Source organism: Coregonus clupeaformis, chromosome 5 (assembly GCF_020615455.1).
Source record: "Coregonus clupeaformis isolate EN_2021a chromosome 5, ASM2061545v1, whole genome shotgun sequence".
Classification (NCBI taxonomy): Eukaryota; Metazoa; Chordata; class Actinopteri; order Salmoniformes; family Salmonidae; genus Coregonus; species Coregonus clupeaformis.
In genome coordinates, this window is record NC_059196.1 from 40,887,155 (window position 1) to 41,031,333 (window position 144,179).

General features: G+C 46.2%; 2 protein-coding genes and 1 pseudogene across 2 annotated transcripts; 2 read left to right on the plus strand and 1 right to left on the minus strand.

Annotated features, from left to right (window-relative positions):
• LOC121557695 overlaps positions 1 to 19,627 on the plus strand; it is a 130,807-nt pseudogene extending 111,180 nt beyond the window's left edge.
• Positions 19,628 to 33,560: 13,933 nt separating this feature from the next.
• LOC121558058 (semaphorin-4E-like) lies at positions 33,561 to 41,824 on the plus strand. The gene is made up of 11 exons (XM_045214853.1): positions 33,561 to 33,656; positions 35,828 to 35,927; positions 36,550 to 36,632; positions 36,826 to 37,001; positions 37,108 to 37,270; positions 37,663 to 37,885; positions 40,020 to 40,117; positions 40,263 to 40,429; positions 40,553 to 40,605; positions 41,161 to 41,521; positions 41,626 to 41,824. Exons 1-11 carry the CDS (start codon positions 33,561 to 33,563, stop codon positions 41,822 to 41,824), a joined length of 1,719 nt encoding a protein of 572 aa, XP_045070788.1.
• A 21,080-nt stretch (positions 41,825 to 62,904) lies between these two features.
• Positions 62,905 to 111,141, minus strand: LOC121558055 (platelet-derived growth factor D). The gene is made up of 7 exons (XM_041871537.2): positions 110,398 to 111,141; positions 80,245 to 80,434; positions 79,577 to 79,754; positions 75,691 to 75,744; positions 75,049 to 75,259; positions 66,150 to 66,364; positions 62,905 to 63,413 (listed from the first exon to the last, which is right to left on the minus strand). The coding sequence occupies exons 1-7, from the start codon at positions 110,519 to 110,521 to the stop codon at positions 63,279 to 63,281; spliced, it is 1,107 nt and encodes a 368-aa protein (XP_041727471.1). The 5' UTR covers positions 110,522 to 111,141; the 3' UTR covers positions 62,905 to 63,278.
• Positions 111,142 to 144,179: the final 33,038 nt, after the last annotated feature.

Genomic DNA, 144,179 nt, shown 5'->3' on the forward strand with positions numbered 1-144,179 from the left:
AAGTCTGCTCTCTCTCTCCTCCCCCCTCTCTCCTCCCTCCCTCTCTCTATCACTCCCTCCCTCTCTATCCTCTGCCTCTCTCTCTCCTCCCCTCTCCCTACCCCCTCTCTATCCTCCCCTTCCCTCTCTCTATTTTCCACTCTCTCGAAATATCCTCCTTCTCTCTCTCCCCCTTCCATCTCTCACTGCCTCCCTCACTCTGCCTCTCTCTATCCCCTCTCTCCCCTCTCTCCTCATCCTCTCTCTCTCTATCTCTTCTCTCTCCCTCATCCTCTCCCCTCTCTCTCCATCTTCCTCTCTCTATCTATCTCTCTCTCTATCCTCTGTCTATCTCTACCTCCCTCTCTCTCTCCCTCCCCATTTCTCTCTCCCTCTCTCTATCCTCTCTGCCCTCTCTCTCTCATCCCCATCTCTCTCCCCTCTCACTACTCATCCCCTCTCTCTCTCTCCTCTGCCTCTCTCTCCTCCTCTCTCTCTCTCCTCTCTCTCTCTATCCCCAATCTCTATCCTCTTCTCTCTCTCCTCCCCCTCTCTCTATCTTCCCCCTCTCTCTATCTCCTCATTCTATCTTCCCTCTCTCTCTCTATCCTCCCTCTCTCACTATCCTCTGACCTCTCTCTATCTCCCTTTCTCTCTCTCCTCCCTCTCTCTCTCTCATCCATCTCTCTCCTCCCCACATCTCCTCTATCCTCTGCCTCTCTCTCTCTCTCTCTCTCCCCTCTCTCTATCGCCTCTCTCTCTATCATTTGCTCTCTCTATCTCCCCATCGCTCCCCTCCATCTACGCTCTCTCTCCTCCCTCTACCTCTCTCTCTCCTCCCCTCTCCCCCTCCCCTCTCTCTTTCCTCCCTCTCTGTCTATCCTCTGCCTCTCTCTCTTCTCCCCTCTCTCTATCTTCCCCCTCGCTCTATCACTCCCCTCTCTCTCCTCCCCTCTCTCTCTCCACCCCCATCTCTCTATCCTCCCCCTCTCTCCCCCTCTCTCCTCTGCCTCTCTCTCCTCCCCTCTCTCTCCTCCCTCTCTCTATCCTCCTTCTCTCTCTGTCCTCTGCCTCTCTCTCTCCTCCCTCTCTCCTATCTCCCCCCTCTCTTCTCCCCCTCTCTCTCCTCCCCTCTCTCTATCTCCCTCCCCTCTCTATCCTCTGCCCTCTCTCTCCTCCCTCTCCTATCTCCCCCCCTCTCTCTCTCCTCTCCCTCTCTCTATGTTTCCCTCTCTTCTCTCCTCCTTCTCTCTCTTCTCCCCATCTCTCACGCTCCCCTCACTCTCTCTCTCCTGCCTCTCTCTCCTCCCTCTCTCTCCTCCCCCTCTCTCTATCCTCCTCTCTCTCTATATCCTACCTCTCTCTCTATCTCTCTGCTCTCTCTATCCTCCCCTCTCACTCCTCCCTCTCTCTCTTTCTCCTCCCCATCTTCTCTCCTCACTCCTTCTATCCTCTGCCTCTCTCTCTCCTCCCCTCTCTCTCTCCTCTGCCTCACTCTCCTCTACCTCTCTCTCATCCCCTCTCTCTCCTCTCTCTCTATCCTCCTCTCTCTCCCCTCCCCCTCTCTCTATCGTCCCCCTCTATCCTCTGCCCCTCTCTCTCCTCCCCATCTCTCTCCCTATCTCTATCATCTGCCTCTCTCTCTCTATCCTCCCTCTCTCACTATCCTCTGCCTCTCTATCCTCCCTTTCTCTCTCTCCTCCCTCTCTCTCTCTCCTCATCCATCTCTCTCCTCCCACATCTCCCTCTATCCTCTGCCTCTCTCTCTCCCCCCTCTCTCTATCGTCCCTCTCTCTCTATCATTTGCCTCTCTCTCTCCTCACCCATCTCTCTCCTCCCCGTCTATCCTCTGCCTCTCTCTCCTCCCTCTGCCTCTCTCTCTCCTCCCCCTCTCCCCCTCCCCCTCTCTCTTTCCTCCCTCTCTCTCTATCCTGCCTCTCTCTCCTCCTCCCTCTCTCCTCTGCCTCCTCTCTCTCTGCCTATCTCTCCTCCCCCTCTCTCTCCTCCCCCTCTCTCTATCCCCCTCTCTCTCTCCCCCCTCTCTCTCTCGCCCCCCCCTCTCTCTATCCTTCCCCCTCTCTCTATCTTCCCTCTCTCTCTCTATCCTCCCCTCTCTCTCTATTATCTGCTCTCTCTCTCTGCCTCCCATCTCTCTCTACTCTTCCCTCTCTATATCTCCCCCTCTCTCTATCTTCCCTCTCTCTCTCTATCCTCCCTCCTCTCTCTCTATCCTCTTCTCTCTCTCTCCTCCCCTCTCTCTCTCCCTCTCTCTCTCTCCCCCTCTCTCCTCCTCCTCCCTCTCTCTATCCTCCCTCTCTCTCTATCTCTACCCTCTCTCTCCTCATCACTCTCTCTATCTTCTCGCTCTATCCTCACCTCTCTCTCTCTCCCCTTCTCTCTCTCCACCCCATCTCTCTATCCTCCCTCTCTCTCTCCTCCCCCCTCTCTCTCCTCCCCCTCTCTCCCTCCCACTCCCCTCTCTCTATCCTCCCTCTCTCTCCTTCTTCCCCCCATCTCTCTCCTCCCCATCCCTCTATCCTCTGCCCCTCTCCTTCCTCCCCATTTCTCTCCCCCCTCTCTCTCCTCCCACTCTCTCTATCCTCCCTCTCTCTCTCCTCCCCCTCTCTCTATCGATCCCCTCCCTCTATCCCTTCTGCCCCTCTCTCTCCTCCCCATCTCTCTCCCCCCTCTCTCTATCATCTGCCTCTCTCTCTCTATCCTCCCTCTCTCACTATCCTCTGCCTCTCTCTATCCTCCCTTTCTCTCTCTCCTCCCTCTCTCTCTCTCCTCATCCATCTCTCTCCTCCCACATCTCCCTCTATCCTCTGCCTCTCTCTCTCCCCCCTCTCTCTATCGTCCCTCTCTCTCTATCATTTGCCTCTCTCTCTCCTCACCCATCTCTCTCCTCCCCGTCTATCCTCTGTCTCTCTCTCCTCCCTCTGCCTCTCTCTCTCCTCCCCCTCTCTCCCCTCCCCCTCTCTCTTTCCTCCCTCTCTCTCTATCCTCTGCCTCTCTCTCTCCTCCCCCTCTCTCTCTCCTCTGCCTCACTCTCCTCTGCCTCTCTCTTCCCCCTCTCTCTCCTCCCCCTCTCTCTATCCTCCCTCTCTCTCTCCTCCCCCTCTCTCTATCGTCCCCCTCTCTCTATCCTCCCCCTCTCTCTATCTTCCCTCTCTCTCTCTATCCTCCCTCTCTCTCTATTCTCTGCCTCTCTCTCACCTCCCTCTCTCTCTATCTTCCCCCTCTCTATATCCTCCCCCTCTCTCTATCTTCCCTCTCTCTCTCTATCCTCCCTCCCTCTCTCTCTATCCTCTGTCTCTCTCTCTCCTCCCCCCCTCTCTCTCCTCCCCTCTCTCTCTCCTCCCCCTCTCTCCCCTCCCACTCCCCCTCTCTCTATCCTCCCTCTCTCTCTATCCTCTGCCTCTCTCTCTCCTCACCCTCTCTCTATCTTCCCCCTCGGTCTATCCTCCCCCTCTCTCTCTCCTCCCCTTCTCTCTCTCCACCCCATCTCTCTATCCTCCCCCTCTCTCTCCTCCCCCTCTCTCCTCTCCCCCTCTCTCTATCCTCTGCTTCTGTCTCCTCCCCCTCTCTCTCCTCCCCCTCTCTCCTTCTTCTCCCCCATCTCTCTCCTCCCCCTCCCTCTATCCTCTGCCCCTCTCTCTCCTCCCCATCTCTCTCCCCCCCTCTCTCTATCCTCCCTCTCTCTCTATCATCTGCCTCTGTCTCTCCTCCCCTCTCTCTCTCTCCTCCCCCTCTCTCCTCCCCCTCTCTCTCTCCTCTGCCTCTCTCTCCTCCCCCTCTCTCTCCTGCCCCTCTCTCTATCCTCCCTCTCTCTCTCCTCCCCCTCTCTCTTTCTCCCCCCTCTCTCTATCCTCACCCTCTCTCTATCTTCCCTCTCTCTCTCTATCCTCTCTCTCTCTATCCTCCCCCTCTCTCTCGCCTCCCCCATCTCTCTCCTCCCCTTCTCTCTCTCCACCCCATCTCTCTATCCTCCCCCTCTCTCTCTCCTCCCCCTCCCTCTATCCTCTGCCCCTCTCTCTCCTCCCCATCTTTCTCCCCCCTCTCTCTATCATCTGCCTCTCTCTCTCTATCCTCCCTCTCTCACTATCCTCTGCCTCTCTCTATCCTCCCTTTCTCTCTCTCCTCCCTCTCTCTCTCTCCTCATCCATCTCTCTCCTCCCACATCTCCCTCTATCCTCTGCCTCTCTCTCTCCCCACTCTCTCTATCGTCCCTCTCTCTCTATCATTTGCCTCTCTCTCCTCACTCATCTCTCTCCTCCCCGTCTATCCTCTGCCTCTCTCTCCTCCCTCTGCCTCTCTCTCTCCTCATCCTCTCTCCCCTCCCCCTCTCTCTTTCCTCCATCTCTCTCTATCCTCTGCCTCTCTCTCTTCTCCCCCTCTCTCTATCTTCCCCCTCGCTCTATCCTCCCCCTCTCTCTCTCCTCCCCTTCTCTCTCTCCACCCCATCTCTCTATCCTCCCCCTCTCTCCTCCCCCTCTCTCTCTCGTCTGCCTCTCTCTCCTCCCTCTGCCTCTCTCTCTCCTCCCCCTCTCTCCCCCCTCTCTCTCTCCTCCCTCTCTCTCTATCCTCTGCCTCTCTCTCTTCTCCCCCTCTCTCTATCTTCCCCCTCGCTCTATCCTCCCCCTCTCTCTCTCCTCCCCTTCTCTCTCTCCACCCCATCTCTCTATCCTCCCTCTCTCCTCCCCCTCTCTCTCCTCTGCCTCTCTCTCTCCTCCCTCTCTCTCTCTCATCCCCTCTCTCCTCCCCGTCTCTCTCCCTCCCCCTCTCTCTCCTCCCCCTCTCTCTCCCTCCCCCTCGCTCTCCTCCCCTCTCTCTCCCTCCCCCTCTCTTCCTCTCTCTCTCCTCCCCCTCTCTCCCATCTCTCTCCCCCCTCTGCTCATCCTCCTCTCTCTCTCTCCTCTGCCTCTCTCTCCTCCCCCTCTCTCTCCTCCCTCTCTCTCTCCCCCTCTCTCTCTATCCTCTGCCTCTCTCTCTTCTCCCCCTCTCTCTATCTTCCCCCTCGCTCTATCCTCCCCTCTCTCTCCTCCCTTCTCTCTCTCCACCCCATCTCTCTATCCTCCCCCTCTCTCCTCCCCCCCTCTCTCTCCTCTGCCTCTCTCTCTCCTCCCTCTCTCTCTCTCCTCCCCCTCTCTCTCCTCCCCCTCTCTCTATCCTCCCTCTCTCTCTATCCTCTGCCTCTCTCTCTCCTCCCTCTCTCCTATCTCCCCCCTCTCTCACCCCCCTCTCTCTCCTCCCCCTCTCTCTATCCTCCCTCCCTCTCTATCCTCTGCCTCTCTCTCTCCTCCCCCTCTCCCTATCTCCCCCCTCTCTCTATCCTCACCCTCTCTCTATGTTCCCTCTCTCGCTCTCCTCCTTCTCTCTCTCCTCCCCCCATCTCTCACCGCCCCCCTCACTCTATCCTCTGCCTCTCTCTCTCCTCCCCATCTCTCCCCCCTCTCTCTATCCTCCCTCTCTCTCTATCCTCTACCTCTCTCTCTCCCCCCCTCTCTCTCTCATCCCCCTCTCTCCTCCCCCTCTCTCTCTCCTCCCCCTCTCTCTCCTCCCCCTCTCTCTATCCTCCCCCTCTCTCTATCTTCCCTCTCTCACTCTATCCTCTGTCTATCTCTATCCTCCCCTCTCTCTCTCTCTCCCCATATCTCTCCCCTCTCTCTCTCTCTCATCCCCTCTCTCTCCTCCCCCTCTCTCTCTCCTCCCCCTCTCTCTCCTCCCCCTCTCTCTATCTTCCCTCTCTCTCTCTATCCTCTGTCTATCTCTATCCTCCCCCTCTCTCTCTCCTCCCTTTCTCTCCCCCTCTCTCTATCCTCCCTCTCTCTTATCCTCTACCTCTCTCTCTCCCCCCTCTCTCTTTCTCTCATTCCCCTCTCTCCTCCCCCTCTCTCTCTCCTCCCCCTCTCTCTATCCTCCCCCTCTCTCTCTCCTCCCCCTCTCTCTATCCTCTGCTCTCTCTCTCCTCCCTCTCTCTCTATCCTCTGCCTCTCTCTATCCTCTCCCCCTCTCTCTCCTCCCCCTCTCTCTATCCTCCCCCTCTCTCTCTCCTCCCACATCTCCCTCCTCCCCCTCTCTCGATCCTCTGCCTCGCTCTCTCCTCCCTCTCTCTCTCTCATCCCCCTCTCTCTCCTCCCCCGTCTCTCTCCTCCCCCTCTCTCTCCTCCCCCTCTCTCTCCCTCCCCCTCTCTCTCCTCCCCCTCTCTCCTCCCCCTCTCTCTCCCTCCCCTCTCTGCCTCTCTCTCTCCTCCCCCTCTCTCCCATCCCCCTCCCCCTCTCTCTATCCTCCCTCTCTCTCTATCCTCTGCCTCTCTCTTTCCTCCCCCTCTCTCTATCTTCCCCCTCGCTCTATCCTCCCCTTCTCTCTCTCCACCCCATCTCTCTCTCCTTCCCTCTCTCTCTCCTCCCCTCTCTCTCTTTCATCCCCCTCTCTCTCCCCCCTTTCTCTCTCCTCCCCCTCTCTATCCTCTGCCTCTCTCTCTCTCCCCCCTCTCTATCCTCCCTCTCTCTCTCCTCCCCCATCTCTCTCCTCCCCCTCTCTCTTTCCTCTGCCTCTCTCTCTCCTCCCTCTCTCTCTCCTCCCCAACTCTCTTCCCCATCTCTCTATCCTCCCTCTCTCTCTCTCCTCCCTCTCTCTCTCCTCCCATCTCTCCCTCCCCCTCCCTCTATCCTCTGCCTCTCTCTCTCCTCCCACTCTCTCTATCCTCTGCCTCTCTCTCCTCCCCCTCACTCTATCCTCCCTCTCTCTCTCCTTCCCCTCTCTCTATCCTTCCTCTCTCTCTATCCTCTGCCTCTCTCTCTCCTCCCCCTCTCTCTATCCTCCCTCTCGCTCTATCCTCCCTCTCTCTCTATCCTCTGCCTCTCTCTCTCCTGAGCGAGGCTGATAAAGCAGGTGTTAGTGGAAAGTTCACCCAGATCAAATGAAACCCATTTATTAGACAGACCCTTCGTCTGATCTCCACAGACCAGCAAACACACTCATACCTCAGAACAGAAACCTATCAAAGTAGAAACTTTTCTGCTGGTCTGTTTTTGTATGGATCGACTGATTGAAATACTGTGCTGAATTGTCAAGGTCAATGTCCACACACTTTAACTCCTCCACCCTTTGTCTGTCTGTCTGTCTGTCTCCAGGTCATCTCCCAGCTGAGGATTCTGAGCCGCTCGGTAGCAGCAGGATCAAAGTTCGACAGAAAGATCTGGTCCAATGGCCTCTCTCCTGTCCTCAACCAATGGAATAAACTCGACCAGGTAACTCTCTCTCCTTCTCTGCTCTCTCTCTCTCTCACTTTCTGTCTTTTTCACTCCCTCTCTGCTCTCTCCTCTATCTACCTGAACAGCTGCCTTGTGTGTGTGTGCTTGATAAGGTGTGTGTGTGTTGGCCAATGGCTGCTCACTCCGCTTTTTTGCTAGTGTGTGCAGTTGCTTAGAAACCACCACCTTTCAAATCTGTGCAACGTCCCCTTATGTGTTAAATCATTTAGCCCACCTCTCTCTCTCCCTCCCTCCTCATTCTATTCTCTCTCTCTCTATCCCTCCTCATTGTATTCTCTCTCTCTCTATCTCATTCTATTCTCTCTCTCCTCATTCTATTCTCTCTCTCTCTCTTCCTCATTGTAGTCTCTCTCCTCCTCATTCTATTTTCTCTCTCTCTCCCTCCTCATTATATTCTCTCTCTCAACCTCATTACATTCTCTCTCTTCCTCCTCATTGTATTCTCTCTCTCCCTCCTCATTCTATTTTCTCTCTCTCTCCGTCCACATTATATTATCTCTCTCTCCCTCATTCTATTCTCTCTCTCTCCTCCCTCCTCATTGTATTCTCTCTCCTCCTCATTCTATTTTCTCTCTCTCTCCCTCCACATTATATTATCTCTCTCTCCCTCATTCTATTCTCTCTCTCTCCCTCCTCATTATATTCTCCCTCTCTCTCTCTCTCTCCCTCCACATTCTATTATCTCTCTCTCTCTCTCTCCCTCCTCATTATATTCTCTCTCTCTCCCTCCTCATTCTATTCTCTCTCTCCTCCCTCCTCACTGTATTATCTCTCTCTCTCCCCCCTCATTCTATTCTCTCTCTCTCTCTCCCTCCACATTATATTATCTCTCTCTCCCTCATTCTATTCTCTCTCTCTCTCTCCCTCCTCATTCTATTCCCTCTCTCTCTCTAACTCCACATTCTATTCTCTCTCTCTCTCCCTCCTCATTATATTCTCTCTCTCCCCCCTCATTCTATTCTCTCTCTCTCTCCCTCCTCATTCTATTCTCTCTCTCTCTCCCTCCTCATTCTATTCTCTCTCTCTCCCTCCTCATTCTATTCTCTCTCTCTCTCTCTCTCTCTCTCTCTCCCTCCTCCTTATATTCTCTCTCTCCTCCCTCTCTTTCCCTCCTCATTCTATTCTCTCTCTCTCCCTCCTCATTCTATTCTCTCTCTCCCTCCTCATTCTATTCTCTCTCTCCCTCCTCATTATATTCTCTCTCTCCCTCCTCATTATATTCTCTCTCTCCCTCCTCATTATATTCTCTCTCTCTCCTCCCTCTCTTTCCCTCCTCATTCTATTCTCTCTCTCTCCCTCCTCATTCTATTCTCTCTCCCTCCCCCCTCATTCTATTCTCTCTCTCCCTCCTCAACTAATTCTCTCTCTCTCTCCCTCATTCTATTCTCTCTCTCCTTCCTCATTATATTCTCTCTCTTCCTCCTCATTCTATTCTCTCTCTCCCTCCATTCTATTCTCTCTCTCTCCCTCCCTCTCTTTCCCTCCTCATTCTATTATGTCTCTCTCCTCCCTCCTTATTCGATTGTCTCTCTCTTTCTCCCTCCTCATTATATTCTCTCTCTCTCTCCCTCCTCATTATATTATATCTCTCTCCTCCCTCTCTTTCCCTCCTCATTCTATTCTCGCTCTCTCCCTCCTCATTCTATTATCTCTCTCCCTCCTCATTCTATTCTCTCTCTCTCCCTCCTCATTATATTCTCTCCCTCCCTCCTCATTATATTCTCTCTCTCCCTCCTCATTTTATTCTCTCTATCTCTCCCTCCTCATTATATTCTCTCTCTCCCTCCCTCCTCATTATATTCTCTCTCTCCCTCCTCATTATATTCTCTCTCTCTCTCCCTCCTCATTCTATTCTCTCTCTCCTCCCTCCTCATTATATTCTCTCTCTCTCCCTCCTCATTCTATTCTCTCTCTCTCCCTCCCTCTCTTTCCCTCCTCATTCTATTATGTCTCTCTCCTCCCTTTTCATTCTATTCTCTCTCTCCCTCCCTCCTTATTATATTATCTCTCTCTCTCCCTCATTCTATTCTCTCTCTCCCTCCTCATTATATTATGTTTCTCTCTCCCTCCACATTTTATTATCTCTCTATCCCTCATTCTATTCTCTCTCTCCCTCCTCATTATATTCTGTTTCTCTCTCCCTCCATATTATATTATCTCTCTCTCCCTCATTGTATTCTCTCTCTCTCCCTCCCTCTCTTTCCCTCCTCATTCTATTATGTCTCTCTCCTCCCTTTTCATTCTATTCTCTCTCTCCCTCCCTCCTTATTATATTATCTCTCTCTCCCTCATTCTATTCTCTCTCTCCCTCCTCATTATATTCTGTTTCTCTCTCCCTCCACATTTTATTATCTCTCTATCCCTCATTCTATTCTCTCTCTCCCTCCTCATTATATTCAGTTTCTCTCTCCCTCCATATTATATTATCTCTCTCCCCCTCATTCTATTCTCTCTCTCTCTCCTTCCTCATTCTATTATCTCTCTGTCTCTCCATCCACATTCTATTCTCTCTCTCTCCCTCCTCATTATATTCTCTCTCTCTCCCTCCTCATTATATTCTCTCTCTCCCTCCCTCCTCATTCTATTCTCTCTCTCTCCCTCCTCATTATATTGTCTCTCTCTCTTCCTCCTCATTCTATTCTCTCTCTCTCTTCCTCCTCATTCTATTCTCTCTCTCTCCCTCCTCATTATATTCTCTCTCTCTCCCTCCTCATCATATTATCTCTCTCCCTCCTCATTATATTCCCTCTCTCTCTCCCTCCTCATTCTATTTTGTCTCTCTCTCCCTCCTCATTCTATTATCTCTCTCGATCTCCCTCCTCATTCTATTCTCTCTCTCCCTCATTATATTCTCTCTCTCCCTCCTTCCTCATTCTATTTCCTCTCTCTCCCTCCTCATTCTATTCTCTCTCTCTCTCCCTCCCTAGTCATTCTATTCTCTCTCTCTCTCTCTCTCTCTCTCTCTCTCTCTCTCTCTCTCTCTCTCTCTCTCTCTCTCTCTCTCTCTCTCTCTCTCTCTCTCTCTCTCCCTCCCTCCTTATTCTATTATTTCTCCCTCCCTCCCTCCCTCCCTTCTTCACTCTCTGTCTCTCATTAGTATCAGTCTTGTTCTGTGTGCCTGAAAACATGATATATTATTATGTGTGTTGTACGTGTACTGTTGATGTACCTTCATCTTCCTAGCCTCAGTAATAGGAGTATGATTGGGTGTATATGCTAATGACCTCACAGCTGCTGTTGTTGTCTGTTGATTGGTCATTGAGGTGAGTGAAGTGTTTTCTAACTGGCTATAATAAGGTTTGTGTTTAGTAGAAGTGGAGACTGGATTTGTAAAAAAAAAAATTGGGGAAAAATTATAAATATATTTGCCTTTATTATTTTCCAACCCCACCACCCCTTCCCTAATTGGAGTAAACTAGTGAACAACAACGCTTAGGCCTTTACTTCCAGCTTATACATACTATATACATTTTATGGACACAGTCAATTTTACAATAATTCTATTTTGTTTGTTTTTACTCCTGAACTTCCTCTACCCTCAACCTCTCCGATAATTTTCATTTTGTCCATCCGGTTTGCTTCTATATGCCATATCATTCTAACTGTGCTCTTTCACAAAAGCTCTCAACCTATAACCTATATACTTATTATGGACACAGTATGCTTTATATTAGTTATCTTGTTGTTATTAGATGTTGTTAGTTGTTATTAGTCCCATCCTTCAGCTCATTCAACACCTCCCATCTATCTCTTAAAACCATCCATATTGGATATCTATTAGCCATATATTTTTCAACAGTACTGTGATGTTTCGCAAAAGATCTGAACCCTTCTATTCTCATTGTTTCTACAGATTATAAATTGAAAATAAACATTTTTGCTAAAAGTATTATTATATTATTGATCGATTGACTATGACTTTTCAGATCACCCAGTAGTGCTATCTGCAGGGTTAGCTCCAGGTAAATATTGCAATCCTTCAGCCATTCCTGGACTTGTGTCCAAAAACAAGCTACAAATGGACAGTACCAAAACAAGTGATCTAATGATTCTGTCTCTTCGCAGCAAAATCTGCAGAGCTGGGAAGATTGTATCCCCCATGTAAATAACATTCTATTGGTAGCAAGAATTTTGTATTATAATTTAAATAAAAAAATTCTAAATTTTGAATCCGGCATCGTTTTGCATATCATTTCATAAACACTATGCCATGGAATCGGTACGTCAAAAATATCTTCCCAACTATTTTGCAATCTATATGGGACGGCTGTCAATCCTTTGGTCCTTAAATGAAACTGGTCTACTTTTTTATTTAACCAATTATGTTCTTTAATGCAGGGCCGACAGACAAGTTCCTTACTTTTTCCCCCTTCCACTTTCCTCTTCCATTTTTTGCGGTAATGATGCAATTATTTGGTTGTAATTTTGGGTAGAGCAGACATTTTGTCACGATCGTTTACGTACGAGATACGGACCAAGGCGCAGCGTGATAAGCGTACATTTTATTTAGTACTGAACACACGACGAAAAACAACAAACAAACGATATGTGAAGTCCTAGGTTACACAAAACAAACCTTTACGGACTGCGACCGCGCCACACAAACACAACAGGGTAGGGGCCGTGTGGGAATTACGCCTCGGAGGCGGATCCGGCTCCGGGCGTGACCACCATTTCTCTCCACCTCCCCGTTGCGCCCCTGATCTGGTCTGGCACCGCTGACTGGAGCTGGACCCGACGACGGTGGATCAAATCGTACAGGCTCCGGACTGGAGCCGCTGGCCGGAGCTGGACTGGACACTGGTGGAGCGGATTGCTCTGGCTCCGGAGTGGATCCGCTGACTGGAGTTGGACCGGACCCCGGTGGAGCGGATTGCTCTGGCTCCGGAGTGGAGCAGCTGACTGGTGCAGGACCAGGCACCGGTGGAACAGGCACGGGCCGTGCCGGACTGGACACATGCACCACTGGCTTGGTGCGGGGAGCAGGAACGGGCTGGACCGGGCTGACGGCCAGCGCACCACTGGTGGTGCGGGGAGCAGGAACGGGCCGGACTGGGCTGACGACGCGCACCACTGGCTGGGTGCGGGAGGCAGAACGGGCCGGACCGGGCTGACGACGCGCACCACTGTCTTGGTGCGGGGAGCAGGAACAGGCCGGACCGGGCTGGCGGCCAGCACCCCTGGCTAGTGCGGGGGGCAGGAAAGGCCGGACCGGGCTGCGACGCGCACCACTGGCTTGGTGCGAGGGACAGGAACAGGCCGGACCGGGCTGGCGACGCGCACCACTGGCTTGGTGCGAGGGGCAGGAACAGGCCGGACCGGGCTGGCGGCGCGCACCACTGGCTTGGTGCGAGGGGCAGGAACAGGCCGGACCGGGCTGGCGGGCGCACCACTGGCTTGGCGCGAGGGACAGGAACAGGCCGGGCTGGACTGGGAACACGCACCACTGGCTTGCTGCGGGGAGCCGGAACGGGCCGGGCCGGACTGTGGATGCGGACTGGAGGTCTGGAGCGGAGAGCTGACACAACCCGTCCTGGCTGAATGCCTACTTCCACACAATATGAGTGAGGCATCAGCACAGGACGTACGGGACTGTGCACTCATTCTGGCGCTACAGCACGTGGCACTGGCGCAGGATATACGGGACCGAGGAGGCGTACTGGAGACCACGAGCGTTGAGCCGGCACACCCCGTCCTGGCTGAATGCCCATCTTTGCACGACACGTGCGTGGTGCTAGCACAGGACGTACAGGACTGTGCCGGAACACTCGCGGCACAGTACGTGGCTCCGCATAACACGGAGCCTGCCCAGTCACACGCTTCCTAGCCTGAGTACGGGGAGTTGGCTCTGCTCTAACCCTAGGCTCCGCCAACCACCCTTTTAGCCCCCCCAAACATTTTCTTGGGGCTGTCTCTCGGGCTTCCTCCTCGGCCGGTACCCTCTGCGTTGCCGCTGCTCCTCTCTATAGCGCGCCTCCACAGTCTCCTCCCAAGGACGGCAATCCATTCCGGCCTGAATCTCCTCCCAAGTCCAGGATCCCTTCCCGTCCAGGATCTCCTTCCAGGTCCAGGCTGTCTGTTCCTGGACACGCTGCTTGGTCCTCTTTTGGTGGGATCTTCTGTCACGATTGTTTACGTACGAGATACGGACCAAGGCGCAGCATGATATGCGTACATTTTATTTAGTACTGAACACATGACAAAAAACAACAAACAAACGATACGTGAAGTCCTAGGTTACACAAAACAAACCTTTACGGAACAAGATCCCACACCGACTAGTGCCAAACAGGCTGCCTAAGTATGGTTCCCAATCAGAGACAACGAGATACAGCTGCCTCTGATTGGGAACCACCCTGGCCAACATAGATCTAAACGATCTAGAAAACACAACATAGAAAATAACACAAAAACTACACACCCTGGCTCAACAGTCCCCAGAGCCAGGGCGTGACACATTTCCATATGTTTTTGTTAGCTGCATGTGCAACATAACTCCACCAGTCCTACCTATGATATCATTTACGAAGATTATACCTTTTTTAAACATTTTCTCAAAAAATAATGTATTTTTATCAATTAGAATATTTGAGTTTAACCACAATATTTGCTACATTATTTGTTCTGTCGTTTCTGGAGGATTAAATTGAAAATTCAACCAACTTTCTATGGCTTGTTTTAGAAATAGTGATATTTGGGAGATTATTTCCTTTTCAAATAACTGAAAGTGAGAGGTTGTAATCTGAATAAAGGGAAAGGGCCTTTCTTGAACATGGGGTGAGACAATCTTACTAATTTGCTAGAGAACCAGTTCGGATTTAAGTATAATTTTTATATGACTGAAGCTTTTGGTGATAGGTCTAATGCTTTAATATTTAATAATTTCTGTCCTCTGAATTCATATTCATTATATAAATAGGCCCGTTTAATTTTGTCTGGCTTGACGTTCCAAATAAAATTGAATATTTCTTTCTCATATAATTTTAAAAACTGTTCGCTAGGCGTAGGCAAGACCATAAGCAAATAGGTAAACTGGGATAATACTAAAGAGTTAATCAGGGTGATTTTTCCACAATTAGACAGGTATAAACCTTTCCATGGTAGCAAGATCTTATCTATTTTTCCTAACTTTCTATTAAAATGTATTGGAGTAAGATAATTTATTTCATTTGGGATATGTATTCCGAGTATATCCACATCACCATCAGAACATTTTATTGGTAAACTACATGGTAATGTCCATTTTTTTTTTGTGATCCAATACTTACTATACAGTTAGGGAAAAAAGTATTTGATCCCCTGTTGATTTTGTACGTTTGCCCACTGACAAAGACTTGATCAGATCATATCTAGATCCTCTATGAGGCGGTGGAGGGATTCAAATTGTGGATTGAAAAGAAAACATGAATCGTCAGCGTACAATGACACCTTTGTTTTTAAGCCCTGGACTTCTAATCCCTTGAAAATATTTTTGGATCTGATTTTAATAGCTAACATTTCGATGGCCATAATAAATAGATATGCTGATAGTGGACAACCTTGTTTTACTCCTCTTGACAGTTTAAAACTTTCTGAGAAATAGCCATTATTTACTATTTTACACCTAGGGTTACTATACATGAGTTTAACCCATTTTATAAGAGATTCTCAAAAATGGAAATGCTCCAGGCATTTATATATAAACTCCAGTCGTACTTTATTAAATGCCTTTTCAAAGTCTGCAATGAATAGCAGGCCTGGTTTCCCACATTTTTCAAAGTGTTCTATTGTTTCCAGTACTTGCCTTATATTATCTCCAATGTATTGACCATGTAAAAAACCTGTCTGATTAGAATGAATAATGTCCGACAATACCTTTTTAATTCTATGCGCGATACATTTTGTGTAAGGGGCCTCCAATTTTTTTATTGGACTGGATATTTTTATTTTCTTTGTAAACAAGCTTATTTTATGTTAATAATACCCTAGGAGTCATTAATGAGGTTATGTCGTGTCCCCTTTGCCCAATTTGTCTTTCTTTAAATCAATGCGTCATACTTAACTGGGTGTGGATTCACCAGAGCATTGATGCGCAAAATCCCCAAATATTTCAACGTTCGTGCACCACCACCACTGCTGATTCTTACATAATGCATTCACTTTCTCTGCGGGTATGCAAGTGTTTTTCACATGGGTCCATACTAACAGTGGTTCTCTGTGGATATGGAAGTGTTTGTCACATGGGTCCATACTAACAGTGGTTCTCTGTGGATCCAGATAATGTATTCAGTGTGTGTTCCTGTGTTGTTTACTCCAATATAATCCCAGTCTGATTACGTTCATCTTGGGCTTGTGTATTGTGCTCTCCGAGTGTGTGCATATATGTGTGTGTGCATGTGTGCGTGCGTGTGTGTGCGTGTGCGTGTGTGTGTGTTTGTTCCTTCTTTAAACATTCCCCCTGTTAGTCTCTCAGGTGGGTAATCAGTTTATTTAGTGATTCATGTTGCTATAGTGGAGGAGAGTTGGTGTGTTGCGGACGTCATTGTTATTTCTTCAGGACCAGGATATGAGCTCAATACTATGTATTATTTTCTGAGAGTAAGAATAGGCCACACACACACAGTTGTTGTGTTTGATATCAATACAAGAATGATGCATTGTGTTAATGTTGCTTGACATCCCAGAATCCTGTGCAGCACCCCGCTGGTTTTAATTAATGGCGGGTCCCTCCTTGGATCCTTGTAAACCTTAATTAGCATATCTTACCCAGCCTGCACCAGGGGGAGAGAATACATCACGTAGGAAGAACACAAACAACAGAAAGAAAAAAAGAGGAGGAGGAGAGGAGAGGAGAGGAGAGGAGAGGAGAGGAGAGGAGAGGAGAGGAGAGGAGAGGAGAGGAGAGGAGAGGAGAGGAGAGGAGAGGAGAGGAGGACAGTGTGTCTCTGTTTTATTGTCTTAGGAGAGAGTGATCCTGTGAATACAGGAGTGTTAATGTGTCAGACCAGTATGTTTTTGCTAATTGAATTCACTCCTGTACCATTGGTTTGTATATTCTTTTGTTCACCGGGTCCACTGTAAACATGCAACACAACACTTTGACAACTCATTTTGGTGTGTTTGTGTGTACGCGTGAGCGAGCGAGCTTGTGTGTGTCAGGCCTCCCAGCCACCTGACGGTACCAGATATGAAGGCTCCATTCCATTGATCTGTCTAAAGGGGGCAAACCGCCTCTCTGTAGGGGGTGGTGTATAAACCAGCTCAACACTGGACTAGCAGCTAATGACCAGCTAATTACTCCTCCTACTACCTCCTAGCAGATAGCTAATCACCTCTCTGGTAATCACCTATTAATCATTGGTTGGCATTAAGCTAGGGGGGTGGCATGCATTTTACACAGCAACTGGGACTAGTTAGTAATTTTCATACAGTACATGTCATTCAATTATCTCTCTCTCTCTCTCTCTCTCTCTCTCTCTCTCTCTCTCTCTCTCTCTCTCTCTCTCTCTCTCTCTCTCTCTCTCTCTCTCTCTCTCTCTCTCTCTCTCTCTACTCACTCACTCACTCACTCACTCACCACTCACTCATCACTCACTCACTCACTCACTCACTCACTCACTCACTCACTCACTCACCACTCACCACTCACTCATCACTCACTCACTCAATCTATCTATCTATCTATCTCTCTCTCTCCCAGGGCTCGTCTCTCATCCATCAAAAAGTGGCCCTGCCCACAGGGGTCACCTGTCTTGTCCTTCATCTTTCTGGAACAGTTCAACACTATCCGATTGGTCCAGGGGATTCACCAATCCCTGGCTGCCATGAGTAAGGTGATCAGAGGGACTGCTCACTGCTGACATCCACAAACTGGCCACTGCTCTACTCAACCAAAAGGCACAGAGCGTGTGTGTGTGTGTGTGTGTATCTGTTACCATCCCATGGGCTTGGCATCAGACCATCACAGCCCTTTTCGGTAACACTTTATTTTAAGGGTCCATACTAAACCATATATAAGGCATTTATAAAGTGCGTGTTCACCATTTATTAATCATTAGTCAAGTATTTTTGCAGCCCCTAATTTAAAGTGAGCGCTATTTATGCTTCATAAATACTTTATAAATGTTTTGAGTGACCAGTGTATTTTATCACATTCCAGCAGTACCTGGTAAACTAATAACCACACAACATAGGATATTTAAGAATCTATACATGTGTGAATAACTAGCTTACTAACATTTACAAATGTGGGAGTATTGATTAATAGATGTGAGTAAAATGTTTGTAAATGCCTTATAAATGGTTTATTATGAACCCTTAAAATAAAGGATTTCCCCTTCTTTCTTATCTCTCCTTCCCTCTTTCTTATCTTTCCTTCCCTCTTTCTGATCATCCTTCCCTCTTTCTTATCTCTCCTTCCCTCTTTCTGCTCATCCTTCCCTCTTTCTTATCTCTCCTTCCCTCTTTCTTATCTCTCCTTCCCTCTTTCTTATCTTTCCTTCCCTCTTTCTGATCATCCTTCCCTCTTTCTTATCTCTCCTTCCCTCTTTCTGATCATCCTTCCCTCTTTCTTATCTCTCCTTCCCTCTTTCTGCTCATCCTTCCCTCTTTCTTATCTCTCCTTCCCTCTTTATTATCTCTCCTTCCCTCTTTCTTATCTCTCCTTCCTTCATTCTTATCTCTCTTTCCCTCTTTCTTATCTCTCCTTCCCTCTTTCTTATCTCTCCTTCCCTCTTTCTTATTCCTCCTTCCCTCTTTCTTATCTCTCCTTCCTTCTTTCTTATCTCTCCTTCCTTCTTCCTCCTCTTTCTGTTCATGTTATCTGTTCTGTGGGACTGGGACTGCTGATGGGTCTGATGATGAGACGGCCCCCTGTTTGACTCCAGGCTCTGATTGGACGCTTGATTATTTTCTAATCCTCTTCTGTGATTGAAGGATCAGAGTTAGCCAGTGGGAGTCATTTCCAACTGCCCCACCTCTACTTTGATCCCACAGACAACGTTAGTTAAGAGACACACTTTGACGTACTGTTCCAAATACACACTCACAAACACAAACTAATCTCACACACAACCTCATCCAGCAAGTTATCCCCCAGGTTTTTGGAAGTCAGTGTATCTCCACCTGTGCGCCTCTAGGCTGGGATAAGGAGAGAGGAAAGGAGGGAGAGGCAGATAAGGATGGAGGAAGGGAGGAAGGGATGGAGGAGGGGGATAGATTTGGACGTTGCTGCCTCTCCCTCTCCGTCCCATAATCCTGTGAGAGCTGCCTTAAATTCTCTCTCTCTCTCTCTCTCTCTCTCTCTCTCTCTCTCTCTCTCTCTCTCTCTCTCTCTCTCTCTCTCTCTCTCTCTCTCTCTCTCTCTCTCTCTCTCTCTCTCTCTCATTATAATCAGTCTCTCCACAACCGGCCCTCTATTCCCATCTCACTGTAGCTCCTTCACTCTGCACTGCAGCTGCATGGATTCTACAAAGGGGTGTGTGTGTCCATGGGTCTGTTTGTCTTTGAATAGGCTAGCTATAGTATGTATGAGACGTGTGTCCCACCGATCTGTCTCAAATAGTTCATAGTGTGTTCCTTACTGTGATCTGGACTGGGCTGAGATGGGCTGGACTGGGCTGAGATGGGCTGGCTAGAGGAGAACAGAGACTGACAGGCAGCCGTTTAGCTCTGCTAAGGCCGAGAAACACCAGAGTAAGTGTATGTGTGTGTGTGTGTGTGTGTGTGTGTGTGTGGTCTCTAGGGGCACAGCTTTGTTCTCTTTCTAATAGCATCGGAATAAGAGCTGCTCCTCCTAACCTGCTCTGGGAGTTAAAGCTCTGGGAAGTGAGCCCTTCATTTGAGAACACACACACACACACATCAAGAGCAGCAGCAGAGGAAAAAATGAATCCTGTTCTCTCTCTGCTCTCCCCATGTTAGTATGAATCCTGTTCTCTCTCTGCTCTCCCCATGTTAGTATGAATCTGATTCTCTCTCCCACTGTGTTCTTCTCTCCATCTGTCTGTCTCTGCAGTGTCCACTGAGCTGGCAGAGTAAGTGGGAGGGGCCAGAGGAACCAATGCAGTACCTGAGGGCTGTGGTGGCATCTGCTCTCATTATACAGGTACACACACACACACACACAGACACACAGACACACAGACACAGACACAGACACAGACACAGACACAGACACAGACACAGACACACACACACACACACACAGACACACAGACACAGACACACACACACACACACACACACAGACACAGACACACACACACACACACACACACACCGTTGTTTGTGAAATGTGTTAACGTGAAGGACAACAGATATTGTCATGGCAGGCCAGATTCACTGGTCCACACCCTCCCTCTCTCCTCTGACCAAACAGACAGACGAGTAGGAGGAAAAATAAGAACAGTATTTTATCTCTGCGTCTTCTTATGTTGAATTACTATCACCTCCTGTCTGAGCATATGGAGGTAGGTGGACGGTGAGACTGAAGAGAGCGAGGAGTGGAACTGCTTTTCTACTGACCCACTGCCAAACACACTTCCAAATGTGTGTGTGTCAGTCCATTGTGCGCCTGTGTCCATGCGTGTTGTGTCCAAACTGGCCCAGCCTGTCCTCTCATATACACACATATACACGCATATATATAGTACCAGTCTAAAGTTTGCACACACCTACTCATTCCAAGGTTTTCTTTATTTTTACTATTTTTTTACATTGTAGAATAATAGTGAAGACACAGGACCGCCACAGGAATGGAAGAGCCAGAGTTACCTCTGCTGCAGCTGAGAAGTTCATTAGAGTTACCAGCCTCAAATAAATGCTTCACAGAGTTCAAGTAACAGACACATCTCAACATCAACTGTTCAGAGGAGACTGCGTGAATCAGGCCTTCATGGTCGAATTGCTGCAAAGAAGTCACTACTAAAGGACAACAATAAGAAGAAGAGACCTGCTTGGGCCAAGAAACACGAGCAATGGACATTAGACCGGTGGAACTTTGTCCTTTGGTCTGATGAGTCGAAATTGGAGATTTTTGGTTCCAACCGCTGTGTCTTTGTGAGATGCAGTGTAGGTGAACGGATGATCTCCACATGCGTAGTTCCCACCGTGAAGCATGGAGGAGGAGGTGTGATGGTGTGGGGGTGCTTTGCTGGTGACACTGTCTGTGATTTATTTAGAATTCAAGGCACGCTTAACGAGCATGGCTACCACAGCATTCTGCAGTGATACGCCATCCCATAGGGTTGAGCTTAGTGGGACAATCATTTGTTTTTCAACAGGACAATGACCCAACACACCTCCAAGCTGTGTAAGGGCTATTTGACCAAGAGGAAGAGTGATGGAGTGCTGCATCAGATGACCTGGCCTCCACAATCCCCCGTCCTCAACCCAATTGAGATGGTTTGGGTTGAGTTGGACCGCAGAGTGAAGGAAAAGCAGCCAACAAGTGCTCAGCATATGTGGGAACTCATTCAAGACATTTGGAAAAGCATTCCAGGTGAAGCTGGTTGAGGTCCTCTGTAGCTCAACTGGTAGAGCACGGCGCTTGTAACGCCAAGGTAGTGGGTTCGATCCCCGGGACCACCCATACACAAAAATGTATGCACGCATGACTGTAAGTCGCTTTGGATAAAAGCGTCTGCTAAATGGCATATTATTATTATTATTATTATATTATTATTATATTATAGAATGCTAAGAGTGTGCAAAGCTGTCATCAAGGCAAAGGCTGGCTACTTTGAAGAATCTCAAATATAACATATTTTTTTATTTGTTTAACACTTTCCTGGTTACTAAATGATTCCATATGTGTTATTTCATAGTTTTGATGTCTTCACTATTATTCTACAATGTAAAAAATAGTAAAAATAAAGAAAAACCCTTGAATGAGCAGGTGTGTCCAAACTTTTGACTGGTACTGTACACACACACACACCGAATACTAACCACCACACAGCACGACTGCATCATTCATGACCTGGGACAGTCTCACAGTGTGTGTGTGTGCATGTGTGTGTCTTACGCTTGTATTTCTGTGTGTTTGTGTGTGTGCGTTGTGTGTGTGTGTGTGTGTGTGTGTGTGTGTGTGTGTGTGTGTGTGTGTGTGTGTGTGTGTGTGTGTGTGTGTGTGTGTGTGTGTGTGTGTGTGTGTGTTTGTGTTTCTGTGTGGAACTGGTGCATTTGTCTTCAGTGGAAGCTTTCCCAAATCTATTTGTCAGCCAATTGAGATAGACCATGAGCTTAAAAATAATCAATTTATTATAGAGATTAAATCAGATCGTAGCTCATTCTGCTTCTCGTTTGTCAGCATGTTTTTCAACTGACCATAAATTCAGTAATTTTTTTCACTTATGATGAAGCTGCTTTCCTGCCTAAAGTTGATTATGGTGAACAAAATAGAATCATACGGTTCTTCTTACTGTTAATCTTCTCCCTGGTGTTCTACCATACATTGATGATAATGCCATGTATTCATATCTGGTGTGCAGAGGACTACTTCAGTGTAGATGTGCTCTTGGTGACGGCATGCCTGCTTACACACACACACACACACACACACACACACACACACACACAGTGCCTGTAGCGGGAGATAATTGAGGTCAGTGTTATCTCTGCATCTCTCCTGTTGATCTGTGTCTCTGAAAAAAAGGGCAAGGAGAGAGAAGCTCATTTAATGGCCATACTCTCCTATTGACGTCTCCTTCACTTCCTCCCTCCATCCATCCATCCCTTTATCTCTCTCTCTCTCGTTCTCTCTCTCTCTCTCTCTCTGTGTGTCTGTCTGTCCTCCGCTCCCAGCTGGCTCTGTTTAGACAGAGAGAGAGTCTATAACATAATATAATAATAATAATAATCCAGGGTTTTTCTGTATTTGTACTATTTCTACATTGTAGAATAATAGTGAAGATATCAAAACTATGAAATAACACATATGGAATCATGTAGTAACCAAAAAAGTGTTAAACAAATCAAAATACATTTTATATTTGAGATTCTTCAAAGTATCCACCCCTTGCCTTGATGACAGCTTTGCACACTGTTGACATTCTGTCAACCAGCTTCATGAGGTACATTTACATTTTAGTCATTTAGCAGACGCTCTTATCCAGAGCGACTTACAGTTTTAGTGAGTACATACATTTTCATACTGGTCCCCCGTGGGACTCAAACCCACAACCCTGGCGTTGCAAGCGCCATGCTCTACCAACTGAGCTACACGGGACACAGGTAGTCACCTGGAATGCATTTAAATTAACAGGTGTGCCTTGTCAAAAGTTAATTTGTGGAATTGATTTCCTTCTTAATGCATTTGAGCCAATCAGATGTGTTGTGACAATGTAGGGGGGGTATACAGAAGATAGCCCTATTTGGTAAAAGCCAAGTCCATATTATGGCAAGAACAGCTCAAATAAGCAAAGAGAAATGACAGTCCATCATTATTTTAAGACATGAAGGTCAATCAATCCGGAACATTTCAAGAACTTTGAAAGTTTCTTAAAGTGCAGTCGCAAAAACCATCAAGCGCTAGGATGAAACTGGTTCTCATGAGGACCGCCACAAGAAATTAAGACCCAGAGTTACCTCTGCTGCAGAGGTTAACTGCACCTCAGATTGCTTCACAGAGTTCAAGTAACAGACACATCTCAACATCAACTGTTCAGAGGAGACTGCGTGAATCAGGCCTTCATGGTCGAATTGCTGCAAAAAAACTACTACTAAAGGACACCAATAAGAAGTAGAGACTTGCTTGGCCAAGAAACACGAGCAATGGACATTAGACCGGTGGAAATGTGACATTTGGTCTGGAGTCCGAATTGGAGATTTTTGGTTCCAACTGCTGTGTCTTTGTGAGACGCATAGTAGGTGAACGGATGATCTCCGCATGTGTGGTTCCCACCGTGAAGCATGGAGGAGGAGGTGTGATGGTGTGGGGATGCTTTGCTGGTGACACTGTCAGTGATTTATTTAGAATTCAAGGCACACTTAACCAGCATGGTTGAGAGAATGCCAAGAGTGTGCAAAGCTGTCATCAAGGCAAAGTGTGGCTATTCGAAGAATCTCAAATATAAAATAAATTTTCATTTGTTTAACACTTTTTGGGTTACTACTTGATTCCATGTGTTATTTCATAGTTTTGATGTCTTCACTATTATTCTACAATGTAGAAAATCGTATGAAAAAAAAAAAAACTTGAATGAGTACAGTGGGGAAAAAAAGTATTTAGTCAGCCACCAATTGTGCAAGTTCTCCCACTTAAAAAGATGAGAGAGGCCTGTAATTTTCATCATAGGTACACGTCAACTATGACAGAGAAAATGAGAAAAAAAACTCCAGAAAATCACGTTGTAGGATTTTTAATGAATTTATTTGCAAATTATGGTGGAAAATAAGTATTTGGTCAATAACAAAAGTTTATCAATACTTTGTTATATACCCTTTGTTGGCAATGACACAGGTCAAACGTTTTCTGTAAGTCTTCACAAGGTTTTCACACACTGTTGCTGGTATTTTGGCCCATTCCTCCATGCAGATCTCCTCTACAGCAGTGATGTTTTGGGGCTGTCGCTGGGCAACACGGACTTTCAACTCCCTCCAAAGATTTTCTATGGGGTTGAGATCTGGAGACTGGCTAGGCCACTCCAGGACCTTGAAATGCTTCTTACGAAGCCACTCCTTCGTTGCCCGGGCGGTGTGTTTGGGATCATTGTCATGCTGAAAGACCCAGCCACGTTTCATCTTCAATGACCTTGCTGATGGAAGGAGGTTTTCACTCAAAATCTCACGATACATGGCCCCATTCATTCTTTCCTTTACACGGATCAGTCGTCCTGGTCCCTTTGCAGAAAAAACAGCCCCAAAGCATGATGTTTCCACCCCCATGCTTCACAGTAGGTATGGTGTTCTTTGGATGCAACTCAGCATTCTTTGTCCTCCAAACACGACGAGTTGAGTTTTTACCAAAAAGTTCTATTTTGGTTTCATCTGACCATATGACATTCTCCCAATACTCTTCTGGATCATTCAAATGCACTCTAGCAAACTTCAGACGGGCCTGGACATGTACTGGCTTAAGCAGGGGGACACATCTGGCACTGCAGAATTTGAGTCCCTGGCGGCGTAGTGTGTTACTGATGGTAGGCTTTGTTACTTTGGTCCCAGCTCTCTGCAGGTCATTCACTAGGTCCCCCCGTGTGGTTCTGGGATTTTTGCTCACCGTTCTTGTGATCATTTTGACCCCACGGGGTGAGATCTTGCGTGGAGCCCCAGATCAAGGGAGATTATCAGTGGTCTTGTATGTCTTCCATTTCCTAATAATTGCTCCCACAGTTGGTTTCTTCAAACCAAGCTGCTTACCTATTGCAGATTCAGTCTTCCCAGCCTGGTGCAGGTCTACAATTTTGTTTCTGGTGTCCTTTGATAGCTCTTTGGTCTTGGCCATAGTGCAGTTTGGAGTGTGACTGTTTGAGGTTGTGGACGGGTGTCTTTTATACTGATAACAAGTTCAAACAGGTGCCATTAATACAGGTAACGAAGTGGAGGACAGAGGAGCCTCTTAAAGAAGAAGTTACAGGTCTGTGAGAGCCAGAAATCTTGCTTGTTTGTAGGTGACCAAATACTTATTTTCCACCATAATTTGCAAATAAATTCATTAAAAATCCTACAATGTGATTTTCTGGATATTTTTTTCTCAATTTGTCTGTCATAGTTGACGTGTACCTATGATGAAAATTACAGGCCTCTCTCATCTTTTTAAGTGGGAGAACTTGCACAATTGGTGGCTGACTAAATACTTTTTTTCCCCCACTGTAGGTGTTCTAAAACTTTTGACAGGTACTGTATATATTTAATTGTTTCACACACACACACATACTGTACATACAAACACACACACACACACACACACTGTACATACATACACACACACACACACACACACACTGTACATACACGCACGCACGCACACACACACACACACACACATTGTACATACACGCACGCACGCACACACACATACAATTCAGTCCCATTCAAAATCTTATTTCCCGAAACCCCTAACCCCAAACCTACCCCTAACCCTGACCTTAACCCTAACCCTAGCTCCTAACCCTAACCCTAAACCTAACCCTATCGACTAACCCTAATTCTAACCCTAACACAAATTCTAACCTTAACCATAAACCCCCTAGAAATAGCATTTGACCTTGTGGGGACCAACAAAATGTCCCCAGTTCGTCAAAATGTTCTTGGTTGTGTGTGTGTGTAGTGTGTATTAATACCTTGTCCATTGTGTCAGGTCTATGGGCTGTTCCATGAACAGTATGAAGTTTGTGGCATCATGGAAGAGTCCCATAGCAGAGGCTAAACTCCAAGTCAAGGTACAATACAACAAACCAATGATGTTGCAAACATTCTCAGGGAGGGAGAGGAAGACTGAGACAGAGAAAGACAGAAACATGGATAGAGAAAGGATTGGATACAGACAGTGCTAGGGAGGGAGGGAGGGAGGGAGGGAGGGAGGGAGAGTGCAGGGGCTACAGCTGCAGGGAGGAGACGGGAAACTGCGTTCAGACATCTCAGCTGAGAGAAAAGATTTTTCATCTTTCACAATGATCTCTCTCTCACACACACACACACACACACAGAGGCTCATATGACATCATACCGCACACACAACATCGCATTACTTACACAAGAGAGAGGGCCTCCCTTCCTCCATCCATCACATAATTTGTTCTCTCTCTCCTCTCCCTTTCGTGCTGTATGTCACTTCAATGGTTGTGTTTAGAGTTAACTGTGATACACAGATCAGCTTAAAATAGCTTATAATGACCTACCGCTCTCTCTCTCTCTCCCCCCTCTCTCTTTGTCTCTCTCTCTCCCCATCGCTCTCTCTCTCCCCCCTCTCTCTCCCCTCTCTCCCCCCCTCTCTCTCTCTCCCCCTCTCCCCCTCTCCCCCCGCTCTCTCTCCCCCGCTCTCTCTCCCCCTATCTCTCTCTCTCTCTCTCTCTCTCCCTCTCTCTCTCCCTCTCTCTCCCCATCTCTCTCTCTCCCCTCTTCTCTCTCTCTCTCTCTCTCTCTCTCCCCCCGTCCGTCCGTCCGTCCGTCTCTCTGTATGTCTGTAGGTGGGCGGTCTGCAGTTGGAGGGCTGTAGTTTTGATGGAGCTCGTCTGTCTTAGAACCAACATGACTCCCCCAGCGTGTCAGCTGTACCTGCCTGTTACATGGCCTGGATAGCACAGGTATAAAACACACACACACACACACACACACACACACACACACACACACACACACACTCACACACGGAGACAAATTATGGAAGTGTTCTCTGGCTCTGTTCTGTCTGTGGCCAGGGCCTGAGCTCAGCTCTGTATTTAGCTGTCGTCATAGCAACAGAGTTCTTATTGTTCACATGTCTCCTGTGATTTAGTTTATTTAGTCTTACTTTGAGAGAGAAGGAATGATATTTTCCCCCCTCTGAACAGGCCTGCCGTCTTTCTTGCCTCCCTAGGCAAGGGGATACCTAGTATCTGACCAGTCGACTTAGTAACCAAACACTACTTTATATACAGCATACTCCCCTCTTTCTACTCTCTCCATCTCCCTCTGTTGCTCCTTTGTAATGTTAATGTCCCCCTCGTTAGTCTAATGGCTGTAACACCAGGCTAATGGCTTCAGCCCTGCTAGTTATCTGAGGGATCTGAGGCCTTTCTGACCAGCTTCAATCTGCTTTTACTGCTGCCTCGCCCACCCTTACCTCAACACACCCGGGTACACACACACAGACACACACACACATACACATCACACACACACACACACACACACATCACACACACACACATCACACATACACATCACACACACACACATCACACACACACACATCACACAGACACATCACACAGACACACATCACACACATACACATCACACATACACATCACACACACACATCACACAGACACATCACACACACACAAACACATGCACACACAGACACACACACACAGACACACACACACATACACATCACACAGACACATCACACACATACACATCACACACACACATCACACATACACATCACACACACACACATCACACAGACACATCACACACACACACACACACACAAACACATGCACACACAGACACACACACACACACAGACACACACACACACATCACACACAGACACATCACACACAGACACATCACACAGACACATCACACACACACAAACACATGCACACACAGACACACACACACAGACACACACACACATACACATCACACAGACACATCACACACACACACATCACACAGACACATCACACAGACACATCACACAGACACATCACACACACACAAACACATGCACACACAGACACACACACACAGACACACACACACACACATCACACAGACACATCACACAGACACAGACACACCCTGGCACACACACACATCACACACACACACACACACACACACAAATGCATGCACACACACACACACACACACACACACACACACACACACACACAGTGTTGGACTGAAGGAGCACAGAGGGTAACCATGTTTCTCAGGCAGGTTATCAGGCTTCACTACAAGTGTTTGTTGTTATTTTAAGGTGACGATAGTCTGCAATTAAATGTGTAATGACACAAGCTGGTTCTTGACTATGTTTGAAAACCATAGATTATTTTGATGTCATGTTGGATTAATGTTTACACTTTAGTATCATCCAAGTCTGTTTGAATGTATTCTTGCGTTGTATTTATGTACCATTCTAAAATAAAGCTCTGTTTACTCAGATGAGTGTTTGTATGTGTTGTAAAGACAGGCCCTGGGTCAGGAGATATCTGCCCATGACCTCTTTATACTATACACATACTTGAAGTCTGATGCCATGACACACACACACACACACACACACACACACACACACACACACACACACACACACACACACACACACACACACACACACACACACAATCACACTGACCTGGCCAGTATACTATTCTAGTGGTATTTGTCAGTGTGATTGGAGGGTCAGTGTTAGTTAAACCCAAGTGTGATTGCTTGGAGGTCAGGCTCTGCTGGTGTTTGTGTGTGTGTCTATCTCTCTTTCAGCTTAGTAATGACCCTGGAGAAGCTCTGATGGATGAAGATAGGGGAGGGAAGATTGTGTGCATGTGGAGGGAAGTGTGTGTGTGAGGAGAGCACATGGGAGGAGGGGTGAGAGTGTGTGCTGCAGTATGACAAAAGGGGAGTGAAATGGAACAGTGGGTTTAAAAGGAGAGGGGATTGGATTCCAGCAGAACACAGACCCCTGGACCAGAGACAAGGAGGAGAGGGATGGATGGATGGAGGGATGGAGGGAGGGAGGGAGGGAGGGAGGGAGGGGGCGGGAGGGCGGGAGGGAGGGAGGGAGGGAGGGAGGAGGGAGGGAGGGAGGGAGGGAGGGAGGGGACAGACGGGTGAGCAAGATGGAAAAATTAGAGTAAGGGTTAACAAGAGAGATGGATGGGGAGGGAGAGGGAGAGAGCAAGAGAGAGAGAACAAAGATGGGAGAGATAGTTTTCACCATCAGAGGAGGAGGGCCTATTTGTCTGGTGTGTATGGCAGGCTATGTGGACTACATTCTGTTGGCATGATCCCCAAATACCATGAGCTGTCTCCCTGTCTCCCTGGCCCCCTGCCTCCCTGTCTCCCTGGCCCCCTGCCTCCCTGGCGCCCTGCCTCCCTGGCTCCCTGGCCCCCTGCCTCCCTGGCACCCTCACTGTTCTTCTGTTCTCCCTTCATATCTCAGTCTCCAAATCTGCTCTGTTTAGAAATGAGCCATAGAAATCAGGATGTGTTGTACTTGTTTCATTCTTTTACATTCGTAAAAGGTCTTGCTATACATCTAAATGTCCAGCATTAATAATGAGTCCATTATCCTACTCGGCAGACATAAACAGTGATAATGTTATATTTTCATCTGATAACGTGAAGTATCTTTAGTTTCCCAGACGTATTATCTGTTCATCTCTGAGTTGGGCCACACATTGAGCTGTTGTTACGTTTCCTCTCGGTGCAGACAACATTTGAAACATAAACCCCAGTTTCTGATCTACAGTGTAGCCTATCTGTAAGTCAGTTCTTTCTTGGCCCTGGAGAGCCACAAGGTGTGCACACTTTTGTTCCAGACCAGCACTAACTTCTAATTCAATCAAGAACACAGTTGGTTGAATCAGGATTGGTCATATTTTTGTTGTTGTTGTTGTTGTTGATATTTACACCAGCTGAATCTGTTTCTGGTATTTAGACCAGCTGAATCTGTTTCTGGTATTTAGACCAGCTGAATCTGTTTCTGGTATTTAGAACAGCTGAATCTGTTTCTGGTATTTAGACCAGCTGAATCTGTTTCTGGTATTTAGACCAGCTGAATCTGTTTCTGGTATTTAGACCAGCTGAATCTATTTCTCTGTGTGTTCTTGATGGAGATGGAGAAGAGTGGGAGTCAAATAAGATGACAGGTTCCTCAAGAAGGGAGGGAGAGAGGATGGGGTGAGAGGGGAAGGAAGGAGGGAGAGAGGATGGGTGAGAGGGGAAGGAGGGAGGGAGAGAGGATGGGTGAGAGGGGAAGGAAGGAGGGAGAGAGGATGGGGTGAGAGGGGAAGGAAGGAGGGAGAGAGGATGGGGTGAGAGGGGAAGGAAGGAGGGAGAGAGGATAGGGAGGGAAGGAGGGAGAGAGGATGGGGTGAGAGGGGAAGGAAGGAGGGAGAGAGGATGGGGAGGGAAGGAGGGAGAGAGGATGGGGTGAGAGGGGAAGGAAGGAGGGAGAGAGGATGGGTGAGAGGGGAAGGACGGAGGGAGAGAGGATGGGGTGAGAGGGGGAGGAAGGAGGGAGAGAGGATGGGGAGGGAAGGAGGGAGAGAGGATGGGTGAGAGGGGAAGGAAGGAGGGAGAGAGGATGGGGAGGGAAGGAGGGAGAGAGGATGGGGTGAGAGGGGAAGGAAGGAGGGAGAGAGGATGGGGAGGGAAGGAGGGAGAGGTAGAGATGGTGCTAATGGATAAACATGCTTTTAACACCACCACCACCCTCACCCCGACACACACAAACACTATCTGAAGATGGCCTGTGGACTGTAAGCATGTTCAGGCTGAGACACAAAGCTGTGAGGCCACCCTGCCTATCGATCACAATCCACACTCACCATTACTGTTACACACACACACCACAGGGGTACAAATAGAGCATGAGGTGTGTGTTCCACCTCAGGGGAGGTTCTTATCCTCTTCTTCCAGTAGACAGCCTGGGGAAGCACAGCCAATGACAGGTCTACAGGTCACAACCAGCTCTGAAGAGAGGCAGACTTTCATTCTATAGGGGACCTACTGGAACATATAAATTCATATCATATATTTACACCCCCAATAGCTACAGATATGGAATGTACAGCTCCCATTCTCTGGTCCAGGGTCAGGTGTTTCAGTAAGCTTACTTTAGTGAAGGTCAGCACCATGGTAGGAAAACCTCATCCTAAATCAGTTATTTACTGTAGGACCAACCACCTTCTAAACGGGCAAAGAACAAACATTTTCCACACTATTACAGGTAGAGGCCTCCCACGAGACGCTGACTTTACCGCAGTACAGTTCCAATACCTGTTCATGTAATTTGTCCAGTGTCACAGGGCATTACGGTCTGTAACTGGACCTGAGGCTGCCTGACTCCCCCATGTGACATACTTGATCAATAACTCTGTAGATACAGTTCATGTGGTTAGGTTTAAATTGATTCTACAGATATTTATTTGAAGTCGTATCTAGAGGTTTGAGGGAGTTCATTGTGGCCCTAGGCCCCCACTGATAGTCTGTGTTTTAGTGTTGAACAATGTTCTGGATTAGAACCCTGACAGCGGCTAACTGACCGTTAGCGCTAACCCCTCCCACCGGCCCACACAGCCAATGGAGCGACAGAGATTAACGATCTCTTAGACCTGTGTGCTCACATCAGCCAATCAGATACCTTGCTCTCATCTTCACCAAGAGGATGCCCTTGAGCACTCCAACACATACACAAACACACACCGGCCACTTAATTTGCCACGCTTGGAGGGCAGTGTCGCTCCGTCCGGATGTTTATGGTTTCCCAGAAACCTCAAATCACCGCGGCAACGGCTGGGTGGATTTATGGCAGCGGCCCTGTCTCCCACCCTTAGACAAACCATGTATCACCCTTACACACTTATATACATTCATAGTAGTGCACAAACACACATGAACACGCGTATGCACACATTCACACACACACACACACACACACACACACACACACACACACACACACACACACACACACACACACACACAGAAACACACACACACAGAAACACACACACACAGAGAAACACACACAGAAAACACACACACACACACACACACACACACACACACAGAAACACACACCACACACACACATTAATTCAGTTTGTTTTCAATAGACCACAATGTTATAAAGGTTGCTGTGTCAGAAATAATGGCTGATTTAGGGGCAAGCTTCCATGTGGTGGAAACAGCTGGGTAATTGAGGGATAACAGGATCACTATGCCCCTGTTCATAGAGAGCAAGTACTCTCACAAAAGATTGAGGAGGACACCATAGAAATAGAATCTAGATTATATTTCTATGGGTGCGTTCGTAAATTCACTCTGGTTATCTCCTCCGATTTCAGAGCACTCTCGTCTGAGTGTGCCAGAGAACAGAATAACAGATGAATTTACGAACGCTCAACACTCGTTGATTATGGCCGGTGTCAATAAACGTCGGCAAAATAGCGTCATTAAATTGTTTCCAGCAGTACAGTTACAGTCACCAACGCTCTGGATAATATGAAAACAGCCTAACTAGCTCTGCTAGGGCGAATAGAATGGTCAGAGTGAGGTGTTCTCTTATTTGTATAAGGAAGTAGCTAGCAAGCTAGCCAACGTTAGCCAGTTAGCTTGGGTGCTTGACTGCCGTTGTGAGGTCAGAACGCTTGGATCAACCCTACTCCTAGGCCAGAGCGTCCAGTGTGGCTCTGAACGCTCCGAGAGCGAAACGCTCTGAATTTACGAATGGACAATCTGACAATGCTCTGAATTTATGGCACTACAGATTGAATTAATGAACACGCCCTGTGAATGACACTGGCATTGGCATGACATGTAGAGTGTGCATAGTTGTGTCATCAGTCTTAGAATGTGTAGACCAACTCTACTCCTGAAAATTATTTTGTAGCTGACCAAACAATGCAAAGCTTAGAATGCTGGAGTAATTCAACATTCCACCATTAAACCCTATGGGATGACTTTGAGAACAAAAACCTTTACAGTTTAAATAGAATCCAAAAGCTTTGATCATTCTGACCAGCTCATTACACAGTTTTATGTGTATGAGGGTGGTCTAGTTGAGACAATTAAAAAATAGCAGTGTGCCCAGACTATGGATCCATTACATCATCCACTGCAGTGTACAGTTTGATGTCATAATCAACATGTCATGACCCGCATTATGACATCACACAGTCAATCCTTTATAAACAGCAGCCCAATGGCAAAATGGTCACAAGTGTGTAGCTGTACAGGCCGAGAGGCACTGAAGAGACATTTGGATACATTTATTGCTATTCAAGTGTGTTGTATTGAGAGCATTGACAGCCGCAGACAAGAGGACCATTATGGCTCCTTTCACTTCCCTGGGGGTTTTCTTGGGGCTGTTCCTGGTCCTTATACCTCTGGCCCTTGGTGAAGTGTTCACCAGCACCCCTAGGAAGACCATACAATATCACAGTAAGCCATTATCTCTCTCCAATGTCTGTTTACATCATTGCACGTAGAGAGTTGCATATTTTCCCCTAAACTAAAGTTGGAAGCTTAGTTTAGTGCTTTTGCTCAATATAAAGCCTAATCTAATATGATATGAAGTCATCCAAAAGGGTTCTTCTTCTGAGAACCCTTTGAAGAACCCTTGTAGAACCTGCTGTGGAAAGGGTTCTACCTGGAACCCAAAAGTGTTCTTCAAACGGTTCTATCTTGGGGAGACAGCCAAGAACCCTTTCAGGTTCTAGATATATCATTTTTTCTAAGAGTGTAGTCTAGTTCATATTGTTGGTAACAACATTCATAAAGACTATATGAACGCATTTAGGCCCATAAAGAGTTTTTAAACATAGGGCATTATGACTCTTTATGTCATGAACACAAACACTTTATGAATGCTATTTTTCTCTTTAGACGCTAAGATTTTCAGAGAGAATGGCATTTCGAACTATTCAACGATGACATTGACAGAGGACCTGGGTATCCTTTTCATTGGTGCTAGAGACGCCGTATACGCCCTGGACCTTGAGAATATCTCCTCGAAAAAGGCTGGGGTAAAGAACTCAGTCTAATCAAGCTCTTGTATGTCAATACATCCATACAGTATTGTCTGGTCTCCAGAGCATTCCTGCTGTATGTTGATGTGAAGCTGTCTGTTGCTGCAGGTCTACTGGCAGGTCTCAGAGGAGCAGAAAACGTCCTGCAAGACCAGGGGAAAAGATTCAGTAAAGTGGATTCTATGAACATTATCTCTCCTCACAGATAACTCTCTGAAGCAATATACCGTTAGATGTTTTAGAAACAAACCACATCATCATACCAACCTTATCCTATTCCAGATGGAATGTCAAAACTACATCAAGACACTTGAGGCACTCGACGATGGCTGGATGTTGGTGTGTGGGACCAACGCGTACAACCCCACATGTGAGTGAGTGTAACCTGGTCAGAACATCTCTATTGTTTTTCACACTAACTATCATGTGACTGCGGACAGGCGGTTATTTACACTGAACTAACTGCACACACACATACAGTGGGGAAAAAAAGTATTTAGTCAGCCACCAATTGTGAAAGTTCTCCCACTTAAAAAGATGAGAGAGGCCTGTAATTTTCATCATATGTACACGTCAACTATGACAGACAAAATGAGAAAAAAAAAATCCAGAAAATCACATTGTAGGATTTTTAATGAATTTATTTGCAAATGATGGTGGAAAATAAGTATTTGGTCAATAACAAAAGTTTCTCAATACTTTGTTATATACCCTTTGTTGGCAATGACACAGGTCAAACGTTTTCTGTAAGTCTTCACAAGGTTTTCACACACTGTTGCTGGTATTTTGGCCCATTCCTCCATGCAGATCTCCTCTAGAGCAGTGATGTTTTGGGGCTGTCGCTGGGCAACACAGACTTTCAACTCCCTCCAAAGATTTTCTATGGGGTTGAGATCTGGAGACTGGCTAGGCCACTCCAGGACCTTGAAATGCTTCTTACGAAGCCACTCCTTCGTTGCCCGGGCGGTGTGTTTGGGATCATTGTCATGCTGAAAGTCCCAGCCACGTTTCATCTTCAATGCCCTTGCTGATGGAAGGAGGTTTTCACTCAAAATCTCACGATACATGGCCCCATTCATTCTTTCCTTTACACGGATCAGTCGTCCTGGTCCCTTTGCAGAAAAATAGCCCCAAAGCATGATGTTTCCACCCCCATGTTTCACAGTAGGTATGGTGTTCTTTGGATGCAACTCAGCATTCTTTGTCCTCCAAACACGACGAGTTGAGTTTTTACCAAAATGTTATATTTTGGTTTCATCTGACCATATGACATTCTCCCAATCCTCTTCTGGATCATCCAAATGCACTCTAGCAAACTTCAGACGGGCCTGGACATGTACGTCTGGCACTGCAGGATTTGAGTCCCTGGCGGCGTAGTGTGTTACTGATGGTAGGCTTTGTTACTTTGGTCCCAGCTCTCTGCAGGTCATTCACTAGGTCCCCCCGTGTGGTTCTGGGATTTTTGCTCACCGTTCTTGTGATCATTTTGACCCCACGGGGTGAGATCTTGCGTGGAGCCCCAGATCGAGGGAGATTATCAGTGGTCTTGTATGTCTTCCATTTCCTAATAATTGCTCCCACAGTTGATTTCTTCAAACCAAGCTGCTTACCTATTGCATATTCAGTCTTCCCAGCCTGGTGCAGGTCTACAATTTTGTTTCTGGTGTCCTTTGACAGCTCTTTGGTCTTGGCCATAGTGGAGTTTGGAGTGTGACTGTTTGAGGTTGTGGACAGGTGTCTTTTATACTGATAACAAGTTCAAACAGGTGCCATTAATACAGGTAACGAGTGGAGGACAGAGGAGCCTCTTAAAGAAGAAGTTACAGGTCTGTGAGAGCCAGAAATCTTGCTTGTTTGTAGGTGACCAAATACTTATTTTCCACCATAATTTGCAAATAAATTCATAAAAATCCTACAATGTGATTTTCTGGAAAAAAAATTCTCAATTTGTCTGTCATAGTTGACGTGTACCTATGATGAAAATTACAGGACTCTCTCATCTTTTTAAGTGGGAGAACTTGCACAATTGGTGGCTGACTAAATACTTTTTTTCCCCACTGTAGCTCACCTACCCTCTGTCTTTCTGTGAGGGGCCCAACTACCTTTCAAAGTGATTATTGATCTACACCTCCACATCGCAGCCAAACATGTACTGTGATCTCCAACAGACCTACGCAAACGGAACGTTGACCCTGGAAGGGGAGAAGGAAGAGGGACGAGGGAAAGTTCCCTTTGACCCCTTCCAGAGGTCAACCTCGGTCATGGTTGGTGAGTACGGCTGATTCTGATATCTACCGTACCTCCGCACAAGGATGGTGTTGTAGAATAGTGCACCCACGATTATAAATAAAACTATTATAAAGAAAGTGTTGGGAAAAAAAGTGGACCCACACTGAAAGTTGTGTTTTTGATCTAAAATACATTACCCGATTAACTTCATTCACTTCTTCACAGTCTTTTAGAGATTGATTATTTCAGTTCTGATGATTGTCATTGTTCCTCGTCTGTCAGGGACAGAACTATATTCAGCCACAGTGGTGAACTTTCTGGGTACTGAGCAGGTGTTCCAGCATCATTCCTTCCCGGCTGTCAGGACCGAACACAGACAGTACTGGCTTAACAGTAAGCTCCAACTCCTCTGTTTTAAATGTAGTACTCACTATCAACTACAAAATATGTTGACTATAAACTACTGTGACACCTGAATATGGACATTCCACAGAGATATAGCAGTTTTAAATTGATCATTTTCTTTATTCAATATGCCTTATATAATGGATCCCAAGTGGCATTACGTCTGTGTTTTCAATCTCATTGAGAAAACTGAACTGTCTTTTTTCAGAGCCCTCCTTCGTACACTTGGACGTCGTCCCCCTAGAGTTATATTAAGTCTATATGTTCTTTAGTGAGGAGGCCATGGAGTTTGACCTGCCAGACAAGCTCAGGGTGTCTCATGTGGCGCGGGACTGCAAGGTATAACATGCTCTAAAAGTCATCATCTGATATGACAGTTGAATAAAAATGTAATATAAATGTGTTGGCTCCACCATAGAGATCCTATTCAATTTAAAGAATGTTAATGTCCATTCTAGTGTTCGAATTCCTAATTCTATGGGCTCCACTGACACCGAGCATGTCTCCCTCCCTGTGGTTGGTTGGTGTGTAGGAGGACATGGGAGGCCTGAGAACCCTGCAGCAGAAGTGGACGTCCTACCTGATGGCCCGTCTGGACTGCCCAATGCCCTTGGAACCTAGCCTGCCAGCCATCATTCAGGACGTCTTCCTCCTGAAAGACCAGGATTGGAGGAAGAGCGTGTTTTACGCTGTTTTCAGCCCGCAGACGTGAGTTCTACCATTCCTTTAATAGGACGGTCCAGCAGAAGTGCTATACTGTCAAATATGAGCATTCTATGAAAGTGAGTCTGAATTGATATTGGAATAATTAAAGGTGTTTTGATGATTATGCGACCACATCGGACCTCTCTACTGCGTGTGCGTTCAGTGTGGCTGACATTGGGAGTGAGGGTAGGTATCTGACTCCGGTGAAAATGGAGTCAGAAACAAGGTGGGTTGCCCACACCGGAGAGCAGCCTGTCCCACGACCTGGAGCAGTGAGTACTTACATGACTTATAGATGATTAAATAAAATGTAGATTGATTAAATTCTGTACTTCTTCCAGAAATACTGTAAGTGCCAAGTAATGACATTGTATCTATTCTTGTACAGTGCCCAATTAATGTCCAAAACACTTAATCAAATGTGGCATATACTTTCAGCATGAGTCCCAAATGGCACCCTATTCCCTATATAGTGCACTACTTTTGAACAGAACCCTATGGGCCTAGGTCAAAAGTAGTGCACTATATGGGGAATAGGGGGCCATTTGGGACGCAACCTTAGTTTCAAGAGTGCTTCCATCATAGTTATAGACTTACAGTATATTTTACCTATCTCTCATAGTTCAAACATCTCATCAACTCTCTGGTCATGTTGTTGTTAAAGTGTATGAACAATGCTGCACGGGACCTGGGGGTGGGGCACTCGCTGGACCTCCCTGACAAGACCCTGCAGTTTGTCCGTGACCGGCCACTCATGGAGGGGGCAGTTCCTCCACTGACCGGGGGTCCACTGGTGCTGCAGAGGGGAGCCAAGTTCTCAGGGATTGTGGTGGACAGAGTCATGGCCATGAATGGAGAAATCTACCACGTTATGTTTATTGGAACAGGTACTGACTATTCACAGCCCTTGATTATCCCAATACACACATTGTGCCTTCAGAAAGTATTCATACCCCTTCACTTATTCAACATTTTGTTGTGTTACAGACTGCATTCAAAATTGATTTAAAAAATAATAATTCTCACCCATCTACACACAATATACCCTATAATGACAAAGTTAAAACATGGTTTTTAGACATTTTTGTAAATGTATTGAAAATGAAATACAGAAATATCTCATTTACTTAAGTATTGACACCGCGGAGTCAATACTTTGTAGAAGCACCATTGGCAGCGATTACAGCTTTGAATCTTTCTGGGAAAGTCTAAGAGCTTTCCCCCATCTGGATTGTGCAATATTTCCCCATTATTATTTTGAAAACTCTTCAAGCTCTGTCAAATTGGTTGTTAATCATTGCTAGACCACCATTTTCAGGTCTTGCCATAGATTTTCAAACAGTTTATGTCAAAACTGTAACTTGGCCACTCAGGAACATTCACTGTCTTATTGGTAAGCAACTCCAGTGTAGATTTGGCCTTGTGTTTTAGGTTATTGTCCTGCTGAAAAGCGAATTCATCTTCCAGTGTCTGGTGCAAAGCAGACTGAACCAGGTTTTCCTTTAGGATTTTGCCTGTGCTTAGTGTTTTGGAATATTTTTATTCTGTACAGGCTTCCTTCTTTTCATTCTGTCAATTAGGTTAGTATTGTGAAGTAACTACAATGTTGTTGAGCCATCCTCAGTTTTCTATCACAGCCATTCTCTGTAACTCTGTAACTGTTTTAAAGTCCCCATTGGCCTCATTGTGAAATCCCTGAGCGGTTTCCTTCCTCGCCTGTATCTTTGTAGTGACTGGGTATATTGATACAAAGTGTAATTCATAACTTCACCATGCTCAAAGGGATATTCGATGTCTGCTTTTTTTTTTACCCATCTACCAATAGGTGCCCTTCTTTGCGGGGCATTATCAGTTTTAGGGAAACTCAAATATGATATCTCATCCCTACTAAGCTATATGGAATTGTTTTAAGAAGGTCATACCAAGGATCATTTAGCTGTTTGATTTAGAATTAAGACCCCTTGAAGTATAAAAAAATACATAAAAAAAGTTGAATAACAGTTTAACTACATGGAAGAACAGATAGTCCCAAACAAATATCAAAAGGAAGTTTGTTCTGAAGTGTCTCTCCTATATCTGAGATACAAGAAAGATCAGGATTTGTTATTATTATTTTTTTTTACATGTATTTAACCCCATATTTTTGGCAGTAAACAGTCTCCATATATACTTCCATAAATGTTTTCAACTGGTACCGGGGGACCTTCAGACGAGTCTTGTGAGGCCTGCAGACATGAACATGTTGGTGAGAGTCTCACCTTTGCACACAGGGGTCATATTAGTGTGTAGCAGATTGGCTGTACCGACTTCAGAAGAGGGGTCGTAATAGTTTGTAGGCCAAACCGTTCGGACGCTACAGACTCATTTGTGAGAAGACCAATTTTCGGGAAGTCTCATGGTCTGGCAAACACAACTCTAGTTCTGTCACCTTTCACCGCAGATGCGGAAGTGCGACATAGGCGGATGCGGTGGATTGAGTGTGCAAAAAAACAGATACACTATATATACAAAGGTATGTGGACACCCTTTCTAATTAGTGTATTCGGCTATTTTAGCCACACCAGTTGCTGACAGGTGTATAAAATCGAGCACACAGCCATGCAATCTCCATAGACAAAGATTGGCAGTAGAATTACCTTCCTGAAGAGCTCAGTGACTTTCAACGTGACACCGTCATTGGATGCCATCTTTCCAACAAGTCAGTTCGTCAAATTTCTGCCCTGCTAGAGCTGCCCCGGTCAACTGTAAGTGCTGTTATTGGGAAGTGGAAACGAAGAGTGGAGGCTGTTATAGCAGCAAAGGGGGGACCAACTCCATATTAACGATTTTGGAATGAGATGTTCGACGAGCAGGTGTCCACATACTTTTGGTCATGTAGTGTATCTCTCTCTCTAGCTTAAACTGATGGATTTTTATTGGGATGCTTTTATTACGCTAATTAGATTTCCGCAGGGCGCGGACTTCGACCTCAATGTCACAGTTGGCTCTAAAGAGTAACTGAAGTGTCCTGATCCCTGACAGAGGAAGACAAGGTGCAGAAGGTTGTGCAGTATGCTGGTGGTGACACAATCTCCCAGACTCCGGAGCCTATCAAAGTGATGGGTCTCTCCTCTGGCACGGTAACACATTAGTGCAAAACCTTGTTATGAGTTTATGAGTGTTTAAGATGAATGGCACCAGGTAATTAGTGTTTCTAGACTAGAGGGCTCATCCAATGAGAAGCTAACACTGGTGGTTTAATAATCAGTGTGTGTTTTTCTCTAGGGACAGCTCTATGCCGGCTCAGAGTCTTGTCTGGTCCAGTTTCCGGTTAGTGACTGTGGTCGGTATGGGTCCTGTCTGGACTGTATCCTGGCCAGAGATCCCTATGGTTCCTGGGAGACCACCTCAGCAGCCTGCTCATCTGTCCTCAACTTACCCACTGGCTCCAGGTAGGATCCTATTAAACTCTACAGCACTTTCACTCTAGAATAACCACTGTTTGCATTTACTAATGGAACAAATATGATTTCAAATGTCTTTCGGCTAACAGGAGTTATTTCTTTATCTTTCAGGAACATGCACCAAAGCCTTTTACATGTGGATTCCTCTATGTACCCCCGATCAGGTAGGTTTATTTCTCAACTAGTGAAATACTGTGATGTTCGGCAGCACAACGTTTAGCAAGTACCAACATGAAGTATGCTACAGGCCAAGTTAAGGGCACACATTCAGTCACTGAGGGCTCTATTCAATCTGTATCGTTGACTTACAGATTGTACGATAGAAATGTAAAAGGTAATTTTAAAATTTAAAATAAATTTAAATAAATTTAAATTTTAGTCATTTAGCAGACGCTCTTATCCAGAGCGACTTACATGAGCAATTAGGGTTAAGTGCCTTGCTTAAGGGCACATCGACAGATTTTTCACCTAGTCGGCTCAGGGATTAGAACCAGCGACCTTTCGGTTACTGGCACAACGCTCTTACCCACTAAGCTACCTGCCGCCCCTTACCCCATTTTCGATTGAGCCTACATATTCAGCCTTTACCGTTAATGCAGTCTGCGCTAACCCGAAAACATTGCCCTTAAATTTCAATCACGCTGTAACGCTGAACTTCCACGATACGGATTGAAGAGAGCCCTGACTCTTTCCCCGGATTGTGCATATGTTCTTTCCAGTCACTGTGCAGCCAGTTCCGTTCCCATTCATTGTTGGGAGCCCCATCCACCTGCCGTGCCAACCAGCATCCAACCTGGCACAGGTGAGCTGGCACTTTGCTAGGCAGCCCCTCCAGCTGAGAGACAGGTACCGGATGATGAGCCAGGACTTGTTGATAGTGAGTGCTGTAGCTTCAGACGCTGATCGGTACACCTGCCAGAGTCTGGAGGAGGTCAAAGGTCGACTCTACACCAGGACAGAGGCTGTCTACATCCTGCAGCCCACAAAGACTCTACTGGTCCTGCAGTCATCTGTGGCTGTGCTGTCTGTGCTGCTGGGGGCTGTGGTCCTCTGGAGTGTCAGGAAGAGTGTCAGGAAGAGGTCAGAGTTCACCCAGCAGGACCGGGTCAGAACAACAACAACAGGAGAACAGGCCCTGGTTGTGTACCTGGGTGTGATGTAAACAACAATCACACCATCATCAGCATTGAGGCCAAGGAGGAGCATCAGACAGAGAGGGTATCGGTTGCTCTCCTGTCCATGATCCTGCGGTCTCTGATGCGCCGGAACATCAGCAGAGATCAGTTGAGCCACAGAGTCTTCAGGATGGAGGAGGGGCTCCAGGAGCACATGTCACCCTCTAACAGCTCATCTGACGCAGTGATCCACATGGGTGACATCTGAGCTGGGACTAATAACTGAGACCAGGGGTGCGTTCAGTTCGATTCAATGTTGCGTGACGGTTAGTACTTAATGACGTTTCCACAAAACGGTGCGCACCGTTCTTCGACAGCCTTTGCGGTACGAGATTAGTCTCTACTAATCTAGGTCCGAGGTGTGGCCTGAACGGTATGGGTGTGACCATTTGAAATCGCAAAACTTGTGTAGCACACACCATACAGTCTCTCTCTGTGTCACCATAATCACGCCGTTCTTCAACTGGCCGTTCAGTACAGTAGAGTTTCCATTGAATTAAACATTGACAGCAACCCTGGAGTCACCAGAACCATCCTTTAGTTGTAGTCCACCTGACAACTCATTTTGTCTTAATACATTAGTCATTGTTTTCCACTTAAGATCCTTGTGTTGAATTTGTTTTGTATTTTTGTACATGTTTGTACAAACATTTATTGAAAACATTATGTATCTGTCTAAGCAACGGTTATTCTACAGTATACAGTGCATTCGGAAAGTATTCAGACCCCTTGACCTTTTCCACATTTTGTTACGTTAGTCTTTTTCTAAAATTGATTACATTATTTTTTTTCCTCTACACACAATACCCCATCATGACAAAGATAAAACAGGTTTTTAGAACATTTTGCAAATGTATAAAAATAAAAATATAAAAAAATATTTACATAAGTATTCAGACCCTTTGCTATGAGAATTGAAATTGAGCACAGGTGCATCCTGTTTCCATTGATCATCCTTGACATTTTTCTACAACTTGATTGGAGTCCACCTGTGGTAAATTTAATTGATTGGACATGATTTGGAAAGGCACACACCTAAATAAGGTCCCACAGTTGACAGCGCATGTCAGAGCAAAAACCAAGCCATGAGGTGGAAGGAATTGTCCGTAGAGCTCCGAGACAGGATTGTGTCGAGGCACAGATCTGGGGGGAGAAGGGCCTTGGTCGGGAGGTGACCAAGAACCCGAAGGCCACGCTGACAGAGCTCCAGAGTTCCTCTGTTGAGATGGGAGAACCTTGCAGAAGAACAACTATCTCTGCAGCACAAACTCCAATCAGGCCAGACGGAAGCCACTCCTCAGTAAAAGGCACATGACAACCCGCTTGGAGTTTGCCAAAAGGCACCTAAAGGACTCAGACCATGAGAAACAAGATTCTCTGGGCTGATGAAACCAAGATGGAACTCTTTGGCCTGAATGCCAAGCGTCACGTCTGGAGGAAACCGGGCACCATCCCTACGGTGAAGCATTGTGGTGGCTGCATCATGCTGTGGGGATGTTTTTCAGTGGCAGGGACTGGGAGACTAGTCAGGATCGAGGGAAAGATAAACAGAGAAAAGTAAAGAGATCCTAGATGAAAATCTGCTCCAGAGTGCTCAGGACCTCAGACTGGGGTGAAGGTTCACCTACCAACAGGACAACGACCCTACGCACACAGCCAAGACAACACAGGAGTGGCTTCGGGACAAGTCTCTGAATGTCCTTGAGTGGCCCAGCCAGAGACCAGACTTGAACCCAATCAAACATCTCTGGAGAGACCTGAAAATAGCTGTGCAGCGACACTCCCCATCCAACCTGACAGAGCTTGAGAGGGTCTGCAGAGAAGAATGGGAGAAACTCCCCAAATACAGGTGTGCCAAGCTTGTAGTGTCATACCCAAGAAGACTGAAGGCTGTAATTGCTGCCAAAAGTGCTTCAACAAAGTACTGAGTAAAGGGTCTGAATACTTATGTAAATGTGATATTTCAGTTGTACATTTTTTATACATTTACAAAATGTTCTTAATATAAGACTTAAGTCTTATATTAAATCACAGACACCTGTATTTGTAGTAAGAGTCAGTCTCCACCAATCTATTAGTTAGAGTCAGTCTCCACCAATCTATTAGTCAGAGTCAGTCTCCACCAATCTATTAGTTAGAGTCAGTCTCCACCAATCTATTAGTCAGAGTCAGTCTCCACCAATCTATTAGTCAGAGTCAGTCTCCACCAATCTATTAGTTAGAGTCAGTCTCCACCAATCTATTAGTCAGAGTCAGTCTCCACCAATCTATTAGTTAGAGTCAGTCTCCACCAATCTATTAGTTAGAGTCAGTCTCCACCAATCTATTAGTCAGAGTCAGTCTCCACCAATCTATTAGTCAGAGTCAGTCTCCACCAATCTATTAGTTAGAGTCAGTCTCCACCAATCTATTAGTCAGAGTCAGTCTCCACCAATCTATTAGTCAGAGTCAGTCTCCACCAATCTATTAGTCAGAGTCAGTCTCCACCAATCTATTAGTTAGAGTCAGTCTCCACCAATCTATTAGTTGAGTCAGTCTCCACCAATCTATTAGTCAGAGTCAGTCTCCACCAATCTATTAATTAGAGTCAGTCTCTACTAATCTATTAGTCAGAGTCAGTCTCCACCAATCTATTAGTCAGAGTCAGTCTCTACTAATCTATTAGTTAGAGTCAGTCTCCACCAATCTATTAGTTAGAGTCAGTCTCCACCAATCTATTAGTCAGAGTCAGTCTCCACCAATCTATTAGTTAGAGTCAATCTCCACCAATCTATTAGTCAGAGTCAGTCTCCACCAATCTATTAGTCAGAGTCAGTCTCCACCAATCTATTAGTTAGAGTCAGTCTCCACCAATCTATTAGTCAGAGTCAGTCTCCACCAATCTATTAGTCAGAGTCAGTCTCCACCAATCTATTAGTCAGAGTCAGTCTCCACCAATCTATTAGTTAGAGTCAGTCTCCACCAATCTATTAGTCAGAGTCAGTCTCCACCAATCTATTAGTCAGAGTCAGTCTCCACCAATCTATTAGTTAGAGTCAGTCTCTACTAATCTATTAGTCAGAGTCAGTCTCCACCAATCTATTAGTCAGAGTCAGTCTCTACTAATCTATTAGTTAGAGTCAGTCTCCACCAATCTATTAGTTAGTCAGTCTCCACCAATCTATTAGTCAGAGTCAGTCTCCACCAATCTATTAGTTAGAGTCAATCTCCACCAATCTATTAGTCAGAGTCAGTCTCCACCAATCTATTAGTCAGAGTCAGTCTCCACCAATCTATTAGTCAGAGTCAGTCTCCACCAATCTATTAGTCAGAGTCAGTCTCCACCAATCTATTAGTTAGAGTCAGTCTCCACCAATCTATTAATTAGAGTCAGTCTCCACCAATCTATTAGTTAGAGTCAGTCTCCACCAATCTATTAGTCAGAGTCAGTCTCCACCAATCTATTAGTCAGAGTCAGTCTCCACCAATCTATTAGTTAGAGTCAGTCTCCACCAATCTATTAGTCAGAGTCAGTCTCCATCAATCTATTAGTTAGAGTCAGTCTCCACAAATCTATTAGTTAGAGTCAGTCTCCATCAATCTATTAGTCAGAGTCAGTCTCCACCAATCTATTAGTTAGAGTCAGTCTCCACCAATCTATTAGTTAGAGTCAGTCTCCACCAATCTATTAGTCAGAGTCAGTCTCCATCAATCTATTAGTTAGAGTCAGTCTCTACTAATCTACACTGAACAAAAATATAAATACAACATGCAACAATTTCAGTTTTTAAAAGTAAATCATTGAATTTAAATAAATTCATTAGGCCCTAATCTATGGATTTCTGCACAAAATGTCAGAAACCATCTAGTTTTCATCATCCTCACCAGGGTCTTGACTTGACTGCAGTTCGGCTCCTGAGTGGCGCAGTGGTCTAAGGCACTGCATCGCAGTGCTAACTGTGCCACTAGAGATCCTGGTTCGAATCCAGGCTCTGTCGCAGCCGGCCGCGACCGGGAGACTCATGGGCGGCGCACAATTGGCCCAGCGTCGTCCAGGGTAGGGGAGGGAATAGCCGGCAGGGATGTAGCTCAGTTGATAGAGCATGGCGTTTGCAACGCCAGGGTTGTGGGTTCGATTCCCATGGGGGGCCAGTATAAAAATAATAATAAATGTATTCACTAACTGTAAGTCGCTCTGGATAAGAGCGTCTGCTAAATGACTAAAATGTAAATAACCGACTTCAGTGGGCAAATACTCACCTTCGATGGCCACTGGCATGCTAGAGAAGTGTGCTCTGCACTGATGAATCCCGGTTTCAACTTTACCGGGCAGATGGCAGACAGCATGTAATGGCGTCGTGTGGGTGAGCGGTTTGCTGATGTGAACAGAGTGCCCCATGGTGGTGGTGGTGGTGGTGGGGTTAGCGTATGGGCAGGCATAAGGTATGGACAACGAACACAATTTATCAATGGCAATTTGAATGCACAGAGATACTGTGACGAGATCCTGAAGCCCATTGTTGTGCAATTCATCCGCCGCCATCGCCTTATGTTTCAGCATGATAATGCACGGCCCCATGTTGCAAGGATCTGTACACAATTCCTGGAAGCTGAAAATGTCCCAGTTCTTCCATGGCCTGCATACTCACCCATTGAGCATGTTTGGGATGCTCTGGATCGACGTGTTCCAGTTTCCACCAATATCCAGCAACTTTGCACAGCCATTGAAGAGGAGTGGGACATCATTCTACAGGCCACAATCAACAGCCTGATCAACTCTATGCGAAGGAGATGTGTCACACTGCATGAGGCAAATGGTGGTCACCGACTGGTTTTCTGATCCACGACCCTAACTTTCTTTTAAAGATATCTGTGACCAACATATGCATATCTGTATCCCAGTCACATGAAATCCATAGATGTGAAATGTGTAACTCTTATTAGTCTCTTCCGTGTGTTTGTGTGTGTGTGTGTGTGTGTGATGTTTTAATGCTCAGGAAGGCCCAAGTGTGAGATTTTCATGCGTTGGTAGAGCATGGCACTTGCAAATCCAGGGTTGTGGGTTCGTTTCCCACGGGGGGCCAGTATGAAAATGTATGCACTCACTAACTGTAAGTCGCTCTGGATAAGAGCGTCTGCTAAATGACTAAAATGTAAAATGTAAATGTTTACATCAGAGAGGCCTACGTACAGTATCTGAGTATCTCTGTGAGTGTGTGTGTCAGATGGGAATCTATGGTAAAGGCTTTCCTCTGTATCATCAGCCTTGCATCAGGCAGCACAGCAGGGAAAACCTACTGTGGCACCTAGAGAGTACCAGCCATGCTTTTGTGTTTCCGTGTGTGTATCTTGTCCTCCATCCTCTTCTCACACAAATTTCAATTAATTAAACCAGGAGATTGTGTGTGATTGATTGTGTGTGAGTGGAAGGGCTCCTGGCAGTGTGTGTGTGTGTGCGTGTGTGTGCGTGTGTGTGTGTGAGAGAGAGAGCGGTCTCCTGGCAGTGTGTGTGTGTGTGGGGGGTTATGAGTACTCCTTTTTTACATTGATTTACCTTGGCGTACTGTATGTGCGACTGTTTAAGTTCTCTCTCTCTGACACTAACCGGCTTCATTAAGAGAAATTAAAGCAGACACACTGAATGAACTAAAGTAGAGCAGAGAGAGAGAGACAGAGAGTGAGAGAGTTAGAGAGAGAGAGAGAGAGAGCGAGAGAGTGAGAGAGAGTTAGAGACAGAGCGAGAGAGTGAGAGAGAGTTAGAGAGAAAGAAAGAGAGGGAGAGAGTTAGAGGGAGAGAGAGAGAGAGAGAGAGAGAGAGAGAGAGAGAGAGAGAGAGAGAGAGAGAGAGAGAGAGAGAGAGAGAGAGAGAGAGAGAGTTAGAGAGAGGGAGGGAGAGAGTTAGAGAGAGAGAGTTAGAGAGAGAGACAGAGCGAGAGAGAGTTAGAGAGAGAGAGAGGCAGGGAGAGAGTTAGAGAGAGACAGAGTGAGAGAGTTAGAGAGAGGGAGGGAGAGAGTTAGAGAGAGAGAGTTAGAGAGAGAGACAGAGCGAGAGAGAGTTAGAGAGAGAGAGGCAGGGAGAGAGTTAGAGAGAGACAGAGTGAGAGAGTTAGAGAGAGGGAGGGAGAGAGTTAGAGAGAGAGAGTTAGAGAGAGAGAGAGGAGAATGACGGGGGGATAGAGGTCATGCACAAGCCATGTTGGTAGAGGGATGATGACACCACTAGGGAGGAGGGTGAGGATGACTCATCTTCATCACTCTGTCCATTTGCTCCTCTTTCCTGGCCTCACACCCACACACAGAGACACACCCACTAATACACACAGACATACAGATACACACACACACAGACACACACACATACTCTTAGGATAGCAGTCTTCCATAACAAGACTTTCCTCTCTTTCTTTGGCTTCCTGTTTTGCTCCCTGTCCTTTTCCAACTTCCTGTGGTCGGGTACAGGAGGGGTGTTTGTTAACTTCCGTCTCTCCCCAACCTTTCTGCTGGTGTCTTTGAATCTTTCTCTCCCGCTCTTTCAAACACACACACACACACACACACACACACACACACACACACACACACACACACACACACACACACACACACGGAGCCATGAGATAGGTAAGGAGAGGTAAAGGTTATTCTATGATTTAAATTGTTCACAAACACACGGCTGAACAATGACGTGACCTTTTCCTGCTGTCCTTCCTCCCCCCTCCACATAAACACCCCTCTCTCCCCCCCTCCACATAAACACACACACCCCCCTCCACATAAACACACACAACTTTCTCTCTAACTCAGACAACCCTTTTAACTCCTAGTTCAGGAAACATGACTCACAGCCAAAGACCGCATCCTCCATGAGAACTGAAGGAACTGGAATGGTGTCAGCAACATGGTGGAAGCTCCCTTCAGCCCATGGGGTGTTACTTCTCTGTGCAATATATTACCACTCTAGGGTTAGGGTTGAGGCTACGGTTAGGGTTACTGCTGTAAATACAATATATTAGCACTCTATGGTTAGGGTTGAGGCTTACTGCAAACACTGAGGGGGCTTGCGGTTGTTTTTGGAACAGGCATTTGTTTGAGTCAGAAAAAGGGGCCTGGAACAGAAACCCAATCACAGTAACAACAGCAGCAGGTCAGTGACACAGACACATGGAGAAAAATGTGTGAATGATATCAATGAGGTCAGCCAGTTTAGATACATACAGAGTACTTGGGGACTAGTGTAAGTGCAGAAATGGGAACTGTGAGTGAATTATAACACTGAGGTCAGGTTGTGCAGATAGGGGTGTAAGAGATCAGTCTTCCTTTACTTTAGATCAATATAATCTCTCTCTGTCACTGACTCACCCTACTGTCCCTGTCTGGTCTCCACTCCTTTGGTTGGCCACCCACCCACCCACCCACCCACCTACCTACCTCCCCACCCACCTACCTACCTCCCCACACACCTACCTCCCCACACACACACAGCTATGTCTTACTATACTTGAGGACCAACAATTGATTTCCATTCAAAATCCTATTTTCCCTAAACCTAAAGATTAACCTAACCCCTAACCCTAATTGTAACCCTAACCCTAACCCCTAAGCTTAAAATAGCCTTTTTACAAGTGAGGACCGGCAAAATGTTCTTACTTCTCAGAATTTTAGTTGGTTTACTATTCTTGTGAGGACTTCTGGTACTCACAAGTATAGTCAAATGTTTTTCACACAGTGTGTGTGTGTGTATATATCTATTAGTAAACCTTCTTGTTTTTAGTGGTGGAAATTCCCACAACTTTGAATGTTTTTCTGGCAAAGTGGTTAATGATGAATTTAGGGGATGAGTGGAGAGAACTGCTGGAATGCTGTGGTTTTATAGAGCACTGGAGGGGAATTCAGGGTGAAGGTGTGTGTGTGTGTGAGGTGTGAGTGTAAGAACAGATCTGCATTGTGTGTTGGGGTCTGTGAGGTGAGACTCGGAGCTCTCGCTGCCATGTGTTTCCTGTTTTACCACCTTCTCTGTCTGATAGCTCAAGTTCCTAGATGAGGGGGTCACACGACAGTCCTCGCTCACGCATGTACGCGAGTACACCACCTTGCTCCGAGCTGTAGATGAAATATGTCAGTACATGTTGTTTTTCAGTAGCTGTTATTTCCCCTGTGTGGTTTTTCAGGCTCTTTAATATACTGTTACTTCTCTTTGTCCAGAGTCGTTGGCTACAGAGGGGTTAGGGTTGGGGGAGGGAGGGAGGGAGGGTAAGGTGGGAGGGTTATGGTTAGGGTTGGGGGAGGGAGGGAGGTTAAGGTGGGAGGGTTATGGTTAGGGTTGGAGGGGAGGGGAGGGAGGGAGGTTAAGGTGGGAGGGTTATGGTTAGGGGTTGGAGGGGAGGGAGGGAGGGAGGGTAAGGTGGGAGGGTTATGTTAGGGTTGGAGGGGAGGGGGAGGGAGGGAGGGAGGTTAAGGTGGGAGGGTTATGTTAGGGTTGGAGGGAGGGGGAGGGGAGGGAGGGAGGGTAAGGTGGTAGGGTTATGTTAGGGGTTGGAGGGGGAGGGGAGGGAGGGAGGGCAAGGTGGGGAGGGTTATGGTTAGGGGAGGGGAGGGAGGGGAGGGAGGTTAAGGTGGGAGGGTTATGGTTAGGGTTGGAGGGAGGAGGGAAAGGTGGGAGGGTTATGGTTAGGGTTGGGAGGAGGAGGGAGGGAGGGAGGGTTATGGTTAGGGGAGGGGAGGGAGGGAGGGTTATGGTTAGGGTTGGAGGGGAGGGTAGGGAGGGAGGTTAAGGTTGGAGGGTTATGGTTAGGGTTGGAGGGGAGGGAGGGAGGGAGGGTAAGGTGGGAGGGGAGGGGAGGGGAGGGAGGGAGGGCAAGGTGGGAGGGTTATGGTTAGGGGAGGGGAGGGAAGAGAGGGGAGGGGAGGGAGGGAGGTTAAAGTGGGAGGGTTATGTTAGGGTTGGAGGGGGAGGGAGGGAGGGAGGGTAAGGTGGGAGGGTTATGGTTAGGGGTTGGAGGGGAGGGTAGGGAGGGAGGTTAAGGTTGGAGGGTTATGGTTAGGGTTGGAGGGGAGGGAGGGAGGGAGGGTAAGGTGGGAGGGGAGGGGAGGGGAGGGAGGGAGGGCAAGGTGGGAGGGTTATGGTTAGGGGAGGGGAGGGAAGAGAGGGGGAGGGGAGGGAGGGAGGTTAAAGTGGGAGGGTTATGTTAGGGTTGGAGGGGAGGGGAGGGAGGGAGGGTAATGTGGGAGGGTTATGGTTAGGGGTTGGAGGAGGGGAGGGGGGGGAGGGGAGGGTAAGGTGGGAGGGTTATGTTAGGGTTGGAGGGGATAGAGGGAGGGTAAGGTGGGAGGTTTATGGTTAGGGTTGGAGGGGAGGGAGGGTGAGGTGGGGAGGGAGGGTAAGGTGGGAGGGTTATGTTAGGGTTGGAGGGGATAGAGGGAGGGTAAGGTGGGAGGGATATGGTTAGGGTTGGAGGGGAGGGAGGGTGAGGTGGGAGGGTTATGATTAGGGTTGGAGGGGATAGAGGGAGGGTAAGGTGGGTGGGTTATGGTTAGGGTTGGAGGGGAGGGGAGGGAGGGATGTTAAGGTGGGATGGTTATGGTTAGGGTTGGAGGGGATAGAGGGAGGGTAAGGTGGGAGGGTTATGGTTAGGGTTGGAGGGGAGGGAGGGCGAGGTGGGAGGGTTATGATTAGGGTTGGAGGATAGAGGGAGGGTAAGGTGGGTGGGTTATGGTTAGGGTTGGAGGAGGGGGAGGGAGGGATGTTAAGGTGGGAGGGTTATGGTTAGGGTTGGAGGGGATAGAGGGAGGGTAAGGTGGGAGGGTTATGGTTAGCTTTGGAGGGGATAGAGGGAGGGTAAGGTGGGAGGGTTATGGTTAGGGTTGGAGGGGAGGGGAGGGGAGGGAGGGAGGGATGTTAAGGTGGGAGGGTTATGGTTAGGGTTGGAGGGGATAGAGGGAGGGTAAGGTGGGAGGGTTATGGTTAGCTTTGGAGGGGATAGAGGGAGGGTAAGGTGGGAGGGTTATGGTTAGGGTTGGCGGGGAGGGGAGGGAGGGTAAGGTGGGTGGGTTATGGTTAGAGGGGATAGAGTTAGGGTTAGGGTTAGGGTTGGAGGGGAGGGGAGGGAGGGAGGGAGGTTAAGATGGGAGGGTTATGGTTAGGGTTGGCGGGGAGGGGAGGGAGGGTAAGGTGGGTGGGTTATGGTTAGAGGGGATAGAGTTAAGGTTAGGGTTACGGTTGGAGGGGATAGAGTTAGGGTTATGGTTAGGGTTGGAGGGGAGGGGAGGGGAGGGAGGGAGGTTAAGATGGGAGGGTTATGGTTAGGGTTGGCGGGGAGGGGAGGGAGGGTAAGGTGGGTGGGTGGGTTATGGTTAGAGGGGATAGAGTTAGGGTTAGGGTTACGGTTAGGGTTGGAGGGGATAGAGTTAGGGTTATGGTTAGGGTTGGAGGTGATAGAGTTCGGGGGAAATCAGACCACATAAGCATAAGTCCAAAGTCAAAATTGAATTGTTTTGAGTATGTATCTTGTTTTTCTGCATACTATTCAAATTCATTTTTTGAGTCCATATTCGACAGCAAACCCACACAACTCACCTCCTTAACTTCACTGACGCAAGAGCTGTGTGGTTTGTGTGTGTGTTTGTCACAATGTTTTAAAATGTAAATACTGACAGAGCTAAGAGTCTCCACACAAAACCAACTAGATTAGAGATTGTCACTCATAAAGCAAAGCTTTTAATCTCTTTAAACGCAACACTGGGGTGTGTGTGTGTGTGTGTGTGTGTGTGTGTGTAGTGTTCAGCTTTTTAGTGTGTGTGTGTGTAATCTTTAAGGCAAAGCGTCAGGTAATTCAGGTAATTGAATCGTCCCTGAGTCTCAGATGAGTGGAGGTCGCTACGCCACCAGAACAGCTTTAATGCACACACAAAGCTGAATCACTTCATCAAATTAAACCAACTCCATGACCGGTGCTCCAGGCTCTTTGTCCTGTTCTCCTTAACTCCATGTGAGCCTCTTAGAAACCCAGCTTTAGATTCATACATACCACTGCCTCTATTATTTAATAGTGCTAATTGAATATTCATACCCAGATTAAAGCTGTTCTATAATGTAGAGAGAGAGATATATAGCATGAGGGGGAGAGAGGAGAGCGAGAGAGAGGAGAAGGGAAGGAGAAAGAGGAGGAGGGAGAGAGAGAGGAGGAGGAGGGAAGGAGAGAGATGAGGAGGAGGGAAGGAGAGAGATAAGGAGAGAGATGAGGAGAGAGAGAGAGGAGGAGGAGAGAGGATGAGGGAGAGAGAGGAGGAGGGAAGGAGAAAGAGGAGGAGGGAAGGAGAAAGAGGAGGAGGGAAGGAGAAAGATGAGGAGAGTGAGAGAGGAGGAGAGAGGATGAGAGAGAGAGAGAGGAGGAGAGAGGATGAGAGAGAGAGAGAGAGAGGAGGAGAGAGGATGAGGAGGAGAGAGGATGAGGGAGAGAGAGGAGGAGGGAGAGAGAGGAGGAAGGAAGGAGAAAGAGGAGGAGAGAGAGAGGAGGAGAGAGGAAGAGGGATAAAAAGGGGAGAGAGAGAGAGGAGGAGGAGAGAGAGAGCGAGGATGAGGAAGAGAGAGAGATAGAGGATAAGAGAGAGAGAGATAGAATACATTCAAAATATTCTCTATGAACTATTAGTCTCATCTATTTCTGTGGTTTCCTGAAGTCCTGAAGTCCTGTCACTTCTTAAATTACTATCCCTCTCTTCCTCTCTCCAAAACCCTCTCTTCCTCCCTCTCATCCCTTCTCTCTTCCTCCTTCCTTCCTCTCTTCCTCCCACCCTCTTCCTCACTCCCATCCCTCACTCATCCCTCTTCTCTTCCTCCCTCCCACTTCCTCCCTCCCATCCCTCTCTCTTCCTCCCTCTCATCCCTCTCTCTTCCTCCCTCCCATCCCTCTTCTTCCCTCCCATCCCTCTCTTCCTCCCTCCCATCCATCTCTCTTCCTCCCTCCCATCCCTCTCTTCCTTCCAACCTTTCCTTCTCTCTTCCTCCCTCTCATCCCTCTCTCTTCCTCCCTCTCATCCCTCTCTCTTCCTCACTCTCATCCCTCTTCTCTTCCTCCCTCCCACTTCCTCACTCCCATCCCTCTCCCATCCCTCCCTCTTCCTCCCTCCCACTTCCTCCCTCCCATCCATCTCTCTTCCTCCCTCTCATCCCTCTCTCTTCCTCCCTCCCATCCATCTCTCTTCCTCCCTCCCATCCCTCTTCTCTAACTCCCTCCCATCCCTCTTCTCTAACTCCCTTCTCACCTCTTCCTCACTCCCATCCCTCTCTCTCCCTCCCCTCTCTCTCATCCTTCCTCTTCCTCTCCTCCCTTCCTCCTCTCTCTTCCTCCCTCCCATCCTCCTCTTCCTACATTCTCTCTTCCTCCTTCTTTCCTACCCTCTTCCTCACTCATCCTCACTCTTATCCCTCCCACTTCCTCCCTCCATCTCTCTCTTCCTCCCATCCCTCTCTTCCTCCCTCCCATCCCTCTCTCTCCCTCTCATCCCTCTTCTCTTCCTCCCTCCCACTTCCTCCCTCCCATCCCTCTCCCTCCCCCCATCCATCTCTCTTCCTCCCTCCCATCCATCTCTCTTCCTCACGCTCATCGCTCTTCCTCACTCTCATCCCTCTTCCTCACTCTCATCCCTCTTCCTCACTCTCATCCCTCTTCTCTTCCTCCCTCCCTCCCTCCCTCCCATCCCTCTCTCTTCCTCACTCTCATCCCTTCTCTCTTCCTCCCACCCTCTTCCTCACTCCCATCCCTCTCTCATCCCTCCCACTTGCTCCTCTCATCCCTTCCTCTTCCTCCTCTCTTCCTCCCTTCCTCCCTCCTCTCTTCCTCCCTCCCATCCCTCTCTCTTCCTCACTCTCATCCCTTCTCTCTTCCTCCCTCCTTCCTCTCTTCCTCCCACCCTCTTCCTCACTCCCATCCCTCACTCTTATCCCTCCCACTTCCTCCCTCCCATCCATCTCTCTTCCTCCCATCCCTCTCTCTTCCTCCCTCCCATCCCTCTCTCTTCCTCACTCTCATCCCTCTTCTCTTCCTCCCTCCTCCCACTTCCTCCCTCCCATCCCTCTCACTCCCATCCCTCCCTCTTCCTCCCTCCCATCCCTCCCTCTTCCTCCCTCCCATACCTCTCTCTTCCTCACTCTCATCCCTCTTCTCTTCCTCCCTCCCGCCCTCCCATCCATCTCTCTTTCTCCCTCCCACTTCCACCCTCCCTCCCATCCCTCTCTCTTTCTCACTCTCATCCCTCTTCTCTTCCCCCCTCCCATCCCTCTCCCTCCCTCCCTCTCATCCCCTCCTCTCATCCCTCCCTCTTCCTCCCTCCCTCCCATTCCCTCCTCTCATCCCCTCCTCTTCCTCCCTCCCTGTTATCCCTCCTCTCTTCCTCCCTCCCATCCCTCTCTTCCTCACTCCCATCCCTCTCTTCCTCCCTCTCAGCCCTCTTCTCTTCCTCCCTCCCATCCCTCTCTCTTATCCATCTCTCTTCCTTCCTCCCATCCATCTCTCTTCCTCCCTTACATCCCTCTCTCTTCCTCACTCCCATCCATCTCTCTTCCTCCCTCCCATCCCTCTTCTCTTCTTCCCTCCCACCCATCCCTCTTCCTCACTCTCATCCCTCTTCTCTTCCTCCCTCCCATCCATCCTCACTCTCATCCCTCCCTCCCCTCCCTCTTCCTCCTCTCATCCCTCCCTCTCACTTCCTCCCTCTTATCCCTCTCCCTTCCTCCCTCCCACCCTCTTCCTCACTCCCATCCCTCACACTCATCCCTCTTCTCTTCCTCCCTCACTCCCATCCCTCACACTCATCCCTCTTCTCTTCCTCCCTCTCATCCCTCTTCTCTTCCTCCCTCCCACTTCCTCCCTCCCACCCTCTTCCTCACTCCCATCCCTCACGCTCATCCCTCTCCCACTTCCTCCCTCCCACTTCCTCCCTCCCATCCCTCTCTCTTCCTCCCTCCCATCCCTCTCTCTTCCTCCCTCCCATCCCTCTTCTCTTCCTCCCTCCCACTTCCTCCCTCACATCCATCTCTCTTCCTCCCATCCCTCTCTCTTCCTCCCTCCCATCCCTCTCTCTTCCTCCCTCCCATCCCTCTTCTCTTCCTCCCTCCCACTTCCTCCCTCTCATCCCTCTCTCTTCCTCCCATCCCCCCTCTCTCTTCCTCCCTCCCATCCCTCTCTCTTCCTCCCTCCCATCCCTCTCTCTTCCTCCCTCCCATCCCTCTTCCTCCCTCCCATCCATCTCTCTTCCTCCCTCCCATCCCTCTTCTCTTCCTCCCTCCCACCCATCCCTCCCTCTTCCTCCTCTCATCCCTCCCTCTTCCTCCCTCCCACTTCCTCCTCTCTTCCTCCCTCCCACTTATCCCTCCTCTCTTCCTCCCTCCCATCCCTATCTTCCTCACTCTCATTCCATCCTCCCATCCCTCTTCCTCACTCTCATCCCTCTTCTCTTCCTCCCTCCCTCCCTCCCACCCTCTTCCTCACTCCCATCCCTCACACTCATCCCTCTTCTCTTCCTCCCTCCCACTTCCTCCCTCCCATCCCTCTCCCTCACTCCCATCCCTCCCTCTCTCTTCCTCCCACCCCTCTCTTCCTCCCACCCCTCTCTTCCTCCCTCCCATCCCTCTTCCTCACTCTCATCCCTCTTCTCTTCCTACCTCCCACTTCCTCCCTCCCTCCCATCCCTCTTCTCTTCCTCCCTCCCACTTCCTCCCTCCCTCTTCTCTTCCTCCCTCCCACTTCCTCCCTCCCTCCCTCTTCTCTTCCTCCCTCCCATCCCTCTTCCTCCCTCCCTCCTCCTCACTCTCATCCCTCTTCTCTTCCTCCCTCCCACTTCCTCCCTCCCATCCCTCGCTCTTCCTCACTCTCATCCCTTCTCTCTCTCCTCCCACCCTCTTCCTCACTCCCATCCCTCACTCACTCTCATCCCTCCCACTTCCTCCTCTCATCCCTCCCTCTTCTCTTCCTCCCTCTTCTCTTCCTCCCATCCCTCTCTCTTCCTCACTCTCATCCCTTCTGTCTTCCTCCCTCCTTCCTCTCTTCCTCCCACCCTCTTCCTCACTCCCATCCCTCACTCTCATCCCTCCCACTTCCTCCCTCCCATCCATCTCTCTTCCTCCCTCCCTCCCATCCATCTCTCTTCCTCCCTCCCATCCCTCTCTCTTCCTCCCTCCCTCCCATCCCTCTCTCTTCCTCCCTCCCATCCCTCTCTCTTCCTCCCTCCCTCCCATCCCTCCCTCTTCCTCCCTCCTCTCTTTCTCCCTCCGCTCTTCCTCGCTACCATCCCTCTCTACCTCACTCTCCTTCCCATCCCTTACTCTTTCAAATTAAATTGTATTTGTCATATGCGCCGAATACAACACATGTAGTAGACCTTACATTAATGGTTACTTACCAGCTCTTTCCCAATGATGCCTACCTCTCTCTCACTCTCTCTCCCTAAATGCTGTCCACTACAATTATCTGTTACCAGCTTCCTCGGTCCCTGGGCTTTTAATACTTGGCATTAAGCGATGGATTTCTGCAACAATTACTTTGGAGTCTGGCCAAACCCTTGGCTACAGATACACATAGCTAACTCAAACTGCAACGCAACACTAACAGAATGGGACTTGTACTATGAGATATGGGTGTGTAACATAGCGAACTCGCTAGTGCATAAATACATTAACCTTACAGAACACCATCACAGCTTTAGCTAGAAAGTGCGTGCAGACACACACACTCCACTTAACGTGTCCAAGGTAAATCCAGGAACCCAAGGCAGCAGAGACTTGAGGGACGGTAGGGACAAGATCAGAGAGAAGAGATTAAGATAAATGGCGATAAATAAAGAGGGAAGAGGTTCTGAAATGACGGAGGAGGGAGAGAAAATGGGAGGATGGAGCGAAAGTGGGGTTAGAGAGTCAGAGGTTTTCCCCCATTTTTATTTTCTGTGTTTCCATGGTAACAGCAGGAGGTGAACTGTCCAGATAAGGGATGAGAAACATGGGTCTGAGAATGACTTGAGGTAAGTTTCTGCAGAGGCCATGCTACTCACTTACCAATCTGCAGGTGTTTGTGTTTGTGTGTGCATGCGCGGTTGTGCGTGTGTATTAATCTGCTCCAACAAATGAATGATGCCTAAGCCAAGTTCTGAGAAGAGGGTTACTAAGGTCTCTGTGTCACAGAGGCAAGTACACAAAAACACATGCAGGATGCTGAGGGCTCGCTCAAGGCAGAGGAGTACACTGTGTTTTAGTAAACTCTGACTCACACTGCTGACTAAAGTGTAATTCCGTTAGACAATGAGAGTTAACACTGTGTTGTGTGTGTTACATCTCCTCTGGAAAAGAGATGAGAGGCTGTTGACAGAAACAGCATTATAGGAAAGACGGCAAACAAAAAAGGGATGTCCTCTCTCTTCCCCGTACTCTTTCTTACGCTCCCTCATTCTCTGCCTTTTATGCTCCCTCGCTCTTTATCTCTCCCTTTCTCTCTCCCCCTCTTTCTTGTCCCCAAAGGGCACACAGACATAAAGGAAGCAGAAAAGCGGGCGAGGGCTGGGATGAGTTTGTCTTTCCTAGAATAAACACGTGGCGGGGCTAGCTTCAGGGGAGAGGGTGCCGTCTAATGATAACAACACAGGAACTGGCTGTCGTGGCAAGCACAGAGACAGGAAGTCTCCATCAGTGTCATCTCTGGTCCCAATGAGGGCGGGACCACACGGAAAGAGAGAGCTGCTATTAGTGAACCAACTGATAAGTTACTGGCCCAGAATAGAATGTATGTATGCCACAGGAATACACGCACACAAATAGAAAATGTGATGAAACGAGCTATTGAGCTATGAGTGGTTTGCCAGAACGCAGTTATGACTTGTGCATGTTGTTCAGTTGTGCATCAAATCAAAGTTTATTGGTTGTGTACACAGATCTGTTATAGCAGTTGCAGCGAAATGCTTGTAACTAGCGCCAACAGTCCATTAGAATGTCTCGCAAATACAATACAAATACACAAATAATCAAAAAAGATCAAAACAAGAAATCAAGAAATGTCAGAACGATCAATTATAAACACGTGGTGTGTATAGGCAGTATAATTTCTAAAATAAAATGTTATGTACAGTAGTAGCTACACTGAGTGTACAAAACATTATGAACACCTGCTCTTTCCATGACATAGACTAACCAGGTGAAAGCTATGATCCCTTATTGATGTCACTTGTTAAATCCACTTCAATCAGTGTAGATGAAGGGGAGGAGACAGGTTAAAGAATGATTTTTAAGCCTGGAGACAATTGCGACATGGATTGCGTATGTGTGCCATTCAGAGGGTGAATGGGCAAGATGAAAGATTTAAGTGCCTTTGAACAGGGTATGGTAGTAGGTGCCAGGCACACCGGTTTAAGTGTGTCAAGAACTGCAACCCTGCTGGGTTTTTCACACTCAACAGTTTCCCGTGTGTATCAATAATGGTCCACCACCCAAAGGACATCCAGCCAACGTGACACAACTGTGGGAAGCATTGGTGGTAACATTGGCCAGCATCCCTGTGGAACGCTTTCGACACCTTGTAGAGTCCATGCCCCGACGAATTGAGGCTGTGCTCAGTGCAAAAGGGGGTGCAACTGTATATTAGGAAGGTGTTGTTAATGTTTTGTACACTCAGTGTATGTTAGGATGGACTATGTGGAGAATACAGTAGATACATACACAGTGAGTAAAAACAGTATAGAAACAGTACAAGAGGTGACCAGCGTTCAATGACTCTATATTCATGGAGCTTTAGTCTCATGGTGCAGGGCAGAGTACCGGGCAGGTAGCCGGCTAGTGATTGCTGGTCAACAACAGTCTGATGGCCTGGAGATAGTGTATGTATGAGTGTGTTTCTGTGTGTACCATTGTGTGTGTGTGTGTGTGAGTACAGTTAGTGTTTCCCCTATATTTATTTAGCAGGCGGTAGCCCACCGCTGCTAAATTGTTGCCACCACTGCAAAAAATAAAATATATATATAAATTATTTCTGCTGAGACACGCTTTTAAATGGATAGTCGTTGGCTCAATGACTGGAAGTCTATGGGAACAGCTAGCATGTCATTGTGCTAACGCCCCACTACTACCAGTTTTGGTGTATACCACTGTGTGTGTGTGATAGTGTATACCACTGTGTGTGTGTGTTGTCTGGCTATCTGTAATGAATCTCTGAAAATGACTATGCCTGCCAATATGGGGCTGATCAGAGAGAGAGAGAGAGGGATATAGACAAAGAGAGGGATCGAGACAGAAAGAGAAAGCAAAAGAAGAGAAGTCTGAATGACCTATCCAAGTTCCAACTGCCTTTATGACAAAACATACCATTATCTTTTCATTACGATCAGCCTCAACTGTCCATCAACTGAGTTCTAAACATGGGGATTGGTTTCCATGGCTACAGACTGTGTAGCACGATGTTAGTGTGTGGTAGTGTGAGAGAAAATGAAAGTGGAGAGGTGAAAGAATCTCATACCAATAACCAAACATACACAACACTTCTACTCCAAGGTCAGGGTTGGGCTCAGTTCCGTTTCAATTCAGTCATGAATGGAAAAGTCCACATAGAAAATCCCTTTAAATGTATCTCCTGAAGTGGTCGACCCCAGATAAGTTGGTTGTAAACAATCCGTCAGAAACGGTATCTGTCAGGTAAAGGTGGAGATGTCTACCAGCGGTCTGATTCTTTCAGATCAGTATTGTTATGGTGATGGTTTTGTGAATAACTCTCCCCCTGCTGTGTTTTACAGTGAAAAGTTCTACATTCGGAAACATTTTATGCGTGAAAAACTTTATTTATCAAAACACAACCAGCAGATATCTTTAATAAAACAGAAACACAATAAATTAATCACTAAAGCATACTGCGATGTCAGGGATCAGACAAAGGCATTCAGGCCCCTGACAGTTGTTTTGATCAAACTAAAAGCTGTCACATTACTGCTCTTCTGCATTTCTTCTTGAAGGCTGCATTATAAACATTCAAAACAACAACAAAAACAGAAATTAACAAACCGGTTATTTGAACACAAAACAGAGTGGAATGTCACTTAGAACCCGAGGACAAAGGAATGTGCTGATAAAACTGGCAGCGCCAGAGGATGTACACACACACGCACGCACACACGCCTAACTGAATAAATATGTCTTGCAGAGACTGCAGCATTAGGTGAAGGAGAGACTAGCATACAGTAAGCTATGTATTATCCATTGTGCTCAGTCTATATCTGTCTGCAGTGACACTGACATACCCAATGAGAACAGTCACAGAAGGAATCAGAACAACATGAACATGGGAAAGGACATCAAACCAAAACAAAGAACTCAGGAAGTAAAATGTGAAGGGGCCATTTGAAATCAAATGGAAAGAAAACATGATCTATGGTTCACGTGTGTGTGTGTGTGTGTGAACACGACTGAGACAGGGTAAAAAAACGGTCATCTATGTCTAATCTCTTGGAGCCTGACTGTCACACATAACCTGAGTCCACATGCACGCGCATCATATTTCACCAGTGCATGTTTCTGCACTAAAAGGCTCTCCCAATGTGTTTCAGATCACTCTTCAGCCAGCCGATAACCGTGACACACACACCCTCATCAACAGCTGGCTATTTAATAATTCTGCTCACCATATAAGTTGGTTGTAAACAATACGTCAGAAACTGCATCTGTCATAATGGTTAATCAAAGCCTTTTCTTTTTTTACAACCAACTTATATGGTGAGCAGAATTATTAAATAGCTAGCTGTTGATGAGGGTGTGTAAAAGTCCCCCCCTCCCCCCTCCATCTCTCCATCTCTCCATCTCTCAGTGCCCTGCTTTGCTTTTTAGTTTGTATTAATAGAGCTTCAGTCTGTATGGCTGGGGACTTGATGGTTGGGGCTGAGGCCAGCTCCCCAGTGTAATGTGAGTGGACCTTTATGAAGCCTAGAGGGGAAGCAGGAAGATCTTTGTTGTTTCTATATCACAGTGAGGGAGATGGGGAGGGATTGACTGATCTTGTGTTCTGAGAATGTTTCAAGGTCTTTGATACGCCCTCTCTCACACACAGATACACACACACACACACCCATGATCACAGATACACAGTCTCTCTCACATTCATTCCCTCACAAAAACACACACACCTAGAATGCAGAAGATTATGATGACTCGTGGATTATGTTTGGGGATTAATTGATTGAAGAATTTGTTCATTAAGACTACACAACTCAAGGTCCAAACCGAAATAGATCTAACAACCATGGTATAGTGCAGTACAGACACAAGGCCTGCAAATATTGCAGATATAAAACATTACACAAATTCCAACCACATACTCAACCCTTCCCCCTGGGGTGAACAATCTTTCTCTTCGTTTGGGATGAACAATGACCTTGCTCTTCGTTTGGGATGAACAATGATCTTGCTCTTCGTTTGGGATGAACAATGATCTTGCTCTTCGTTTGGGATGAACAATGACCTTGCTCTTCGTTTGGGATTAACAATGATCTTGCTCTTCGTTTGGGATGAACAATGATCTTGCTCTTCGTTTGGGATGAACAATGACCTTGCTCTTCGTTTGGGATGAACAATTCAGATTCTCCACGATGGAAACACTTCTGGTTTGGCTGTTGGTATGATCGGAACAACGTTCCGGTCCAAACACATTCGTCTTTCATCTGCCGGAGTAGGGGAGATGGGGGGAATATTTGTGGAGAGGAATAAAAACAGAATGTTTTTAACTCGGCCTGGCTCTGTATCCCTCCATCTCATCCCTTCATCCGACAAATGAAGGAGGACAAGAAAAAGAAAAGCATCACAGAACAAAGCAGAACTTCACAGGAAAAGCAAAGAATTTCAAATAAATAATGTTGTCTTTAGGGTGGAATGAAGACCTTGGGTCTGCTGGAATGGTTTTGTGTGTGGTTGTGATGTTTTCCTCTCTATCCTTCCCTGGAACTCATTTCACATCGATTGTACAGAGCAAAAACGGTTGCAGGAAAAGGATGTTCAAATATGAACATGAAAAATAACACAGGCATAGATACTGTATGAACACATACAGACATACACACCAGTGGATGCTGCTGAGGGGAGGATGGCTCATAATAATGGCTGGAATGGCATCAAACACATGATGTCCATGTATTTCATACCATTCCATCTATTCCCGTGGTCTGTAGCTCAGCTGGAAGAGCACGGCGCTTGTAACGCCAAGGTAGTGGGTTCGATCCCCGGGACCACCCATACACAAAAAAAATGAATGCACGCATGACTGTAAGTCGCTTTGGATAAAAGCGTCTGCTAAATGGCATATTATATATTATTATTCCGCTCCAGCCATTAACACGAGCCCGTCCTCCCCAATTAAGTTGCCACCAACCTCTTGTGATACACACATTAACCCTTCAACAGCCCTTCATCAATACCTCAGTGGATTAGCCATGTTGGGGGCTTGGGACGGTGGGTGGGGGGTAATGAGCTGGTAGTGGAGATGGTGGGGTACATTTGGGGTTTGGCTGGGTGGAAGCATGACCAGGAGTATGGATGGTTGTGGGTGACTACGTTTGTAACAGGTTGGTATGTGGATGGATGGCAGTGGAGCGAGAGAGAGAGCGAGAGAGCGAGAGATGGAGATATAAACAGCAGTTAGTCCCAGAGCTGTGTCCCCTTGTCCCATTGTCTCTCAGCGGGGTGGTCTGGAGGGACAAACACAGTCGCAGCGCTCGTGGTGCGTCAAGTGGACCTCCTCTAGGGCCCAGCGGACACGAGCTGTCTGACGTCGCAAATAACCTCCCACCTCAGGAGCATACTTCAACACCTAGAGGGGCGTGATGGAGAAGAGGAGAGGGGGGAGGAGAAGTGAGAGAGGAAAAAATACAAGAGAGGTGGGGGAGATGGCAAGGAGAGGAGAGGGGAGATGGCAAGGAGAGGAGAGGGGAGGGGCAAGGAGAGGAGAGGGGAGGGGCAAGGAGAGGAGAGGGGAGAAAATGACTTCAATGGAAAACAATGAGATGCTTGTTGGCTTGCTAACATCTTGTCTAATAGTTATCCCCCGTCTAATAGCTATCCCCTGTCTAATAGCTATCCCCTGTCTAATAGTTATCCCGTCTAATAATTATCCCCTATCTAATAGTTATCCCCGTCTAATAGTTATCCCCTCCCTCCCTCCCTCCTGTATCAAACCTCATAACAGCTATATTCACAGTCTGTTCTCACACACACACACTGGGGAGGAGGGTTCTGTTAACCCTAGCGGTTAGCGAGGAGAGCCATCAACCGGAGTGTTGCCATTTTGAATCTGGGGTTTGACTGGAAAAATCTATTGGGATGTGAGCTGGCAACCGGAGGGTTGCTGGTATCAAATCCTAAATGCCATTGCTGCCCGTTATGCCCTTGTGCAAGGCACTAAACCCCCACAACACCTGCTCCACTGGCTTCCAGTGTGGCAGCCCCCTGTTCCAACCTCTCCAGCCGTTATATGTATGTAACAGTCCCCTGCTCCAACCTCTCCAAATGTAACAGTCCCCTGCTCCAACCTCTATATGTACAGTTGAAGTCGGAAGTTTACATACACTTAGGTTGGAGTCATTAAAACTTCGTTTTTCAACCACTCCACAAATGTCTTGTTAACAAACTATAGTTTTGGCAAGTCGGTTAGTACATCTACTTTGTGCAAGTAATTTTTCCAACAATTGTTTAGAGATAGATTATTTAACTTATAATTCACTGTATCACAATTCCAGTGGGTCAGAAGTTTACATACACTAAGTTGACTGTGCGATTAAACAGCTTGGAAAATTCCAGAAAATTATGTCATGGCTTTAGAAGCTTCTGATAGGCTAATTGACATAATTGAGTCAATTGGAGGTGTACCTATGGATGTATTTCAATGCCTACCTTCAAAATCAGTGCCTCTTTGTTTGAAATCATGGGAAAATCTAAAGAAATCAGCCAAGACCTCAGATTATTTTATTTTTTTACCTCCACAAGTCTGGTTCATCCTTGGGAGCAATTTCCAAACGCCTGAGGGTACCACGTTCATCGGTACAAACAATAGTATGCATGTATAAACACCATGGGACCACGCAGCCGTCATACCGCTCAGGAAGGAGACACATTCTGTCTCCTTGAGATGAACGTAAATCAATCCCAGAACAACAGCAAAGGACCTTGTGAAGATGCTGGAGGAAACAGGTACAAAAGTATCTATATCCACAGTAAAACAAGTCCTATATCGACATAACCTGAAAGGCCGCTCAGCAAGGAAGAAGCCACTGCTCCAAAACCGTCATAAAAAAGCCAGACTACGGTTTGCAACTGCACATGGGGAGAAATATCGTACTTTTTTGAGAAATGTCCTCTGGTCTGATGAAACAAAAATAGAACTGTTTGGCCATAATGACCATAGTTATGTTTGGAGGAAAAAGGGGGTTCTTGCAAGCCGAAGAACACCATCCCAACCGTGAAGCACGGGGGTGGCAGCATGATGCTGTGGGGGTGCTTTGCTGCAGGAGGGACTGGTTCACATCACAAAATAGATGGCATCATGAGGAAGGAAAACTATGTGGATATATTGAAGCAACATCTCAAGGCATCAGTCAGGAAGTTAAAGCTTGGTCGCAAATGGGTCTTCCAAATGGACAATGACCCCAAGCATATTTCCAAAATTGTGGCAAAATGGTTTAAGGACAACAAAGTCAAGGTATTGGAGTGGCCATCACAAAGCCATGACCTCAATCCTATAGAAAATGTGTGGGCAGAACTGAAAAAGCGTGTGCGAGCAAGGAGGCCTACAAACCTGACTCAGTTACACCAGCTCTGTCAGGAGGAATGGGCCAAAATTCACCCAACTTATTGTGGGAAGCTTGTGGAAGGCTACCCGAAACGTTTGACCTAAGTTAAACAATTGAAAGGCAATGCTACCAAATACTAATTGAGTGTATGTAAACTTCTGAACCACTGGGAATGTGATGAAATAAATCATTCTCTCTACTATTATTCTGACATTTCACATTCTTAAAATAAAGTGGTGATCTTTACTGACCTAAGATAGGGAATTTTTACTAGGATTAAATGTCAAGAATTGTGAAAAACTGAGTTTAAATGTATTTGGCTAAGGTGTATGTAAACTTCCGACTTCAACTGTATGTAACAGTCCCCTGCTCCAACCTCTATATGTACATGTGTCTTTCAGAGGGGTTGGGATAAAGTAGAAGTCAAATTTCGGTTTGGACCTTGTGTACAATTGACAAATAATATGATCTTAATCTTATTTGGTCAACGTGTTAGAGGGAGGCTACAGATAGGAGACAGGAAATGACTACCACACCGAACAAACCCAAACCCCTGCAGCATAAACAGAGGCAGATGCTTCCAGACAACGTTTCCATGACAGAAGAGAGAGAGAGACGACAGAAGAGGTGAAAAGGAGGGAGAGATAGACTGGTACTGCAGTGCTGTCTGATTGTTGATGTAGTGCTAGGCCTACAGTCTGTCAGGTACATCCGTACCACAGCCGTTCCTAATGCTACATAACAGGGCATGGTGTATGTACCTCGTGTAGTTTGTCACTGGTCTTGGCCGGGCTGCAGGTACAGCCGTTCCAGCTGTCCGTCCCACAGGCACAGTTCCCCCCACAGCGCTGCACCAGTAGGCATCGTGGGAAGAACACGGCGTTGGTGGCCCTCAGCTCCTCCCTCAGGTTGACAGAGTAGTTCCGAGGTGTACAGCTGTAGCGCTTCACGTCATCATACAGACGGTCCAGGTCAACTATGGGGGAGAGAGGGAGGGAGGGAGAAGCGGAGGAGAGAACATCATTGATTGCTGATTGCAATTTGTATTTACAGTTAATACCTTTGCATTAACTATATTGGCAACATTGTTTTATTTCAACAAAGCATCTGAATGTAAATTAATGGAACTGAATGAGAAGGGGAGGGGTAAATAGAGAGGGGAGGGGTAAATAGAGAGGTGAGGGTTGAATAGAGAGGGGAGGGGTGAATAGAGAGGGGAGGGGTGAATAGAGAGGGGAGGGGTGAATAAAGAGGCGAGGGGTGAATAGAGGGGGGAGGGGTAAATAGAGGGGGGAGGGGTGAATAGAGAGGGGAGGGGTGAATAGAGAGGGGAGGGGTGAATAGAGAGGGGAGGGGTGAATAGAGAGGCGAGGGGTGAATAGACAGGGGAGGGGTGAATAGAGAGGCGAGGGGTGAATAAAGAGGGGAGGGGTGAATAGAGGGGGAGGGGTGAATAGAGAGGGGAGGGGTGAATAGAGAGGGGAGGGGTGAATAGAGAGGGGAGGGGTGAATAGACAGGGGAGGGGTGAATAGAGAGGGGGAGGGTTGTAGGTGGGAGAGAATATTAAATGACATTGATAATCAATAAACAATTGTTCAAGAAAACTAATCTTGATTGTTTCATGTAAGTGGTTCAATTGATTGGTTTTGTGTTTTGACCATATAGAGAATGCATTTTCCTAGCACTTAAGCATTATCAGTTGCAGAGTCAAAGAAAGAAGACATAACAGAAAACAGAATAAGGAAGAGATCGGGGTTGGTGTCTGCTAGGTGTGTGTGTGTGTGTGTGTGTGTGTGTGTGTGTCACAGACAGTAAGATCTCTAATCCATGTGTAGTGTGTCTGTGTAGGCAGACTTTTCCTGGAGTGTTGGTTAGCGTGCTAGCAAGCAAACCAGTCAGACTAGGCCCTATGGGCAGCATACTGTATGTGTGTGTGTGCGCATGCGTACGTGTGTACGGTTGTGTGTGTGTGTGAGCATGCGTGCAAAGGCTAAATCAGGACACCATTGGAAACAGACGGAACAGCTTCTACAGTAGCAGTTATCAACCCTAATACCACATCATGTAGATATGAGAGGATGGGTGTAAGTGCTGTGGCGGGGGCTCCAGCTAGCCTATCAGAGAGTGAGAAATGATGCATTGAGACCAACAAGATCTCAGGGTTTTACCAATTTGACTTCATATTCCGATGTTTGTCCAAACATCACATTTCGAAGTTTCTCTAAAAGTCAAATGAACACAAGACCCTCAGAGCCGGAGCTTCGGCTTACGGCCACAACACCCTACTATTGGTAATAGCGCTCACCGTTGCCCCTAGTGGGCGTTTTTTAAGCCATCTCCCGACATCCAGGGTACCTGGACAGATGTCGAATTTCGCCTTGGATCGTGAGTGACCTGGCTGTCGAGACAGCAGCTTTATGCTCCATAGATTCACCGAGCTGACAGACCCTGTACTGTCCTAATGTTGTACAACAGAGCAGGGGGCGTGTGTGCGTGTAGGGGTGTTCTAGGAGAATGAGTGTAATCTACAAAAGGCAGTGGTGTGGAACACTGCTCTGATACTGTCTCTGAGAGAGCGCGCCGAACAGAATGAGTATGTCACTCACACACTCCAGAGAAAATGAATAGTGTGTGTGTGTGTGTGAGCAGGTGTAAAGTATGTGTGAGTGCGTGTGTCCGTATGTGTGAGTGTGTGTCCGTATGTGAGTGTGTGTAAGCAGGGTTACTGGGTTCTGTACACCAGGAAGAGGCTTAGCTCTGCGTTCCTTGATAACATGGCTTGAGGAGAGCATTAAGATTGTTTTCAATAAGGTGGTGGGGAACAAAACAATCTTAATGCTCTCCTCAAGCCATGTTATCAAGGAACGCAGAGCTAAGCCTCTTCCTGGTGTACAGAACCCAGTAACCCTGCTTACACACACTCACATACGGACACACACTCACACATACGGACACACACACTCACACATACTTTACACCTGCTCACACACACACACACTCCTGTCTCTCACCTTTGTTTTGTTCCCCACCACCTTATTGAAAACAAAGGTGAGAGACAGGAGTGTGTGTGTGTGTGTGTGTGTGTGTGTGTGTGTGTGTGTGTGTGTGTCTATATGTGTGTGTGTTAATGAAAACAAAGCTAGGTGCTGACTAGGGAACATTTCTGCTCGGCTGCACAGGTTGAATTTCCAATTAGAGTCTGATGTGGGTACAGCCTACCAAAGACATGCAGCAACCCTGCTAGTGCCGCAACACACACACACATACAGATCAAATCAAATCTTATTGGTTGCATATACAGTGGGGGAAAAAAGTATTTAGTCAGCCACCAATTGTGCAAGTTCCCCCACTTAAAAAGATGAGAGAGGCCTGTAATTTTCATCGTAAGTACACGTCAACTATGACAGACAAAATGAGAAAAAAAAATCCAGAAAATCACATTGTAGGATTTTTAATGAATTTATTTGCAAATTATGGTGGAAAATAACTATTTGGTCAATAACAAAAGTTTCTCAATACTTTGTTATATACCCTTTGTTGGCAATGACACAGGTCAAACGTTTTCTGTAATTCTTCACAAGGTTTTCACACACTGTTGCTGGTATTTTGGCCCATTCCTCCATGCATATCTCCTCTAGAGCAGTGATGTTTTGGGGCTGTCGCTGGGCAACACGGACTTTCAACTCCCTCCAAAGATTTTCTATGGGGTTGAGATCTGGAGACTGGCTAGGCCACTCCAGGACCTTGAAATGCTTCTTACGAAGCCACTCCTTCATTTCCCGGGCAGTGTGTTTGGGATCATTGTCATGCTGAAAGACCCAGCCACATTTCATCTTCAATGCCCTTGCTGATGGAAGGAGGTTTTCACTCAAAATCTCACGATACATGGCCCCATTCATTCTTTCCTTTACACGGATCAGTCGTCCTGGTCCCTTTGCAGAAAAACAGCCCCAAAGCATGATGTTTCCACCCCCATGCTTCACAGTAGGTATGGTGTTCTTTGGATGCAACTCATCATTCTTTGTCCTCCAAACACAACGAGTTGAGTTTTTACCAAAAAGTAATATTTTGGTTTCATATGACATTCTCCCAATCCTCTTCTGGATCATCCAAATGCACTCTAGCAAACTTCAGACGGGCCTGGACATGTACTGGCTTAAGCAGGGGGACACGTCTGGCACTGCAGGATTTGAGTCCCTGGCGGCGTAGTGTGTTACTGATGGTAGGCTTTGTTACTTTGGTCCCAGCTCTCTGCAGGTCATTCACTAGGTCCACCTGTGTGGTTCTGGGATTTTTGCTCACCGTTCTTGTGATCATTTTGTCCCCACGGGGTGAGCTCTTGCGTGGAGCCCCAGATCGAGGGAGATTATCAGTGGTCTTGTATGTCTTCCATTTCCTAATAATTGCTCCCACAGTTGATTTCTTCATACCAAGCTGCTTACCTATTGCAGATTCAGTCTTCCCAGCCTGGTGCAGGTCTACAATTTTGTTTCTGGTGTCCTTTGACAGCTCTTTGGTCTTGGCCATAGTGGAGTTTGGAGTGTGACTGTTTGAGGTTGTGGACATGTGTCTTTCATACTGATAACAAGTTCAAACAGGTGCCATTAATACAGGTAACGAGTGGAGGACAGAGGAGCATCTTAAAGAAGAAGTTACAGGTCTGTGAAAGCCAGAAATCTTGCTTGTTTGTAGGTGACCAAATACTTATTTTCCACCATAATTTGCAAATAAATTCATAAAAAATCCTACAATGTGATTTTCTGGATTTCTTTTACTCAATTTGTCTGTCATAGTTGACGTGTACCTATGATGAAAATTACAGGCCTCTCTCATCTTTTTAAGTGGGAGAACTTGCACAATTGGTGGCTGACTAAATACTTTTTTCCCCCATTGTATGTATGTTAGTGATGTGTGCACCGAGGAACTTGAAGCTTTCCACCTTCTCCACTGCGGCCCGTCGATGTGGATGGGGGCGTGCTCCCTCCGCTGTCTCTTGAAGTCCATGATCAGCTCCTTCGTTTTTTTGTTTTTTTTTTACGTTGAGGGAGAGGTTATTTTCCTGGCACCACTCCGCCAAGGCCCTCACCTCCTCCCTGTAGGCTGTCTCATAATTGTTGGTAATCAGGCCTACTACTGTTGTGTCGTCTGCAAACTTGATGATTGAGTTGGAGGAGTGCATGGCCACGCAGTCATGGGTGAACAGGGAGTACAGGAGGGGGCTGAGTACGCACCCTTGTGGGGCCCCTGTGTTGAGGATCAGCGTAGTGGAGGTGTTGTTTCCTACCTTCAACACCTGGGGGCGGCCCGTCGGGAAGTCCAGGACCCAGTTGCACAGGGCTGGGTTCAGATCCAGGGCCCCAAACTTAATGATGAGCTTGGAGGGTACTATGGTGTTGAAGGCTGAGCTGTAGTCAATGAAGCGCATTCTTACATAGGTATTCATCTTGTCCAGATGGGATAGGGCAGTGTGCAGTGCGATGGCATCTATTGGGGCAGTATGCAAATTGAAGTGGGTCTAGGGTGTGAGGTAAGGTGGAGGTGATATGATCCTTAACTAGCCTCTCAAAGCACTTCATGATGACAGAAGTGAGTGCTATGGGGCGATAGTCATTTAGTTCAGTTACGTTTGCTTTCTTGGGTACCGGAACAATGGTGGACATCTTGAAGCAAGTGGGGACAGCAGACTGGGATAGGGAGAGATTAAATATGTCCGTAAACACTGAGGATATGGCTAGGGAAGCCGTCTGAGCCGGCAGCCTTGCGAGGGTTAACACGCTTCAATGTCTTACTCACGTCGGCCATGGAGAACAAGTACCCACAGTCCTCGGGAGCAGCCCGCGTCGGTGGCACTGTTATCCTCAAAGCAGACATCGGCGTCTGAGACGTGGCTGGTTTTCCCAATCCGTGATTGTCTGGAGTCCCTGCCAAATATGTCTTGTGTCTGAGCCGTTGAATTGCGACTCCACTTTGTCTCTGTACTGACCTTTTTCCCCTGTTTGCTTGTCTTACTGTTTGTATTCAACCATATTCCCAGTCACCTTGCCGTGGTTAAATGCGCTTTCAGTTTTGCACGAATGCTATCCACGGTTTTTGGTTTGGGTAGGTTTTAACAGTCACAGTGGGAACAACATCCCTGTCATGAGAATTCTGTTATCTCAATGGTTGCACTCAAGCTTTGAATAATTCCCAGAGGGTGTAAGGCTCTGGTTTAATAATGAATGAAACAAAGTCCCGTTCTGCAATAGGTCAGTCTTTTTATTCATGAGAGCTCTGGCGCTAAAAACACACACAGCCTTTTTATATGCTTTCACACAAAGGAACTTTGCTCCGCCCACCTTTAGGCGGCCTGTGACTTTCCACAGTATAGAATGTTTATTTCAGCAGTTTCTAGGTCCCCCTTACTATGGAATGTTCATCTCCAACAGTTTCTACCCATCTTCCCTGTTAGTGGTTTTATTGTCTTATAACTAACACAGTTTACACATGTATACAGTATTGGGGTGGAAACACTTTAGTCATTACTTTACACATACAAATCTATCAATCCCCTACACACTTCCTGATGAACTCAGTCAGCGTATATGTCAATGTTATTCTCAGAGCCAACCCGGAACATATCCCATTCGGCATGATCAAAACAATCTTGAAGCATGGATTCTGATTGGTCAGACCAGCGTTGAATAGACCTTAGCAAGGGAACTTCCTGTTTGAGTGATCTGATTTGCTGAAGGGAGGGCGGGGGATGGCCTTACAGCCATCCCGGAAGGGGGAGTAACAATGGGCTGGAGTTTTTTAAGCACGAGTACCACAGGCAATGTGTTGATAGAACTTCGGTAGCGTTTTCCTCAGATTTGCTTTGTTAAAGTCCCCAGCAACAATTAATGCGGTCTCAGGATATGCGGTTTCCAGTTTGCACAAAGTCCAGTGTAGTTCCTTGAGGGCCGTCGTGGTATCGGCTTGAGGGGGAATATACATGGCTGTGACGATAACCAAAGAAAATTATCTTGGGAGGTAATACGGTCGGCATTTGATGGTGAGGTATTCCAGATTTGGAGAACAAAATTACTTGAGTTCCTGTACGTTACCACAAATCACACCATGAGCAGTTAATCATGAAACATACACCTCCGTCTTTATTCCTATCTGCACTATGTACTGAGAACCCAGCTGGCTGTATGGACGGGGACAGTATATCCAGAGAGAGCCATTATTCCGTGAAACAGAGTATGTTACAGTCCCTGATGTCTCTCTGGAAGGAGATCCTCGCCCTGAGCTTGTCTACTTTATTGTCCAGGGACTGAACATTAGCGAGTAATATACTCGGAAGCGGTGGATGGTGTGAACACCTCCTGAGTCCACTCCGAATACCTCTTCTCCACTGGCGGCGTCTTGGCGCAGCCTCTGGGATAAGTTAAATTGCCTTGGGGGGTACGAACAAAGGATGTAATTTGGGAAAGTCGGTTTTCTGGTCAGAATGCTGGTGAGTTACCGCCGCTCTGATATCCAAAAGTTATTTCCGGCTGTATGTAATAACACACAAAACTTTGTGCTAATAATGTAAGAAATAACACACACCAAAAAAAGATCTACTGCAAAGTTGCTTAGGAGCTAGAATCAGAGCTGCCATGTCTATTGGCGCCATCTTGCCAAAGACACACACGAACACAAACACAGATGCACACAATTGTCCACACACGCAGAACCATACACACATGAAAAAACCTACATACACAAACTCTAAGCTCTGTATGGAGATACATAAACCCAACACACACGCATAGGAGTTGCTGACAGTAGTCAGAGTCTTAGCCAAGCCCAACTATTTACTCAGAAACAGGAAGTCCCTCAGAAACAGGAGTTACCTCAGGAACAGGAGTTACCTCAGGTGGAGAGAGCGAAAGAAGGAGAGAGAGAGAGAGAGAGAGAGAGAGAGAGAGAGAGAGAGAGAGAGAGAGAGAGAGAGAGAGAGAGAGAGAGAGAGAGAGAGAGAGAGAGAGAGAGAGAGAGAGAGAGAGAGAGAGAGAGAGAAAGAGAGAGAGAGGGAGTATGGAAAAAGAGAGAGAGAGAGACTGTGTGGAAAGAAGAGAGAGAGTGTGGGGAAAAAAAGAGGGGAGAAGGAGAGGAGAGAGGAGGAAATAAAGGAGGCAAGAAAGTGAGGGAAGAAGGGGAGAGAAACTAATAAGAAGGGAAGGGTGTGATGAGGAAATACAGGACACGACAGAGAACGAGGCGAGTGACAGTGTTGTGATGTGTCTGGTCCAGTCTGTTGAACACAGTCAGTGTTGTGATGTGTCTTTTCCAGTCTGTTGAACACAGTCAGTGTTGTGATGTGTCTGGTCCAGTCTGTTGAACACAGTCAGTGTTGTGATGTGTCTGGTCCAATCTGTTGAACACAGTCAGTGTTGTGATGTGTCTGGTCCAGTCTGTTGAACACAGTCAGTGTTGTGATGTGTCTGGTCCAATCTGTTGAACACAGTCAGTGTTGTGATGTGTCTGGTCCAGTCTGTTGAACACAGTCTCAGTGTCAATGTGTCTGGTCCAGTCTGTTGAACACAGTCAGTGTTGTGATGTGTCTGGTCCAGTCTGTTGAACACAGTTCAGTGTTGCGATGTGTCTGGTCCAGTCTGTTGAACACAGTCTCAGTGTTGTGATGTGTCTGGTCCAGTCTGTTGAACACAGTCAGTGTTGTGATGTGTCTGGTTCAGTCTGTTGAACACAGTCAGTGTTGTGATGTGTCTGGTCCAGTCTGTTGAACACAGTCAGTGTTGTGATGTGTCTGGTCCAGTCTGTTGAACACAGTCTCAGTGTTGTAATGTGTCTGGTCCAGTCTGTTGAACACAGTCAGTGTTGTGATGTGTCTGGTCCAGTCTGTTGAACACAGTCAGTGTTGTGATGTGTCTGGTCCAATCTGTTGAACAGTCTCAGTGTTGTGATGTGTCTGGTCCAGTCTGTTGAACACAGTCAGTGTTGTGATGTATCTGGTCCAGTCTGTTGAACACAGTCTCAGTGTCAATGTGTTTTCTCTGAGAGGGAGGAAAGAGATGTGCTGACCTCTGACCAACTACAACAAGCAGCAACAGAGACAAACCTCACACACCTTCCCCTCCACCACACACACACACACACACACACACACACCACTCTCATGCTCACACACCTTCCCCTCCACCACACACACATACACCACTCTCACATACGCTTGCCGACAAGCCCCAGTCTCCCTATAAGAGCTGGGAGAATTATTATAAATAATAATATGCCATTTAGCAGACGCTTTTATCCAAAGCGACTTACAGTCATGCGTGCATACATTTATTTGTGTATGGGTGGTCCCGGGGATTGAACCCACTACCTTGGCGTTACAAGCGCCGTGCTCTACCAGCTGAGCTACAGAGGACCACATTAATATTTTATTTTGGGGGGAATATTTAGCTTCTCTCATTTTCCCCAGGTTCACCTTGAAGGTTTTGTACTGGCAGACTAAGAAACTCACACTCACACATCTTGGTGCAAGGGAAGGAGGAAGGCTCAAGTCTTTGTGCTATCAAGGTCTCCCTTCACTGAAGCACAGACCACAATATGTCCTCCTTTGAAATTACTTTTCTTTGTGTGTGTAAGCTCCTGTGTGTGTGTGTGTGTGTGTGTGTGTGTGTTATTACTCTTGTTCGGTCTGCTGTTGTGGTGGTAGGCCCGGGGTCTGTACATGGCTGTCTCTCTGTACAAGCTGTCCAGGTCCTGTCTCCAGCTGTCAGGGTTGAGGTGGCGGAGGAGCTGTTCCACTGTGTTGAAGGCTGCTATGGTCTGGTCCAATGCTGCTGCCGTCAGAGGAACATCAGTCACCGCTGGAGCCAACACTGACAGACCGTCCTCCTGGAGGAGGGGAGGAGAGGGAGGTGGGGGGGGGGGGGGTCAAAAGTTCAGAGCAGGGACACAAGGTCCTCTTTAGTCTTTGAGAGAGTTCTAGTGTGTCTATGTGACATATGTGTGTGTGTCTATGGACTGCTCAGCACCAGTATCTGAGCTGCCCTCTGAACTGTGCCTGTGAAAGGTTTACAAAGGTCAGGGTACAACCTTGATCTTTTAATCAGCCTAATGACTGGGCACTAGAGCCCTCTATCTATCTCCATGCTGGGACCAGGAGTTGTTCCTACTGCTGATCAGGAGGGTCAGGGGGTCTGACACTGGGCTGTGAGGGGCCAGGGGACCTTAGAGACTCACCTGCAGTCAGTCCCCCTCTTCTCCTGAGTAAGTGCAGGTGTGTGTGCATGTGTGTGTGGAGCATGCTTGCATGTCTAACTCACCATCAGGGTCACAGCCTCCCAGTTAGTCTTGGATGCTGTAGGAGGAGAATCATCCTGGAGGAAGGAAGGAGAGAGATAATGAAGGAGTGGTATTTGGGTTATTCTGGTGCATTTACATAACTCCTGTCAGAACATCAGGATAACATCAGGATAATCCCTGGTTTAATTCCAGGTGATGGGATCAGGAGTTGGTCAGGACATGTCTGTCTGTCTGTCTGTGTTGGATCAGAATTCATCTGTCTAACATTGTGCTAATGGGAGTTTGCTACAAAGTGCTGAGAAGAGTTCACAGACAGTCCCTAATGGTTGAGCAGCATTCCTCACCTGGGCCCAGATTCACAAAACACTTCTTACACAAAAACTTAAGAAGCTTCTTAAGAGAAAAAAATAAGTTCTAAAGACTTTTCCTCAACAATATCTTAAGATGTAATGATTTTCTTACAAACTTCTCAAATATCTTCTTATGAATCTTCTTAAGATGTGTTGCTAGGCAACCTTTTTAGCTAGCTATCTAGCTAGCAATGGCAATCATGTTAGCATATTTCCTACTGAGATTACTGTTCTAAAACATCTTCTTGGTTAAAAATAATCAATACTGAAACTTTCAGATTAAGTTTGTGAGTGAATTAAACATGTTCAATTGCTTTCATGAGCTTATTCTCTCTGCCCTGAGTTTAGCTATCTTGGAATTAAGAACACATTTTCAAGAATCTAATTTCTTCTTAACGGTTTGCTAAAGGAGAAAAATAAGAAATAACGCAAGAACAATTCCAATAACATTTTTGAGGAATAGCAGCTTTGCTTAACTTTCTTCATAAGTCTATTGTGAAGAAAACAATGGCAGTTAAGAAGAAATGTCTTCTTAAGAAGGTTTTTGTGAATCTGGGCCCTGTTCTCCTCACCGACCCCTTCATCAGACAGAGAGATGAGGTGCTCTATGTAGAGGAGAGGAGAGCCACCACCCTCAACTGTTTGTGAAAGGTGATTTGTGAACACACCCCTTGCAGATGTGCACCTGCTGCTGGTTGATCTTCTGTGTAATGCCTCTCCTAAAAACACAGGCTGCAGTTCATAGAGCGGTCCACCACAGACCCTGTTTACTGGTTTACCTTCAGCTCTGTTAAATTAAGTTCAAAGTGACCCTGAGGGAACAACTATACATCTGCATAACATGCAGTCTGATCTTTTGTTTTACAGCGTCTGTTTCTCGTGTGCAACCCACATGTGCTTTGACAGGAACCTCTCTGACTTCATCCACAGCTGCGGTAGTGAGCTTGTGTTGTGTGTAGACTTCCTCTTTGCTATGAGTCTCATAAATGAGTAGTGTGTGTATGTGTGTGTGTGTGTGTGTGTGTGTGTGTGTGTGTGTGTGTGTGGCCCCTGCAGCAGCCCCAGATGTGTATCAGAGTTAGCATCTGACCTTATTAGGTCATAAGCCATCAGATTCAGTAAACTGTCCCACAGTCCTGTGCTTCAGAGGGGAATGCAGGGACAGCTGGGCCTGGGCCACACACGCACCTGGGACTTTTAATAGGAAGAACAGTTTACAGTGCCTTTAGAGTTTACAGAGTAGGTCAACGGGGACATGAAGCCACGTCTGGTAGCTGGAGAGTCGTGGCACACTAGACTAGGTCCTCCTGGGTAGGAAAGGTTTCAGATGGTCACAGGGTAAGAAGGGTTTGGGAAGCAGTGCTTTCAGGGTGAAAAGATAAATAACAGATATTGCCATAAAAAGGTATATTGCCATAATTGACTTGTGTTTCTTTAGTATGTTTCCATGCTCCTGCTACTAATAACGTGTCAGTAAGACCTCCTCTCAGACATGTTATTTCTGGAGGGGATTATTATGCTTTTAGTATCGTTTTGCCACAGACGGTGTTGGTTTACTGGGAATATCTATTTATGTATTTATGGGAAAACCTCAGTGGGTCCCAGAATAGCTGCAGAGCCTGGCAACATCTGGGAGTCTCCGGGAACAGAGTAGTGTTCCTGAATCATATTCCCGCCTGGTTCTGGAGGATTCCTCGTTAAGGAAATTAAGAAAAGCACTGCAGCATTCAGTCAGGGTCACGGTCATGTTGTTGCATTGTGTTGTTGTGCTTGTGTGTGTGTGTGTGTGTGTGTGTGTGTGTGTGTGTATATTGGAGGGGTTGGGTTAAAGCAGAAGACACATTTCCATCACATATGGACTAATAAAGTATATCTTATCGTATTGTGGTTTTGTTGTTTTGTGGTTGTGTTATGGTTGTTTTGTGGTTGTATTGTGGTTGTGTTATGGTAATGGTTGTATTGTGGGTATGTGTTTGTGTTTTGTGGGTGTGTTATGGTTGCATGTGGTTGTGTAAAAGTTGTATTGTGGTTGTGTAATAGTTGCATTGTGGTTGTGTAATAGTTGCATTGCTGTTGGGTTTGTGGTTGTGATGACAAATGACTGATAGAGTATTGTTCCTCTTTGAGAGTCCCTCCCACTCGCTTGTAACACTCCCTCTTTCTCTCTCTCCTCACACTCCCTCTCTCTTTGTTTTGGAGGAGTTATCGGCTGTCAGCTTGATAGGATCTGAGACACCTGTTCTCTACCTTTCTCTCCCCACCCTCTCTTTCTCTCTCTACCTCTCCTCCACCTTATCTATACAGCAGGGCAGAACAAATTAGAGCTGTTAAATGAAGCCTCTCACAGCCCTAGGAGGTGGTGTAGGGGAAAGTGTGTGGCTACTGGGAGGCCAATCTAATGGCAGCTTCCCTGTCTGGGAAAGTGTGTTGCACACACACACACACACACACACAGTGTCACTGTGCTGAGGACACACAGCAGGCAGCTACACACAAGGACAGAGGAATGAAAAAGAACAACATGAGGCACTGTGGAGTAGGAATAATAACAGACATATGCCTACCTCTCCAGGCGAAAGACAGAGGAGAGGGGAGAGAGAGGAGAAGAGGGGGGGAGAGAGAGGAGAGAGGAGAGAGAGGAGATCGAGAGGAGAGAGAGGAGAGAGAGAGAAGAGAGGAGATCGAGAGATGAGAGGGGAGAGAGAGGGGAGAGAGAGGAGATATAGAGAGAGGAAAGAGGGGAGAGAGAGAGGAGAGAGGGGAGAGAGGAGATATAGAGAGAGGAAAGAGAGGAGAGAGGGGAGAGAAATGAGAGAGAGGGGAGAGGAGATCGAGAGAGGAGATCGAGAGATGAGAGAGGAGAGAGGGGAGAGAGGAGAGAGGAAAGAAGGGAGAGATGAGAGAGGAGATGGGAGAGAGAGAGGAGAGATGGGAGAAATAGAGGAGAAATAGAGGAAAGAGGAGAAATAGAGGAGAGAGGGGAGAGAGAGAGAGGAGAGAGAGAGGAGAGAAGAGAGGAGAGAGCGAGAAGAGAGGAGATAGAGAGGGTAAGAGAGGAGAGGGGGGAGAGAGAGAGGAGAGAGAGAAGGAGACTTTCAGAATCTTTAAGAATGGAGAGGAGTGCAGAGAGGTATGGGATAATGTGTGTTTAAAGTCAAATGCTTTAGAGGGCAGAATAAAAACCTGTCTGTCTCTTCAGTGATGATAATGTGTTTGAAAACCAAGGGAACATCTACACATCTAAATCTTCCTCCACTATCCAACTACTGACGTTGTGACAAAGCTAATCTTCTCATCCAGACTGGGCCTTTTAAAGAGCACATACTCAGCCTCCCTCCATCCCTCCATCTCCCTCCTCTTTTGTCAAGTTAGACATCTTTCAAAAGAATGGGTTTAGTCATCTCCTAATTCAGGAAGGATTTTGGTAGCACCGTACTTGAACCCTCTGTCATACAGACTACATTAGACTGTCATAAGGATGACATAAGAGATTAATTGGCAGTTATAACACCAGCTTTGTGGAACGAGATGCAGTCACATCCTGATGTTCACTCACCAGTAGAGAGTAGTGGAGTTTGAAGCCAGGCTTGGCCACGAAGTAGTCGTCTGACTTGAAGGTGACTTTGAGGGTGTTGGTTTTGGAGGTGAGATGAGGGGGGACTCTATGACCACACCATCTCCCCCAGACAATAGTACTGGTCTCTGAGATGTCCTCCACCTCCACAAAGTCATACCTACAAGCGAAGGGGGAGAGGAGGGGGTCACTAACCTGTCAATCAATGGATTTAATTAATCAATTAATCATCACTGTTCACTAGAAAAGGGATAATTGTTGGAGAGCAGTCACCTCCCTCTCTCTCTCTCTGTTTCTCTCCCTCACATTCTCTCTCTTTCTGTTTCTCTCCCTCACATTCTCTCTCTTTCTGTTTCTCTCCCCTCTCTCTTGTCTAAAGTGCTTACAAAGACAGATGCCTTTGGTTTGGGGATTCAAATTATATTCTCTCCTCACACTCAAGGACATATTCTTCATTACTGCAAAGAAAGCAACCTTCATCCCTCCCTCCCTCCCTCCACTCTTTAGTCTCTGTAGATGTCGATACCCGCATCAGAGGGATGCCAGCCTTCTCTCTTCACTCAAATCTCCCTTTTCATCCATAACAAACTCAGCTAACTTTCTCTCTCCCTGGCGCTTCAATCTTTCTCTACCTATCCTCCCTCTCTCACCTGCAGACTTCGTTCTCTGGTTCCTCCAGTGCAAAGTGGGAGTCAAACTCCAGGGTGATGCGGGTGTTGTGGGGAGACAGTAGTTTCCATGACAACTGCAGGTTCCGGGGGTAGGCGTTAGGGAAGCGGGGGCTCTGGATGGTTCCCCCTGCTGCAGTTACCGTGACGACCTCTTCTTTCCGGTACAAGTCTGTAAGGTGATTGCTGTCTGTTAGCAGTTATAACTGGTATAGGTTGGTGAGTTTACTCTCTGGGATTTCATACACACACACACACACACACACAGACAGTTACAGAGTTAGAGTGAGAGAGACAGAAAGAGCGATAGAAAGAGAGAGAGAGAGAGAGAGAGAGAGAGAGAGAGAGAGAGAGAGAGAGAGAGAGAGAGAGAGAGAGAGAGAGAGAGAGAGAGAGAGAGAGAGAGAGCAGAGACAGAGACAGAGACAGAGAGAGACAGAGCAGAGACAGAGCAGAGACAGAGCCCGACAGAGACAGAGAGAGAGAGAGAGAGAGAGAGAGAGAGAGAGAGAGGAGAGAGAGAGAGAGAGAGAGAGAGAGAGAGAGAGAGAGAAGAAGAGAGAGAGGAAGAGAGAGAGAGAGAGAGAGAGAGAGAGAGAGAGAGAGAGAGAGAGAGAGAGAGAGAGAAAGAGAGAGAGAGAGCGTGCGAGAGAGAGAAAGAGAGATACAGACACAGACAGGACTAGGACAAACAAAGAAAAACAGTAAACTAAACTATTCCAATAAATAGTTTATATTCCTACATAGTCCTCCTAATGCTCTGTGACTGAATCAGAGGACATTAATCCATCTCTCTACCGCTCTCACCCAGTTGAAGTAGTTATTGTGACCTATTCAGGGGCACAGGGTTAGTGAGTGGTGTCAAATGAGGAAAGGCTTTGAATATCTGCTAGACCACACATGATCGCTAGCAACTCTATCAAACATGTCTGTTTCTGTAGAAACACACTTCTCTCCCCCTCCCTCCATCTCTCCCTCATGTCTCCCTCCATCTCTCCCTCATGTCTCCCTCCATCTCTCCCTCATGTCTCCCTCCATCTCTCCCTCATGTCTCTCTCCATCTCTCCCTCATGTCTCTCTCCATCTCTCCCTCATGTCTCCCTCCATCTCTCCCTCATGTCTCCCTCCATCTCTCCCTCATGTCTCCCTCCATCTCTCCCTCATGTCTCCCTCCATCTCTCCCTCATGTCTCCCTCCATGTCTCCCTCCATCTCTCCCTCCATGTCTCCCTCATGTCTCCCTCCATCTCTCCCTCATGTCTCCCTCCATCTCTCCCTCAGTCTCCTCCATCTCTCCCTCATGTCTCCCTCATCTCTCTCATGTCTCTCTCCATCTCTCCCTCATGTCTCCCTCCATCTCTCCCTCATGTCTCCCTCCATCTCTCCTCATGCTCCCCATCTCTCCCTCATGTCTCCCTCCATCTCTCCCCTCATGTCTCCCTCCATCTCTCCCTCATGTCTCCCTCCATCTCTCCCTCATGTCTCCCTCCATCTCTTCTCTCCCCCTCTCTCCATCTCTCCCTCATGTCTCTCTCCCTGATGAGTGGACTGATGTACTGTAGTGCCTATATCCATAGTGATGTTAATTACGCGATGTGAAAGCAGGAATATGACGTGTGTGCTTCTGTCTGTGTGTGTACGGTGCGTACGTGCATGGAGGTAAGTGCGTCAATAGAGCACACCATAGAGGGAGAGGAGGAGGAGAGCAGTGATGCATGGAGTGGCCAATCCAATTCTAAAATTGAACCATTTACATATACAGTGCATTCGTAAAGTATTCAGACACCTTGACTTTTCCCACATGTTGCTACGTTACAGCCTTATTCTAAAATTGATTAAATATAATTTTTTGTCAGAGCAAACGCCAAATTGTCCATAGAGCTCCGAGACAGAATTGTGTCGAGGCACAGATCTGGGGAAAGGTACCAAAAGCATTTCTGAACACAGTGGCCTCCATCACTCTTAAATAGATAAAGTTTGGAACCACCAAGACTCTTCCTAGAGCTGGCTGTCCGGCTTAACTGAGCAATCGGGGGAGAAGGGCCTTGGTCAGGGAGGTGACCAAGAACCCGATGGACAGAGCTTGAGAGTTCCTCTGTGGAGATGGAGAACCTTCCAGAAGGACAACCATCTCTGCAGCACTCCACCAATCAGGCCTTTATGATAGAGTAACCAGACGGAAGCCACTCCTCAGTAAAAGGCACATGACAGCCCACTTGGGAGTTTGTCAAAAGGCACCTAAAGGACTCTCAGACCATGAGAAACAAGCTTCTCTGGTCTGATGAAACCAAGATTGAACTCTTTGGCCTGAATGCCAAGCGTCACGTCTGGAGGAAACCTGGCACCATCCCTACGGTGAAGCATGGTGGCAGCATCATGCTGTGGGGATGTTTTTCCAGCAGCAGGGACTGGGAGACCAGTCAGGATCGAGGGAAAGCTGAACGGAGCAAAGTACAGGGAGATCCTTGATGAAAACCTGCTCCAGAGCACAAAGGAGTGAGGGAGAGAGCAGAGAGAGAAAAAGTGAATATGAGAGGTGGCAGAGTGAGACGTCCGGTTCCCACAGAGCCAGCAGAGAGCGGACAAAGATTCAGCAGTCGGGACATTGTGAACAGTATAAATATATGTTTCTAATAGGGGTGTGAACGTTTAAACGAAATTGGGATCGTTAATGTTTAGAAAAGTGAATCCAAGGCGCTGATACATACAGTTGGTCCTCTGTAGCTCAGCTGGTAGAGCACTGCGCTTGTAACGCCAAGGTAGTTTACATACAAGTCGGAAGTTTACATACAACTTAGCCAAATACATTTAAACTCAGTTTTTCACAATTCCTGATATTTAATCCTAGTAAAAATTCCCTGTCTTAGATCAGTTAGTATAACCACTTTATTTTAAGAATGTGAAATGTCAGAATAATAGTAGAGAGAATTATTTATTTCAGCTTTTATTTCTTTCATCACATTCCCAGTGGGTCAGAAGTTTACATACACTCAATTAGTATTTGGTAGCATTGCGTTTAAATTGTTTAACTTGGGTCAAACCTTTCGGGTAGCCTTCCACAAGCTTCCCACAATAAGTTGGGTGAATTGTGGCCCATTCCTCCTGACAGAGCTGGTGTAACTGAGTAAGGTTTGTAGACCTCCTTGCTCGCACATGCTTTTTTAGTTCTGCCCACACATTTTCTATAGGATTGAGGTCAGGGCTTTGTGATGGCCACTCCAATACCTTGACTTTGTTGTCCTTAAGCCATTTTGCCACAACTTTGGAAGTATGCTTGGGGTCATTGTCCATTTGGAAGATCCATTTGCGACCAAGCTTTAACTTCCTGACTGATGTCTTGAGATGTTGCTTCAATATATCCACCTAATTTTCCTTCCTCATGATGCCACCTATTTTGTGAAGTGCACCAGTCCCTCCTGCAGCAAAAGCACCCCCACAGCATGATGCTGCCACCGCCGTGCTTCACGGTTGGGATGGTGTTCTTCAGCTTGCAAGCTACCCCCTTTTTCCTCCAAACATAACGATGGTCATTATGGCCAAACAGATCTATTTTAGTTTAATCAGACCAGAGGACATTTCTCCAAAAAGCACGATCTTTGTCCCCATGTGCAGTTGCAAACTGTAGTCTGGCTTTTTTATGGTGGTTTTGGAGCAGTGGCTTCTTCCTTGCTGAGCAGCCTTTCAGGTTATGTCGATATAGGACTCGTTTTACTGTGGATATAGATACTTTTGTACCCGTTTCCTCCAGCATCTTCACAAGGTCCTTTGCTGTTCTTCTGGGATTGATTTGCACTTTTCGCACCAAAATACAATCATCTCTAGGAGACAGAATGCATCTCCTTCCTGAGCGGTATGACGGCTGCGGGGTCCCATGGTATTTATACTTGCGTACTATTGTTTGTACAGATGAACTTGGTACCTTCAGGCGTTTGGAAATTGCCCCCAAGGATGAACCAGACTTGTGGAGGTCTACATTTTTTTTTTCTGAGGTCTTGGCTGATTTCTTTTGATTTTCCGATGATGTCAAGCAAAGAGGCACTGAGTTTGAAGGTAGGCCTTGAAATACATCCACAGGTACACCTCCAATTGACTCAAATGATGTCAATTAGCCTATCAGAAGCTTCTAAAGCCATGACATCATTTACTGGAATTTTCAAAGCTGTTTAAAGTCACAGTCAACTTAGTGTATGTAAACTTCTGACCCACTGGAATTGTGATACAGTGAATTATAAGTCTGTAAACAATTGTTGGAAAAATTACTTGTGTCATGCACAAAGTAGATCTCCTAATTGACTTGCCAAAACTATAGTTTTTTAACAAGACATTTGCGGAGTGGTTGAAAAACAAGTTTTAATGACTCCAACCTAAGTGTATGTAAACTTCCGACTTCAACTGTACATAACATAGCCTACTGCTCTGGCCCCACTGGCCCAATCCACTGTGTCCTCATTGGCTGATGGTTCCTGACGCGTAAGCACCTTCACGACTGAATGGACATCACAGCCAGACCTCTGATTAACAGAGTGGAACAATGCCATTAGACACTCTCCTTCTCTCATCAGCCAGATTGCTCAAGATTGACTTTGAAATTGGATGTCGGGAAATGCCTTCAAAACTGGCCACTAGGGGCAACACTAATAACACTATTACCAGAGGGCGTTGTGGATGGGGGTGACGGATGGGCGTAATCCAATGACTCCGGATCCGAAGGTCGTGTGTAATCCCATGACTCCGGATCCGAAGGTCGGCTGTTCAATCCCAGTGGTAGACACTTTTTTTGATGCCCTATCCCAAACCTTAACCCTTTACTTAACCATTCAGATTGAGAGCAGGGGGAGCAACACTTCGAAATTTGACGTTTGTCTGAAACGTGGATAAATGTCAGAATCTGAAGTCAAATTGGTAAAAATGGGAGATCTCATTGCTTTCACACCACAAGACATGCACACACACACACACACATACATGCGCATGCCAACACGCACGGACAAACTGTTTTGAATATTTAACACAGCTGAGCGACACGCATGACAAGATGAAAGACAGGAGGGAGGAAGGGATAGGAGAGGAAGAGAATGAAACGAGAGAGGAGAGAGAAGGGAGAGAGGAGAGAGAGGATAGAGAGGGGAGAGGAGAGATAGGAGAGAGAGGGCAGAGGAGAGATAGGAGAGAGAGAGAGAGGAGAGGAGAGATAGGAGAGAGGGGAGAGAGAGGAGAGATGAGAGAGAGAAGAGCGAGAGAGGGGAGAGCGAGATGTCTCATTCTGTCTCAGCTGTGTATGCTAAACTCATCACCCAGGGGTGTAGGCCCAAACCTCATTATGCATGCTGCAACTCTCCACTAAAACCACATACACCTCAGAAAATACAGCCCAGTCAGCCCACCAGGTCACGCAGTCCGTTTATGTGTGTGTGTGTGTGTGTGTGTGTGTGTGTCAGAGTTTCTGTTAGCCGGTAGGCTTAATAGCCGGCTTTTGGCCGATAAAAAAATGGAAAAGCCGATAAATAAAATAGGCACCGGTCAATTGTCCGGGAGAAGGAGAAAAAATCCCAATTGCGAAATAATGCTTTTTAGCCTATTCATTGATGGAAATACCAGCTGATGTAAATACATTTGACTGGTCCTGTTTATCGTCTTATAGGTTAATTGACATAATTTAGTGGAATTAAACTGGAGCATGCGTACAGTATATTCATTATGTATCTAATTTATCGCACGCGTACAGCATACAGATACAGAGACTTTGAGCTGAAAATCTGTCAGACATCGTGAGAGCTGCTGCTACAGCATCTCAAACAGCAGATACATAGGCAACGGAAGGCAGGCTTCATCAATACGTCACACACCACTTTACAATGAGCTGGAGGCAGTTTGAAAACATATACTTAATATTTTGAAACCTGAAAGTTTTACTACATATTATGAGGCATGTCTTACCTTGCTTCAAAGTAGCCTAGCCAAAATCAGACCATATCCGTGGAGGCAATTATTTTATATCAACTTTCTTTCATTGTCCAGTGACTAAAAGGCACAATTCTAGTCATATTAGCAATCAATGCTAGTTGTTGCATATTAGATCTCCCCTCTTCCTACATTTCTAATGGATATTTTAATGTCTGTCACATGAAACCGCTGGCATGCAGTGGGCTTTTGACAACATTGTTTTCTCGCTAATTGCATTATGGAACAAACATTGGCAATTAGCCAATGATACTGCCTTGTGCGCATTGCTGCGCTTATAATGTGAAGAAATAGTTTTCCAACATTCTAAGCGAAACGTGCTGATCTGTTGCATCAGCCTCAATGCTTTAAAAAGAGCATTGGGATGTAGCCCAGGCCTACTGGTTGTATAGATTTGGGATCTATCGTCCCACAACTGTCCCAGGGTCTGTCTGGAATAGGCTATTTCTTTCTCGACAAGCTGACCAATAACATAGGTAAACTTTTCTACTATGGGGGATAGTAGATTGACATAGGCTAATAACTTTTCTACTATGGGGGATAGTAGATTGACATAGGCTAATAACTTTTCTACTATGGGGATAGTAGATTGGCTAATAACTTTTCTACTATGGGGGATAGTAGATTGACATAGGCTAATAACTTTTCTACTATGGGGATAGTAGATTGACTAATAACTTTTCTACTATGGGGGATAGTAGATTGGCTAATAACTTTTCTACTATGGGGGATAGTAGATTGACATAGGCTAATAACTTTTCTACTATGGGGGATAGTAGATTGACATAGGCTAATAACTTTTCTACTATGGGGGATAGTAGATTGACATAGGCTAATAACTTTTCTACTATGGGGGATAGTAGATTGACATAGGCTAATAACTTTTCTACTATGGGGGATAGTAGATTGACATAGGCTAATAACTTTTCTACTATGGGGATAGTAGATTGGCTAATAACTTTTCTACTATGGGGATAGTAGATTGACATAGGCTAATAACTTTTCTACTATGGGGATAGTAGATTGACTAATAACTTTTCTACTATGGGGGATAGTAGATTGGCTAATAACTTTTCTACTATGGGGGATAGTAGATTGACATAGGCTAATAACTTTTCTACTATGGGGGATAGTAGATTGACATAGGCTAATAACTTTTCTACTATGGGGGATAGTAGATTGACATAGGCTAATAACTTTTCTACTATGGGGATAGTAGATTGGCTAATAACTTTTCTACTATGGGGGATAGTAGATTGACATAGGCTAATAACTTTTCTACTATGGGGATAGTAGATTGACTAATAACTTTTCTACTATGGGGGATAGTAGATTGGCTAATAACTTTTCTACTATGGGGGATAGTAGATTGACATAGGCTAATAACTTTTCTACTATGGGGGATAGTAGATTGACATAGGCTAATAACTTTTCTACTATGGGGATAGTAGATTGGCTAATAACTTTTCTACTATGGGGGATAGTAGATTGACATAGGCTAATAACTTTTCTACTATGGGGATAGTAGATTGACTAATAACTTTTCTACTATGGGGGATAGTAGATTGGCTAATAACTTTTCTACTATGGGGGATAGTAGATTGACATAGGCTAATAACTTTTCTACTATGGGGGATAGTAGATTGACATAGGCTAATAACTTTTCTACTATGGGGGATAGTAGATTGACATAGGCTAATAACTTTTCTACTATGGGGATAGTAGATTGGCTAATAACTTTTCTACTCGTTACTCGTCCTGCTGGCACATCGTTGCATCCTCGACTTGCATGTTGTGATAATATGTTACCATAATCTAAAATGTGATTTCTGTCGTTCTGAGCACCGTTGGTGGACGCCCTAATGAGGTTACGCACTCAATGCATATGGGTCTGGTAAATTTCTCAAATGTCCAGTAAATTAAAATGCTGCCGGTCAAATGTCCAGCGCCACATTTTCCTGACGGAAACCCTGATGTGTGTGTGTGTGTGTGTGTGTGTGTGTGTGTGTGTGTGTGTGTGTGTGTTTGTGCGTGTTGGGTGTCCGCGTGTGTATATGTGCTTGTTCACCGTGTATGTGAAATAATGTACAGAATATTTCATACTCTATGACTAACAAAACAGCGTTGTCTTCAGAGCCATAGAGAGAGACTTCGTAAATAGTAAAGTAGTATTAAAAAAAAAAAAATCTAACTGTCTAAAGGTATGATGTCAATAGAGCTGATATAAATCACAGAGAGCAGGCGGAGTGACAAGGCTCCAATTAAACAGACATCACACTTCATTAAATAGATCTGACTTCCGACACTTACACACCCCTCACACTCACATTATGTAGGTTTGTGTGTGCGCACAGTGTGCATAGTGTTGCCTCTCACTGTGGGCTGAACCTGATCGTCACACCTACAGCAGCAGGGTGTAATGTTCTACCAGCACCCTGGAATCTATTTCTGCTGCGAGTGACGATCACAGCAACACATGACTGTCACCAGAAGAATTAGACTGCATTAAAACAGGGACACAGTGAGTTTGTATGTGTGCGCGTGTGTGCATGACATACAGTCAGGTCCAAAAGTATTTGGACATTGACACTTGTTGTTGTTTTAGCTCTGTACTCCAGCACTTTGGATCTGAAATTATACAATAACTATGAGGTTAAAGAGCAGACTGGCAGCTTCAATTTGAGGGTATTTTCATCCATATTGGTTAAACTGTCCAGCACTTTTTGTACATAGTCCCCCCAATTTAGGGAACCAAAAGTATTTAGACAAATTCAATTATGGGTCGTTCCATATGATTTCATTCACTTTGACTGCACCCCTTTTGATTTGAACGGAACCTTCCATACATGTTTGCCCAAGGTAGAAGTGCTCTGAAATCAACTTTTTGGACCTGAATGCCAAAACATTCAAGAGATAAAGATGCAAAGTTGACTCATTTTGCATACCCCATCCCACCATGATACAGCCACGTCTTCATCACTGAAAAATATAAAACTGTCGAGTTTGATATCATTTTAAAGCTGACAAAACAGGGTTGTCAAACTATTCTAGAATTTCTTGAAAAAAGTTTTTTAAATGAAAAATGAAGTCATCGTACATTTATCAGCCAAAGCATGACACCCACCCTGTATTCAACCGATGGCACGAACACAATCACCTCAGATTATGTAAAATAAGGTAAAAACTACAACATATATGAACATGAAAAAAATCGGAGTTTAAGCATGTTTAGATAGTTGACGTTAAAGTTTTAAAAAAGTCAATTTTTACATTTTTGTCAAGTAGTTTGACAACCCTGTTTGTAAGCTTTCAAGGGATATAAAACTCAACCGTTAATCTTTTCATTGATGGTGGGGTATGCAACATGGGTAAACTTTGAGTACCTCTAGCTCCTAAATGTTTTGGCATTCAAGTCCAAAACGTCACTTTCTGACTACTTTTACCAAGTGTAAGGTTTCGTTCAAATCAAAAGGGGTGCAGTTAGAAAGTGATATAAATCATATGACCCTTATACAGTCTGTGTATTAAAGTAGTCGATCGAAAGAAACAAAAGGGATGTCCAGTGCATTAGCAGCTCCTTAAGAGATACACAGTACAGTAATACCTATCTAGCTACATACTGTAAATGATAGAGCAGGTATATAGGCAGCTATATACACACACACACACACACACACACACACTGAACAAAAATATAAACGCAACAATTTCAAAGATTTTACTTGAGTTACAGTTCATATAAGGAAAACGGTTAATTGAAATAAATTCATTAGGCCCCTAATTTCACATGACTGTGAATACAGATGCATCTGTTGGTCACAGATACCTTTAAAAAAAGTTAGGGGCGTGGATCAGAAAACCAGTCAGTATCTGGTGTGACCACCATTTGCCTAATGCTGTGCGACACATCTTCTTCACATAGAGTTGATCAGGTTGTTGATTGTGGCCTGTGGGATGTTGTCCCACTCCTCTTCAATGGCTGTGCGAAGTTGCTGGATATTGGCGGGAACTGGAACACCCTACGTACACGTCGATCCAGAGCATCCCAAACATCCTCAATGGGTGACATGTCTGGTGAGTATGCAGGCCATGGAAGATCTGGGACATTTTCAGCTTCCAGGAATTGTGTACAGATCCTTGCGACATGGGGCTGTGCATTATCATGCTGAAACATGAGGTGATGGCGGCAGATGAATGGCACGACAATGGGAGTCAGGATTGTGTCACGGTATCTCGGTGCATTCAAATTGTCATCGATAAAATGCAATTGTGTTCCTTGTCCATAGCCTAGGCCTGCCCATACCATACCACCACCGCCCCATGGGGCACTCTGTTCACAACATTGACATCAGCAAAAAACTGGCACAACGCCATACACATGGTCTGTGGTTGTGAGGCTGGTTGGCCGTATAGCCAAATTCTCTAAAATGACGGAGGCGGTTTATGGTAGAGAAATTAACATTAAATTATCTGGCAACAGCTCTGGTGGACAATCCTGCAGTCAGCATCCCAATTGCATGCTCCCTCAAAACATGAAACATCTGCGGCATTGTGTTGTGTAACAAAACTACACATTTTAGAATGGCCTTTTATTGTCCCCAGCACAAGGTGCACCTGTGAAATGATCATGTTGTTTAATCAGCTTCTTTATATGCCACACCTGTCAGGTGGAAGAATTATCTTTGCAAAGGAAAAATGCTCACTAACAGGGATGTAAACAAATGTGTGCCAAAATAAGCTTTTTGTGCATATGGAACATTTCTGGGATCTTTTATTTCAGCTCATGAAACATGGGACCAACACTTTACATGTTGCATTTATATTTTTGTTCAGTGTATAATCATAAAGGCCAGCAGGATACATTATGTCCCATTCTCATCTCAACCCTCCGAGGACAGGCCAAGTCACAGTGTGACATACATCCATCTCTCCACTCAGACATCCAGAAACTGACACGCACACTGCAGGGCCACAGCTGATGTGAGGCAGACGGACAGGGTGCAGATTTCAGGAGCAGGATGGCTGTCAAAATATCACTGTCAGATATCAGAACACTCAGACGGAGCACACACACAGGTAAAGCTCAGAGGGGTCAGGTCTGACATTCAAATCAACCCTACTCCCGCTAGAGCCCAAGCAGGTTTACCAACAGAGTGTGTGTGTGTGTGTGTTCGTGCACTGTCAGTGCTGTAAACTAGATGTCTGTCACTCACTGATGGTGCATGCATGCTGAAGGCGTCTCTGAGTCAGACTCTCTCAGAGTGTGTGTGTGTGTGTGTGTGTGTTTGGTGTAGGGTAAATAGCTTTTTGTGCCGCAGTAGCTTGCTGTCAGCACGCCTTGTGTGTGTGTGTGTGTGTGTGTGTGTGTGTGTGTGTGTGTGTGTGATTGTTAATCATTACTTTGGGTTGATTCTAATTCAGGAGTGTTTGTATCGCAAAATCAATGACATTTAGCTAGGCTCTGTACACTTCAGATACAGACTCAAGATAAGACCATACACACACACAACACACAACTGCGAACGAACACACAAACGTAACCTGCGAACATGCACACGGATGATGCTGTTGATGAATTATTGGTCCTACTCCTAGTGCTGGAAGTTTCCACAGGGATAGGTGTACTCCATCTCTCTTTACATTTTTTGTCCCTTAGCACAGGGCTTCCCAAACTCAGTCCTGGGCCCCCCCTCCCACCCTGGGTGCACGTTTTGGTTTTGCCCTAGAACTACACAGCTGATTCAAATAATCTAAGCTTGATGGTGATTTGGTTATTTGAATCAGCTGTGTAGTGCTAGGGCAAAACCAAAACCTGCAACCAGGAGGGGCCCCAGGACCGAGTTTGGGAAAACCAGACTTATCCAGAGCCACTTACAGTAGTGAGTGCATACGTTTTTTGGTACAGGTCCCCTGTGGGAATCAAACACACGTACTTGTCGTTGCAAGCACCATGCTCTACCAACTGAGCCACATGGAAGACACCTCTAATCTTTCCTGTCTTTCTTTCTCTCATTCCCTCACTCCCACACCCACTGCTCCTTATTCAACCCTCTCTCTTTCTCTGTTTACTCTGTGTTCTTCCAGGGAATGTGTTATTCAATCTGTTTATTCACTTAAGGAGATGGATCACACACACACACACACACACAGACACACACACCACCGCTTATTGTGAGTGTGTGTGAGAGACAGCGAGATACACCACCTCTGTGACATTGTAGATTCAACATTAACACACACACACAGGACCCAGCCCTGTACAGAGTGGAGGCTTGTATAACATTCTTGCATCTTCACACTGATAGGGTAGAGTTACCAAAATGACATGTCGAGCTAAGAGGTAGCCACCAGCCAGCCCACATGACTTATGACATGGCATGCTTGTTTCAGTGTGTGTGTGTGTGTGTGTAAGTGTGTGTTTGTGTGACAGCCTGCCAAAGACAGTCAGCTTGTGTCCCTGATGGCCTGGCCAAAGCCCCGAGTCAGCAAAGGTGCGATCTGCATTATTCAGCAGGTGTAGCCAAAGTGCTAAAGAGATGCCTCACTGGAGAGGCTAACGTGCTAACAGGACTAGCACGGGTCAGGGCTGACGAGAAAGGGGATGTGCTAGCCAAGCATGCTGACAGGACTAGCACGGGTCAGGGCTGACGAGAAAGGGGATGTGCTAGCCAAGCATGCTAACAGGACTAGCACGGGTCAGGGCTGACGAGAAAGGGGATGTGCTAGCCAAGCATGCTAACAGGACTAGCACGGGTCAGGGCTGACGAGAAAGGGGATGTGCTAGCCAAGCATGCTAACAGGACTAGCACGGGTCAGGGCTGACGAGAAAGGGGATGTGCTAGCCAAGCATGCTAACAGGACTAGCACGGGTCAGGGTTGACGAGAAAGGGGATGTGCTAGCCAAGCATGCTAACAGGACTAGCACGGGTCAGGGCTGACGAGAAAGGGGATGTGCTAGCCAAGCATGCTGACAGGACTAGCACGGGTCAGGGCTAACGCCCCGTTTGGGTGATGCGCGCATACAGCAGTGAGTGATTGATGACCATGAAAACACAAGACTGGTCTGGGCATACATTAGATGAGGTAAGTTTGTCATCATCAACAGGTCATGAGTCAGACTGGCCTGAGAGGCAGAGAGACGAGAGAGACTAGCACTAGACCGAGATGCTAGAGAGCTACTGTACCACAGACAGACAGTGGCCTTCCCTTTGAGTGTGATGACATACATCAGATAATGATGAATCAATGTACTTGAGTTCACATCAAGGGACACACTGACGATTTCATGCACGCACACTTACACACATCAATTGTCCTCATTTATTTATGAGAGTAAATATTTGTTGCTCTTTGGTAGGGCTGTCCCCAACTAAAAAGAAATTGATTTGTCAAAAATTTTAAACGTTTATTTTTCCATATATAGACACACCCTGTGTTTTAATAAAATCAACTATATGCATTGAGCTTTTCTGATGCTTTAAGCTTACAGTTTGATGAAATAAGACACATGCCTCATGAGGGCACCAGAGATCTAGATAACCAGAAGAAAAACTAAACAACCCGACAACTATTCTCCACCTGCTCCTGCTGGCTTTTGCAGATTCTGCAATCACTCTCCTGAAGTTGCCAGTAACAGGCTACAAGAGGAGTCGGCAACCTTTCTCATATGGAATGCCATGTCTACCGATCTGCATGCCAGTTATGGCATATAATAATGTCTTCATATCTCAAAATCATTGTCATCTGGTTGATCAAAATTCTATCCAAATCTGAATGAAAATGATACAAACCTAAAAAGTAACTTCTATTGCCAACTATGTAAAAATTGCCTACATAAAGCCAACAAATAAAAACACTGCAGCCTGCAGGTAGAACATATCCTGATAAAAATAAATATCCTATAAATCACATTGGCTACACATGGCCTGTCTGCAACAAACTTGAAACATTGTATCAACTATTGATTGAAACATTGTATAAACTATTAAGTTGGGTCCAGCCCCTGAAGCTTGTGCTAGCAAACTTGCAACATTATATACAATATTCTGGGCCCCGAGAGAGTTTCCCTGCCAGTGAGCTCGGGACAGACACAGCTGTAGGCTATTTGTGCAAGGGATAAGAAGCAGTGCTTGACTTGGACAGGAGTTCACCGGAGCAGAGTACCGGCACCTCAAATGTTCTACTGCTTGAGCTCCTGTTCTTCTTATAGAATATTAGCTCAAATGTATTGTGGAGCTCCTAAATATAAACAGTACCAGCACCCAAAATGAGTACCTGAACCTATTTCAGTCCAAGTCAAGCACTGATAAGAAGTAATCAGATAGGCCTATTTTTTGACATTTCCACTGGATCAGATCATTACATTTTTTGCTTTCATGCTGAGTGGTTATCAAAAGGGAGAGCTGGAAATATTTTTCAGGTAGCCTATAGGGCTACTTTCTACACGTTTGCGTTCTTCTTCAACATTGACATGAGCATTCCAAACAAAAGACAATGACTAAATTGACAAAACTTGTAAATGGAATGAAATAAACCAAAACTTGTTTCTCACAAGTGTAGCATATATTGTGCACTCTGCAAACAATGAGAACAGGAAGACTGGCATAATAATATTGAATGCATTAAAATAATGACCGTAACCAAAGTAACAAACATTGTAGATTAGAAATTATAGGAATTCATGGTAAATGTACTACTGGTGGTATGTAATGGGGAATTGATATACACTAACAATTCACACAATGAAGTTATGAAACAATGAATGTGCACAAATTGGTGGGAGAGAGCGCATTCTGGAGAGAGAAGTGCATTGTGCATCTACGTGCATGGTCAATTCGACGTCTGCATTGGCCATGCAGCATTAACAGTGATATGGCCTCAGCAGAAGTTAGGGCATTCATACTTCTTGCGCTTCACGGAACAGTGCAGAGCTGTTGTCAAGGAAGTGAGTTTGTGTTTATACAGGATGTACCGCCCCCACCTACAGTCAACCAATCATGTCACCATCATAGCAGCTCCACACCATCACACCTCCTTCTCCATGCTTTACGGTGGGAACTACACATGCAGAGATCATCCGTTCATCCACACCACTTCTCACAAAGACACAGCGGTTTGAACCATAAATCTCTCCAATTTGGACTCCAGAACAAAAGGACAAATTTCCACCGGTCTAATGTCCATTGCTCGTGTTTCTTGGCCCAAGCAGGTCTCTTCTTCTTATTGGTGTCCTTTAGTAGTGGTTTCTTTGCAGCAATTCGACCATGAAGGCCTGATTCACACGGTCCCCTCTGAACAGTTGATGTTGAGATGTGTCTGTTACTTGAACTCTGTGAAGCATTTATTTGAGGCTGTTAACTCTAATGAACTTCTCCGCTGCAGCAGAGGTAACTCTGGGTCTTCCATCCCTGTGGCGGTCCTCATGAGAGCCAGTTTAATCATAGTGCTTGATGGTTTTTGCGACTGCACTTGAAGAAACGTTCAAAGTCTTGAAATGTTCAGTGTTGACTGACCTTCATGTCTTAAAGTAATGATGGACTGTCGTTTCTCTTTGCTTATTTCAGCTGTTCTTGCCATAATATGGACTTGGTCTTTTACCAAATAGGGCTATCTTCTGTATACCCCTCCTACCTTGTCACAACACAACTGATTGGCTCAAACACATTAAGGAAATAAATTCCACAAATGAACTTTTAAGAAGGCACACCTGTTAATTGAAATGCATTCCAGGTCACTACCTCATGAAGCTGGTTGAGAGAATGCCAAGAGTGTGCAAAGCTGTCATCAAGGCAAAGGGTGGCTATTTAAAGAATATAAAATATATTTTGATTTGTATAAGACATTTTTGGTTACTACATGTTTCCATGTGTGTTATTTCATAGTTTTGATGTCTTCACTATTATCCTACAATGTACAAATAAAGAAAATCCCTTGAACGAGTAGGTGTGTCCAAACTTTTGACTGGAAGTGTATAAGATATATATATATATATATATATATATATATATATATATAGTTGAAGTCGGAAGTTTACATACACTTAGGTTGGAGTCATTAAAACTAGTTTTTCAACCACTCCACAAATGTCTTGTTAAACTATAGTTTTGGCAAGTCGGTTAGGACATCTACTTTGTGCATGACACAAGTAATTTTTCCAACAATTGTTTACAGACAGATTATTTCACTTATAATTCACTGTATCACAATTCCAGTGGGTCAGAAGTTTACATACACTAAATTGACTGTGCCTTTAAAAAGCTTGGTAAATTCCAGAAAATGATGTCATGGCTTTAGAAGCTTCTGATAGGCTAATTGACATCATTTGAGTCAATTGGAGGTGTACCTGTGGATGTATTTCAAGGCCTACCTTCAAACGCAGTGCCTCTTTGCTTGACATCATGGGAAAATCAAAAGAAAATCAGCCAAGACCTCAGAAAAACAATTGTAGACCTCCACAAGTGTGGTTCATCCTTGGGAGCAATTTCCAATCGCCTGAAGGTACCACGTTCATTTGTACAAACAATAGTACGCAAGTATAAACATGGGACCACGCAGCCGTCATACCGCTCAGGAAGGAGATGCGTTCTGTCTCCTAGAGATGAACATATTTTGGTGCGAAAAGTGCAAATCAATCCCAGAACAACAGCAAAGGACCTTGTGAAGATGCTGGAGGAAACAGGTACAAAATTATCTATATCCACAGTAAAACGAGTCCTATATCGACATAACCTGAAAGGCTGCTCAGCAAGGAAGAAGCCACTGCTCCAAAACCGCCGTAAAAAAGCCAGACATGGGGACAAAGATTGTACTTTTTGGAGAAATGTCCTCTCGTCTGATGAAACAAAAATAGAATTGTTTGGCCATAATGACCATTGTTATGTTTGGAGGAAAAAGGGGGCAGCTTGCAAGCTGAAGAACACCATCCCAACCGTGAAGCATGGGGGTGGCAGCATCATGCTGTGGGGGTGCTTTGCTGCAGGAGGGACTGGTGCACTTCACAAAATAGATGGCATTATGAGGAAGGAATATTATGTGGATATATTGAAGCAACATCTCAAGACATCAGTCAGGAAGTTAAAGCTTGGTCGCAAATGGGTCTTCCAAATGTACAATGACCCATGATGTCAAGCAAAGAGGCACTGAGTTTGAAGGTAGGCCTTGAAATACATCCACATGTACACCTCCATTTGACTCAAGTGATGTCAATTAGCCTATCAGAAGCTTCTAAAGTCATGACATCATTTTCTGGAATTTTCCAAGCTCTTTAAAGGCACAGTCAACTTAGTGTATGTAAACTTCTGACCCACTGGAATTGTGATACAGTGAATTATAAGTGAAATAATCTGTCTGTAAACAATTGTTGGAAAAGTTACTTGTGTCATGCACAAAGTAGATGTCCTAACCAACTTGCCAAAACTATAGTTTGTTAACAAGACATTTGTGGAGTGGTTGAAAATCTAGTTTTATTGACTCCAACCTAAGTGTATGTAAAGTTCCGACTTCAACTGTGTGTGTGTGTGTGTGTGTGTGTGTATGTATGTATATTTGTTTAACTGCTCGACTAAAACAATCTCGGTCGACCAACAGCCTAACGACCAAACAATCGACCAGTCGACTAATTGGGGTCAGCCCTACTCTTTGGAGTGTGGAGAGTTTGATGTGTTCAGTTTTGCTCTGTTATCTTGGTACTTTATGAACATATTGTTGGTTTTCCCCATGAGTAGTGCAAGCTATATCGCTCCACCTCTCTTCTTTTCCCTCCCTCTTTCTCCCTCCTCCATTTTTTATTTCTCTCTGTCTGAGGATGCTTCTATGGTGGGTATCCGAGCATATGAATAAATGAATTAGTTCAGTAAACAGGCTTTTAGCCTCGCCACTGTGTTTGTGTAACCCTCTCAGTGTCCGTGTCACTGGACATTAATTTGTCATGCTTAAAAGAAACACACACACACGCACACACAAACTACTCTCTCACATGCAGTCATACTTTTTCACCCCCCTAAGAGCGGCGAATGGAGCAGGCCACACACCCCCGTGGTGTTTTGGATTAGCCTAAAATTGCTCCTTTGTGGGGGGTTATGGAAACGTGTCTAATGTACTTTTATCCTCTTTGCCCTAGTGTGTGTGTGTGTGTGTGTCTGTGAGAATGAGAGAATGAGGGCATTCTGTAACTACTGGTAAACCTCCAGTGTTGTCCCATGAAGTTGACTCATGTTATGAGGATTCTGCTGAAATCATTCTGTTCTGATGATTCTTATTTTAGGCTCTCCAGATTTACGTCATCGAGCTACTAAAGTGACCTTTAAATCTGTGTGCCTGTGTTAAAACACTCAGAGTCTGTTTGTGTGTGTGTGTGTGTGTGTGTGTGTGTGTGTGCTTTAGCTCAAGTGCAGCTAATGGAATTAAACCAATCAGAGCCTCTCTATTCTCTCTTTACCTCTGCAGAGGGATATGATGGATAAAAAAAGAGAGAGGGAGAAGTGAGAGAGGAGAGCGAGCACAGACAGACAGACAGACTTCCGCCAGCTTTCCAATGAGAGTTTCTCTATGTTAGGGATTTCTTCATACTCAGCATGTGACTACAGCGGCAGTGTGACTACTACAGCGGCAGTGTGACTACTACAGCGGCAGTGTGACTACTACAGCGGCAGTGTGACTACTACAGCGGCAGTGTGACTACTACAGCGGCAGTGTGACTACTACAGCGGCAGTGTGACTACTACAGCGGCAGTGTGACTACAACAGCAGTTACCACTTCACTCTAATGTCTGCTAGATTGACAGGACCAACAAGGTCGCTTTCATCTCTGTGTGTGTGTGTGTGTGTGTGACAGGATAAAAAGTATCTTTCATCTCAGGTAAAGCTCTATCGTCAGTAACGGAAGCATCAGTCTTACACTCGAATGGAGTCAGCTACTAGACATAGACACCACACACACACACACACACAGAGAGCGAGAGAGAGAGAGTAATCTCTCGCACACAGTTCTGAATGGCTTCCTGTCTTCACATGAACACTTCACGTAATTTCTGTCATTTATGGCATTCTGTCCATAATTTCTGTCATGTTCAATCATTCAGAATTCCACTACACAGCAGCTAACTCTCAGTAGGGAAAAGAGCAAGAGGATGAGGGAGAGGATGAGGGAGAGGCAGAGAATGAGGGAGAGGATGAGGGAGAGGGAGAGAATGAGGGAAAGGGAGAGGAAGGGAATGAAGGAGAAGAAGAGGGAGAATAATGAGGGAGAGGAAGAGAATGAGGGAGAGAATGAGGGAGAAGAAGAGGGAGAGGAAGGGGGAGAGGAAGAGGGAGAGGGAGAGGAAGAGAATGAGGGAGAATAATGAGGGAGAGTAAGAGGAAGAGAATGAGGGAGAGTAAGAGAATGAGGGAGAGAATGAGGGAGAGGAAGAGGGAAAGAATGAGGTAGAGGAAGAGAATGAGGTAGAGGAAGAGAAAGAGGAAGAATAATGAGGCAGAGGAAGAGGGAGAGAATGAGGGAGAGAATGAGGGAGAGAATGAGGGAGAGAATGAGGGAGAGATTGAGGAAGAAGGAGAGAATGAGGGAGCGGAAGAGGGAGATAATGAGGAAGAGAATGAGGGAGAGGAAGAATAATGAGGGAGAGGAAGAGAATGAGGGAGAGGAAGAGGGAGAGGATGAGGAAGAAGAAGAGGAAGAAGAAGAGGAAGAGGAAGAGAATGAGGGGGAGGGAGACGGAGAGGAAGAAGAAGAGGAAGAGAATGAGGGAGAGGAAGAAGACCAGGAAGAGAATGAGGGAGAGGAAGAGAATGAGGGGGAGGAAGAGAATGAGGGTGAGAATGAGGGTGAGAATGAGGGAAAGAATGAGGGAGAGGAAGAGAATGAGGGAGAATAATGAGGAAGAGAATGAGGGAGAGAATGAGGGAGAGGAAGAGAATGAGGGAGAGAATGAGGGAGAGGAAGAGAATGAGGGAGAGAATGAGGGAGAGGAAGAGGGAAATAATGAGGGAGAGGAAAATAATGAGGGAGAGGAAGAGGTAGAGGAAGAGAATGAGGGAGAGAATGAGGGAGAGGGAGATGATGAGGGAGAGGAAGAGAATAAGGAAGAGGGAGAGAATGAGGGAGAATAATGAGGGAGAGGAGGAGGAAGATGGAGAGGAAGAGAATAAGGGAGATGGAGAGGAAGAGGGAGAATAATGAGAGAGAGGAAGAGGGAGAGAATGAGGAAGAGAATAAGCGAGAGGAAGAGGGAGAGAATGAGAGAGAGGTAGAATGAGGGAGTTACTGTAGAATGTCACTAATTTCAAGCATCCATGCAAAAAGTAGCCAAATGCATACAGGAACACACAGCGTGATCTGCACTTTGTCCTTCTCATCAGGCAGTTAGAAACTGATGTCAGCTTTATTTATGTCAAACCGCATTGTCTCTCTCTCTTCCCCCTCTCATCCCTTCTCTCTCTTCCGCCTACTGTCTCATCAGCTTATTTCTGTCAAACTGATGGAGTCCCCTCCTCTCACCTCCCTTTCCCCCACGTACCCTCGCTCTCCCCCAACCCATTCTATCTCCTCGTCAGCTGTATGTAAAAGTTGAGGGACAGCCTCTCAGCTTCTTTCTATCCCCGTCTTTCACCTGTCTACCCTCTTTCTCCCTCTCTCTCAATCCCTCCATCGTCACTGTTATCTCTATTGTGTCGTCAGATGGCTCTGGACCAAAGCTGACAAGGCACTAAGGTGACACCTTCTCTTACCCACACTCCTCTCTTCTGCTCCTCTGCTCACAGATTCATCTCCCTAAAAACTAAAGAAAGTTAGAAGAACTTGTAGGCACTCTAATAACCCAGATGCTATGCACAGACACATGGACGCACACACACAATCTTTCTCTCTTCCATCGTCAATTCCATTACTCAGTGTTGACAGGTGTCTTCAGCCTCTCCACGCCACCCTATTGTCTACATAGAGGAGAGGAAAACACTGGCTGCCAAAGTCTAGGGGTGGGGGCTCTTTAGCTGTTACAATTTGGCATGGTGTGTGTGTTAACCGGGGATTCCCTGGGAGGAGTGATCCTGTAATGTCGTGTGTGTGTGTGTGTGTGTGTGTGTGTGTGTGTAGGGTTGTCTCAGTTTAGCTCACTCTAACCAATGACTCATGAGTTTCTGGAGTTCAGATTACTTCACAGACCCCCTCCCTTCCCCCCACTAAGGAGACGCCCAAGTGTCAACCTATAGACCATCAAAATCACTTCAGAACCATACTGATCAAGTCCACATGGTTTGGAGAGTCTTTCACTCCAGTGGTAGAGTATGTGAGCATACCTGCGTGTGTGTTTTCCTTGGAGAGACGACGCCACCCAGAGTCCCCAGACTCAGCCAAGACTAATGACATACTGACACAATTCCGTTTAGTTTTTCCCAAATTCCACTTTCTCTGATTTGTTTGTCCATGTTTTTCCCAGTATTTTACTCTCAAAATCACACTTTTTTTTTATAGAAAAACAACAACATTTCATGTTCTAAGTCCACAACCATGCTTAGAACACATCAGGAGACCACTTGAGGTCTGGGAAAAATAAAATAAATTATGGATTTTGGGGTGTAGTTACACTTTAATGCAAGTGTGCACCAGCAAGAGACCGTGGTTTGGTTAGCGATGTTCCTGTAGCGCTCATGTGATTGCAGAGTTTGCAAAACAAACGGCCACTGGATTGATGCAAATAATGATATAATTCTGCCAGGTAGGCATTGGCTACTTTTTTTAACATTTAATTGAGAAGGTTTTAGGAAAGCCTTTCCATCTCTACCAGAAAATGGTTAACATTAGCATAATCGCTAACGGCTTCACAAAGTACACACACTTGTGCCGTTTCAGAAAGTTGCAACACATATGAATCATTGATGCATTTTGTTTATGTTAACTTGATTAACTTGAGCAAATTAATGCATTTTCAGTAACACTTTTTTGGATTGGCCATCTATAGATGCTCTACAGACTATCAGTAACAATTCAACCATCTACAGTCCTAACCCTAACCGTAGCTCTAAGCCTAACCCTTATATTAAGCCTAAACTTAACCCTTTCAGTTTATTGATAGTATGACCATCTGTAGAGCATCTACAGATGGACTATCTGACTATCCAAGTAAAGTGACCACATTTTCGAATAAGTTCAATACATTTACAGTGCCTTGCAAAAGTATTCATCCCCCCTTCGCCTTTTTCCTATTTTGTTGCATTACAACCTGTAATTTAAATGGATTTTTATTTGGATTGGTGAAGTGAAGTGAAATTGGTGAAGTGAAAAAAATAACTTGTTCCAAAAAAATTCTAAAAAATAAATAACAGAAAAGTGTATGTATGTATTCACCTCCTTTGCTATGAAGCCCCAAAATAAGATCTGGTGCAACCAATTACCTTCAGAAGTCACATAATTAGTTAAAGTCCACCTGTGTGCAATCTAAGTGTCACATGATCTGCCACATGATCTCAGTATATATACACACACCTGCTCTGAAAGGCCCCAGAGTCTGCAACACCACTAAGCAAGGGGCACCACCAAGCAAGCGGCACCATGAAAACCAAGGACCTCTCCAAACAGGTCAGAGACAAAGTTGTGGAGAAGTACAGATCAGGGTTGGGTTATTAAAAAATATCCGAAACTGAACATCCCACGGAGCACCATTAAATCCATTAGAAAAAAATTGAAAGAATATGGCACCACAACAAACCTGTCAAGAGAGGGCCACCCACCAAAACTCATAGACCAGGCAAGGAGGGCATTAATCAGAGAGGCAACAAAGAGACAATAGATAACCCTGAAGGAACTGCAAAGCTCCACAGCGGAGATTGGGGTATCTGTCCATAGGACCACTTTAACCCGTACACTCCACAGAGCTGGGCTAAATACAGGGAATTTCTTGCGGGAAACCTGTTTCAGTCTTCCAGAGATTTGAGACTGGAACAGAGGTTCAACTTCCAACAGGACAATGACCCTATGCATACTGCTAAAGCAACACTCGAGTGGTTTAAGGGGAAACATTTAAATGTCTTGGAATGGCCTAGTCAAAGCCCAGACCTCAATCCAATTGAGAATCTGTGGTATGACTTAAAGATTGCTGTACACCAGCGGAACCCATCCAACTTGAAGGAGCTGGAGCAGTTTTGCCTTGAAGAATGGGCAAAATCCCAGTGGCTAGATGTGCCAAGCTTATAGAGACATACCCCAAGAGACTTGCAGCTGTAATTGCTGCAAAAGGTGACTCTACAAAGGATTAGAGGTGAATAGTTATACATGCTCAAGCTCTGTTTTTTTTGTCTTATTTCTTGTTTGTTTCACAATAAAAAATATTTTGCATCTTCAAAGTGGTAGGCATGTTGTGTAAATCAAATGATGCAAACCCCCAAAAAATCAATTTTAATTCCAGGTTGTAAGGCAACAAAAAAAGGCAGGAACCTCGAGAGGAACCTAGAGAGGAACCAGGCTCTGAGGGGTGGCCAGTCCTCTTCTGGCTGTGCCGGGTGGAGATTATAAGAGTACATGGCCATTAAGGCCAGATTGTTCTTCAAGATGTTCAAACGTTCATAGATGACCAGCAGAGTCAAATAATAGTCACAGTGGTTGTAGAGGGTGTAGCAGTTCAGCACCTCAGGAGTAAAAGAGCGAGAAAAAGAACAGCAGGTCCGGGACAAGGTAGCACGTCCGGTGAACAGGTCAGGGTTCCATAGCCGCAGGCAGAACAGTTGAAACTGGAGCAGCAGCACGACCAGGTGGACTGGGGACAGCCAGGAGTCATCAGGCCAGGTAGTCCTGAGGCATGGTCCTAGGGCTCAGGTCCTCCGGGAGGGGAGGGAGAGAGGCAAGCTTTACACCACTCCAGCCGATGCTTGGCATTGCGCATGGTGATCTTAGGCTTGTGTGCGGCTGCTCGGCCATGGAAACCCATTTCATGAAGCTCCCGACGAACAGTTGTGCTGACGTTGCTTCCAGAGGCAGTTTGGAACTCGGTAGTCAGTGTTGCAACCGAGGACAGGTGATTGTTATGTGCTTCAGCACTCGGTGGTCCCGTTCTCTGAGCTTGTGTGGCCTATCACTTCACGGCCATAGACATTTCCACTTCCCAATAACAGCACTTACAGTTGACCGGGGCAGCTCTAGCAGGGCAGAAATATGATGAACTGACTAGTTGGAAAGGCGGCATCCTATGACGGTGCCACATTGAAAGTCATTGAGCTCTTCAGTAAGGCCATTCTACTGTCAATGTTTGTCTATGGAGATTAGATGGCTGTGTGCTCGATTTTACACCTGTCAGCAACAGGTGTGGCTGAAGTGCTGTTCACATACTTTGGTCTATATAGTGTACCTTAAAAAAGGTAGGGGTGTGGATCAGAAAACCAGTTAGTATCTGGTGTGACCACCACTTGCCTCATTTGTTGGATATTGGTCAGGAACTGGAACATGCTGTCATACACGTCGATCCGGAGCATCCCAAACATCCTCAATGGGTGACATGTCTGGTGAGTATGCAGGCCATGGAAGAACTGGGAAATGTTCAGCTTTCAGGAAATGTGTACAGATCTTTGCGACATGGGGCTGTGCATTATGCTGAAAGATGAGGTAATGGCGGCGGATGAATGGCACGACAATGGGCCTCAGGATCTCGGCACGGTATCTCTGTGCATTCAAATTGCCATCGATAAAATGCAATTGTGTTCATTGTCCATAGCTTTTTACTGCCCATACGCTAACCCCACCGCCACCATTGGGCACACTGTTCACAACATTGACATCAGCAAACTGCCCGTTCACAAGACGCCATACACGCTGTCTGCCATCTGCCCGGTTCAGTTGAAACCGGGATTCACCTGTGAAGAGCACACTTCTCCAGTGTGCCAGTGCCATTGAAGGTGAGAATGTTCCTACTGAAGTCAGGTCAAGACCCTGGTGAGGACAACGAGCACGCAGATGAGCTTCCCTGAGACAGCTTCTGACAATTTGTGCAGAAATTATTCGATTGTTGAAACCCACAGTTTCATCAGCTCTCCGGGTGGCTGGTCTCAGACGATCCCGCAGGTGAAGAAGCCGGATGTGGAGGTTCTGGGCTGGTGTGGTTACACGTGATCTGCGGTTGTGAGGCTGGTTGGACGTACTGCCAAATTCTCTAAAACGACGTTGGAGGTGGCTTACGGAAGAGAAATGAACATTAAATTATCTGGCAACAGCTCTAGTGGACATTCTTGCAGTCAGTATGCCAATTGCACGCTCCCTCAAAACTTGAGACATATGTGGCATTGTGTTGTGTAAGAAAACTGCACATTTTAGAGTGGCCTTTTATTGTCACCAGCACAAGGTGCACCTGTGTAATGACCATGCTGTTTAATCATCTTCTTGATATACAACACCTGTCAGGTGGATGGATTATCTTGGCAAAGGAGAAATGCTCACTAACAAGGATGTAAACAAATTTGTGCACAAAATGAGAGAAATAAGCTTTTTGTGCATATGGAACATTTCTGGGAACTTTTGTTTCAGCTCATGAAACATGGGACCAACACTTTACATGTTGCGTTTATATTTTGTTAAGTATTAGTTAAATAAAAAATATATATATTGTTGAATTCCGTGTTAATGTCTGGATTCCGTGATTCAGTGCGGATTTTATAGGGCCCTAGAGAAGGACGCTGAGATCACCAATGGTCACCGCCTAACATATTTCCATTCCATCCACCCTTCCTTACAATCAGGAACAGCCTCCCATTCTCCAGCAGACTTTGAAGTCTAAACAGACTGTTGTCAGTGTGTGTGTGTGTGTGTGTGTGTGTGCTATGTGCAAACATTCTTTGCCACATGTGATTTGCTCTGAGACCCACAGCGGAAGCAGCTTTCATTAAAGAAGACAAAGAAAGATAGAGAGATGGAGAAAGGAGTAAGAAAGAGCAAGATTGATGGTGGGGGTAGATGTACAGAGTGATATGAAATGATTGATGGTGGGGGTAGATGTACAGAGTGATATGAAATGATTGATGGTGGGGGTAGATGTACAGAGTGATATGAAATGATTGATGGTGGGGGTAGATGTACAGAGTGATATGAAATGATTGATGGTGGGGGTAGATGTACAGAGTGATATGAAATGATTGATGGTGGGGGTAGATGTACAGAGTGATATGAAATGCTGTAGACTAGATAGCGGGAGATAAGAGAGAGGATGTGAGAGAAAGATTAAATGGAGTGGTGGGCCTCCTCTGAGCTCTTTCCTTTATCGTGTCTTTACTAAATTAAAAACCCTTTGATTTGATGAGAGGAGTTTGGGAGTTTTCCAGTTAGTGTGTGTGTGTGTATGTGTGCGCGTGTGTGTTGCATAAGAGTGGTTAATCCAAAAAGTCAACAGGGGGTCCTCTCTAACAAAACATAACAATGAAGTATTATCACACATTCAAACACAGTTGCGCAACATTTTTCTCTGTGTGTGTTTGTCTCGCTGAGTGTGTGTGTCTCTCAGAGTGCGTGTGTGTGTCTCTCAGAGTGCGTGTGTGTGTCTCGCTGAGTGTGTGTGTGTTTGTCTCGCTGAGTGTGTGTGTGTTTGTCTCGCTGAGTGTGTGTGTGTATTTGTCTCCCTGAGTGTGTGTGTGTGTGTCTCTCAGAGTGCGTGTGTGTGTGTCTCTCAGAGTGTGCGTGTGTGTCTCTCAGAGTGTGCGTGTGTGTCTCTCAGAGTGTGCGTGTTTCTCTCAGAGCGCGTGCGTCTGCGTGTGTGTGTGTGTGTGTGTCTCTCCGAGTGCGTGTGTGTCTCACTGAGTGTGCGTGTGTTTGTCTTGCTGAGTGTGTGTGTGTTTGTCTCGCTGAGTGTGTGTGTGTGTGTGTCTCCCTGAGTGTGTGTGTGTGTCTCTCTCAGAGTGCGTGTGTGTCTCAGAGTGCGTGTGTGTCTCTCAGAGTGCGTGTGTGTCTCTCAGAGTGTGTGTGTGTCTCTCAGAGTGTGCGTGTGTTTCTCTCAGAGCGCGTGCGTGTCTCTCTGAGTGCGTGCGTGTGTCTGTGTGTGTGTGTGTGTGTGTGTGTGTCTCTCAGAGTGTGCGTGTGTGTCTCTCAGAGTGTGCGTGCGTGTGTTTGTCTCAGAGTGTGCGTGTGTGTCTCTCAGAGTGTGCGTGTGTGTCTCTCAGAGTGTGCGTGCGTGTGTTTGTCTCAGAGTGCGTGCGTGTGTCTGTGTGTGTCTCTCCGAGTGTGTGTGTGTCTCTCTGAGTGTGTGTGTTCTGCCACTAAGGGGCTGTAATTTGGGTCATCCCTTCTCCTCAGTGAAGGTGATGAGCTGCTTTGAACACAAAGGCCAAATATTGTTTCACACACACGTATGGTGAGGAGGGAGTGTGAATACAACGCTAAATTCCGCACCGTGTGACAGAGCATGCCAACCAAAATAACACACGCTATACCAAATGATGTGTTTGTTCAATGCTGAGGGGGCTGTGTCAACCAGTACTAGCAACACGCATGCCCCGCCCACCTGAGGATCTGTCTTTATCAGGCATCTATTTCCTGTGTTTGTGGGGTGTAAAATCCACTTGTCACTTAAATCTCGCTGGACTGATTGCTTTCATACTCATGCCTGTCGTTTTTTTCCCATTAACGTTACGACCGCGAGAATGTTCGTAATGACCTGTCAAACACACTCCGGTAATGGCTGAAATGGGCTCAATGTGATACATAGTCTTTCCATTGCACCTACAGTTTAAGTCGGAAGTTTACATACACTTAGGTTGGACTCATTAAAACTCGTTTTTTCAACCACTCCACAAATGTCTTGTTAAACTATAGTTTTGGCAAATCGGTTAGGACATCTATTTTGTGCATGACACAAGTAATTTTTCCAACAATTGTTTACAGACTGCTTATTTCACTGTATCACAATTCCAGTGGGTCAGAAGTTTACATACACTAAATTGACTGTGCCTTTAAACAGCTTGGAAAATTCCAGAAAATGATGTCATGGCTTTAGATGCTTCTGATAGGCTAATTGACATCATTTGAGTCAATTGGAGGTGTACCTGTGGATGTATTTCAAGGCCTACCTTGAAACTCAGTGCCTCTTTGCTTGACATCATGGGAAAATGAAAAGAAATCAGCAAAGACTTCAGAAAAAATATATATAGACCTCCACAAGTCTGGTTCATCCTTGGGAGCAAATTCCAAATGCCTGAAGGTACCACGTTCATCTGTACAAACAATAGTACGCAAGTATAAACACCATGGGACCACGCAGCTGTCATACCGCTCAGGAAGGAGACGTGTTCTGTCTCCTAGAGATGAACGTACTTTGGTGCAAAAAGTGTTGATTTTTAATCTGAAGGCATCCTGCTTTTGACACACGTGTTGAATTATGCAACAGAACGTGACAACAACAGTAATTAATGACGCATTCAAGACATGTGCATCAGGCCTAGACAGAGCAAATTTTGGGTGGTGCAGCCCTGTTCCACCCCTTTATGTTAATCAATTCAAATATGCAAATACAACCCATTGTATCTATGCAAATGAGGCACATATAACTTACTTTATTTTAACAAGCAAAAAAAATAACCGATACCATTAGAAAATGTATATGAGTGCATTCTAAGAAAACAAAAGTAACATTTGACAAATTGAACACCTGAATTCCCACCAAAAGCCCTTAACTTTATTCATTATTTGTTTGTGCCAGTAAAATGTTTTATGTGCTATAATTCAGTAAAAAACAATTGGATTAAAATAATTATCAGAGTTTGGAGTATCTTCATCCATTGTCCAACTGTTGCATTTATTATAATTAATTTTAGAACCTTTTATAAATGTTGATGATCGTTGCTAATGTGTACACACACACACCGACACACACTCGGTCCTGCCCCCCCCCCAAAACATGCACCCAGGGGGGGCCCAGGACCTAGTTTGGGAAACCCTGGGCTAGAGAACGGGTCCAGAGGCAAAAGTGATACTGTGGTATTTTCCTGTTTCTCTGCCAAGAAAGAGGCTAACAGCAGGCAGCTGTGTGTGATGAGAGGCAGACTGTTATAGTCAGTCTGCTGCAGATGTGGCTGTAGTCTCCAGGCCAAACTAAATGACACCTGTGGGTTGTTAAGTGTTACTATGGTTCTAGAACACAGAGGACAACCAGGTCAACAAGGTAGCTATGACCACCGGTCAGAAAAGAACACAGAATACTGAGGACAATGTTACTGTGGTTCTAGAACACAGAGGACAACCCGGTCAACAGGGTAGCTATGACCACCGATCAGAAAAGAACACAGAATACTGAGGACAATGTTACAGTGGTTCTAGAACACAGAGGACAACCCGGTCAACAGGGTAGCTATGACCACCGATCAGAAAAGAACACAGAATACTGAGGACAATGTTACTGTGGTTCTAGAACACAGAGGACAACCCGGTCAACAGGGTAGCTATGACCACCGATCAGAAAAGAACACAGAATACTGAGGACAATGTTACTGTGGTTCTAGAACACAGAGGACAACCCGGTCAACAGGGTAGCTATGACCACCGGTCAGAAAACTCAACTAGTATGCTCTCTTCTCCTCCTGCTGCCTGTGCCCTATATTCTAAATGATGTCTCTCTCCCTTTCTGTTTCTCTCTCCCCCCTCTTCTTTCCCTGGCCCCATGCAGCTCATCTGTCTTCCCTCCCCCTCTCTCTCAGACAAAGTAACAATAGAGTGTCTAGGTCATTTCAACAGGTCAACACAGGAAGCTGACTTCCCTGGAGTAGCCAGGTCATTTGTCACCACTGACTAAGACATACACACCACTAGATGAAACGACATCTAGGCTTCTCCTGACAGGCCACTTATGACATGGACTATCTATCAAAAGTACAATAAACTTATATTGTTCTATATTCACCTTAAATTGTTTTATAATTCAATTGAGTAATGTTAATTTAGATATCTTGGAATTTATTGTATAAGTCTAATTGATGTGTCTAGGCCTAATCGTCCAACATTGTTCATAAGGACCTCTTTCAATGCTATCTGTAACAAAACAATTGCAAGTACAAATCCATTGTGATCAGAAGATTCAATTCACTAATAATAGTGACCATTTTACCGGCCATTATAGGCTACAGCCAGTCTGCCCAAAACACCAGTTGCTCTGTTGTTGAAACACTTGTTAATGTACATTCATACAAAATAAACTTACACAAATCAAAAACTGGGACTCACCATCTTGCTTCACGTTAGAAGACCGCATCATCTTGACGGACACTACCTGGGCTTGTGTGCCCCGGGTAAAGCCCACCAGCAGCGCGAGCAACAGCGCTAATGCCACGGGCCCAGAGCTGTTCATTCTGTCCGTGGCGGTTACACACTGTAAACTTAAATCCCATACGTGGAAGAACCACTTACTCTTCTGAAAAGATACCAATTAGCTACGTGTGTTTTCCCTAGAGACTCAAGTAAAAGTTTGCTTAAAACGTTCGTTCTTTTCACATAATTTCTCCCGAGTCGTTTTTCACGGTGAGGTTAGACTGGAGCGAACTGCGGGTCTCAAACTCACCATGCACGAGCTCCACCGCTACAGAATGCCGAGCAGGTTCATAGACCAGGGACATATACTCCTGTCCACGGTCAAACACAAGCACGGGCGCCGACTTCTTATCGCTTTATCGCGTGTTAATCCACACTGGTAATTCCATGAGAAATAGTCCACATTACTTCAATTTCTCTGATATCAGAGCGAGCTAGAAATGCTTTCCAACAATTTCACTTCAAGGCTGAGAGTGTGCGTGTCTCTCGCTGTAGCTTTACACACGCACACGTGCGCTGGTGTGTGTGAAACTTAAATCGGTGAGTTGATCAGAGAGGATGGTTGTCGCTTTTCCGCGAACTGGGACAAGGAAATAGACCAGAAGGAAGATTTTAGCGGCGACGAGGAAACTTGGAGGTAACAGTCAGACACACACAGTGAGAAGGAGATAGGAAGGGAATTTTCAGCGAGAAGGAAATTTAACTGGAGGAAAAGAGTGGGACAGTCACTGACAGCATTGGGCACTGACACAAATACGGTATGTACTCGGGGCAGAATTTGTCCAGGGAAGAACTCTGACATTAATTAACTTGTTGAAGTGCCGGATGAATAAGTGGAAACCATGAATGACAATGTTCTTCATTTCACTGAGCAAATGCAACAATGTCTATAACAGTTAAAGGATATTATACAGTATTATTACATCTCAACTTTTCACTAATTTGGTTTATGTAGGTCTTGTATTCTGTTCATTTACATGTAATAGCATGACGTTTGTAGCTTATTATTTTGCCAAGGGTAGCCCATTCAGGCTATTGAAGTTTATGCTAATATCTGCAGACATTTCTGTAATGCCTATATTATATTGAGTCCTTGTTATGAATGTATTCTCGTTTTGTAAATACTATAGAAGAGGCTTTGTATTGTGCCAGGACAACAGCCTCTCCCTCAATGTCAGCAAAACAAGAGAGGTGATCCACATCAATGAGCCTGCAGTAGAGAGAGTCAGCAGTTTTATGTTACTCTGCCTCCACATCACAGAGGACTTGTCATGGACCAACAACACCAGCACTCTGGTCAAGAGGGTGAAGCAACGTCTCTACTTCCTAACGCGGTTGAAGAAATACAGCATGCCACCCCGGGTCCTCTCCAAATACTACCGCTGCACCATTGAGAGCGTCCTGACCGGTTGCATCACGGCCTGGTACGGGAATTGCTCCATCTTCGACCGCAAGGGCCTCCAGCGGGTGGTGAAGAGAGCCCAGTACATCACTGGGACCGTGCTCCCACCCGTCCAGGACACGTACTCGAAACGTTGCCTGATACAGGCCCGCAGCATCATCAAGGACCCCACACACTCCAGCCACGAGCTGTTCACTCCTTACCATCGGGCAGACAGTATTGGAGCATGAGGTCTGATACCAACAGGCTGAGACTGTTTCTACAGTATCTACAAGCCATCAGACTGCTGAACACTTGAACTGGACTGACCACCTGGTCTGATTCTCCACACCTTAGCACACATGCACTCACTGATGCACACACGCACATAGACATCCACGCGCACACACACACACACACACACACACACACACACACACACACACACACACACACACACACACACACACACACACACACACACACACACACACACACACACACACACACACACACACACACACACACACACACACACACACACACACACACACACACACACACACACACACACACACACACACACATACATACATACATACATACATACATACATACATACATACATACATACATACAGTGAGGGAAAAATGTATTTGATCCCCTGCTGATTTTGTATGTTTGCCCACTGACAAAGACATGATCAGTCTATAATTTTAATGGTAGGTTTATTTGAACAGTGAGTGACAGAATAACAACAAAAAAATCCAGAAAAACGCATGTCAAAAATGTTATTAATTGATTTGCATTTTAATGAGGGAAATAAGTATTTGACCCCTCTGCAAAACATGACTTAGTACTTGGTGGCAAAACCCTTGTTGGCAATCACAGAGGTCAGACATTTCTTGTAGTTGGCCACCAGGTTTGCACACATCTCAGGAGGGATTTTGTTCCACTGCTCTTTGCAGATCTTCTCCAAGTCATTAAGGTTTCGAGGCTGACGTTTAGCAACTCGAACCTTCAGCTCCCTCCACAGATTTTCTATGGGATTAAGGTCTGGAGACTGGGCTAGGCCACTCCAGGACCTTAATGTGCTTCTTCTTGAGCCACTCCTTTGTTGCCTTGGCCGTGTGTTTTGGGTCATTGTCATGCTGGAATACCCATCCACGACCCATTTTCAATGCCCTGGCTGAGGGAAGGAGGTTCTCACCCAAGATTTGACGGTACATGGCCCCGTCCATCGTCCCTTTGATGCGGTGAAGTTGTCCTGTCCCCTTAGCAGAAAACCCCCCCCAAAGCATTCCTCCTCCTCCAAACACGGCGAGTTGAGTTGATGCCAAAGAGCTCAATTTTGGTCTGATCTGACCACAACACTTTCACCCAGTTCTCCTCTGAATCATTCAGATGTTCATTGGCAAACTTCATACGGGCCTGTATATGTGCTTTCTAGAGCAGGGGGACCTTGTGGGCGCTGCAGGATTTCAGTCCTTCACGGCGTAGTGTGTTACCAATTGTTTTATTGGTGACTATGGTCACAGCTGCCTTGAGATCATTGACAAGATCCTCCCGTGTAGTTCTGGGCTGATTCCTCACCGTTCTCATGATCATTGCAACTCCACGAGGTGAGTTCTTGCATGGAGCCCCAGGCCGAGGGAGATTGACAGTTCTTTTGTGTTTCTTCCATTTGCGAATAATCGCACCAAATGTTGTCACCTGCTCACCAAGCTGCTTGGCGATGGTCTTGTAGCCCATTCCAGCCTTCTGTAGGTCTACAATCTTGTCCCTGACATCCTTGGAGAGCTCTTTGGTCTTGGCCATGGTGGAGAGTTTGGAATCTGATTGATTGATTGCTTCTGTGGACAGGTGTCTTTTATACAGGTAACAAGCTGATATTAGGAGCACTCCCTTTAACAGTGTGCTCCTAATCTCAGCTCGTTACCTGTATAAAAGACACCTGGGAGCCAGACATCTTTCTGATTGAGAGGGTGGTCAAATACTTATTTCCCTCATTAAAATGCAAATCAATTTATAACATTTTTGACATGCGTTTTTCTGGATTTTTTGTTGTTGTTATTCTGTCTCTCACTGTTCAAATAAACCTACCATTAAAATTATAGACGGATCATTTCTTTGTCAGTGGGCAAACGTACAAAATCAGCAGGGGATCAAATACTTTTTTCCCTCACTGTACATTCATGCTACACACACATCACAACTGCTGCTACCAGACTCTTATTATAATTGATAAATATTGCACAATTTATACACTTTCCTCCCAATCCCCCCTTTCCCTAAACATGTCTAAATATTGGACTATAAATTGTGCCTTCCTGTATTATACTTATGCTAAAATGTTTATTCTATTCTACTGAGCCACTTAGTGTGTGTGAGTATACAGTGGGGAAAAAAAGTATTTAGTCAGCCACCAATTGTGCAAGTTCTCCCAATTAAAAATATTTCAGAGGCCTGTAATTTTCATCATAAGTACACGTCAACTATGACAGACAAATTGAGAAAAAAAAATCCAGAAAATCACATTGTAGGATTTTTAATGAATTTATTTGCAAATTATGGTGGGAAATAAGTATTTGGTCAACTACAAACAAGCAAGATTTCTGGCTCTCACAGACCTGTAACTTCTTCTTTAAGAGGCTCCTCTGTCCTCCACTCGTTACCTGTATTAATGGCACCTGTTTGAACTTGTTATCAGTATAAAAGACACCTGTTCACAACCTCAAACAGTCACACTCCAAACTCCACTATGGCCAAGACCAAAGAGCTGTCAAAGGACACCAGAAACAAAATTGTAGACCTGCACCAGGCTGGGAAGACTGAATCTGCAATAGGTAAGCAGCTTGGTTTGAAGAAATCAACTGTGGGAGCAATTATTAGGAAATGGAAGACATACAAGACCACTGATAATCTACCTCGATCTGGGGCTCCACGCAAGATCTCACCCCGTGGGGTCAAAATGATCACAAGAACGGTGAGCAAAAATCCCAGAACCACACGGGGGGACCTAGTGAATGACCTGCAGAGAGCTGGGACCAAAGTAACAAAGCCTACCATCAGTAACACACTACACCGCCAGGGACTCAAATCTTGCAGTGCAAGACGTGTCCCCCCTGCTTAAGCCAGGCCCGTCTGAAGTTTGCTAGAGTGCATTTGGATGATCCAGAAGAGGATTGGGAGAATGTCATATGGTCAGATGAAACCAAAATAGAACTTTTTGATAAAAAATCTACTCGTCGTGTTTGGAGGACAAAGAATGCTGAGTTGCATCCAAAGAACGCCATACCTACTGTGAAGCATGGGGGTGGAAACATCATGCTTTGGGGCTGTTTTTCTGCAAAGGGACCAGGACGACTGATCCGTGTAAAGGAAAGAATGAATGGGGCCATGTAGCGTGAGATTATGAGTGAAAACCTCCTTCCATCAGCAAGGGCATTGAAGATGAAACGTGGCTGGGTCTTTCAGCATGACAATTATCCCAAACACACCGCCCGGGCAACGAAGGAGTGGCTTCTTAAGAAGCATTTCAAGGTCCTGGAGTGGCCTAGCCAGTCTCCAGATCTCAACCCCATAGAAAATCTTTGGAGGGAGTTGAAAGTCCGTGTTGCCCAGCGACAGCCCCAAAACATCACTGCTCTAGAGGAGATCTGCATGGAGGAATGGGCCAAAATACCAGCAACAGTGTGTGAAAACCTTGTGAAGACTTACAGAAAACGTTTGACCTGTGGCATTGCCAAAAAGGGTATATAACAAAGTATTGAGAAACTTTTGTTATTGACCAAATACTTATTTTCCACCATAATTTGCAAATAAATTCATAAAAAATCCTACAATGTGATTTTCTGGAAAAAAATTCTCATTTTGTCTGTCATAGTTGACGTGTACCTATGATGAAAATTACAGGCCTCTCTCATCTTTTTAAGTGGGAGAACTTGCACAATTGGTGGCTGACTAAATACTTTTTTTCCCCACTGTATATGTACTCATGAGAGTGTCTATGTCTGCATGTGATTGTGTGAGTGTGTGTGTGTGTGTGTGGATGTGTCAGTGAGATATGTGGAGATACTCCCAGTGTCATGTGGATGTGAGATCTGAGGAGTGCTATTAACACTGATTAGTAACAGATACATTCATTTTACTTTTTCTCATAGTTCCCCCATAATCCTAGTAGTGCACACTGAGATCTAAACAGCAAGACATATGATTCTGGGACACCAGAAAGACGCCTCAGGATGGAGAGATGTCCTCTCTGTAATGTCTCCCAGACACACACAAATGCACACAGTTTGGAATTTACAGAAATAACTGGCATAAACTCAGATACCAGTCAGTCTATGATGGAGAGATTCCTTTGGGACATTCTGGTTCTATGGGAGGAGATTCCTTTGGGACATTCTGGTGGTCTTGAAAGACAGTCTGTATAATGTAAGAATATAACACTGATGGTTATTGTCACTCACTAACATTCTCATCCTGCCAGCCCACATCTCATAATTGACTTACAGTGGGGGGAAAAAGTATTTAGTCAGCCACCAATTGTGCAAGTTCTCCCACTTAAAAAGATGAGAGAGGCCTGTAATTTTCATCATAGGTACACGTCAACTATGACAGACAAATTGAGAAAAGAAAATCCAGAAAATCACATTGTAGGATTTTTAATGAATTTATTTGCAAATTATGGTGGAAAATAAGTATTTGGTCACCTACAAACAAGCAAGATTTCTGGCTCTCACAGACCTGTAACAACTTCTTTAAGAGGCTCCTCTGTCCTCCACTCGTTACCTGTATTAATGGCACCTGTTTGAACTTGTTATCAGTATAAAAGACACCTGTCCACAACCTCAAACAGTCACACTCCAAACTCCACTATGGCCAAGACCAAAGAGCTGTCAAAGGACACCAGAAACAAAATTGTAGACCTGCACCAGGCTGGGAAGACTGAATCTGCAATAGGTAAGCAGCTTGGTTTGAAGAAATCAACTGTGGGAGCAATTATTAGGAAATGGAAGACATACAAAACCACTGATAATCTCCCTCGATCTGGGGCTCCACGCAAGATCTCACCCCGTGGGGTCAAAATGATCACAAGAACGGTGAGCAAAAATCCCAGAACCATACGGGGGGACCTAGTGAATGACCTGCAGAGAGCTGGGACCAAAGTAACAAAGCCTACCATCAGTAACACACTACGCCGCCAGGGACTCAAATCCTGCAGTGCCAGACGTGTCCCACTGCTTAAGCCAGTACACGTCCAGGCCCGTCTGAAGTTTGCTAGAGTGCATTTGAATGATCCAGAAGAGGATTGGGAGAATGTCATATGGTCAGATGAAACCAAAATAGAACTTTTTGGTAAAAACTCAACTCGTCGTGTTTGGAGGACAAAGAATGCTGAGTTGCATCCAAAGAACACCATAATTACTGTGAAGCATGGGGGTGGAAACATCATGCTTTGGGGCTGTTTTTCTGCAAAGGGACCAGGACGACTGATCCGTGTAAAGGAAAGAATGAATGGGGCCATGTATCGTGAGATTTTGAGTGAAAACCTCCTTCCATCAGCAAGGGCATTGAAGATGAAACGTGGCTGGGTCTTTCAGCATGACAATGATCCCAAACACACCGCCCGGGCAACGAAGGAGTGGCTTCGTAAGAAGCATTTCAAGGTCCTGGAGTGGCCTAGCCAGTCTCCAGATCTCAACCCCATAGAAAATCTTTGGAGGGAGTTGAAAGTCTGTGTTGCCCAGCGACAGCCCCAAAACATCACTGCTCTAGAGGAGATCTGCATGGAGGAATGGGCCAAAATACCAGCAACAGTGTGTGAAAACCTTGTGAAGACTTACAGAATACGTTTGACCTGTGTCATTGCCAACAAAGGGTATATAACAAAGTATTGAGAAACGTTTGTTATTGACCAAATACTTATTTTCCACCATAATTTGCAAATAATTCATAAAAAATCCTACAATGTGATTTTCTGGATTTTATTTTCTCATTTTGTCTGTCATAGTTGACGTGTACCTATGATGAAAATTACAGGCCTATCTCATCTTTTTAAGTGGGAGAACTTGCACAATTGGTGGCTGACTAAATACTTTTTTTCCCCACTGTATCTTTCAACCACCTGGTCATCCTCCATACCCTCAACCTTTGACCTTACCCACAGATGCCACCTCCCTTCCCCCTGCCCTACCTACAGTGCCTTGCAAAAGTATTCATCCCCCTTGGCGTTTTTCCTATTTTGTTGCATTACAACCTGTAATTTAAATGGATTTTTATTTGGATTTCATGTAATGGACATACACAAAATATTGGTGAAGTGGAATGAAAAAAAGTACTTGTTTCAAAAAACTATACAAAATAAATAACGGAAAAGTTGTGCGTGCATATCTATCCCTTTGCTATGAAGGCCCTAAATAAGATCTGGTGCAACCAATTACCTTCAGAAGTCACATAATTAGTTAAATAAAGTCCACCTGTGTGCAATCTAAGTGTCACATGCTCTGTCACATGATTTCAGTATATATACACCTGTTCTGAAAGGCCCCAGAGTCTGCAACACCACTAAGCAAGGGGCACCATGAAGACCAAGGAGCTCTCCAAACAGGTCAGGGTTGTGGAGTTGTGGAGAAAAGTTGTGGAGAAGTACAGATCAGAGGTGGGTTATAAAAAAATATCAGAAAATTTGAACATCCCACAGAGCACCATTAAATCCATTATTAATAAATGGAAAGAATATGGCACCACAACAAACCTGCTAAGAGAGGGCCGCCCACCAAAACTCACAGACCAGGCAAGAAGGGCATTAATCAGAGAGTCAACAAAGAGACCAAAGATAACCCTGAAGGAGCTGCAAAGCTCCACAGCGGAGATTGGAGTATCTGTCAATAGGTCCACTTTAAGCCGTACACTCCACAAAGCTGGGCTTTACAGAAGAGTGGCCAGAAAAAAAGCCATTGCTTAAAAAAAAAATAAGCAAACACGTTTGGTGTTCGCCAAAAGCCATGTGGGAGACTCCCCAAATATATGGAAGAAGGTACTCTGGTCAGATGAGACTAAAATTGAACTTTTTGGCCATCAAGGAAAACGTTATGTCTGGCGCAAACCCAACACCTCTCATCACCCCGAGAACCATCCCCACAGTGAAGCATGGTGGTGGCAGCATCATGCTGTAGGGATGTTTTTCATCGGCAGGGACTGGGAAACTGGTCAGAATTGAAGGAATGATGGATGGCGCTAAATACAGGGAAATTCTTGAGGGAAACCTGTTTCAGTCTTCCAGAGATTTGAGACTGGGACGGAGGTTCACCTTCCAGCAGGACAATGACCCTACTGGTCAGAATTGAAGGAATGATGGATGGCGCTAAATACAGGGAAATTCTTGAGGGAAACCTGTTTCAGTCTTCCAGAGATTTGAGACTGGGACAGAGGTTCACCTTCCAGCAGGACAATGACCCTAAGCATACTGCTAAAGCAACACTCGAGTGGTTTAAGGGGAAACATTTAAATGTCTTGGAATGGCCTAGTCAAAGCCCAGACCTCAATCCAATTGAGAATCTGTGGTATGACTTAAAGATTGCTGTACACCAGTGGAACCCATCCAACTTGAAGGAGCTGGAGCAGTTTTGCCTTGAACAATGGGCAAAGATCCCAGTGGCTAGATGTGCCAAGCTTATAGAGACATACCCCAAGAGACTTGCTGCAAAATGTGGCTCTACAAAGTATTGACTTTGGGGGGTGAATAGTTCTGCATGCTCAAGTTTTATTTCTTGTTTGTTTCACAATAAAACATATTTTGCATTTTCAAAGTGGTAGGCATGTTGTGTAAATCAAATGATACAAACCCCCCAAAAATCCATTTTAATTCCAGGTTGTAAGGCAACAAAATAGGAAAAATGCCAATGGGGGTGAATACTTTCGCAAGCCACTGTATCTAGGCCACTCCCTATGCTACTGTTCTAGAGCCAGAGTTGTTGACTTTGACAGGATGTAGTTAATGTGTGACAGTCATTGACAGTGAGGTGTACACAGTGGATCATCAGGAGGCTGAGCACACAATCACAAGCCATTCTGTCTCCCTGGGAGACTAGTTAATAGAGATACACACAGCACGGCAGACAGGATTATTGTGTGTGTGTGTGTGTGTGTGTGTGTGTGTGTGTGTGTGTGTGTGTGTGTGTGTGTGTGTGTGTGTGTGTGTGTGTGTGTGTGTGTGTGTGTGTGTGTGTGTGTGTGTGAGAGAGAGAGAGAGAGACTTCATCACCGATCCTCAATAGAGGACATTTAATTGTAAACAAACATGAGATTTATCCCTCTAACCAATCAACACGACATACTCGAGTCTAACCAATCAACACTGGATATACTCAAGAGTCTACCCAATCAAATACTGATGATCTACTGTACACCACTCATATGCAACAAGCTCTCACAGTCTCATGTCAGAATTAGACATTCATCCTTGTTTCTCAAACATAACATTTCAAAGTTGTTCAAAGCGTCAAATTTCAAAATGTTTAAGGTTAAGTTTAGGCATTAACTCCGAAATCTTAAGGTTAGGCATTAACTCTGAATGGTTAAGGAAAGGGTTAAGGTTTGGGACAGGCTTAAAACCAAAATCTCAAAAGCAACTTTCTATTGCTTGATTTGAACATGCAACCTTTGTCACCAGAGGCAGATGTTTTTGCCCATCCGCCATCCCCGTCCACAATGCCCTTGCAAAACTAAAATATTAACATTTTAGTCATTTAGCAGATGCTCTTATCCAGAGTGACGTAAAGGAGCAATTAGGGTTACAGTGAGGGGAAAAAGTATTTGATCTCTTGCTGATTTTGTACATTTGCCCACTGACAAAGACATGATCAGTCTATAATTTTAATGGTAGGTTTATTTGAACAGTGAGAGACAGAATAACAACAAAAAAATCCAGAAAAACGCATGTCAAAAATGTTATAAATTGATTTGCATTTTAATGAGGGAAATAAGTATTTGACCCCTCTGCAAAACATGACTTAGTACTTGGTGGCAAAACCCTTGTTGGCAATCACAGAGGTCAGACGTTTCTTGTAGTTGGCCACCAGGTTTGCACACATCTCAGGAGGGATTTTGTTCCACTCCTCTTTGCAGATCTTCTCCAAGTCATTAAGGTTTCGAGGCTGACGTTTGGCAACTTGAACCTTCAGCTCCCTCCACATATTTTCTATGGGATTAAGGTCTGGAGACTGGCTAGGCCACTCCAGGACCTTAATGTGCTTCTTCTTGAGCCACTCCTTTGTTGCCTTGGCCGTGTGTTTTGGGTCATTGTCATGCTGGAATACCCATCCACGACCCATTTTCAATGCCCTGGCTGAGGGAAGGTTCTCACCCAAGATTTGACGGTACATGGCCCCGTCCATCGTCCCTTTTGATGCTGTTAAGTTGTCCTGTCCCCTTAGCAGAAAAACACCCCCAAAGCATAATGTTTCCACCTCCAAGTTTGACGGTGGGGATGGTGTTCTTGGGGTCATAGGCAGCATTCCTCCTCCTCCAAATACGGCGAGTTGAGTTGATGCCAAAGAGCTCGATTTTGGTCTCATCTGACCACAACACTTTCACCCAGTTCTCCTCTGAATCATTCAGATGTTCATTGGCAAACTTCAGACGGGCCTGTATATGTGCTTTCTAGAGCAGGGGGACCTTGCGGGCGCTGCAGGATTTCAGTCCTTCACGGCTTAGTGTGTTACCAATTGTTTTCTTGGTGACTATGGTCCCAGCTGCCTTGAGATCATTGACAAGATCCTCCCGTGTAGTTCTGGGCTGATTCCTCACCGTTGTCATGATCATTGCAACTCCACGAGGTGAGATCTTGCTTGGAGCCCCAGGCCGAGGGAGATTGACAGTTATTTTGTGTTTCTTTCATTTGCGAATAAGTGCACCAACTCTTGTCACCTTTTCACCAAGCTGCTTGGCGATGGTCTTGTAGCCCATTCCAGCCTTGTGTAGGTCTACAATCTTGTCCCTGACATCCTTGGAGAGCTCTTTGGTCTTGGCCATAGTGGAGAGTTTGGAATCTGATTGATTGATTGCTTCTGTGGACAGGTGTCTTTTATACAGGTAACAAGCTGAGATTAGGAGCACTCCCTTTAAGAGTGTGCTCCTAATATCAGCTCATTACCTGTATAAAAGACACCTGGGAGCCAGAAATCTTTCTGATTGAGAGGGTGGTCAAATACTTATTTCCCTCATTAAAATGCAAATCAATTCATAACATTTTTGACATGCGTTTTTCTGGATTTTTTTGTTGTTATTCTGTCTCTCACTGTTCAAATAAACCTACCATTAAAATTATAGACTGATCATTTCTTTGTCAGTGGGCAAACGTACAAAATCAGCAGGGGATCAAATACTTTTTTCCCTCACTGTAAGTACCTTGCTCAATGGCACATTGGCCGAATTTTCACATAGTTAGCATGTGGATTTGAACCACCGACCTTTCAGTTACTGGCCCAACGCTCCTAACTGCTAGGCTAGCTGCTGCCCTACTTGAAGGTAACTGTGCTCACTGTTGCCCCTAGTGGGCGGTTTCCACGTCATCTCCCAACGTCCTCAGACATGGATGGACATCAAATACTGACTTGTATCACAGGTGACCTGGTTGCTCATATGAACACACACTCACTACACACTTCCACTCATACGAACACACACTCACTACACACTCTCTACACACTCTCTACACACTTCCACTTAAACACACACTCACTACACACTTCCACTCATACGAACACACACTCACTACACACTCTCTACACACTCTCTACACACTTCCACTTAAACACACACTCACTACACACTTCCACTCATACGAACACACACTCACTACACACTTCCACTCATACGAACACACACTCACTACACACTTAAACACACACTCACCACACACTTCCACTCATACGAACACCCACTCTCTACACACTTCCACTCATACGAACACACACTCACAACACATTTCCACTGATACGAACACACACTCACAACACATTTCCACTGATACGAACACACACTCACAACACATTTCCACTGATACGAACACACACTCACTACAGACTCTCTACACACTTCCACTCCACTCACTCATCCCAGTTACCTGGTCTGGATCAGAAGAGCTGTTTTCCAACCGCTCTGCTTGGAGCAATAAAGCATGTTAGTTTTCATCCTTTATTTCCTCAGGTAATGGTTTAGGGGAAACAGTGTGATACGTGGCGATATGGAGGTTTTGGCTGAGGGAGAGGAGAGGTGGAGGAGGGCTAAAGGAGAGGGGGAGGGGGAGAGTGGTGGTGGTTTTGGAAAAAGTTCCCAACTGAGACAGAGGGAGGAGAGGGGAGAAGAGGAGGGATTGTTAAAGAGGTAACGTCTCACGATCTTAAAGGAGTAATCCACTCCAAAACTATATTTAGCTATATTCTTCATTAGTCCACTGTTGATACAGTCCTGGAATGTTTTGCATGCCAGCAAGCAAGTTTTCAAGATAAAGAACGTTCAAGAAGCAACATGTAGCATGCCATATCATCATGATGGTGCAAAATGATTTTGACTGACTTGATATATCTCTCCCTTTTTGTTCCTCCAACTTTCCTTTTCCCGCTCTCTACACTTTACCCTTTCATTCTACCCACTCTCCCCATCTCTCTCTCTGAGTGGTGTTGTCTGGTGACAGAGAAAGACTGGTTGTTTCTCACTCAGACTCAATCAGACAGTCAGTTAGTCAGACAGTCAGTGAGTCAGTCAGTCAGACAGTCAGTGAGTCTGGGAAGAGACAGTGAACCTTAAGCCGGGTGTAACCTTTATGATTTTGCCCCCGATTTAGCTGTCCCTGCCAAGTTTTTGAGATCGGAGGCAAAATGCCCATGTCGTTTCCTACTCGGGGCGCCGGGCATCACCAACGCTCGTTTAATGTGAGCGGGTCAGAGATGGAATCTGAGGGCTACCGATCATGTCTTTGAGTCGTCCTAGACCTCCCGATATTTTCAAACCTGTTTGATTTTATCGGCACAAACTCTGCAATGCTTTTGTAGTGTGAGATGTGCAACGACAAGTTTTGAGAACGGTGATCATCAATAGCCAATGAGAGCTCGCCAGAGAAGGAGACAGTGAGATGATGTTATCGCACATAGAATTCCTATTCAATAACTAGTATTCCTTATTCTATGGTATTGCATCACCCAGAATGTGTAGACTCTTGAGCCGGAGCGAAGACTACTACTAGTATGCTTTTGTCCTTGTCTTTTAAGGCAAAACCAAAGCCAAAGTGAAATTGTTAGAGCTCTGAAGTTCACAAGCAATGTTATTCAATTCAAAAAGTGGGCTGTTGATGGCTAGATATTTGAACTCTGTATGGCAAGTGTGAATGCCTGACAGAAAACGTTTGAGGCTGCTTTGAGCCACAGTTCGTTGTAGCTAATCGAATTACATCATCACTGTATCACATCATTGTTTTTGCGAGACAATGTGGTATGGAGAATCCTCAAGACCAAGTGAAGAGTCACTTTAACTCTACCCACATGTACATATTACCTCAACTACCTCAACTAGCCGGTGCCCCTGCACATTGACTCTGCACCGGTACCCCCCTGCTGTTATTTTATTTGACTTCTGCTCTTTCTTTCTCAACACTTTTTTGTTGTTGTTGTTTTATTTTACTTTTTTATGAAAAAATAAATGCATTGTTGGTTAAGGGCTGTAAGTAAGCATTTCACGGTAATGTCTACACCTGTTGTATTCGGCGCATGTGGCAAATAACATTTAATTTGATTTTAAGAGTCTTGTAGTGTGTGACCGTCCGTCTGTGCCACATCGTTTAGTGTGTGCACCACTACGTTGGCAAGACAACGAACTACAGGAAAGACGGTCGTTTAATGTGATAGGCTCAGCGATGTTAGGATTTTGAAAGTTGTGTAGTGTACACCCGGGATCAGGGTGACTTAAAGGGTTCTCAGACACGGAGAGGGGATTTAGGGGGGCTCACATCACTCATGGAGCTCTGAGTATAGCTGAGTAGGGGTGTGTGTGTGTGTGTGTGTGTGTGTGTGTGTGTGTGTGTGTGTGTGTGTGTGTGTGTGTGTGTGTGCGCGCCCATGTGTGTGAGTGTCTGTGTACATGCATGGGTGTGTAGTCTTTGTGGATTGTCTAGCAACACAGAGGGGCATTGTGGCTTTCAGACACCCATGACTTTTCAGACAACCATTCTCCATCCAGAGCTGTGAGACCATGGGTCAGAGGCCAAAGAGCACAGATCCTTTCTTTCTTTCCTCTCCCCTCTCTTCTCCTCCCCTGTCCCATCCCCTCATCCCTGGGCTTACTGTCAGATGACAGAAGATTAGCTGTGTTGGTAGGGGAGGGATGGGGACTAAAGAGAGACGTGACCTGACTGGACTGTGTGCATGAGTTTTATTGTGGATGTGAGAAGGGTTTGTGTGTGTGAGATGGGTAACACTTTATTTGGATAGTCCTGTAGATGCTCTACAGACTATCAGTAACATTTCAACTAACTATCTACTAACCCTAGATCTAACCCTAAGCTTAACCCTTACCCCAAACTTAACCCTTACCCTAGCCTTAACCCTAAAATATGTATATATTCTTAATTCCATTCCTTTACTTTAGATTTGTGTGTATTGTTGTGAAATGGTTAGATATTACTTGTTAGATATTACTGCACTGTTGGAGCTAGAACCACAAGCATTAACACCTGCTAAACATGTGTATGTGACCAATCAAATTTGATTTGATTTGACTTTAACCCTTAGCCTAACCCTTATTCTAAACCTAACCCTAACTTTAGCAAGCAGTTGCTTATCAACAGATAGTTTGTTGATAGTATGACCATCCGTAGAGCATATACAGATGGAAAATCCGGACTATCCAAATAAAGTGTGAGCACGTTCAGTCCCGGGCCAGATCAGGTGAGTTACTCCTCTGAAGGTCAATGTTTTAATGTAGTCAGTGGAGCCAGGCCAGCAGGAGAACCCCACTAAGTGTTTATGTAATGTTACCCTCCGTTTAAAAGACTCCACTACCGCTATGCAGAGAGGGAGGGAGAAGATGGAGGAAGGGAGGGAGGTAGGGAGGAAGAGAGGAATGGGGGACAGAGAGAGGGATAACCAGATAAGATAAAGAAAGAGAGGGATAGTGGGGGAAAGAGGGAGGAGACTGAGAGAGAGAAAAGGGGAGAGAGAGAGAGAGAGAGAGAGAGAGAGAGAGGGAGAGAGAGAGAGGGAAAGATATGGGGGAGGGATAGAAAAAGAGAGAGAGAGAAGAAGGATTATTAAGATGGCTGGTAATGGGAGGTTTGGACAGCGGATGAGCATTTAATAAATCTATTCCTTAAACAGAAGTTAGAGACCCTGAAAGAAAACAAAAGAGAGGGTTCACAGTGTATAACGACCTTGGATGCTGAAACAGGATGTGTATTCTCTCTCAGATGTTTCTGGACTTCATTATTTTTCTCTCACCTCCCTTTTATTAGCTGTCATGATCGTACTATGTGCCCCTCTCTCTTAATCACCTCCCCACCCCCAATCCTTTCTCTCCCGTTCCCTCCACCATTCTATGGAGAAGGTAGTTATTCTAAGGACACCATTGCATAGCTTTTTTGTCGTTATCTGCTTGAAGCAAGGACGTTATTCTCTCAATGTTGATCTGTCTGCCTCTCTGTCTCCTCCCTATCCTCTTACACATACTCCCTCTTTTGCTCCATATTCATCGGGCCTCTGCTCTCCTCTCCCCTCTCCTACTCTCTCTTCTCCTAACCTAACCTCCCCTCCTCTCCCCTCTCATCCCCTCCCCTCCCCTCTCCCCTATCCCCTCCCCCCCTCTCCCCTCTCCTACTCTCTCTTCTCCTAACCTCCCCTCCCCTTCTCTATCTGTGTTGCGTTGTATGATTCTGTAGTGTTCCCACAGTACTGTTCCTCTCTCTGATACACTCTGGGAATGTGGGAATGTCTTCATGAGCCTCTCCCTCTCCGACACGCTCTGCTCAACCAGGAGCCTCTCCCGGTTTTCCTTATTAAGGGATGGACATCAGAACGTCGAACAGAGAGATGGCATCGGGCTGGAACAGGAACAGAGATGAGAGATGTGGTCCTGTGTGGCTCAGTTAGTAGAGCATGGCGCTTGCAACGGCAGGGTTGTGTGTTCGATTCCCGCGGGGAACCAGTGTGGGGGGAAAAGTATGAAAACGTATGCAGTCACCACTGTAAGTCTCTCTGGATAAGAGCATCTGCTAACATGTAAACGTGAACCTCTGATACACGTGTGATCAAACCTGTTGTCCAATCAGGCAAGGTTTTATTGTGACAGGCTTATACTGTAGAACTCCTGTCCTAGAGAGCTTCTGTGGTTGAACTAGATGCACCTGATGTTAAGGGAAAGTGTGAGTGTTTGATTAGTTTATATGAGAGTCATTGAGAACGTGCTCTATGAATATAACTCTGTGTGTGTGTACGTTTACGTGTGTGTGTGTGTGTGTGTGTGTGTACATCTGGCAGAGATGATCAACAGGTATTAGACAGGTTGGTAGAGCAGGCGTAGAGGATTATTAAGACTGACTTATCATCTCTGTTACACACACACACACATTCAAACACACAAGCTCACGTGCATTCACGTACATACACACACCGACAGCTTTCCCTGACAGAACAGATAACAGTTAATCATCTTAGCTCTTCATTATCAAACCAAGAGCACAGTCATAAAATTAAATCCTTTACGGTCATTACATAAACACTTCTCCTATCATAAAGCACATACAGTACACTAAAACAACAACGATATGCATTCAATATCACCAGAAATACATTGACACCAGTATCATTCCATAGACCATTCTTCCCTGTACTGCACATATCCCTTGATGTTATCTATGAAGGGGAGGGCAGGGGATGATAGGATTGGGGATGAGGGAAGTGGATGGCGGATGGGAAAGGGATTGTGTGTCTGCGGTCTCTAATCAGACCTGTAGCTGTATTGACATGGCTGTGTTTCTCTCCTAGCCCCATTAACTCAGGCTAAAGAATACCAACATGCTTCATCAAGCCTGAACACATTTCATCTCTGCTCTGTTTGCCTTCATTATATTATTACGATGTCTCTGCTATGTTTAGACACACACATTATATTATGGGACACACAAACATTCTTGCATGCACTGATTGTGTTAATCATGTTAATGTGTTTTCAGGGAAATCAACAAAGCTCAGATAAGGATTCTTAAGCCTATCAAACAGATAGTTGTGATAATGGCTAATATGCCACACCAGGATAGCGAGTGAAGAATGTTATCTCCCTCTCTCTCTCTCTCGCTCTCTCGCTCTCTCGCTCTCTCGCTCTCTCGCTCTCTCGCTCTCTCTCAATTCAATTTAAGGGCTTTATTGGCATGGGAAAGTATGTTAACATTGCCAAAGCAAGTGAAGTAGATAGTAAACAAAAGTGAAATAAACAATAAATATTAACAGTAAACATTACACTCAGAAGTTCCAAAAGAATAAAGACATTTCAAATGTCATATTATGTATATATACAGTGTTGTAACAATGTGCAAAGGTTTGTTTTCGAATTCTTTGTGGATCTCTGTAATCTGAGGGAAATATGTGTTTCTAATATGGTCATACATTTGGCAGGAGGTTAGGAAGTGCAGCTCAGTTTCCACCTCATTTTGTGGGCAGTGTGCACATAGCCTCTTGAGAGCCAGGTCTGCCTATTCTCAACAGCAAGGCAATGCTCACTGAGTCTGTACATAGTCAAAGCTTTCCTTAAGTTTGGGTCAGTCACAGTGGTCTGGTATTCTGCCACTGTGTACTCTCTGTTTAGGGCCAAATAGCATTCTAGTTGGCTCTGTTTTTTTGTTAATTCTTTCCAATGTGTCAAGTAATTCTCTTTTTGTTTTCTCATGATTTGGTTGGGTCTAATTGTGTTGTTGTTGTCCTGGGACTCTGTGAGGTCTGTTTGTGTTTGTGAACAGAGCCCCAGGACCAGCTTACTTAGGGGACTCTTCTCCAAGTTCATCTCTCTGTAGGTGATGGCTTTGTTATGAAGGTTTGGGAATCGCTTCCTTTTAAGTGGTTATAGAATTTAATGGCTCTTTTCTGGATTTTGATAATTAGCGGGTATCGGCCTAATTCTGCTCTGCATGCATTATTTTGTGTTTTCGTTGTACAGTCGTGGTCAAATGTTTTGAGAATGACACAAATACTAATTTTTACTAAGTCTGCTGCCTCAGATTTGATGATGGCAATTTGCATATACTCCAGGATGTCATGAAGAGTGATCAGATGAATTGCAAATAATTGCAGTCCCTCTTTGCCATGAAAATGAACTTACTCCCCAAAAAACATTTCCACTGCATTTCAGCCCTGCCACAAAAGGACCAGCTGCCATGTCAGTGATTCTCTCGTTAACACAGGTGAGAGTGTTGACGAGGACAAGGCTGGAGATCACTCTGTCATGCTGATTGAGTTAGAATAACAGACTGGAAGCTTTTAAAGGAGGGTGGTGCTTGAAATCATTGTTCTTCCTCTGTTAACCATGGTTACATGCAAGGAAACACATGCCGTCATCATTGCTTTGCACAAAAAGGGCTTCACAGGCAAGGATATTGCTGCTAGTAAGGTTGCACCTAAATCAACCATTTATCAGATCATCAAGAACTTCAAGGAGAGAGGTTCAATTGTTGTGAAGAAGGCATCAGGGCGCCCAAGAAAGTCCAGCAAGCGCCAGGACCGTCTCCTAAAGTTGATTCAGCTGTGTGATCGGGGCACCACCAGTGCAGAGCTTGCTCAGGAATGGCAGCAGGCAGGTGTGAGTGCATCTGCACGCACAGTGAGGCGAAGACTTTTGGAGGATGGCCTGGTGTCAAGAAGGGCAGCAAAGAAGCCACTTCTCTCCAGGAAAAACATCAAGGACAGACTGATATTCTGCAAAAGGTACAGGGATTGGACTGCTGAGTCATTTTCTCTGATGAATCCCCTTTCCGATTGTTTGGGGCATCCGGAAAAAAGCTTGTCCGGAGAAGACAAGGTGAGCGCTAACATCAGTCCTGTGTCATGCCAACAGTAAAGCATCCTGAGACCATTCATGTGTGGGGTTGCTTCTCAGCCAAGGGAGTGGGCTCACTCACAATTTTGCCGAAGAACACAGCCATGAATAAAGAATGGTACCAACACATCCTCCGAGAGCAACTTCTCCCAACCATCCAAGAACAGTTTGGTGACGACCAATGCATTATCCAGCATGATGGAGCACCTTGCCATAAGGCAAAAGTGATAACTAAGTGGCTCGGGGAACAAAACATCGACATTTTGGGGCCATGGCCAGGAAACTCCACAGACCTTAATCCCATTGAGAACTTGTGGTCGATCCTCAAGAGGCGGGTGGACAAACAAAAACACACAAATTCTGACTCCAAGCATTGATTATGCAAGAATGGGCTGCCATCAGTCAGGATGTGGCCCAGAAGTGAATTGACAGCATGCCAGGGCAGATTGCAGAGGTCTTGAAAAAGAAGGGTCAACACTGCAAATATTGACTCTTTGCATAAACTTAATGCAATTGTCAATAAAAGCCTTTGACACTTATGCTTGTAATTATACTTCAGTATACCATACTAACATCTGACAGAAATATCTCATAACACTGAAGCAGCGAACTTTGTGAAAACCAATACTCTCAATTTGGTGTTTGTCCCATTTTGTGAATTCTTGGTTGGTGAGCAGACCCCAGACCTCACAACCATAAAGGGCAATGGTTCTATTTTTAGCCAGATCCTAATTGGTATGTTGAATTTTATGTGCCTTTTGATGGCATAGAAGACCCTTCTTGCCTTGTCTCTCAGATCGTTCACAGCTTTGTGGAATCTACCTGTGGCGCTGATGTTTAGGCCGAGGTATGTATAGTTTTTTGTGTGCTTTAGTGCAATGGTGTCTAGATGGAATTTGTATTTGTGGTCCTGGCAACTGGACCTTTTTTGGAACACCATTATTTTTGTCTTACTGAGCTTTACTGTCAGGGCCCAGGTCTGACAGAATCTGTGCAGAAGATCTAGGTGCTGCTGTAGACCCTCCTTGGTTGGTGACAGAAGCACCAGATCATCAGCAAACAGTAGACATTTGACATAAGATTCTAGTAGGGTGAGGCTGGGTGCTGCACACTGTTCTAGTGCCCTCACCAATTCGTTGATATATATGTTGAAGAGGGTGGGGCTTAAACTGCATCCCTGTCTCACCCCAAAGCCCTGTGGAAAGAAATGTGTCTGTTGCCAATTTTAACTGCACACTTGTTGTTTGTGTACATGGATTTTATAATGTCGTATGTTTTTCCGCCAACACCACTTTCCATCAATTTGTATAGCAGACCCTCATGCCAAATTGATTCAAAAGCTTTTTTGAAATCAACAAAGCATGAGAAGACTTTGCCTTTCTTTTGGTTTGTTTGTTTGTCAATTAGGGTGTGCAGGGTGAATACGTGGTCTGTCGACGGTAATTTGGTAAAAAGCCAATTTGACATTTGCTCAGTACATTGTTTTCACTGAGGAAAATAACTAGTCTGCTGTTAATGATAATGCAGAGGATTTTCCCAAGGTTGCTGTCTCTCTCTCTCCCTCTCTCTCTCTCTCTCCCTCTCTCTCTCTCTCCCCTCTCTCTCTCTCTATCTCTCTCCCTAGCCTGTCTCCTGCCCCTCGAGACCCGTCCCCATATTGGCAGTAGAGATGCACCATTCATCATTACATAAACTTGCTGAGGAAGGTTGAAGTGGTCTGTAGTGGGCTGAGCTGGGCTGAAGAGGCAGGTGACTCAAATTCTCCCTCAAATATCTACTCATTGACATCTTACCTATTGGCTTTAAAGGTGAGGGTGACAGAGAGACACATCACATCAGAGACATCAGCTGGTTGGGGTTGTTGGAACCTCCAATCTTTCTCTGCCTCCTGTTTACTGTTAATTCAGAAAGGGCTAGGGATGCAGAGAAATGACCCCAGAGACAGACGGAGGAATCATAGAATGAGTGAATACCTCTGGTAGTTTCAGGGTATTCTCAAGGCACCCACATAACCTGCTGATTCACCAGAAATTATCAAACGACCCCCCCTCTGTGCCTGAAAGCTCCTCACAGAAAAGCCTTCTGGGAGCTGAGAGAATCCCCCAGAATTCCCTGTCTATATTTATCACAGGTGGTAAATGATCTGTTGGTTAGGATCTCCATAGCATTGTAGCAAGGATCTGAATGTTAAACCAAGATCACGAGGCGTTTCAGAAAAAGTCTCCCCTCTCTTTCCATCCCCTCCTCCTCCCCCATGTAATCATCCATCCTTTTTAATTTATCCAGCAGACAGCTCCAGTGCTTGCCTCTTTAGTCACACTCTTTTAATTAAGAGGATGCAGATTAGAGGAGACCAGTTTCAGCCACTATCTAAAGACACACACACACACACATTTTTTATTTATTTCACCTTTATTTAACCAGGTAAGCCAGTTGAGAACAAGTTCTCATTTACAACTGCGACCTGGCCAAGATAAAGCAATGCAGTGCGATTAAAAACACAGAGTTACATATGGGGTAAACAAAACATAAAGTCAAAAATACAAACAGAAAATATATATACAGTGTGTGCGAATGTAGTAAGTTATGGAGGTAAGGCAATAAATAGGCCATAGTGCAAAATAGTTACAATTTCGTATTAACACTGGAATGATAGCTGTGCAAATGATGATGTGCAAATAGAGATACTGGGGTGCAAATTAGCAAAATAAATAACAATATGGGGATGAGGTAGTTGGGTGGGCTAATTTCAGAATGGCTGTGTACAGGTGCAGTGATCGGTAAGCTGCTCTGACAACTGACACTTAAATTTAGTGAGGGAGATAAGAGTCTCCAGCTTCAGAGATTTTTGCAGTTCGTTCCAGTCATTGGCAGCAGAGAACTGGAAGGAATGGTGGCCAAAGGAGGTGTTGGCTTTGGGGATGACCAGTGAGATATACCTGCTGGAGCGCAGACTACGGGTGGGTGTTGCTATGGTGACCAGTGAGCTAAGGTAAAACAGGGATTTGCCTAGCAGTGATTTATAGATGACCTGGAGCCAGTGGGTTTGTTGACGAATATGTAGTGAGGGCCAGCCAACAAGAGCGTACAGGTCACAATGGTGGGTAGTATATGGGGCTTTGGTGACAAAACGGATGGCACTGTGATAGACTACATCCAATTTGCTGAGTAGAGTGTTGGAGGCTATTTTGTAAATGACATCGCCGAAGTCAAGGATCGGTAGGATAGTCAGTTTTACGAGGGCATGTTTGGCAGCATGAGTGAAGGAGGCTTTGTTGCAAAATAGGAAGCAGATTCTAGATCTAACTTTTGATTGGAGATGCTTAATGTGAGTCTGGAAGGAGAGTTTACAGTCTAACCAGACACCTAGGTATTTGTAGTTGTCCACATACTCTAGGTCAGACCCGCCGAGAGTAGTGATTCTAGTCGGGTGGGCGGGTGCAAGCAGCGTTGGGTTGAAGAGCATGCATTTAGTTTTACTAGTGTTTAAGAGCAGTTGGAGTCTACGGAAGGAGTGTTGTATGGCATTGAAGCTCGTTTGGAGGTGTCCAATGAAGGGCCAGATGTATACACAATGGTGTCGTCCGCATGGAGGTGGATGCGAGCTTCACCAGCAGCAAGAGCAACATCATTGATATAGACAGAGAATAGAGTCGGCCCGAGAATTGAACCCTGTGGCACCCCCATAGAGACGGCCAGAGGTCCAGACAACAGGCCCTCCGATTTGACACATTGAACTCTATCTGAGAAGTAGTTGGTGAACCAGGCGAGGCAGTCATTAGAGAAACCAGGGCTATTTAGTCTGCCAATAAGAATGCAGTGGTTGACAGAGTCGAAAGCCTTGGCCAGGTCGATGAAGACGGCTGCGCAGTGGTGGTTATAATATTGTTTAGGACCTTGAGCGTGGCTGAGGTGCACCCATGACCAGCTCGGAAACCGGATTGCATAGCGGAGAAGGTACGGTGGGATTCGAAATGGTCGGTGATCTGTTTGTTAACTTGGCTTTCAAATACTTTCGAAAGGAAGGGCAGGATGGGTATTTAGAGGGTAAATTCGTCAGGATGATATCTATGAGGGTGTCCATGTTTACAGATATAGGGTTGTACCTGGTAGGTTCGTTGATAATTTGTGTGAGATTGAGGGCATCTAGTTTAGATTGTAGGTTGGCCGGGGTGTTAAGCATATCCCAGTTTCGGTCACCAAGCAGTACGAACTCTGAGGATAGATGGGGGGCAATCCGTTCACATATGGTGTCCAGGGCACAGCTCGGGGCTGAGGGGGGTCTGTAGCAAGCGGCAACAGTGAGAGACTTATTTCTGGAAAGGTGGATTGGGCACAGACCTGGATAGTATGATAGAGCTCTGCAGGCTATCTCTACAGTAGATTGCAACTCCACCCGCTTTGGCAGTTCTATCGAGACAGAAAATGTTGTAGTTGGGGATGGACATTTCTGAAATTTTGGTGGCCTTCCTAAGCCAGTATTCAGACACTCAAATCAAATCAAATCAAATTTTATTGGTCACATGCGTCGAATACAACAGGTGCAGACATTACAGTGAAATGCTTACTTACAGCCCTTAACCAACAGTGCATTTATTTTTAACAAAAAAAGTAAAAATAAAACAACAACAAAAAAAGTGTTGAGAAAAAAAGAGCAGAAGTAAAATAAAATAACATTAGGGAGGCTATATATACAGGGGGGTACCGTTGCAGAGTCAAGGTGCGGGGGCACCGGCTAGTTGAGGTAGTTGAGGTAATATGTACATGTGGGTAGAGTTAAAGTGACTATGCATAAATAATTAACAGAGTAGCAGCAGCGTAAAAAGGATGGGGTGGGGGGGCAGTGCAAATAGTCCGGGTAGCCATGATTAGCTGTTCAGGAGTCTTATGGCTTGGGGGTAGAAGCTGTTGAGAAGTCTTTTGGACCTAGACTTGGCACTCCGGTACCGCATGCCGTGCGGTAGCAGAGAAAACAGTCTATGACTAGGGTGGCTGGAGTCTTTGACAATTTTGAGGGCCTTCCTCTGACACCGCCTGGTATAGAGGTCCTGGATGGCAGGAAGCTTGGCCCCAGTGATGTACTGGGCCGTACACACTACCCTCTGTAGTGCCTTGCGGTCGGAGGCCAAGCAGTTGCCATACCAGGCGGTGATGCAACCAGTCAGGATGCTCTCGATGGTGCAGCTGTATAATTTTTTGAGGATCTGAGGACCCATGCCAAATCTTTTCAGTCTCCTGAGGGGGAATAGGCTTTGTCGTGCCCTCTTCACGACTGTCTTGGTGTGTTTGGACCATGATAGTTCGTTGGTGATGTGGACACCAAGGAACTTGAAACTCTCAACCTGTTCCACTACAGCCCCGTAGATGAGAATGGGGGCATGCTCAGTCCTCTTTTTTTTCCTGTAGTCCACAATCATCTCCTTTGTCTTGGTCACGTTGAGGGAGAGGTTGTTGTCCTGGCACCACACGGCCAGGTCTCTGACCTCCTCCCTATAGGCTGTCTCATCGTTGTCGGTGATCAGGCCTACCACTGTTGTGTCGTCGGCAAACTTAATGATGGTGTTGGAGTCGTGCCTGGCCATGCAGTCATGGGTGAACAGAGAGTACAGGAGGGGACTGAGCATGCACCCCTGAGGGGCCCCCGTGTTGAGGATCAGTGTGGCAGATGTGTTGTTACCTACCCTTACCACCTGGGCGGCCCGTCAGGAAGTCCAGGATCCAGTTGCAGAGGGAGGTGTTTAGTCCCAGGATCCTTAGCTTAGTGATGAGCTTAGAGGGCACTATGGTGTTGAATGCTGAGCTGTAGTCAATGAATAGCATTCTCACGTAGGTGTTCCTCTTGTCCAGGTGGGAAAGGGCAGTGTGGAGTGCAATAGAGATTGCATCATCTGTGGATCTGTTGGGGCGGTATGCAAATTGGAGTGGGTCTAGGGTTTCTGGGATAATGATGTTGATGTGAGCCATGACCAGCCTTTCAAAGCACTTCATGGCTACAGACGTCAGTCCCACGGGTCGGTAGTCATTTAGGCAGGTTATCTTAGAGTCCTTGGGCACGGGGACTATGGTGGTCTGCTTGAAACATGTTGGTATTACAGACTCAGTCAGGGACATGTTGAAAATGTCAGTGAACACACTTGCCAGTTGGTCAGCACATGCTCGGAGTACACGTCCTGGTAACCAGTCTGGCCCTGCGGCCTTGTGAATGTTGACCTGCTTAAAAGTCTTACTCACATCGGCTACGGAGAGCGTGATCACATAGTCATCCGGAACAGCTGGTGCTCTCATGCATGCTTCAGTGTTGCTTGCCTCGAAGCGAGCATAGAAGTGGTTTAGCTCGTCTGGTAGGCTTGTGTCACTGGGCAGCTCGCGGCTGTGCTTCCCTTTGTAGTCTGTAATAGTTTTCAAGCCCTGCCACATCCGACGAGCGTCAGAGCCAGTGTAGTACGATTCAATCTTAGTCCTGTATTGACTCTTTGCCTGTTTGATGGTTCGTCGGAGGGCATAGCGGGATTTCTTATAAGCGTCCGGGTTAGAGTCCCGTTCCTTGAAAGCGGCAGCTCTACCCTTTAGCTCAGTGCAGATGTTTCCTGTAATCCATGGCTTCTGGTTGGGGTATGTACGTACGGTCACTGTGGGGACGACATCATCGATGCACTTATTGATGAAGCCAGTGACTGATGTGGTGTACTCCTCAATGCTGTCTGAAGAATCCCGGAACATGTTCCAGTCTGTTCTAGCAAAACAGTCCTGTAGCTTAGCATCTGCGTCATCTGACCACTTTTTTATTAACCGAGTCACTGGTGCTTCCTGCTTTAGTTTTTGCTTATAAGCAGGAATCAGGAGGATAGAGTTATGGTCAGATTTGCCAAATGGAGGGCGAGGGAGAGCTTTGTATGCGTCTCTGTGTGTGGAGTAAAGGTGGTCTAGAATTTTTTTTCCTCTGGTTGCACATTTAACATGCTGGTAGAAATTAGGTAGAACGGATTTAAGTTTCCCTGCATTAAAGTCCCCGGCCACTAGGAGCGCTGCATCTGGATGAGCGTTTTCCTGTTGATTTATGGCCTTGTACAACTCTTCAGTGCAATCTTAATGCCAGCATTGGTTTGTGGTGGTAAATAGACAGCTATGAAAAATATAGATGAAAACTCTCTTGGTAAATAGTGTTGTCTACAGCTTATCATAAGATACTCTACCTCAGGCGAGCAAAACCTCGAGACTTCCTTAGTATTTGATTTTGTGCACCAGCTGCTGTTTACAAATATACACAGACCGCCACCCCTTGTCTTACCGGAGTCAGCCGTTCTATCCTGCCAATGTAGCGTATAGCCCGCTAGCTGTATGTTATCCATGTCGTCGTTCAGCCACGACTCGGTGAAACATAAGATATTACAGTTTTTAATGTCCCGTTGGTAGGATAACCGTAATCTTAGGACACTGCTAGGACATCAGGGTTGGCGGAGTGTGCTAACACAGTGAATAACTCAAACTTAGGGAGGAGGCTTCGGATGTTAACGTGCAAGAAACCAATGTTTTTATGGTTACAGAAGTCAACAAATGATAACGCCTGGGGAGTAGGAGTGATACTGGGGGCTACAGGGCCTGGGTTAACCTCTACATCACCAGAGGAACAGAGGAGGAGTAGAATAAGGATACGGCTAAAGGCTTTAAGTACTGGTCTTCTAGTGCGTTGGGTACAAAGAAAAAAAGGGGCAGGTTTCCGGGCGTTGTAGAATAGATTCAGGGCATTATGTACAGAAAAGGATTGAGCTGGGCTGTGGGATCTACAGTGAAATAGTACAATAAGAAATAACCGAAACAGCAATAAGCAAGGCATATTGACATGGGAGAGAGGCATAAAGCAATCACAGGCGTTATTCGAGAGAGCTAAGACAACAGCTGGTAATGGCGACAAAGTTTGGGCTGAGGCTAAACATAAACAGGATGTGGTACCGTATAAAGGAACTGTCCAGCAGGCATCAGCTGTATAGCTGAGTTATCATAAGGTCCGGTGAACAGCAATAGGAGAGTTCGGAGGTAGTTCGGGGGCTGCTATAGCACTGGCGAGCAAGAGGCCACGGCTAGCGTGTGCTAGTGGGCCGGGGCTAGCAGATGGATCTTCGTGGTCGACGTCGTAACGGGAAACCTGTTGTAATCGCATCAGACGATTTCGTCGGCAGACCAGTCGTGTTGGATCGGCGGGGCTCTGTGTCAACACTAGGAGGTCCCGTCCGGTTGACAGAGAGGTAGATAGCCGAGAGAAGGGTCTGGCTCGCGGCTAGCTCGAGGCTGATTAGCCAACAACAACGTCCATTTGATTGCAGCTATCTAGCTACGAAGATCCGGTGTTAAAGGTCCAGTGAATCAGTGATTCCGGCAGAAAAACCGATATGTTCTTGGTCGATAACGCGCTGTGCAGACAGTGCAGACTGGCCGATAATAGTCCAGGCTAGAGCTGGACTATGGTGAGAAACCGCTAGCGGTGGCTAATGGCAAGTAGCTAGTTAACTGGCTACTCCCGTCCGGTAGACAGAGAGGTAGATAGCTGGGATATGGGCCTGGCTCAAGGCTAACTGGTGCTTGCTTCAGGGGCAGTGGTGATTAGCCAAACAGCAACATCCAATTCGGTTTGCGGCTAGCTAGTTGCTTTCCGGTGTTAATGTCCAGTGATTCAGTTATTCCGGCAGAAAATCCGATGTTCTGGGTGAAAACCGCTAATGGTGGCTAATAGCAAGTAGCTAGTTAGCTGGCTAGCTAGTTTCAACTGGAGATTCTAGATAAAAGGTAAGTCAATAATAGAATCCGTTTGTCAAGGGGTGCTGAAGGTGGGTGTGGTGCATGAATCAAGCGCAGGACGCAGAAGCTCAGTCCAAAAGACTTTAGTGCAATATTCACGTAGAAAATAAGCACAATAAGCCCGAAGGCGGAATAACGGCGCACACAGGCGTCAAACAAACGGCGCACTAACATGTGCGAAAAACCTCTCCAAAACACTGGAGGGAAGTACGTAGCTCCAACACGAAACAGAAGAGCAATCACACACAAAGACAGACACACACAACGAGAACTAAATAGGACACTAACGAGGACTAACGAGACACAGGTGTACAACATCAAGACAAAACCAAACGAACATGAAACATAGATCGGTGGCAGCTAGTACTCCGGGGACGACGACCACCGAAGCCTGCCCGAACCAGGAGCAGCCTCGGCCGAAACCGTGACAGTACCCCCCCCTTGACGCGCGGCTCCAGCCGTGCGCCGACCCCGGCCTCAGGGACGACCAGGAGGACGCGGAGCAGGGCGCGCGGGATGGTCCCGGTGGAACTCCGACAGGAGAGATGGGTCTAGGATGTCCCTCCGCGGCACCCAGCACCGCTCCTCCGGGCCGTACCCCTCCCACTCCACGAGATACTGGAGACCTCCCATCCGGCGTCTTGAGTCCAAGATGGACCGAACAGTGTACGCCGGAGCCCCCTCGATGTCCAGTGGGGGCGGAGGAGTCTCCCCTATCTCATTGTCCTGGAGTGGACCAGCTACTACCGGCCTGAGAAGAGACACATGGAACGAGGGGTTAATATTCTTATACTCAACAGGTAGATGTAACCTATAACACACCTCGTTCAATCTTCTCAGGACTTTAAAGGGCCCCACAAACCGCCGACCCAGCTTCCGGCAGGGCAGGCGGAGGGGTAGGTTTCTGGTAGAGAGCCAGACTCGATCTCCGGGTGCGTACACCAGCCCCTCACTGCGGTGGAGATCGGCACTCGCCTTGTGACGAAGGACGGCCCGCTGCAGGTGGACGTGGGCAGCGTTCCACGTCTCTTCCGAGCGCCTCATCCAATCATCCACCGCAGGGGCCTCGATCTGGCTCTGCTGCCAAGGTGCCAGAACCGGCTGGTAACCTAACACACATTGGAAGGGGGTTAGGTTGGTAGAGGAGTGGCGGAGAGAGTTCTGGGCCATCTCGGCCCAGGGAATGTACCGTGCCCACTCCTCCGGCCGGCCCTGGCAATACGACCTCAGAAACCTACCCACATCCTGGTTGACACGTTCTACCTGCCCGTTACTCTCCGGGTGGTACCCTGAGGTAAGGCTAACCGAGACCTCCAAACGCTCCATGAACGCTCTCCAAACACGGGAGGTAAACTGGGGGCCTCGATCAGACACTATATCCTCGGGTACCCCGTAATGCCGGAAGACGTGGGTAAATAGGGCCTCAGCGGTCTGTAGGGCAGTAGGAAGACCCGACATAGGGAGAAGACGACAGGCCTTAGAGAACCGGTCCACAACGACCAGGATGGTGGTATTCCCCTGAGAGAGGGGAAGGTCTGTCACAAAATCCACTGAGAGGTGGGACCATGGTCGTTGTGGAACGGGCAGGGGTTGTAACTTACCCCTGGGCAGATGTCGGGGCGCCTTACACTGGGCGCACACCGAGCAGGAGGAGACATAAATCCTCACATCCCTAGCCAAAGTGGGCCACCAGTATTTAGTGGTAAGGCAATGCACTGTCCGGCCAATACCCGGATGTCCAGAGGAGGGTGACGTGTGAGCCCAGTAAATGAGTCGATCCCGAATCTCGAGCGGAACGTACTTCCGACCCTCAGGACACTGTGGAGGGCTGGGGTCGGTACGCAATGCTCGCTTGATTTCGGCATCGACCTCCCACACCACCGGTGCCACAAGGCAAGACTCCGGTAGTATGGGAGTGGGCTCAACGGACCTCTCCTCCGTGTCATACCGCCGGGACAGCGCATCTGCCTTACCATTCTGGGACCCAGAGATGTACGTGATTTTAAATACGAACCTGGTGAGAAACATACTCCATCGAGCCTGGCGAGAGTTCAGTCTCCTCGCTGCCCGGATGTACTCCAGGTTCCGATGGTCAGTCAAAATGAGGAAAGGGTGTTGAGCCCCCTCAAGCCAATGCCTCCACACCTTAAGGGCTTGAACTACAGCTAACAGCTCCCTGTCCCCAACGTCATAGTTACGCTCCGCCGGGCTGAGCTTTTTTGAGTAAAAAGCAAAGGGGCGGAGTTTAGGTGGCGTGCCGGACCGTTGAGAGAGAACGGCCCCTATACCAGCCTCAGACGCGTCTACCTCAACCTGAAAGGGTAATGCGGGATCCGGATGCGCCAGCACCGGAGCCGACGTAAACAGGTCCTTCAGTCTCCTAAAGGCCCTGTCCGCATCAGCTGACCACTGCAGGCGCACCGGACCCCCTTTCAGAAGGGACGTGATGGGAGCTGCCACCTGTCCAAAACCCCGGATAAACCTCCGGTAGTAATTTGCAAAGCCCAAGAACTGCTGCACCTCTTTTACAGTGGTTGGAGTTTGCCAATTACGCACAGCGGACACACGATCCACCTCCATTCTCACCCCTGACGCGGACAACCGATAACCCAAAAAGGAGACCGACTCCTGGAAAAACAGACATTTCTCTGCCTTGACATATAGGTCGTGCTCCAACAGCCTCCTCAATACACGATGCACCAGGGTTATATGCTCGGCTCGGGTAGACGAGTACACCAGAATGTCATCAATGTACACTACCACCCCTTGTCCCTGCATATCCCGGAAAATGTCATCTACGAAGGATTGGAAGACTGATGGAGCATTCATCAACCCATATGGCATGACGAGATATTCGAAATGACCTGACGTGGTACTAAACGCTGTCTTCCATTCGTCACCCTCCCTAATGCGCACCAAGTTATACGCGCTCCTGAGATCCAATTTTGTGAAAAACCGCGCTCCATGCAATGACTCTGTCATGGTCGCAATCAGAGGGAGTGTATTTCACAGTAATCTGATTGAGACCACAGTAATCAATGCACGGGCGCAACCCTCCATCTTTCTTCTTCACAAAAAAGAAACTCGAGGAGGCGGGAGAAGTGGAGGGCCGAATGTATCCCTGTCTCAAAGATTCGGCTATGTAAGTCTCCATAGCTTTTCTCTCCTCTTGAGACAAAGGATACACATGGCTCCGTGGGAGCGCTGCTCCTGCCTGGAGATCAATCGCACAATCCCCCTGTCTATGAGGAGGCAACTGCGTCGCCCTAGTTTTACTAAACACGAGCGCTAAATCCCCATATTCAGGCGGAATGTGCAGTGCGGGCACTTGGTTTGGACTTTCCACCAAAGTCGCCCCCACGGAAACACCCAGACATCGCCCCTCGCACTGAGCAGACCACCCATCGAGAGCCCTCTGTTGCCACGAAATAGCCGGGTTATGGGTGCTTAACCAGGGAATTCCCAGCACCACTGGGTACGCAGGAGAGTCGATCAGATACAGCTGTATAGTCTCTTCATGACCCCCCTGCGCACACATCCTAAGTGGTGCTGTGATCTCCCTAATCAACCCCGACCCCAACGGGCGGCTATCTAAGGCATGAACGGGGAAAGGTTTGTCAACAGGTAGGAGAGGGATCCCTAAATCTAAACAAAACTTCCGATCAACAAAATTCCCAGCTGCGCCTGAATCTACTAGCGCCTTATGCTGGGAATGAGGTGCAACCTGTGGAAAACACACAGGTATACAAAAGTGCGCAACAGAAAGCTCTGGGTAAGTGGGACGTCTACTCACCTGGGAGGCCCCCCAGTGCGTGGCCTGTTGTCTTCTCCCCGGAGAACCCTCCCCAGCACCTGGCCGCAGTGTGCCCTCCACGACCGCACTTGGTGCAGGAGACAGGCCCCCTCGGGCTCCTCCTCCTCCTTTCTCTAGCGCCCGGCACCCCCGAGCTCCATAGGGCTCGGCTCGGAGGTGCCGGAGGGCGGAATGGACGGACCCCCTCGGGACGTCCATGGGTGGCCAGCAGGGTGTCCAGACGGATGGACATATCGACCAACTGGTCGAAGGTGAGATGGGTATCCCTGCAGGCCAACTCACGTTGAACGTCCTCCCGTAGGCTACATCGAAAATGGTCGATGAGGGCCCGTTCATTCCACCCTGCGTCCGCCGCTAGAGTCCGGAACTCTAGAGCAAACGCCTGTGCGCTCCTCCTCCCCTGTCTCAGGTGGACTAGACGCTCCCCCGCCGCTTTGCCCTCAGGTGGATGGTCGAACACGGCCTTGAAGCGGCGGGAGAACTCGGCGTAGGGAGATGGTGTTGGCGTCCATCTTCCTCCACTCGGCGTTAGCCCACTCCAACGCCTTGCCCGTGAGACAGGAGATGAGGGCGGAAACGCTCTTGTGTCCCGAGGGCACCGGGTGTACAGTGGCCAGGTAGAGCTCCACCTGCAGGAGGAACCCCTGACACCCGGCAGCTGTTCCGTCATACGCCCTCGGGAGCGAGAGCCGAATCCCCCTGGGTTCCGGACCTGGGACTGGTGGACCGGCCGATGGGGTTGGCAGGGTAGGTGGAGGTGTGGGTACCCCGCTGGCCTCCCATCGGTGCAGGGTGTTGATGACGTCCTGTAGAGCGGTCCCCAGTTGTCGTATCTGGTCATCTTGGCCGCGAACATGCTCCTCGAGCGACTCAGGCGTAACTGCAGATCCTGCTGATTCCATTTTGGTGTGTGATTCTGTCAAGGGGTGCTGAAGGTGGGTGTGGTGCATGAATCAAGCGCAGGACGCAGAAGCTCAGTCCAAAAGACTTTAGTGCAATATTCACGTAGAAAATAAGCACAATAAGCCCGAAGGCGGAATAACGGCGCACACAGGCGTCAAACAAACGGCGCACTAACATGTGCGAAAAACCTCTCCAAAACACTGGAGGGAAGCACGTAGCTCCAACACGAAACAGAAGAGCAATCACACACAAAGACAGACACACACAACGAGAACTAAATAGGACACTAACGAGGACTAACGAGACACAGGTGTACAACATCAAGACAAAACCAAACGAACATGAAACATAGATCGGTGGCAGCTAGTACTCCCGGGACGACGACCGCCGAAGCCTGCCCGAACCAGGAGGAGGAGCAGCCTCGGCCGAAACCGTGACACCGTTCCACATTGGGTGAGGCGGGTTGCAGGAAAATATATTTTGTAGAAGGATGAAAAGTGTGATAGGGAAATATGTACGAAAAATACAAAAAATACAAAAAACGGGCTATTTACACAGACACACAACAAAGAACACGACCGCACTGCTATGCCATCTTGGAACAACACATGCACACAAGCGCACACACACATTCGCACAAATGTCTGTACACACACACACACACACACACGTCATCCCCATTACAATTTTGTGCAAAGGATCAAAGTGTGTGTGTGTGTGTGTGTGTGT

What these genes read in the sequence shown, in the direction of transcription:
- LOC121558058 (XM_045214853.1), top strand. Translation starts at nt 33,561, where the DNA reads ATGACATTGACAGAGGACCTGGGTATCCTTTTCATTGGTGCTAGAGAC. An exon ending in GCTGTTTTCAGCCCGCAGAC is followed by an intron (nt 37,002 to 37,107) that starts GTGAGTTCTACC and finishes GAATAATTAAAG; the next exon opens with GTGTTTTGATGATTATGCGA. An exon ending in CGTTATGTTTATTGGAACAG is followed by an intron (nt 37,886 to 40,019) that starts GTACTGACTATT and finishes GATCCCTGACAG; the next exon opens with AGGAAGACAAGGTGCAGAAG.
- LOC121558055 (XM_041871537.2), bottom strand. Translation starts at nt 110,521, where the DNA reads ATGAACAGCTCTGGGCCCGTGGCATTAGCGCTGTTGCTCGCGCTGCTG. An exon ending in CCAGAGAACGAAGTCTGCAG is followed by an intron (nt 79,755 to 80,244) that starts GTGAGAGAGGGA and finishes CTTCGCTTGTAG; the next exon opens with GTATGACTTTGTGGAGGTGG. An exon ending in CCAGTGACAAACTACACGAG is followed by an intron (nt 63,414 to 66,149) that starts GTACATACACCA and finishes ACGCCCCTCTAG; the next exon opens with GTGTTGAAGTATGCTCCTGA.